Source organism: Dasypus novemcinctus, chromosome 13 (assembly GCF_030445035.2).
Source record: "Dasypus novemcinctus isolate mDasNov1 chromosome 13, mDasNov1.1.hap2, whole genome shotgun sequence".
In the NCBI taxonomy this organism is placed as follows: domain Eukaryota; kingdom Metazoa; phylum Chordata; class Mammalia; order Cingulata; family Dasypodidae; genus Dasypus; species Dasypus novemcinctus.
In genome coordinates, this window is record NC_080685.1 from 23,859,614 (window position 1) to 24,001,936 (window position 142,323).

Here is a 142,323-nt window from a genome sequence, read left to right on the forward strand (position 1 = left end):
TTCTGTGAAGGCCTTTTTCTTGTTGCAGAACTGGGATATGGACTGTGATGCTGTAGAGGTTCTAATCACCATTATTCTGGGCTTAACAAGGGAGGAGTGGTGTGAAAGTTTTGAATTCCAAGTAAGAGCATCCAGGGAGGAGAATATGGAAATAAGGATCACCCCAGGGAAGTGGCAAGTGGTATCCAAGGCATGCGGTAGAAGCGTGAAGGTAGGATGTAGTTCTCCCTCTGCTGAACTGAGTACCATGGAGGCCTTGGTTCTCCCACTTGCAAGTTAGGCCACAAGCCCAGGAGCACCTCCAGGCAGTATATGGAATCATAAGAACATCAAACAATCCTGAGAATGAGACTTAGCTCTGCTTGGGCAAGTCACTCTTGAGCCTTAGTTTTCACATTTATAAAATGGAGACATCAGTACCTGCCCTACTTTCCTCTCTGGGCTGATTGTAAGGAATAAGTGAAATAATGTACACCAAGTGCTTTAGAAGTGTGAAACTCTGCCCCAAGAACCTATACCCTTTCGAGATGCCCTGGATGTGTGCAGAAACAGATTTCAGCTTCCCTACTTTTCCCTGGTCAGCATTGCTGAACATGTGATCTAGGTTCTCCCACAGGCAATCACTGATGCAGACAGACTCCTCCAGACCCTGATGCAGGTTTTAGATCTCAACAGGATTCTTTTCCAACAGGTCAGACCCTGTTGTATAACATCAGGACATGGGAGAAGTAGGAAATGGGTAAACCCCTATCACTCATGGGTAGTTGTAGGACCTGCCCAAGGCTTCTCTGCAAAATCTCCGCCCATCTCTATTCTTTTGTCAACTTCCTCCTCCCACTTGGACACCCAGAGAGCACTAAGAGATTTTGTTTAAAGAGCTCCTGGACTGTCAATCACCAGATGGCCCTCTGTGAGCAAACTCCACAGGGCCATCCCCCAGACAGAGGTCTAGTACATCTGAGGGAGGTGGACACTGGGCTGGAGAACAGAAGTAGGAAACTCTAAAAAGCCTTTAGTTACAACTAGCCTAACAACAGGAAAGTTTGACTACCTCCTGGGTGAGACTTAGGTAGCAATCCAGAGGACCTTCCTCCCTGTACCTTTTCTACCAGCTGATTCATGATGAACCAGTCTTTAACATCTACCACTCAAAGACCAAGGTAAATGCATATGAAATTAAATCAGGCTGTTGAGTGAAAATTAATGTTTTTCTTTAACCCCTTTTTCTGTAGAGAGACAAGGAGGAGCCTGGGAGGTGTCAGAGGAGGACAGAACAGGAGAATAGGAGAGAAGGGAGCAGTTTAAAGATAAAGATACACAAATAGAAGAGAAGGAAACCAAGAACAGGCTTTGTCCACCCAGATGTATTACTTAATGCCAGGTTTTCCTGTGAGAATTTCTAATGTCTTAGTGTTGCATACCTGGGACCAGAAACTGAGCTGCTTAAAGCCACTCCCCTGCATGGCTGCAGGTCTGGCCACTGGGTGCCAAGATGCCTGTCTCTGATCCCAATAGCAATATTTGAGATGGCAGGGCTGGCTTGTGGTTGTAGGCCGTGTGCGTATGTGTGTGGGGTAGCTCTGTAGAAATATTCTCCCCTCCTACACCAGTTCTTAATCTAAGGAAGAATGTCCCCATGGAAGTGTGACTTGACATTCCATAATGGACTTGACATTCTGGAACAGTCTAAATGTAGGCCTAAGAAGGTGTGGCATAGAGAGAAGAGAGTATGTGAATGTGAGGCGGCCCATCCTCCCTAGAGAGTGCCTGAGACTGTTCATGACTTCCTTTATTCTCCTGCCTGGAGGGAGTCCCTAGGCAGGGAGGATGGACTAACACATTTAGAAAGGACCGGCACTGAGCTGATATCTCATTCTCTGGATAACCCACAAGGTATTGCCTCTTCATCTTCTCACTCGTTTCTGTGAACCAGGATCTAAAAGAGGAATAAAAAATCCCCTGGCCAGGAAAGGAAGTGTCTTTCCTGTCAGTGGGCCCTATTTCACCATTTTCTCCTTTGTGCTTTACCTGAAGGTTTAGAGTTGGGCTGGTACAAAGAGGAGAAGAAGGGGAGATTCCCAGATACATTCATTTCCTGAGGCATCATTTGTTCCATGGACCATTGTTGCCATAGTGCCCAAGTTATGGTGTCCTACTCAGCTGTATGGTGTAATGTGCTGTGGTGCCTCTCAGAGAATAGAAAGGGTAGGATGATCTCGCTTCTGAATCATTACTAAGCGATGTAACTCAATCAGCAGGAGTGGCAGGGCTGACATCTGTTGAGAAAGGAACATGAATGAGAAACAAGCAGGGAAGTCAGAAAATAAGTTGTTTAAAAGCTAATACAGGAAATAAAGACAAAGGCAGCTGCCAGAGATCCCAAACTTACCGCTGAATATCAGTTAGATGAAGACTCATGCCCCAGGCACTGTAAATTTCACTCCAAAGTTATGGGCATTTTCTGGCCTATGACATCAAAAAGTGCTGGTTAGTTGTAGTATCTGAGGGTCACTATGCCTACACAGGAGTTCGGAGGCCCCTCTCCTGGCTCCATCTATGATTTCCAATGCTGAGATGATCCCAGGGAGGTACTGCAGGAATGTCTGCCAATCTTAGGAGTCAGGAGAGTAAGGGGACAAATGAAGCATTTTGCTGGTCTCTGAACAGGTGATCTGCTCCCCCCAAAATCTATGCTCTCCCTTGCAATACACCAGCTAATCCTTCATGATTCTGTATTGGGGTTGTTGGAGGAGGAAGAGAAAATGGCCTACCCTTCTGCAGATTATGTGGATAGTGTCTCACAGTGAAGCTGCCTTGCCACTACAATATTAATTGGCTACTCTAGAAATTTTGACTGGACAAGTGAAAAAAAAAAAAAGAGTAGTGATAAGGAATCGATCCTCTGTGAGGACAATGACTTGAGATGGGGGACATAGAGCTGGCAGAAACTAAGCCCTGTGCTTTCTGGGAGCATCATTCTAGAGACCACACTTAACTGGAAGTGGTGGTGGGAATTGCAGGTGAAGGAAAGGTGTGCTTGTTCTTTTCTGGCTATCGCTCAAGGCAGCACTGAGTTGGACCAAATGCCTCTTGACAACTGAGTTCAAGGAAGCAAGTAAAACTCACATTGGCCCCTTGGGACAGATCATGTACATATCAAGGGCAGCCCATCCATTTATAAAATCTTAGATGGAAGTACAATATGCACAGGGTCGTGTCTCATTTGCAGAGACTAGATCTTTGTGCTGAGCACAGAGGCAGAAATAGTGGAATGAGGAAACCACTGGCTCCAGAAGCCTGAGAAACAGCAGGCACCTGCCCTGCTTAGTCCCAGATTGCTCACGTTGTAGAGTACAGTAGACAGTACCTGAATTTTAGAGTCAGGCAGCCTTGGCATGAAAGTTGCCCTAAGCCAGGCTGCCATCTGTAAATTCTCTGACTTTGCTGAACCTCAGAGTCCTCCTTAGCTGTAAAATCTAGAAACCATAACTTACTTGAGAAGATCACTGTTCCAGTTAAATGAAGAAACGTAGGCAAAGTGGTCAATAATGAGTATAATAGCTGCTAAAAAAATGTGAATTTCTTGTCTTTCCTTAGCTCTGTAAACCTGGGGAAAACATTTTGCTGCTTTGCTCCTCAGATGAAATAAGAAACAGGGAGGGAAGTGGATTTGGCTCAATGAATAGGGCATCCACCTACCACATGGGAGGTCCAAGGCTCAAACCAGGACCTCCTGACCTATGTGGAGCTGGCTCACATGCAGTGCTGATCTGCGCAAGGAGTGCCCTGCCACGCAGGGGTGTCTCCCATGTAGGGGAGCCCCACATGCAAGGAATGCACCCCGTAAGGAGAGCCGTGCCCAGCCCAACAAAAGTGCAGCCTGCTCAGGAGTGGCACCGCACACACAGAGAGCTGACGAAGCAAGATGACACGACAAAATGAGACACAGATTCTGGGTGCTGCTGACAAGAACACAAGTGGACACAGAAGAACACACAGCGAATGGACACAGAGAGCAGACAACTAGGGGGGAAGGGGAGAGAAATAAATAAAAAATAAATCTTTAAAAAAATAAAAAGAAACAGGAAAAGTATCTGGCCAAAACCCTTTAGGGCTCATTCATTGCCTAAAATAATCATTTCAGAAAAAAAAAAAATCAGATCTAGCCAGGGATTAAGGATGGCTTCTTGGTGTTGTCCTCAGCAGAATTTGGCTCGTACAGCTGCCTAAAAATTCAAATGCTTTTCTCAGGAGGAAATTAAAGAGACAGCTGAGCAAAAATAAATAAATAGATAGATAAAGGCTTGATTTGAAACATCTTCTCCTCCTCCCACCTCCTCAAGGCAGTTACCCCAAGGGACCTTGTATTAGTCAGCCAAAGGGGAGCTGATGCAAAGTACCAGAACTCTGTTGGCTTCTGTAAAGTGTATTTGGGGTAGAAGCTTACAGTTACAGCCCTAAAGAGCCCAAATCAAGGTACCATAAGAGGTACTCTCTCACCTAAAGTTTGATGCCATGTGTTGATGCAAAATGGCGGGTGATGTCTGTGAGGGTTCAGCTTTCCTTCTTCTGCTTAAGGCTCCATAGGCCCAGCTTCTTCCAAGTTCAGCTGTAGGCTGCTAGAAGGCTTGTCTTTCTCCCCAGAGCTTGTTTCTTGCTGGGCTCAGCAGCTCTGGTCTCTCCACATGGTCAGCTGTAGACTATGAGGCTCATCTCTCTTCCTGGGGCTGTGTCTATGGAGCCCTCTCTCTAACTGCTTATCTGCAGTGTTCTCCTTCTCTGTGTGTTTATTTCTGAGAGTCTGTTTTATCCCCACCAAGGGGATGGGAACTCAACCCTGCACTCCCTAATGACATGGCCAAATAAAAGCCCTAATCTTGATTTAATAAAGTAAAAGTGAAACCTCTGTATCTAATACAATATAATATGCCCAGAGGAACAGACCAGTTTGCAAACACAATCCAATATCTAATTTTGGAATTCATAAACAGTATCAAACCACTATAGCCTCGATACTCTCTATGAAATGAGACCCCCCCCCATCCCATGTGCTCTATTGTATGTCCTAAAGCTCATAATCTTTTGCCCCATGCCATTTTGTTTTTTCCACTGCTTTAGCTGTGAGTAACCTTCTTCTGCCTGCAGGGTAAGTTCTGGGAGGGCGAGCCAGAGAGAATTCTGGTTCATTTCCACAGACTGCCACTACTGGCACCAACATATAAGCACCTGTGTATGTGCTTAGGGGTTACTCTGCTCCCTCTAGAACAGGACCAGGGACCACAATGAGAGGACAGGCTAGGGTCATACCACAACAGGGAAGGATTAGCAAGGGTACCATGAGCTTCTCCTATTGTTGATTTTTTTATAATTATTTTTTTTATTTTTAAAAGTTTAGATTACAAAATCTTACATAAAAAATAAAAGAGATTCCCATATGTCCCCCCTCCCCCTCCCACACTTTCCCACATTAACAGCATCCTTCATTAGTGTGGTACATTTGTTACAATTGATGAACCCATATTGAAGCATCGCTAATAACCATGGACACAGTTTATATTATAGTTTCCACTTTATCCCACACAGTTTTCTAAATTATGTAAAATATACAATACCCTGTATTGGTCACTGCAATGTCATGCAGGACAAATCCAATGTCCTGAAAATGTCCCCATATTACACCTATTCTTCCCTCTCCCATTCCTCAGAACTTCTGGTGACCACTGCCTTTACATCAATGATAAGAATTCTTCCACTGCTAGAATAATAATAAGTCTATAGTAGAATAATAGTAAGTCTACTTTAGTCCATTGTTCATTCCCTAGTCTTGAGGATTTTGGGATAGTGATGCCAATGCTACTTCTAATTGAGAGGGTCCTTAGATCCCATGGGACAGATGGATGGAGCTATCTTGTTTGTAATTGCACACACTCTCTTTTCCTTGGGATAGACATTGTCCATCATCATCTCCTTCTTAGTTGTTGTATTAGTCAGGGTTCTCTAGGGAAACAGAATCAACAAGAGATATCTGTCAATAGTATGCAAGTCAATAAGAGTCTCTCACATGGCTATGGGGATGCACAAGTCCAGATTCTGCAGGCAGGCTGCAACCAGGAACTGCAATGAAAGTCCAATGAAGGTTCTTGACAAATTCTGGGAGATGCTGGCTTTCCAAAGATGAGCTGGGAAATTCTCTCTCAATGCTGGAATCACATCCTCTTTTAAGGCATTCAACTGATTGGGTTGAGCATCACTCATTGCTGATGGCAATCTCCTTGACTGAAGTAATTACAACCAGCTATCTATGATTTACCACTTCAGCAAAGTCAATGGTGACTAAAGTCCATAAATGCCCTTGTATTTATGTTACAGTTAGCCCAGGGCTTGCTTGACCAAACAACTGGGCACAGCTACCTGGATGAGCTGACACAATAGCCTAACCATCACAGTTGTCCTGGGTGAGTCCAATGAACTGGAGAGTATGTGTTGCAACTCTGCTGAAAATCAAGGCTCAACTGGCACATGGATGGAACAAAGATTTAAGTCTCTGGGACATATATTTATCAAGTATAGTGCTAATTATGGGTTCAAATAAAAGGAACAGAAAAGTCATGTGTAGTAAGGCCCACTGACAGGGTATTGAATTCCTAAGCTGTCTGCCCTGCTTATAGTTTCTATATATCTCTAGAGCCCTCAGGAGCCCTACTATTTGAAGCGTGGATTACTGTGGCAGTCAATGAGATCCTGCTGAAACTTGCATAAATAACCTCTGGAATGATCTCCTCACTCACTTTGAAATCTCTTAACCATGAAAACTCATTTGTATTTACCATTTCCCCCTTTCTGTCAAGGTCTTTTTCCAGATGCATTGCTAGTGGGTGCTTGGTAATAATCCCTTGGTGCCAGGGAGGCTCATCCCTGGGAGTCATGTCTCATGCTGGAGGGTGTGGGGTGGAGGGAATGCATGTATATGTTGTGTTTGACTTAGAGAGAGGCCACATTTGAGCAACAAGGAGGTTTTCAGGAAGTTCTATTGTCTTAAATTGTGTTTGTTTGTTTGTTTTGATTCAGCACTTGCCCAGTTACTGCAATCCTATCCTGACTTCTGAGGAAGTTGATTATTCCAGTGTTTGCTAGTTGTCCAAATATTCTTTGGGGGAACGGAATCCTGTTGTATCTTATACCACCATCTTAGCCAACCAGCTCTCCCTGTCTTTTGAGTTATTGTTGTCATTAATTCATTTCAGCATACATTTAAAATTACACAGACATTATTATTGTTGTTTTGGAAGATATATTTATTTGACTTATATACATATATATATATTTAACCTATCCATTGCTCATCATTCTTTTATTTCCAAATTTCCCTTGGGACCATTTAAATCCTGTCTAAAGAACTACATTTTACATGTCTTTAGTTACAGTATTCTGCTTATCTGGAAAGGTCTTTATTTTATCTTCACCTGTACAATATTTACATTGGAATTAATAGGAAGTAGTAAGATGGAAATTATAATACTTAATCCCTTTAATAATATCTTCTTTGTCTTTATTTTCCATTGTTCTTGTTGAGAATTCAATTCTCAATTTTGGCTACAATATGTATTTTCCCCCTGTGGGTACTGCTATGATTTTTTTATTTGTGTCTTTGGTTTTCAGCAGTTTTACAATGATGTGCCTAGGTGTGTGTTCTTTTTTGCCCAGCTTGGAGTTCATCTTCTTGCACATGTAGCTTGATATTTCATTGTTGTTTTCATACTTTGATTTCTTAAAAAGAGTGTCTCCAGGGAAGTGGATGTGGCTCAAGTGATTGAGCTTCCACCTACCACATGGGAGGCCCATGGTACAGTTCCTCTCCTAAAGAAGACATCGAGCTGGCACAATAGGCAGGTGTGGCAAGCTGGCATGACAAGCTGATTCAACAAGAGATGCAAGAAGAGAAACAAAATGAGAGCCACAACAAAGCAGGGAGCAGAGATTCCTGGAGCCTCTGAAAGAAGACAAGCAGGATGGTGAGCTGATGCAACGGGCATGCACAGCACGCTGAGGCAACAAGATGGCACAACACGAGACACAGGAGGAAAAGCGTAAGAGACACAGCAAAGCAGGGAACAGAGGTAGCTCAAGTGATTGGCACCTCCCTCCCACATCAGAGTTCCCAGGTTCAGTTCCCAGTGCCTCCTAAAGAAACAAAGACGATGAACAGACACAACAAGTACAAACAATGAGGGGGTGGGGAGAAATAAATAAAATACATCTAAAAAAAAAGAGTGTCTCTACTACACATGTGGATTTCCGTATTAATACTTTGTTAAATATGATTAAATCTTAAAAATCTTTGTGAAAGTGGTTGTCTATGTTGAGTTGACCAGCCATTATGCCTGCCCAAGATCCAGGAATTTGATGAAGTTTGATCCAATTCCCCACTGCACTGTCTGCACTTTTAATTATATCACCACAACCCCTTTGAGTAACCAGCTTCCCAAACTCCTGACCATTCATATGGAGGAGAATTAAGTCAATCAATCCACTTAACTCTCGTAATTTGCTCAAGGGAATATTGAAATTTCTTGTTGTTGTGTTAGAAATGGAAGTAAACCATTTTATAAACAGTAATAGCTTTTCAGAGCTTTTTTATGTAATCAGCATAGTTCCTAAGTGCTTTACCATGTACTAATGTATTTAGTCCACCTAACAACCCTGTAAGATATTGTCGGTTATGCTGGAGAAAATACGCTGCTTACTGGAACACGGAGACTGAAATGACTATAGATAAAGAAGGATTTATTAAGAAGCTCTCCCAACAGAGGGGCTCTGAAGAACAGACTTCAGCCCCCCCACCACCATGGTGGGGGTCCGAAGAGAGACTTAAGCCCACTCCTGGAAGGGGGGGACTTGAATTTATACAGAACTTTCCTAGTCGGGGGAATGATAATTGGTAGGAGGGGGTTGAGGGTCCAAGTGAAGTGCAGGGGCCAATAGGAAGCCCTAAAGATGAGAACTTTCCCTGACAGTGACTAGAAGATAGTGGGTTAGGGAGTTATGCTTTCTTGGAATGCTGCAGGAGCAAATGTTTCTTTGTTCTGTAGGAATTTTATCTCCCTCCGATATTTGGTAGGGACAGTTTCCATATCCCTTTACTCCCGTCTCTATGTGGTTTCTTTATTTAACCTGTGGGGAAGTGCCATGCCCTTGGACATGTAGGATTATGGGGGATGGGGTTAGCCTTTTCCCAGTGCATATCAGGGGAAACTGAGCTACAGCTTGTTAATTATTGCAAACCTCTAACAGGTTATTAGCACTCCTTGTTGCAGATAAGACTATTGAAGCACCGAAAGCCTGAACTCACCTTCCCCAAGGCCTCACCTCTACAATGATGAGAGCAAGTCTCAGGCCCAGGCATTTTGCCTCCTGAGCCCTTGCCCTTAGCCATCATGTTTAGTGGTAACTGAGAAGACTTCACAAGAATTTTTATTCCTCGTTCCTGTGCAAAATTTCTAAGTGAAAAAGGAAATTAAAAGTAAGGCCTACAACATACTGAGAAGTAATCAGTGAAATAAAAAATAAGGAGAGAGAGAAGAAACAAAACTTTCTAGTCTTCCTCAGAAACAGACTCCAGGGTTCCAGGGAAGGTGCAATCACATCTCCCAAAGAGAAATGATTCTTCTTCTTTTTTTTTTTTTTGGGGGGGGGGCGTTATTTTTTATTTTTTTACACTACACTTTTTAAAATTAAAGGTAATAGATCACAAAGAACATTACATTAAAAAACATAAGAGGTTCCCATATAACCCACTCCCCACCTCCTGATTCTTCTTAATGGTCTAAACAAGGGAGCTCCCTAGAGGGGCTCACAGGGCAGGTCGGCAGGACCTTAGTGGTCAAGGCATGGAGGGGACTGCTGCGCAGGAGGGAGTGCTCCTGGAGTAACGAGAGGAGGGTAGCCCATAAAAATAATCATATTATGTTTTCCAAGTTCAGAAATTAGGGTAGCACTTTCATATTTGGTCATCTCCATGTACCTTTACCATAAATAACTCAATATTTTCTTTACATTGATTTACTTTTTTTTCTTAGAAAATTTACTTTTAAACAATTTTCTATCATTGCCACAACTGGAATACCAGCATAAATTGTCACAAGCAGGATATAACTGTAAAAATAAATAAAATGAAACAAAACAATGTTATTAGAGTAAAAACATTAAAATATTTAAGATTAGCAAGCGATCATATATGAATTGGCATAAAGTATATTTGGCAATTTAATCCTCACAACAGCAGTTCAAAGTAAATATCTCTACTGTCACAGAGGAGGAAACTGAAATGTAATAAATTCAAATTTTGAGATGATAGAGCTACTAGGTGGAATAGCCATGGTCAAATGCAGGTCCTTCAGATGCCAAAGTCCCAAAATCAATGCCTTGTAAGATTTAAAATAGATGTTGAATTACAGTGAATGACATTGTAATGGGCTTTCACAGTTGGTGAAGGAGAAAAGAGAACCCTTTCTTCCAGTCTCTGGTCAGGACCCTTTGGGAAGTTTTGCTGGGGAATAGAGGGGGGCTAGTACTACAGCAGAGCTCATGAGTTTCCACAGCAGCCCCTTGAGGCTTCAGTAATGCCAGCCTGTGGAGTGGCCTAGAGCAAGGCTGGGGCTGAAGTGGTCAATGTAAGAAAAATCTGTTTATGCAGTTTACCACTTCTCCACAAGAGCCAAGGAAATTGCAGTCAGTTTAATGGGTCTTCTTAACTGGCCAGGTGGAAAATATTAAGGTCTTCTCTGCTCTGGTTCAGGGACACCTAGAGATCAATACAGAACCAGGAACTGCTAATACTAGGGATGAATTAAATGAACTAAATTTAATCTAATGCTGAGCAAAAAGTCAGGATCTTGAAAACAAAAATCTTAAGTGCAACTGGCTGAGCTAATGAGTGAGCTAGATCTGCATTTTCCACTATGGTGACCAGTAGACGTGTGTGGTAATGGAGCACTTGGAATGTGACTGGTATGACTGAGAAAACTAATTTTTGAAATTTTAATTAATTTAAATAGCCACATGTAGCTAGTGGATATGGAATAGAACAGCATAAGTTAGAGAACAATAATTACATAAAAATCATCTGCTTTATTTCCTTATAACAACAAAAAAAAAGATTCATTAAGATTCCATATTTAATAACAACTCTGAATGGCTTCTACCTGCTTAGATAAAGCTGAATGTCAATTCAGCCTCAAGGGAGACATCTCTCCTGTTGCCTCTCCTTTGTCACCATACCCCCACACATTCACCAAGGGATTGGGGACCTTAGCCAGTGATATCCTCTCAGATGGAATCTCAGTTGTGGTGGCTTTCCTCTTTTCCTCCCAAATTTAATTGATTTCACTGTACCACTGTGTGGATCTAAATGAGAAGTGATGTACATTGTAGGAGTTTCTATGTTTTTGAAGGAGCCTGAGTCAAAAGGGTGGAAATTTAGGGTCTGGTATATGGAAACCACATAGAGATATGCAATCTTCGGTGTGCACTACATGATTTAAGAGTAAGAAAATCAGGTGAGCAATTGTGGATCAGTAGCAGACACTGGCTATGTGTGCCAAGAAGTTTTATTGGATTTTCTATTGCACTGACAAGACTGCAGAATTAGAATGGAAGTGGCCTTAGACAACCAGGGAAGGAAAACAATTTTAAGGTAGGACTTAAGTGGTGGTGGAAAGGACTTGATCTTCAATAGGAACCAAACAGTAGAGCCCAGAGAAACTCTGGCACTCCAGGGGCGTCAACTCTGTGTGCCACTTCCCCTTTAGTTTCCAAAGTCCCACCTGAGCGTGAAAAAGCATCCTGGAGCAACGCTAAAGTACAACACATCTTCCAGAACCCTCAGAAGCAGAGGGGATGGTCCAAAGCACAGAATGTAAAAGCGAAGAGGTTTAGACACAGAAAGAATCATAATGAATTTGCAGGCCATATATACTCACTGGGAACTGACTTTATTCAAAGACTAAAATGAATCAATCTGCCAATGGTTCCAGAGCTGAATTTTCCATGGCAGTGTCTCCACTCAGAATATATTTTAAAACTATGATGTACACACAAAGGTTAATATGAAAATTATATTAAAATAGTACTAAATAAAAGACTTTTACTGAGTCATCTCATGGATGTTTACTCATAAAAAAGACATTAAAATGTCATTAAGGGCAAAAAGAGGATTTATAAAAGAGACAGAGAAAAGAGGAGGAAAACTCACAGATAGTTTAGGAAAGGGAAGGATTCTATTATTTTTCTTCTTATGATAAACTAATGAGCCAAGAACTATCAAACATTAGTCCAGAGAGTCTGATCTGGTGAAATTATGAGAGCTCTTCATGAGAATGATATTGGCTAGTTATGGATCCTCCAAAAATTCTTGAAAGTTTAGCTGTGGAACAAATGTCGCCAGCTTTCTATGTGTAATAACTGCCACTGCCCTTCCACTGGCACCTCCACATTAGTTAAGGAAAGATTGCATAATTTTCCTTTCCAGGATTTCTCAATTCTACTCTCCCCTCATTTTGGGGTTATAATTACCCTTTGAAGTACAGTTTTGACCATGAGCACTTCAGTCTCTCTTTAGCACAGTAATTAACCAGATGTCAGCACAAGATAGTGGTTTTGAGCAACATTTAATGGGATAGCAGAGGAAGGCCAAAAGTATGACAACAGCAAAAAAATCACAATAAACATTTTGAACCTACTTTGCATCCTAGCCTAGGTATAGTTGGGAGATTAAATTTCAATATTAGTTTGGTAAACCTTAGTTGATCATGTAACTTTTCCATTTTTTTATTGCATTTTAACAAATATAAAGTGTGCCAAGTATACAGTAAAAGAACTTTATTGATGTAAATCCACTTGAGTAACCATTACCCAAACTAAGATGTACAGCATTTCCAGATATCAGAAATCTTCCTCAGGCTTCTTCCTTGGCAATACCCTACTTACCTCTTTTTTCTTTTTGAACACCACCACTCTTCTATAACCAAAGGTTAGTTTTGTTTACATTTTACTTTCATATAAATAGAATCAGTTAAGTATATACTCTAGGGCTTTAGTTCTTGGGTGTGTGTTGAGAGGGGCTCTGACTTAGTTTACTCAAAACTCTGAGATTCATCCATGTTTTGTTTTGTACTACATTATTTTTATTTTGTTTATGGAAAGATTCTATGAAGTACAGGATACAGAAAATGTTTAGTGCTATTTACATTTATTTTTAAGTCTGCTCTATACAAATTTAATTCTGATCAGTATGAACAGTATTTTCATAGATCTATTGCATATAAAGACTTTTCATCAAAGCATTAACAATGAATAAAATAACCTGATTACAGTTGAACAAAGTTGACTATCTGAAACCATTTACACTGAATGTTCACAAGGGCCAAGGACACTCGAGTACAGAACATAATGTCAGCCTGTAACTTCATTTTTATAAATGCCAAAGTTATTTATATGGAATATTGTTCTATATACTACACACCAATCTATATTTAAGTTCTATAGTTAAGTATTTTATAATTTTTTAATGAAATATATTCTACATATAACTGTAATTTCACCTAAGAAGAATTTCTTTCCAGTGAAAAAATATAAAATCTTTTATGTCTTTACAAGTTTAGATGGCACTAACTCATGTTTTAGCACAGTACAAATTGTTTTTAGCATATCATTTTTAAATTATTGGTACAAAACAAAAGAAAGAAAGGCATCCTTAATCATATATGCCTTAACAATCAGCTTTTGATTTTAAACAATTGCAAGCACTATTACCAAATGCAAACTACATAAAGAAACAAAATTAGTAGTGTGGAGACTTTTCTTCTTTTAAGAATGCATTTGAATTCTCTATTGAGTAAGCCTGACACTGAACACAGTTACAGTTGAGCAATAATTTTGGAAAAATTCAATTTGCTGCTATTTAAATACATAAAATGGGACAATAAATGAAGTTTCCTAATATCTATGCACAATAATAAAAGCCCATACATCCATGGTTTTTAATATAGGTCTTTATTGCTGTGTATATTCTATTGTGTGAATGTATCACAATACATTTATTTTACTATTGCTGGACATTTGAGTTGCTTCCAGATTACAGCCATTTAAATAAAGCTACTGTGAACATTTTTTACATGCCTTTTGATGGACATACAAACACATTTCTCTAGGTCAGTCCTCTCCAGTAGAAAGATAATGCTAGCCACATATGTAATTTAAAAATTTCTAGAAACCATATTAAAAAAATAAAAAGAAATAAGTGAAATAATCTTAACATATTTTAGTAAACTTGATATATCAGAAATATTATTGCAACACGTGGCACTAGCCACATTTCATATCTTCAGTAGCCACTTGTGGCTAGTGGCTATCATCTTGGTCATTGAGTCTCTAGGGTATGTAGCCACAATTGGCATTGTTGGGTCACAACATGTATATAGGTATAGATATATACTTATATGTATATTTATATTTACATCTATATCTATATTTATATCCATAGTTACCTTTAGTAGATATTTCCAAATTATTTTCCAAAACAAATTTATACTCCCACCAGAAGTGAATGAGAGTTCCCAACGCTCCACATTCTGTCAACCTTTGGAAGTGTCCGTCAGTTTTTGGGGTTTTTGTTGTTGTTATTGTTGGTCAGGTAATTGGAGTATAATTTATATAGTATAAAATTCGCCATGGGGAGCAGATGCAGCTCTTGTAGTTGAGTACCCACCTCCCACATGTGAGGTCCCAGGTTCAGTTCCCGGTGCCTCACTGAAAAAATAAACCTAAAAACCAACTCAGGGAAGCTGATGTGGCTCAGTGGTTGAGCACCAGCTTCCCACATATGTGGTCCCAGGTTTAATCTCTGGTCCTGGTACCTCAAAAAAAAAATTCACCAGCATTAGATCATGCTACATTTCTTCCAATGACATCATATCTCTGTGAAGCTGAAGTTTTGCTAATTGCTAGGTCAAAAGCAAGTACCCCAGGAAGCTGTTGTGGCTCAAGCGATGAGTTCCCTCCTACCACATGGGAGGTCCCAGGTTTGGTTCCCTGTGCTTTCTAAAGAGAAGACAAGCAGACACAGAGAGCACACAGTAAATGGATGCAGAGTGCAGACAGCAAACCCAAACAAGGGGGGCAGGGAATAAATAAAATAAATCTTTAAAAAATGTAAAATAAAGAAGCTTTAAAAACAAACAAAAAAGCAAGTACCCCATAAAAATCAATGTGGAACAGAAACCAAAGGTGGCAGTTTGAGAAGGGGTGAAAAGTTGTTCAGTGTCCAGAGGTGCATTCATCCCATTAATAAGTAATTGAGATTATTTAAGAATGAAATAAAATATTTTTCTTTCAGTTATGCATATTATTCTTTTCCAAGGGCTACTAAGTAGTTAAGATATGAATAACTAGTAAGATATTTTTGGCATTAACTTCTTAATAAATAGAACTATTAGGTATTTCTTTTAGATTAGAGTCATTGTGAAAAAATTACTCCATTAAGAGTGTCATGAACCAAGAAGTTTGGGACTCTCTGCTTTATGTGTTTCTTTTGAGCAGCATACAGTTGAACTTACTTAAAAAGCTGTTCTGAAAATCTGTACCTTTTACATAGGATATTTAGACCATTTACACTGAACGTAATTGTTGATATGTTTGGTTTTAAGTCTCCCATATTTGCATTTGTTTTATATTTTTCCATCTGTTCCCTGTTCTTCTGTTTCTCATTTCTTATTATGGGGTGTGTGTGAGTCAAGTAGTTTTTAGTATTCCACTTTATCTCCTCTACTGATATTTTAATAATTTTTCTAGAGCTTAAAATATATGTCTTAACTTACCACAGTCTAGCTTCAAATAATGTCTTTGTACCTTAATATATAAGAATCTTAAAACAGTATAAATCTTTTTAACTTTACTTTGTGTTCTTATGATCAGATCTATTGTTTCTGCATGTGTTATACCATACATAAATATGACATAATATTGTTACATATAATACCCATTTTTGCTTTAAACAGCTCTTTTTCATACATGTATGCATAATTTAAAAGTTATTTGTATGTACCAACATATTTACAATTTCAAGTGCTCATTATTTCATTCTCTAGGCTTTCAATATGCTGTCATTATCCTTAAGCCTGAAGAACTTTTTTTAGTATTTCATACAGTATAGAACTTCCAGCCGTCATGAACAACTGGCCATTCTGCGTACCCCGGTATCCAGCACAGGTTCTGGACCCATTAAAAACAACAACAACAACAACTCGGTAAGGGTAGAGAAAGAAACAAATACTGTTTACTCCCAGGTATAGGGAAACACTCATTTTTCTATATGGCCTCTAGTGTGGAAGGCTGAGTCACTCTAATGTGTACTTGAACTGAGTCTTGATTTTGTTAAATTAAATATATTCATTTACCATTGGCTTTAAATGTTTGGAAGTGGGATCAAATTTTTCTTTTAGCAGGGCTTGGGATCTGAGCACAAGTGAGACTCTGGACATTTTTTTAAAGTGCAGTACCCCCAGAAACCAGCTTTCTGAATCATGGGAAATATACTTATCTTTTACATTTTGGCTCATAGAAAAATTCTCCATGTTCGTTAGGTCTGAGCTGCCAGCTTTCTGCACTCTGTTCTCTCCACTCTGCTGCTCTATCTGCTACCCTTTGAGGACTCAGAGTATGAGAATGTAAACTCAACTGATAATTTCCATTAAACAGGTTATTCATGGGCATTATAAATGTGAGTGTATGTTTGTGTGCTCTGTGTGTATATATGTGTTAAAAGAGAGTACCAAAGAATAACTCAGAAATGTTGGTCTTCAAACAAAGCCCCCCTCCCAAAATTATATTAAAATAGAATAGGTGAAAGGAATTTAAAAAATAATACCATCAGGAAACGGTGATTTTCTCTCTGTCACTTTCTTTTATAAGGTAATTTTTCTGGAATTCATAAGACACCAGTCTAAGTAGTCTGCTTTGGAGCAAGTTCACTGGGTCTTAGGGGAACCAATTTCAGTAATTTATGAGTTTTCTGGATAGCATGGAGAGTTTAGCTGAAAACCATACAGGGCAAGTGTTCCTCTATTGGAACCTCCACATTAGTTAAGCCAGATTTATATCATTTTCCTCTTCAGAATTTTTAACTTGCCAGCTTTTGGTAAAAATTCTGCTCCAAAAGCCAATTGGACCATGAGAGCTTTTTTTGAGTGGATGCTACTACAGGTTAATGGCTCTGTACCCACATTTAAACACCTGCATATCAACAATGGAAGAGGGCAAAAAAGTAGAAGTTCAATAAGAAGTATCATAAGAAATTTGGAATTCACTTCATACCCAATATTTTAGTCAGCATAGGCCTAACTAGGAGATTAGTATTTAAGATTCAGTTTTATCATCCTTAGTTAACCAGATGAACTTTTTTTAAACCAGTTTTTTTTAAAGATTTATCTATTTTTTGTGTGTGTGAATAGAATCTTTATTTATTTAAAAACATTTTTTAAAGACACCTAGATTACATGAATTTTATATAAAACATATAGGGGATCCCTATATGCCCTGCTTGTAATCCTCCCACATTTTCCCACATTAACAACATCCTTCATTAGTGTGGTACATTTGTTACAATTGGTGAACACAATTTGGAGAATTGCCATTAAGCATGGATTATAGTTTACATTGTAGTTTACATTCTCTCCCACGAAATTTTGTAACTTAGGACAAGATATATATTGGCTTGTATCTGTCATTGCAATATCATTCAGGACAATTTCTAAGTCCCCAAAATGTCCCCATATTATACCAGTTTCTCCCTCTCCCTCCCCTCAGAGCATCCAGTGGTCACTGCCTCCATATCAATAGACTTATCTATTTTTATTTCTCCCCTCCTCCTTGTTTGAGCATCTTATTTTCAGGAGGACCAGGACCTCCCATGTGGGAGGCAGAAGCCCAGCTGCTTGAGCCACATCTACTTCCCTAACCAGGTGAACTTTTAAATTGATTGATAAAATTTTAAGTCCTTACTTCAAAAAGATTAAATAGCTGTTGTGTAATTGACCAGTAAATAGTAAAGGGCAATTTCACTATTTAGGACTATTCATTTTTGCTAATCTGTAGAGTATCTAAGGTTTGAGCTGCTTCATTTGTTATTTGGACCAAGTCAGCAAAAAGTTATGGATCATATGTTCTAGAACAATGAGCCATGGCAGAAATCCTCATATAAACTAGTGAGATTTATCTTTAATCATGTTAGGCTGTTAATAATATATAAATAACTAGGGTTTTTTTGTTTGTTTATGTACATTTGTTTGTATGTATATAATTAGAATGGCCAGATGATGGTGCCCAGTGTCTAGGTTGCATATTGATTTGGTGGGCATGAGAAAGTCATTTGATTGCTCAAAAAGAGTAATTTGAGGGACACCAATAGAAAAGGCACAAAATAATTAGTTATGAAAAATGGAAGAAGCTAATTACTTTCTGAAGTTATTTGGTCAGATTGCAGAGGGTAAATAATATAGAATGTAATGATTCTTATATAGGTTAGTGAGGAAATAATTGAACTATATCTTGCATCAATGGTGTAATGGCCACTCTGATCCCGGTGTCACTTGTGTTTCTTTGTGGTTCTGAGAAATGTTAATAAAAGCAGCAAATTGGTGCTGCTTGTTGGTGGCCTAGATTCCAATTAAGTATGTAGCTGTGGAAGAGTTATTAATACTCTAGAAGACTCTGGAATAGAATGACAAATCAGTTGGAAATATTGGCAATTGTTGCAATTATTTGAAAAAGGCAAAGTAGGAAGTTAAAGGGTTTGTAAGAAATAAAAGAAAAATAACGATGGTAGTTAATTTGACAAGATACAAGACATTTTAAGTTTTATTATTCTGAATTTAGAGTTGTCATTTAGAATATTTGTTGGGGAAAACTGGCATTGCATCTTGATATAGGTATAAGTCATAAGTGCCCCCAAAGTAAGTCATGGCTACATTCTCAATTGAAATGACAATACATGAGAATAACAGCAGCAAAATTTTTCAAGCAAAGACCTTTTTGTAAAAAATGGTTCAATGATATGACAGAAGCACATTTTTTAAAAGATCAAGTCACTTCTGAACAATAGCTTTTCTTTATTACTCATAAATGTATATCTGCTATTCTTTATATACCTTATATGATTGTGATTACATATATATAAACACAAATATGAATAATAAATTAAGATTCTCCATGTTATCAACTTGATATTAATTTAGTCTACAGCCAAATCTTTTTTTCCTGTGTTACAGAAGAAAAAATAGTTAAAGACCCAGCAATTTAAAACATAAATAGTGAAATTCCACTTTCTTTTCTAGGAACACTTAATTTATTTTCAATTTATATAAGTGATTATTAATATCCATAAATCAATCTGGGTTGTGCTGCATTGAATTTTTAGAGACTGAATTTGTCTATATTCTCCAGAGAAAGACACTTTATATTTTATAATGCAAAAATCTCCTCAAATTACTGGGCATTCTAAAATAACATTATATAGAGTAACATTTAAATTGGAAAAGAGACAATGGTATGTATTAAAAATGCTTATCAGGGGAGTGGATGTGACTCAAGCAGTTGAATACCTGCTTACTACATGGGTGGTCCCGGGTTTGGTCCCAGTGCCTTCTAAGAAAACAAAAACAAAACAAAACAACTGGCTTCCCACATATGAGATCTGGGGTTTAATCCTTGGCCCTGGTACCTGAAATTTAAAAAAAAAAAAAAAAAAAAAAAAGCTTCTCAGCTTTTTTTGTTCAGCAGGACTTTCTTAGAACATATTCTTTATTGCTACAATTCTATCTATTCTAAAAGGATGTTTGTTCTTGTTTATAAATGGATAAACTAGCTTACAGTTTTGGGAATTATTAAATCGTGGTTTATATGGTTACAAGAAGTCCTCTTTTTATTGACTTATTGAAATGATACAAATATTTTTCTTTTCTCTCCTTTCTTTAGCATGATTTAAACAGTCCTGAAATTATTCTCTTATTTAGAAACTCCAGTATAATAAGAAAGTGGGCTATTGAATACCAGAATTCAGTTTTCTTTCTGTTTTAAGAGCCCCTTTAGGTATACAGCAAGTTATTAAAGTCAAGTCTTAGAGGGGAACTGTTGGTGTATTGAGATCTTCCTTGTTATAGATTCTTCACTTTTGCAGATATTGAGAGCTTTGGGGCCTGTAGGATTTTGTCTAGTAGATAGGTAAGATGTAAGCAACTTCTCAAAACTGCATTCTCAAAGACCAGGAAATACCAGAAACTTCAGGACAAACAAGCAGCCAGTTTAAAAAGATTAACAAATTGCCTTGGTCTCTGCCTTTTTCTTCCTATTGTGCTGCTCAGCTCTCATCAGCCTCTGGCCCACCAGCTCCTTGAGACTGAACACCAAGCCTTCAATTAAGTTCCGAGTTCTGATGGAGAGAGATTTGAAGTTGATGTGGAAATTGCCAAACACTCTGTGACTATGAAGACCATGTTAGAAGATTGGGGCATGAATGATGGAGGAGATGATGACCCAGTTCCTCTACCAAATGTTAATGCAGTATATTTTAAAAAGCCATTCAGCGGTACACCCTCTGTAGGATGACCCTCCTCCCACCAGGATGATGAGAACAAAGGAAAGTGAACAGATGGTATCCCTGTCTGGGATCAAGAATTCCCAAACCAGGGAATACTTCTTGAACTTATTCTTGCTGCAAACTATTTAGACATCAAGGGCTTGCTTGATTTTACATGCAAGACTCTTGCCATATGTTCAAGGGGAAAACTGCTGAGAATATGCAAGACCTTATGTAAAAAATGATTTCTTGAAGAGGAGGAAGCCCAGGTACACAAAGAGAACCAGTGGTGTGAAGAGAAGTGAAGCGTTGTGCCTGACTCTAACACTGGAAGGATTGTTCCAAATACTAGTTGCACTGCTCTGTTTATAATTGTTAATATTAGACAGTGGACAAATGCAGCAGCAAATCAATTCTATTAGCAGAATTTTGTCCTTATTGTATGTGTAGTTTTAGATTTCAAAGCTATGCATGAGTGCGATCAAAAGTTTTTTTTTCTTTGCTCTGAATAAAAACTGAACTGTGGGTTTTCTATAGGCTGTGGCATTTTGGCCTTCCCTCTTCTTGTAAAGCAGTTTCTGTCTAGTTTACTGTTCAGTTACCTTTAGTGACCTTTAAAAGTTGGCATTGTGAATAAAACGACTTGGAAAAAGTTTTCTGAAATAGAATTTACAAATTATTATCTTTATTCATGAGTTGGAAACTGGGAAAAGGCTATTTGAGGTAAATGTTCTGAGTGGGGCTATTAGGATGTTGTAGCAGTTTGATATTATTGATGAATTCCAAAAAGAAATATTGGATTATGTTTGTAAACTGATCTCTTCCTTTGGAAGAGATCTCTTCCTTTGGACATATGAGATTATATTGGATTCAGAGATTTACTTGATTAAGTAATCATGTAAACCTCTTGTGCCAGTAGGGCGTTGCGTCCCCACCCACCATGGAGATTCACAGATGAAAGGCATGGCAAAGGATAGAGTTAAAGGATTTTTAATTTTGGGATTTTGATGTTGGAATTGATGCTGAAGTCTTAAGCTGGAGCCCTGGGAAGAGAGAGAGAGCTGTTCGCCTGATAGTCTACAGCTGACCTTGTGGAGAAAACAGGAGCTGAGCGCAGAGGAACCCAGGAAGCCTGAACCCTTGCAGACGTCGGTGGCCATCTTGCTCCAACATGTCAAAGTAGACTTTGGTGAGGAAAGAACCTTATATTTTGTGGCCTGGTATCTGTAAACTCCTACCCCAAATAAATACCCTTTATAAAAACCAACCAATTTCGGGTATTGTGCATCAGCACCCCTTGGCTGAATAATGCAGATGTCTTCCCCCCTAGAGGCAAGGAGTACACTGGTATTGATTAGTCTGTATAGCAAGCTTTCTTAATTGGAGCTGAGGACTTGTGTTTATATTTTTAATTCTCTCTGCTTTGAATATATTAGCTAGAGATTTAGTTACTAACCAGTTCATGTTTTGGGGGAAGAATATAACTAGACAGTTTGTAGTTTTTAATTGAAAAAGGACACTTAATCCATATGGTGTGTCATTTTTTAAAAATAATCATAATTCCCATGTGGGGAAAACTCAATGCATGTAAAAGAAATAATTTAACCTTTAACATTAGAATGTGAGGCAAAACCCGGAAAGGATTCCTCATAAGTGCAAGATATTTTAAATAAAAAATTAAGTTACATAGTAAGTATAAATACATTTCCTGAACTCTACCCTATGGAAATACTTACACAAGTGGCAAAAACATATGTGCAGGCGAATAATGATTACAGCATTATTTGTATTAATAATAGAATCATAAGACCACCTTAATTAAAAAACAACATGTGAAGAGTTAATGGTACAAACTTTCCAAGAAATGGCTCTGTTAAAAATAATGCAGAGGATATTGATGATATCAGGACCCTACTGATAAAAATAGTCACCTGGCAGTTCCTAAATCTAGGCACTTCCTGATGGTAGAGCACTATTATCTGTTACTATAGATGAAAAAAAATGAGATTCATAAAATTCAGGTTACTAATTTAAGGCCATGCAAGAGGAGAAACTAGATTTCAGAGAACCGAACCCGTGAAGGCAGATTACACATAGTCTCCACATTCTCTGAATAAACTCTTCAATCTCACCCAATTCTAGAATTAAATTTCTCTAGAACGTATATGGGAGAAGGTGAAGTAACTGTTTTAATCTATTTTAACGAATCTACAGGAAACAATCCCCATAAAACTCACCCCTCGTCCCTGGGTGGGCTCGAACCACCAACCTTTCGGTTAACAGCCGAACGCGCTAACCGATTGCGCCACAGAGACATGCTGCTTGCTTCTCGTTCCTCCTCCTAAGGAGCAGCTCCTCATCCACGCCAGGCGGTGCTATTCGTACACTCCCTTGTCTGTGCAGACTCCAAAAAGAATCCGAAGGGACTGAACGACGTAAGTTCTGTTGCCCACGTTTGAAACCCGCGCGTGGGGAGACCGCGAAGCTACAGAACAACCGCGCCTTTCGCCCCGCCCCTGCCTCCTCCCTGGGGACCGCGACGCCCCCACCTCGCTCCCTTGGCTGGGGCCCGGCGAGGCTCGAGAAGCTGCTCGCGCCGTGGTTTCGCGCGGGCTCGTCCCGGGGCTGCGGCCCCTCAGGCAGCCGCGCCCCCGCCGCCGCCTCGCCCCGCGCGGGATGGGTGCGCGGACCCGAGGGAGCGCAACCGCGGCAGGGAGGGGCGTTGGCCCCGCCCACCCAGCCGCCCGCGGGCGTGGGGACACCTCCGCCTCCGTCTTCCGATTGTAAATCCATTTCTTTTCTTTTAGAAGCTTCAGTATTTTCGTTTTAAAATCTATGGTGCATATCAAGTTCAGAACCGGACCTCAGCACAACGCGAACCACCAGAGAATTCATGGCGTGGGGACCAACACGCCGGCCTCCCCGAAATCTTTATAACCTTTGATGTAAAAGCATTCACATGAGTGTCCAGCTCTGCTGCTTGGCAGCCACCAATCTACCCCTCACTCCCTCCCCTTTTTGTCCTCTCCTTCTCTCTCTCTCCCTTCCCACCCCAAGAGCTGAGAAAACTAGAATACCTAAAACCGAGAAGACCCAGTCTAATTGGTGGTACTCACCAGCGTTGGCTCTGGGTTGTAAATCTGGTTCTGCCCTTGCGTGGCCTTGGACTAGTAATTTAAACTCTATGTGCCTCAATTCTTTCTTCTATAAAATGAGGCTAGTAAGATAAGTCATCTTCATTCTGTTATTGTCAGATGTGCCTGGATTTAGTAGCTACTTGATCAATAATGTTATAAGCAATAGAATCATCATTATCATTATCATTGTCATTACCCTCTGAATTATTTTTGAAAAGCACTGTCCTGATAAAACCTGAAATTAATTATACTTCTAGAAATTCCTCTAAATGGAATCATGGAGTATGTATCTGTTTTGTATTCAGTTCTTCTACATAATGTCTTTGAATTTTATTCATATTGTTGGGTATATCATAGGTTCATTCCTGTTTATTGCTGAGTAGTATTCCATTGCGTGAATACAACACAGTTTGTTTACGTTGTTTCTAGTTTGGCTATTGGGAATAAAGTTGCTATGACCACTCTTGTTACAGTGTATTTTTTAGTGTGGGCATGTTTTCATTTCTCTTGGATAAATATCTAGGTGAAGATTTACTGAGGCCAAAGGAATGTTTATGTTAAATTTATAAGGAACTCTCAAAACATTTTCTAAAGGGGTTGTAAAATTTTGCATGAAATTTTACATGAAATTTTGTATGAAAGTTTTGTTCCACATTTTTATAAGATTTACTGTTTTCAGACATTATAATTTAATTTTAACTATACTACCAGGTGGAGTGGTGTCTCCAAGTTGTTTTAATCCATTTCTCAATGATATTAAACATTCCTTTATGTGTGTATTAGTCAGCCAAAGGGGTGCTGATGCAAAGTACCAGAAATCTGTTGGCTTTTATAAAGGATATTTATTTGGGGTAGAAGCTTACAATTACCAGGCTATGAAGCATAAGTTATTTCCCTCACCAGTCTTTTGCCATGTGTTGGAGTAAGCTGGCTACCAAAGTCTGCAAGGATTCAGGCTTTTTCCTCCCCTTAAGGGTCCATGGTCCCAGCTTCTTCCAATATCAGCTGTAGGCTGGGATAAGTCTTATTTCTTTCCCAGGGCTCATTTCTCCCTGGGCTCAGCTGCTCTACTCTCTCAACAAGGCCAGCTGTAGACTATCAGGTGAACAGCTGGTCTCTCCTCCCTGGGCCTCTGCCATATCTATCCTCAGGTACCTCCCTCTCTGTGTATTTACTTCCCATGGCTCCAGCTCAAAACTCCACTCTACTCTGCAGTGTTGTTTTTTCCTGTGAGTCCCCACCCATCAAGGGGGAGCCCCTGACTCAGCTTCTACTGATGTGGCCCAATCAAAGCCTTAATCATAATTTAATGAAATTAAAATGAAACCTCTGAATTCAACATAATCTAATATGCCCAGAGGAACAGACCAGTTTACAAACATAATCCAATATCTATTTTTGGAATTCATAAATAATACCAAACTGCTACAGTGTGCATATTGGCAATTTGCATATCTTCCTTTATTAAGTGTCTGTTCAAAGTTTTGCCTATTTTTTTTAAGTGGGTGTTTCAGTTTTTAATATTGAATGGTAATAAGTTATTACATATTTTAGACACAGTTCCTTGGCATATGTTTTAAAAATATTTTCTCCCAGTCTGACTTGCCTTTTCACTTTCTTAATGGTGTCTTTTGACGAGAAGATGTTTTTACTATTGATAAAGTCTAATTTATCATTTTTCTTTTTTAAAACAAAAATTTTCCATATCACTTTTTAAATTTTGTCTTCAAATTTAAAATATTTGCTATCATATTAAATATTTTGGCTTTTCTTGTTCATTTTTATTGTGGCAAGTATAGATATGATATGAGGACAAGACACAAGCTTAGAAAAGACAGGAACCTGCACTTTGACTTCACGGTAGTATTTTTATTTTATGTTATTTTATTCATTTTAAAAACAATTTATTGAAGTACATCGTCCATACATGAACATACATAAACAATAAGTGAATAGTAAAAGTGATGATTTTGCAAAGCAAACATGCATAACATCATACAGGCTCCCATACCTCACTCTGCCACAAGTACCTTGCATTGTCAGGAAACATTTGTAACAAATTATGAAAGAGCATCGTCAAAGTACTACTACTGACTATCTTCCATATCTTGCATTTGGTGTTTTCCCCCAACCCAACCTATTATTTTTTGTTCTTAAATTATATAATTTATCTAAAGTGTGCACTCAATGGCATGTGGTATAATCATCAAGTTGGGCATTCATCACTTCGATCAATATTAGAGATTTCATTACTCCAAAAGTAAAAAATAAGAAACAAACAAAAAAAGAACAAACCGCTATCATACCCATATGTTAGTGCTATTAATTACAAATCCTATGATGTGTTTTCTATTCATTTCCAAACATTCACAAACAACTTTTCACCAGTTATGCACAGATTAACCCTCTACATTCTTTTCTCTGGTGACTTATATTCTAGCTATTAACTCCATGACTGTGCTCATTATATTTAGTACATAATAGCAAAGTCATACAATATTTGTCCTTTTGGGCCTGGCTTGCTTCACTTAATGTCCTCCAGGTTCATCCACATTGTTATATACTTCACAACTTCATTTCTTCTTAGAGCTGAATAATATTCCATCATGTATATATTCCACAGTTTGTTTATACATTCATCAACTGATGGACAACTGAGTTGTCTCCATCTTTTGGCAATTGTGAATAGTGCCACTATGGACATTGGTGTGCAGATGTCTGTTCATGTAGCCACCCTCAGTTCTGGGTATACACCTAGTAGCAGTATTACCAGGTCACATGGTAGATCTGTATCTATCTTCCTTAGTAACCGCCAGACTTCCATAATGGCTGTACCATTGTACATTCCCACCAACAGTGAATAAGTGTTCCTATCTCTCCACATCCTCTCCAACACTTTCAGTTTTCTATTTTGTTAATAGTGACCATATAAGAAGGTGTGAAATGATATCTCATTGTAGCTTTGATTTGCAGTCCCTAATAGCCAGTGATGTTGAACATTTTTTTCATGTGTTTTTTTGCCATTTGGATTTCTTCTTTAGAAAAATGTCTATTCAGGTCTTTTGTCCATTTTTTAATCCAGTCATTTGTCTTTTTATTGTTAAGACATAGGATTTTAAAATATATTATGGGTATTGGACCCTTGTCTGATGTGTGATTTCCAAATGTTTTCTCCCATTGAATAGGCTGGCTTTTTATACTCTTCACTATTTTTGAAGTGCAGTAGTATTTACTTTTGAGGATGTCCCAAATGTTTTCTTTTGTTGTTAGTGCTTTGGGCGTAAGGTTTAAGAGACTCCCAGCTACCACAAGGTCTTGTAGATGTTTCCCTACCTTATCTTCTAGTAGTTTTATGTTCCTGGCTTTTATATTTAAGTCTTTGATCCATTTTTTTTTTAAGATTTTTTAAATTTCTCTCCCTTTCCCCCCGCCCCGGCCCGGTTGTCTGCTCTCTATGTCCATTTGCTGTGTGTTCTTCTGTGTCTGCCTGTATTCTCATCTTTGATCCATTTTGAGTTGGTTCTTGTATAGGGAGTGAGATAGAGTTCCTCTTTCATTTTTGGTAATGGATATCCAGTTCTCCCAGCAAAATTTGTTGAAGAGAGTGTTCTATTCCAGAAAAGTGGATTTGGTAGACTTATCAAAAATCAGGGAAGCAGATTTGGCTCAATGGATAGAGTGTCTGCCTCCCACATGGGAGGTCCAGGGTTCAAACCCAGAGTCTCCTGCTGATGTGCCCAAGGAGTGCACTCCCAGTAAGGAGAGCCGCCCAGTGCCAAAAAAGTGCAGCCTGCCCAGGAGTGGTGCAGCACACAAGGAGAGCACACACAGAGAGCTGACTCAGCAAGATGACACAACAAAAAGAGACACAAATTCCTGGTGCTGCTCATAAGAAGACACAGAAGAACAAACAGCAAATGGACACAGAAAGCAGACAACTGGGGGGGAGGGGGGAATAAAATAAAAAATAAATTGGAAAAAAAATCAATTGGCCATAGAGGTGAGGGTCTATTTCTGAACTCACAATTTGATTCCATTGATCAATTTGTCTCTCTTTATGACAATAGCATGCTATTTTGACCATTGTAGCTTTATAATACACTTAGAGGTCAGGAAGCTTGAGTCCTTTGACTTCAGTCTTCTGTTTTAGGGTGTTTGGGGCTATTTGGGACCACTTTCCCTTCCAAATATTTGTTAACTGACTTTTCTATTTCTGTAAAGTAGGCTGTTGGAATTTTGACCAGCACTGCATTGAATCTATAAATCCAATTGGGTAGAACTGACATCTTCACAATGCTTAGACTTCTAATCTATGAACACAGAATTTCCTTCCATTTGCTTAGATCTTCTTTGATTTCTTTTAGCATTATTTTGTAGTTCTCTGAATGCAGATCCTTTACATTCCTGGTTAAGTTAATTCCTAGATATATGAGTCTTTTTGTTGCTATTGTAAATGGATTTTTTTCTTGATTTCCTCCTCACCTTGCTCATTACTAGTGTATAGAAATGCTACTTATTTTTGCATGTTGATCCTGTATCCTGCCACTTTGCTCAACTCATTTATGAACGAATAGCTTAATAACTGTAGATATTTTGGGATTTTCTAAATATAGGATCATGTCATCTGCAAATAGTAAGGTTTTACTTTCTTTTTTCTAATTTGGATGACTTTTTCTTTTCATGCCTAATTAATCTAGCTAGAACTTCTAGCACAGTGGTGACAGTGGGCATCCTTGACTTGTTCCTGATCTTAGGGGGAATGTTTTCAACCTCTCCATTGAGTATGATGTTGGCTGTGGGATTTTCATATATGCTCTTTGTTATGCTGAGGGACTTTCCTTCTATACCGTATACTTATTGATATGAATGGCATGTCGAAGTCTCCAGCTATTATTGTAGAGAAATCTACGTCTTCTTTCAGCTTTGCCAGAGTTTGCCTTATATATTTTCGGGCACCCTACTTAGGTGCATAGATATTTATGACTGTTATTCCTTTCTAGTGGATTGTCCCTTTTATTAAAATATAATCACCTTCTGTATCTCTTATCACTTTTTTGCATTTAAATTCTGTTGTCTGATGCCAGTATAGCTACCCTTGCTCTCTTTTGGTTGCTATTTGCATGAAATGTATTTTTCCAAACTTTCATTTTCAGTCTATTTGTATCCTTGGGTCTAAGGTGAGTCTCCTGCAGAAAGCATATGGATGGCTCATGTTTTCTTATGCATTCTGTCAGTGTATGTGTTTTGATTAGGGAGTTTTATCCATTAACCATTCAGTGTTATGACTGTAAAGGTATTAGTTACTTCAGCCATTTTATCCTTTGGCTTTCATATGTCATTTACCTTTTTGGTTACCCTTTCTGATGTCTTCATTTTTACACTCTCCTCCAAGTCTCTCTCTCTTGTCTTTTTTTTTTTTTTTTTTTTTTTGGCTGCAGAATTCCCTTTAGTGTTTCCTGTAGAGCTGGATTCTTATTCACAAACTCTTAGCTTCTGTTTATCTGTGAATATTTTAAGCTCACTGACATATTTGAAGAACAGCTTTGCTGGTTAAAGAATTCTAGGCTGGCAGTTTTTCTCTTTCAGTACCTTAATTATATCATACCCCTGCCTTCTTGCCTCCATGGTTTCTGAAGAGAATCTGCACTAAGTCTTATTGGATGTCACGTGTATGTAATGTTTCGCTTTTCTTTTGCTGCTTTCAGAATTTTCTCTTTATCTTCGGCATTTGGCATTCCGCATATTATGTGTCTTAAGGTAGGTCTATTTGGATTTATTCTAATTGGAGTACACTGTGCTTCCTGGACATGTATATTCATATCTTTCTTGAGAGTTGGGAAACTATCAGCCATTATTTCCTCAAACACTCTTTCTGCCCCCTTTCCCTTCTTGTCTTCTTCTGGAACTCCCATAACACGTATGTTGGTATGCTTCAAGTTATCATTAAATTCCCCGAGCCCCTGCTCAATTTTTCTCTCTCTGTTCTTCTCTCTTTTCAATTTCAGTTGTTCTTTCCTCTTTGTTGCTGTTTCTTTCTTTCATGATTTCAAATATGCTGTTGTGTGCCTCTATTGTATTTTTAGTATCACTTATTGTGTCTTTCTTTCCCATAAGTTCTGTTATTTTTCTATCCAATATTTCAAATGTTTCTTGTGCTCACTCATTGTCTTCTTAATGTCTTTTATTTCTTTAGCCATATTGTTCTTCAATTCCATGATTTGATTTAGGAGATTTGTATGAACCTATTAATTAGTTGTTTCTCATGTAGAGTTTTGACTTGTTCCTTTGCCTGAGTCATATCTTCCTTTTTCTTTATGGCTTGTAATTTTTTGCTGATGTCTAGGCATCTGATTCTGCTGCTGTGTTTACTCTGATGTTTAGTTTCTCTCTCTTGCTTAGGATTTACTTTAAGTAGTTGTGGTTACCACTATTTTTTAACTCTAGGCTAACTTGTTCTAGATATTTAGGATTGCTCCTGTTTAATGCTCGCACCAGGGCTAAGGACACAGTAACTGGGTGCAGGCCAGTTTCCAAGGGTCTTGGAGATGGTGGCACCTGCTTACCTCTTTTATTAATTAATTAATTAATTAATCTTTTTCATGCACTTTTCTGGTCTGGCCAGTAGATGGCACTCTTTGACAGACTTCTCAGCTCTGATCCCAGGTGCTACGGAGGAATGCAGTGTAATGCCCTAAGGCAAACTTTCTCAGAAGCTGTTCTCCACCTTTGGCTGGCCACACCCTCCCCTGCCTCCTCAGGTACCAGCCCAGGGCAGAAGAAAGGGTGTTTGAAAAGGCAAATTATCTTTAGCTTCCTGAAGGCTCTCAGTGCAAACTATGTCATGGCACTACCAGGCTGACCAGTAAGTGTGTGTACCCTCTAATGCAGCAGACCAAGTTGGCTGGCCAAAATCTGAATTTGCTGTAGGCTGTGTTCTCTTCTCTCCCCTTTATTATTTCATTTTATTTTTAAAGAAACTTTAGAGTACATAAATTTTACACTGAAAATATAGGGGATTCCCATATACCCCACTCCCTTCCCCTCCCACACTTTCCCCCATTAATAACATCTTTCATTAGTGTGGCACATTTGTTACCACTGATGAACACATTGCAGCATTGCTACTATGATCTAGAGTTCACATGGTTTACACTTTGCACTGCACAATTTTATAGGTTTTGAAAAAATGTGTAATGGCCTATAACCGTCATTGCAATGTCATGCAGAACAATTCCAATGTCCCCCAAAATGCCCCATGTTACATCTATTCTTCCTTTTCCCTCCCCGCAGAACCTCTGGTGACCACTGCTTTTATATCAATGCTGCAAGTTCTTCTATTACTAGAATAATAATAGGTCTACTTTAGTATTTAGTTGCATTCCCCCAAATAGGACCCCTGCAAGCCCCTCAGTCGGCAGCCACAGCAGTCCACAGCTGCTGCAATCCACAGACTGTTACTTGTTCTGTAAATGGGGGTATGGGCATCTGCTGCTGCTTTTGCAGCTTTGCACACGCATTTGTCAGGCAGCTGAGACCACTTTCCTTTGCCCCTCACATTTGCCCTCACCTTCCCCTGGAGTCTTGAGTTCCAAAGAAGCCCTCCAGACAGTCTCTGCCTGTCCTCTAGCTATTTTTTTTTACTCTTTAAAAAAATTTATTGAAGTATATCACTCATACATAAACATACATAAACAGTAAGTATATAGTAATAGTTGTGAACTTACAAAACAAACATGTAACATCATTCAGGACTGTCATAACTCACCCTACCACCAATAACTTGCATTGTTGTTAAACATTTTTAAGTAATGATTAAAGAGCATTGTCAAAACACTACTACTAACCAAAGTATTTTTCACCCAACCCACCCTATTATTATCTTTATATTATTTATATATGAACATACATAAACAATAAGTGTATAGTAAAAGCTGTGACCTTACAAAGCAAACATGCATAACATCATACAGGGGTCCCATACATCAGCCCTCCACCAACACCTTGCATTGTCATGTGGCGTTTGTTACAAATTATGAAAGAATATTGTCAAAATCTTACTACAAATTATAGTCCTTATCTTACGTTTGGTGTATTTTCCCCCAACCCACCCTATTATTTTTTAAATATATTTTTTATGACAGAGTTGTGAAGTTATAAAGCAATCAAGCACATGTGCAGAATTCCCCAACAACACCCCTCTATCAACATACCACACTGTGGAGGAACATTTGTTACAGATAAGATTATAACATCTGATTGTTACCACGTCTGTAGTGTACACTTGACACACATTTTCTATACTGGCATATTTTCAACACAGTACATCTTTAGCATAGATGTAAGAATATTATATTATTACTGCTAACCACAGTCCATAGGTCACTCCAGTTGTGTTTTTCCCACGCATCTCCACATTCCCATGATATATGTTTGCATGTCTTTTGCTGTCATTTATTTCCGAGACCTTGTTCAGTTTTTTCTATTCTTTCTTCATCTGTTCTTTTGTATGTTCACTTTCAGAGGCCATTTCTTCAAGCTCACCAATCCTTTCTTCTACCTCCTCAAACCTGCTATTATATGATTCCAATGTTTTTAAAATTTCATTTATTTCACCTTTCATTCCCATAAGTACTGATATTTTTCTATGTATGCTTTCAAATTCTTCTTTGTGCTCATCCAGTGTCTTCTTAATATCCTTAATCTCTTAAGCCATCTCATTTAATTTATTAAGGAGATTTGTTTGAGCATCTATGATTAGTTGTCTCAACTCCTTTATGTCATCTGGAGGCTTATCTTGTTCCTTTAACTGGGCCATATCTTCCTGTTTCTTGCTGTGGATTGCAATTTTTTTTTGGTGTCTTTGCCTCTGGCTTACTAGAGTATTTATTCTGGGTGCAGTTTTTCTCTTTAGTTTCTGCCCTTTCTCCCTTTCTGCCCTTTCTCCCTTTCTGGTTGTACAGTAGGAGCCAAAGTTGTAGTTGGTGCTATAAACTGTGGAGGCTCGAGCTGCCCTCATTGCACCAGGGAGCAATGAAGCTTCTCCCAACTTTCTCCTTTGCCAGGGGTAGGGACAGAGTCACAGCTGTGTGGAAAATCCAAGTCGTGCAGGTCTAGACTGTGGTTGCCCAGATAGACTGATGAAGCTTCACTCCCTTTCTCCCTTGCCTGGGGGTGGGGGGAATGGAGCTTCAGGTGTGGGCAGCAGTCTATGCAATGCAGGTCCAAGATGACCACAGTTGCCCCAGTAGACTTCCAATTATTCAGTCTGTGCCAACCAAAAGTACCTGCAGTTACCTGGATAGGCTGGTACAGGGCCCACCAGCCTCCTCCCTGTTAGAGGTGGGGCTGAAGCCTAGCCTAGGGCTGCAGGCTAATCTGGGTGAAAGAAATGGGTTCCTACAGTCACTGCAATTTTCGGTCAGCCTGGCTTCCCCTCACGCTGGGGGTGGAGTAAAAATGGGGACTACCAGCCTCTTTCCAACTTGGAAAGATTCATATCTTAGCTGTTCCTAGGGTTATGCCTTAACTAGCCAAGTCTACTAATCAGTAGCCGAAATCAGTGGCCAACCGTCTCCTCCTCCCATTTCTGGAAAATGGAGCTTCAAATTCCAGCCACAGAATAGCTCCTAGGGTAACTTGCACTGCCTAAGTAGGATGATCACTGGCCTCTGTGGCTTGGCCAATAATTTCCCAGAGAGGCTGGCGCAGGTCCCCCCAGCTTCCTCCCTACTGGAGGTGGGCTTGGGGCTTAGGCCTGAGCTACAATCTGATCTGGATAGAAAGAAGCCAGTCCCCCACCAGCTCTGGGATTTCAGTCTGCCTCACTTCCCCTCATACCAGGCATAGAGTTAAGATGGCAGCTATCGGCCCCTTTCTGACCTGGACAGGTTCAAACTTTAACTGTTCTTAGGATTATACTTTAGCCCACTGAATTTACTCATCAGTAGCTGAAGCTGGTGCCCAACTGTCTCTTCTTCCCCTGTTTTTGGGAAGTGGAACTTTCAATTCCAGCCACAGAACAGCTCTGAAGGTGGCTTGTGCCTCCAGAGGAGGATGGCCACCGGCCTCCGTGGCATGGAACACTCTACTTACGACCCTTCTCAGCAGATGAGCAGTCTCCTCCTTCCATTTCTTCAAGGATGTTGCAGGATGCTCTTCCGGTCTACTGGAGCCCCCAAACAGGTGCTTCAGCTAGCTCCAGATTGCGCTGGATGATTACTAACTGCCCTGTAGCAGGAGCTGACTCTCAGAGCTCCTTACTCAGTTGCCATTGTTCTGGTTGTCTCTCTAGCAATTTTTCTTCTGGGAGAGAAGTGATCCCTCTGCCTCTCTAATTCTCCATCTTACCAGAAAGAATTTTTTTAATTTTTAAAATTTTCTGTCAAATTTAAGAAATGTTTGCTTACCACCAGGTCATAAGGGTATTCTCATGTATTTAATTCTAAAACTTTATGGGCTTAATTTGCATGATTTGGTCTATGATTCGCTTCAAATTAACTTTTGTGTATATTGTGATGTAGGATGGGCCTTTTATTCCTTTGTAGACATCCAATTGTTCCAGCACCACATATTGAAATGACACTCCTTTTCCCCATTGAGTTGTTTTAGTGCCTTTTCTGTAAATCAATTGATCATATAACATGGTCCTGTTTTAGGTATCTTCATTTAATTCCATTTATAGATATATGTCTCCTTTTGCTACTACCAAACTATCTTGTTTATAAAAACTTAATAGTAATTCTTAAAGTCCTCTACCTTTGATTTCTTTTTCACACCTCAATAAATTTTAAAATATGTACGAACGTAAGTAGCTACTATGCAAATCAAGATGTGCTGTCACTGTCACTCCCTCTTGTTTCAATGTGATATACATGCCCTTACATATACTGGTTGCCCGCCGGGTTGCCAAAGAGCCTCATTGTACCCTCAGGAGAGATTAAATCTCTATTTACCTTCAGAGCTGATGTAGAGACCAAATGTCCGCAGTACTCAGCACTAAGCCTGGGTTTTTCCTGAAAAGAAATATAGTCCATTTTTCAGAACTTTGGCCTTAGATAAACTTCTTTTGTTATTTATGATCATGAAATACAATGTTTGATTTGTGATTTTCTACTTCTTTTTAGGGATAGTCCCATGGAAGACACCTAATTTACTAGGCTGATTTTTGTGTGAAAGGTTGCAAACTGAAGGCTAAGGAAGAAAGGACATTTTCTGCATATAAAATAAGATGGGTGAGATGCTGAGAAAAAGGGTAGGAAAGAGTAGGCTGGAACCAGAAAATTGATGTTAGGGTCTGACAGATTTTGTGGAAAGAGAAGTTAGATGGCCATAGCCAGGGGGAAAATACTTTAGGTGAAACAACATATATCTAAGGGCCATTTACAATGCTTTGTCATTTGTCTGTATACCATCTTTTCCATTTTGTAAAAATAGCGTAGAGACTACTTCATGACTAGTTATATAATTTTTGGAATGTGTATTTAAATTTAAAACTATTAGAATTACAGTATTCACCTATGGACCTCCTAAACTCATTTTAAGTTTCACCAATAGCTCATTTAAAATAAAATGGGCTCAACCTGGAGGTGAAATCTAGCTGGCTAAATTGCTGTTGGCTGTGCATGACATTCTCAACAAAAGTTGCTTTCCTTAGTGTAGTAGTCATCGAGTTTTGTCCACACGTGAAAGTCCTCAGTTCAAAACGTGTCAGAAATCTTTTTTTTTTTTTTGCTGAAAGATTTTTATTTTGATGAGTCTAGAAGGCAGTATATTATTAATATTTTCATTTTTTAATATATTTTTTATTTTTAAAAGATGCATAGATCACAAAATGTTACTTTAAAAAAAATAGGGGATTCCCACGTGCCCTACTCCCCACATCCCCCACTTTTCTTACATCAACAACTTCTTTCATTAGTGTGGCACATTCACTGCAATTGATGAATACATTTTGGAGCACTGCTGCACAGCATGGATTCTAGTTTACATTGTAGGGTACACTCTACCCAGTCCATTCAGTAGGTTGTGGCAGAATATATAATGTCCTGCATCTGTCCCTGCAATATCATTCAGGACAACTCCAAGTCCCAAAACAATATATTATTTTTATTGCAAAAGATGAAACATCAGTATTTAGGGCCACTACAGTTGAGAATCATGTTAAGACAAGTTTTGTATAGGTTTGGTAATCATTCATCCTTGCCAAAATTTTTTTCACATGTGGTTCATCAAAAATAGTAACCATTAAAAAATATTATTTGGAGATCATTTTAAAAGGGACAATGAATTATAATTATTAAAGTTTCAGCAGCTTTGCTAAAAGATTTTAAAAATTCTTTCTTCAAGAAAGGTCAGTTTAAAAAAAAAAAGAAAATTATCAGTTGCATCCTTGAAATCCATAGAAAGTCTGGGGAGAGACGTTCAACGGCTCCAAGTTCAAGTGCTACCCAAGTGAGGAGGAGTAGAGATTGCATACTTAGCCGTAGACAGGCAAGGTTGTCTCCTTTATCTCAGCACCCCCTACCTGCTTGAGAATCTCGAGAGCTCACACGGACTCGGCACGTTACTACCAGCGGGTGAAAATGAGAAAAACCGGAGCGCAGGGCGCGGAGATTTAATCACAAACTCGCCGCGTGCGGCCCGGAGCACCGCGCGCCTGGGCCTCACCCGGGTCCGCAAGCCGAACAGAGCGCCTCGGGAAGCTCTCTGCGGGCGGAGAGGAAGGCAGGTGCAGTGGGTTCTAGAAGGAAGTCGTGGGGCTCTGCTTGGAAGAGTTTTCCACCCCGGCTCTCCGGTTCCGCATCCTTAGGCGTCCTTCACGAGGTTGGGAATCGGGTGGCCTGGCGCTCCGCCCCTCCTCGCGGCGGGGACCTCCCTTCCCGCCTCCTCGCGGCAGCCGAGCCCGGCTCCCCGCCGCCTCCCCGCGCAGGCGTGCGGCGTCGCGCGCAGTTCTGAGCTACGGCCCGGAAGAGTCACGTCGTCCGCGGCTCGCAGACCTGGAGGGCTTCGTGCCACCGTCCCGGCAGAGCTCTCAGTGCGTCCTGTGCTGGCTCGCCTTTTGGAGAAAGTAGCGAGGCAAAGACCTTAGTGGACGATTCCTGGAACCACAGGCAACAGCAGAATCAGAATTCTTGGAATGCGACGCAAAAGATGCTCTTGTCAGAGGGTATGAGAAAACCCAGGTTTTACGTGTTCCCTGGTGGTCTAGTGGCTAGGATTCGGCGCTTTCACCGCCGCGGCCCGGGTTCGATTCCCGGTCAGGGAAATCCTTTATACAGAAAAAAAAATTTTTTAAGCACACATTTTCCCAAGAATGATGGGGAAAAGGCATCTATGTTGATCCTAAAATTGAAGCAGTTTAGCTGGGGTAGATTCCACAAAGTGAAACTGTTAGGTGAAATGTAATGTGAATATAAAACTCCCATACATGCTTCTTTCCAACGTGTGAGCAGCAATTCATACATTTCTGTTGGTGCTTATAAACAAGTTTTCCCCCACAATCAAAACCAACACTGGATAATTTCAATCTTTTAAATATAATTTGAAACTCTATTTACCATCAACTGATATTTTCACATGCAAATTCCCCTTGAGATGAATACTTAAAAAGAACTGCCTGGTATTTCAGCAATCTTTTATTCAAGACTCTTTCTTTCTTCTCCTCTGTTTTGATGTTTACCCTTTTCTCCCAGTAAGAATGGTCACATTGAAAATGCAAGCCTGGTCCTTTTGCTTGTAGTGGTCTCACCGGTTCTAAATGGTGTGGATGTAGGACTGTTACTTTTCTCACATCAACAACTTCTTTCATTGTATACTTGACCTTTGGTAACTTCGGAAGCGTGGTACTCAGGAGGGTCCTTAAATCCACCTTTGGAAGTGTTGACAGAAGTAAATCACCAGTTTCATAAAAGCAGCAACTTCTGAAGATCTAAGACTGGCTGGAACCAGAGCAGGTTTTTTTTGTTTTACATTTTCTGAGGGTTAATTTTCCCCTATTAAGCCTGTTTTTTGTAGACTGCCAAGCACATGGAAGCCTTCCAGGAACACCTATAAGGCCCACGGTACTGTGGGTAGCTGGCAATTTTAACAAATTCAGTTCACAGGTGTCTGTTGTACAGATAACAAGGCACATACGCCATCTCGGAGCGTCTCTCCGCATCTCCCTAGTCCTCTAGGTGCCTGCGCGCTCCCTCCCACCTTGGCCTCAGGGCGCTTCTGAAGCCAGAGCCCCCGGCACCCTGCTGGTCCTTGGTTCTGCTCGCAGATGCTCTTCGGCTCCTGCCACCAGAGGGCGGAGCTCATAAAGGCGCAACTGCGAACATTGGACGATGACGGAAGTCAGTGTCAAGGATTTCTCCCGGCTGATCCTTTCACCCCCACAGGGAGGTCCGAGTCCCCACATCCCTTATCTCCACGCAGATTCCTCCCCTCCGACTATCCTTTTTCTTGGGCCACTAATGCCTCTCCCAATACTGGAGTATCTGTCCTGCCCGGCACGGACCTTCATTTCATGATCCTTGAGATGTGGCCCCAGCGGTTAGCCCTAGGTCCAGAAAGCGAATCAGTGACCTAATGACTGGATTTCAGGGATCCGTCGGGAGAAAACATAAAAGTAACAATGAGTTTAAGTCCAAATATCCGGAACTACAGAATGCCATTAGAAATACTTGACACTTGATTTCAAAGACACAGACTGGTGAGGTTGGTTGGTGAGTCCCGACCAGGCTTTATGTCGAATCCTCAAAGTCTTAAGCTCCAAATACAGTCCACCGTTTTAGCTTCCTTGTCCTCAGTTTACATGTGCATTTATAATCCTGTAGGTTAGAAAGCATAAAGTCTTCGTCAGCGGAGGAGGTGCTAATACCTTATGCATTGGCCGGGAATCGAACCCGGGTCTCCCGCGTGGGAGGCGAGAATTCTACCACTGAACCACCAATGCTCCTGTTTCTTGGGCTGTGACAAACCAGGTGAAGACAGACAATAGTTTCAAAAGTTTTCTTGCAGCGTTATCTAACAAAAAGACGTTCGAACAGAAGACTTGTATGGGAGACTTACATTAGGCAAAACTGTAAATATCAAAATAAGTGATTTGTCTCATCAAACTCTTAACTCTGAAAAAGGTTCTTCCCAACAGATCCCTATAGGAAAACATCAGCGATTCTTCCAGGTCCATTGTTTCTGATTCTAAATCTTCAGCTGTCAACTTCAAACTGTCTCTTTAGTGGCTTTGAGAAGACGACAAATCTTGTTGTATTATGTAAGCAAAATTCTAAACTAGGGAAGAAATCAGAATCAAAATTGAAGAAGAAAAAGACTAGAATCAAAACAGTTAATGAAACACATTCTGGTTCATGGAGTTATTCCTTGGTAGCTGTTTTTTGTTTTGTTTTTTTGTGAAAGAGTGACCATCGGTCTTGTAAACATTATAATATTATGTGCCTGTCTTTTTAAAAAATACATTTTAATTTATTTTTTTAAAAGATACTTTAGATTACATAAATGTTACATTAAAAATATAGGGGGTTCCCATATGCCCCACTCTCTATTTTCCCATACTTTCCCACATTAACAACATCCTTCATTAGTGTGGTACATTTGTTACGATTGATAAACACATATTGAAGCATTGCCACTAACTGTAGATTATAGTTTACATTATAGTTTACACCCTGTCCCACACAATTTTGTAAGTTATGACAAAATTTATAATGTCTTATATCCGTCATTGCAACATCATGTAGGACAATCACAATGTCCTGAAAATGTCCCCATATTACACTTATTTTTTCCTCTCCCTCCCCTCAAACCTCTGGTGGCGACTGCCTACACTTCAGTGATAAAGTTTTTCCATTGTTAGAATAACAATAAGTCTATAGTAGAATAATACTAAGTCTACTTTTGTTCATTGTTCATTCCCCAATCTTGAGGATTTGGGGATGATGATGCCCACTCTGCCTCTAAAGGAGAGGGGGCTTAGATCCCATGGGGCAGATGGATGGGACGATCTTGTTTACAGCTGCAGACTCACTCTGTTCCTTGGAATGGATGTTGTCCATCATCATCTCCTTGTTAGTTGTCCTGGGTGAGTCCAATGACCTGGAAAGTAGGAGATGCAACTCTACTGAGATTCAGTGCCCAACTGGCATATGAATGGACCAAAGATTTAAGTCTCATTGGACATACAGCTATCAAGTATAGTACTAACTATAGGGTCAAATAGAAGGGGCAGAAGAACTGTATGTAGGTAAACAACAAATGAGTCCAACTCTGTTACATTGGGGAGCATAAATTCCTAAGGTCCGCTGACATGGTGCCAATCTCCTGCCTTGCCCATAGTGTCTGGATGTCTCTAGAGCCCTCAAAAGCTCCGCTGTTTGAGGCAATATTTACTGTGGCAATCAACGAGATCCTACTGAGATGTGCATAAGCATTACCTCTGGAATGACCTCCTGGCTGACTTTAAAATCTCTTAACCATAAAAACTCATTGTATGTTCCCTTTCCTCCTTTTGGCCAATGCCTACTTCCAGGTGCATTTGTGCCTGCCTTTTAAGGTGCATAAAGCATTTGAACAGACATATGATATAATTATAAAAAACTTAAGTAAACAGTCAATGCTTGTTGGGGAGAATCCAATTTCCTAAATTAATAGGTTTTGATTTATTCTATAAGGAGCAGACTATTCTGAAGAAATATTAATGGTTGAAATATTAATGTATTTGTCCTTCAATAAAGTTTATATAGTGGAGAGATTTCTTTCCCCAATTTTCCTCAGGGAAATTAAACTGAAGAATAGAAAAGAAGTTGGAGCATTGTCTCTCATGTTGGAGTCAGGATTATGATGGATTGAACTGTGTCTCCCAAAAATATATGTACAACTCCTAACTCCTGGACTCATGACTGTGATACCTATTTGGAAATAAACCTATTTGAAGATGTTCTTAGTTAAGGTGAGGTCAAACTGGATTAAGGTGAGCCCTAATCTACTATGACTGGTGTCCTTATAAGGAAAGGAAAGTTGGACACCGACAGATTATGGCTGTATGATGGAGACAAAGATTGAGTTATGCAACAAGTCAAAGAACATCATGTATTGCCAGCAAGCCACCACAAGAGGAAGCATGGCCCTGCCAACACCTTGATTTTGAACTCGTAGCCTACAGAAATGTGAGACAATAAAGTTTTGTTATTTTAAGCCAGCCAGTTTACAGTACTTTGTTACAGCATCCCTAGCAAACCAAGACAAGGAATTGTTTTGACTCTTTGAAAAACAGGTGCTGCAACATACAGTCTTGCTTCTCATGCTGAGAAGCCAAGTTAGGTTAAGATTGAACCATAAACTGAGCTCAACAAGGAAATCAACCTTGCAGAGCTTTGGTTCTATCCACCACTATTCAATACCCAAGACACACACTATCTCTGGTCAACACACTTTCAATTACCATCTACATCAACCAGGTCTCCATTAATTCCCACAACTGTTTTTTCTAAATTAAAAATCTGTATTTCCCACTCACAACTCGTAATTTATGTCAATACTTCATATGAATCTCAGAGTCACAGATGTGAAAAGTCAACACATCAGTGAATTCCCTATCAGCATCATACATCATTCCCTACCTCAACACTCTATGATCAGATCCAAGTAGAGCATCTTCCAAAGACTGGGGCACTGTACAATGAGTTTCAATCAATCTCTAAAACAATACCCCCAAACATGTCCTTCCCTCACCTAGTCCATTTAGTCTTATCTCCCTCCAACCTGTTACCCAAACCAGATCTTAGTATCTTCTTTGGATAAACTCTGTCAACCTCCTAACCAAAAAATTTAATTTGAGTAAAAATAATAATACTTAAATTTATTGGATTGTCTACACAGTCACTGCCACTTCATTACTGCACTTTTCCATCCACCACCTCTTACGTCCTATCTTAGATTCCTAAGACTGCTGTAATGAAGTTCCAAAAACTACATGGCTTAAAACAACAGAAACTTATTGTCTCACAGTTCTGGAGGCTAGGAAGTCCAAAATTGAAGTGCAAGAACGGCCATACTCTCTCTGAAGTCTGTAGGGAAGAATCTCTTCCAAACCTGTCTCTTGGCTTCTTGCAGTGGCCAGCAATCTTTGGCCTTCCTTGGTTTGTGGTAGCATAACTCAACGTCTGCCTCTGTCACATGGCCATCTTCCCTGTATCTGTATGCTGTCTCTTCTCCCCTTTTTATAAGGACACCAATCATATTGGATTAAGGTCCCACTGACTCCAATATGGCCTCACTCTACCTTGCCTAATTCCATCTGGAATGACCTTATTTCCAAAGAAGTCCCCTGTTTTAGTTTGCAAAAAGCTGCCAATGTAATATAACAGAAATGGGTTGGCTTTTATAATGGGAATTTATTCGGATAAAAGCTTACAGTTCTGAGGCTGGGAAAAGTCCAAATCAGCAAAAGTCTTTCCCCAAAGGTTGGCTGCTGGTGATTCTGGACTCCCACCACTTGGCAAGGCACAATGGCAGCTCTGCTGGTCTCTGCCTTCTCTACAGGCTCACGTTCTCCCCTAACTCTGCTGGGGGTGATTAGGTCCATGGTAGGGCATAATGGCAGCGTTGCCTGGTTTCTCCCCTCCCCTCTGAGCCTCGTTGCTAGTTATACTTTGGACTACTCCATCTGTGGCTTTTCTTTCTCCCAGGGTCACTGATTTCAACTTCTGGAGGCTTTTCTCTGTCACTGCAGCTTTTTTCCCTGAGTCTGTGGCTCTTTATTCCTCCATTTATAAAGGCCTCCAGTAAGAAGATTAAGACCCACTCTGAATCATGCCCTACTGAAATGATCCAATCAAAAGGAAGGTCCCTGAACTGAATATAATCAAAAGGTCTCATCTACAAGAAGTTTTATACCCACAAAAATGGATTAGCTTTAAGAGCATGATCTTACAGGATCTGCCCAGCCTTCAAATTGTCACAGTCCCATTCTGAGGCACTGGGATTAAGACTACAAGATATCTTTTTGAGAGGACACAATTCAACCAAAAACATCTCCATTAATATAAACAAATAAAAATCTGACCTCCCTAGAGCAAATCTTGTCTGCTCCAATCCACTTGCCACACTGCATCCTGACTATTCCACAGCATAAATCTGGATATACCTACAACCTAACTCCACACCCACTAGTGCAGCAGTTAAGTAAAAACCATCTTTACTCACCTGGTCATTGGAGTCCTCAAGACCATGAAAGGTATTAGGAGAAGAATTGCAAGGGACCAACACCCAGAGCCAGTGGGTTCTGGACTTGTGTTAGTTTTGAAACACTTAAATGTTGGAGAAGAAAAAGCCTATAGCTGTGATTAGAAATTAGTTACTGTGCTAGTGCACCTGATCTTTTGATTTCAATTTCGCCAAGTCAATTTCCTAGTAGTTGGAATGAAGGCCACCAAAGCCTTCTCTAGAAATTTCCTGGAGGAAACATTCTGGGACTTGGTCTTATAGGAATTCTTAGTAGTCACATCTCAGAGGTGCCCTATGAGCACAGAGGCCTCTCTGCACAAGGTCAATTTTGGATTCTCCAGCTGGGAATCTGTAGACTTTAGAAGGTGCTGGGTTCCACCTTCAGTTCTTTTTCATCTGTGACCAAGCTCAAGTAACAGGAAGCTGCTTAGTATAACTGGGATCTGCACAGTCATTAAATCCAGGCATGGAAAAACAACTCCCTTTCCATGAAGAAGCCTGCCAGACAAAGTCTTTGGGTCTGCTATGGCTGGTGGGAAAAACAAGACCATGAAGTATTGGATGTATTATAAGCTATGAAGAATATCTCAAACTAAGAATACCTGGTGCTTTACCAAGAACGTCTTATCTCCTGCCTGACTGACTGGCCCAGGTTTGATTCCAGGCCAATAAGTATGATGCTTTCTTCTTTTTCCTCACCCAGATTAACCTTATTTACTATCTGTACTGGAGTCTTTATTGCACAGGCAAGAATAGTCCATACAAAAATCCAAAAGCCACAGGCAACTCTCTAATCGACTGAGTAAATGGAGGAAAAAATATAATGGGCCGTGTTTTGGGAACAAAAATTAATAAAGTTTGTCTGCGCAGTGGCTTGGCAGCCTTGGAACTGGACTGGGACTGTGATCATGGAAGGATTAGTGCTTGTCCTAAAGTGCAATAACCACTCCCCAAGTCATGTCTTCCAAAGCAGGAAGTAAGTTCTAGGGTGTTTCCATAGTACAGAACATTTGGAACTAATATCCTTGCCACATTCATGTGCATAAACTTTGTCACCATGACACCACCAGCTAGCAAATGAAGTGCCCTTGGAATATGAAGAATAACTTTAATGTGTGCTTCTCTTGTTGAAAATTAGTTTTGGGAAAAGGTCAAAGAATTTCCCTTTCCTTTTATGACTATATTCTGATTTTTTACTGACTAATGCATGTGAATATACCCCTAGGATGAGATTTGAGGAACATAGAGAAAGTGTCACCTTCTCCTTTAGGTTGCCATTCTATGAGCTTTTCTTGGTTCTCCTATATAATACATTGCACCAGATAGATGGGAAATTTAGCCAGCAAAGAAATTTCTCTTTAATATTGTCACTGTAACCTGAGGAATGGTCTAAACCATACATTAATTAAGCTAACTTTAGGCCCTAGTATCTGAGAAGTCACTTGTTCATTTTGAATGCTAATTATATACCTCTTCTAACAGCTTATCAGGTAAACTATAAGTAACTTTTAAAATGAGAGGAGTATTCAGAACTTTTGACTTAGAGTAGGGTGGGTACAACAAATACAGAATAAAAGCTGTTCAGAATGAGGGAGAAAGCACTAGGGAATGCTAAAGCCAATCGGCTTTAATTGTGGACCACTCAATTAACAGCTTAACTCCCCAACTGATTCATCACATGGCCACTCTTCACAAATATGGCTACGTCTTTGATACTATGGAGAGTAGAGGGTCCCCTTGCCAAAGCAGGCAGTATGTCAACTTTATCTCCACTCTCCAAATCTGTTGGTTCCAGAAAGCTGTGTGTAGGAGGATTTACGTTCTCAGCTTTTCTGCCTTTCTTATGAATGTATAGAAACACTAGTAATTTTGGTGAAAGCAAAACAAGGACATGCAAATTCATCACCAGTCTCGGTCTTCTGAAGAGAAAAATTTGTGGGAAGGGGAGCAATATCTGAAGTTGGATGAAGTAGTAGAAGACTATTCTGGCTTAATAACTCCTACTTTGGCCCAGTAACAAGGGAGACAGTTGCCAGAGGAGCCACATGTACGCACATTAGATACACTATGTGAGACAGAGACAAAGGAACAGCAGAAAGCTAGGCAGGAGAAGGCAATGTGCTTGATGCCATCATCCATCCATCTCCATGACAGAGGCAATGCCATCCTGCATTCTTTCCTACAATCTCCCCTGACACCAGGCAGTTACTAACCTGGTATTTGTCGAGAGAAGTTCTGACCACAGGGCCGGCTGTGGCATGGGAATCATCCTTAATTGTAACCTGGCAATAATCACATATACAAAAATATAAAAATAAACAATCTTTAAACTTTTATTAGTTTATAGACCTTTATGATAGGAGGGTAAAGAAGAAAATATCAAAGCTCTTTTTAACAAAATGGCCCACAGAGATTCATTTATAATAACAAATTAGTAAAAACAGCTTTTAGAAATGGATTGTGTATTAGTTTCCCAGTTGCTAAAACAAATACCATACAATGGGTTGGCTTAACAACAGGAATTTATTGGCTCAGAGTTTCAGAGACTAGAAGGCTTGTTTCTTCCCAGGGTTGGTACCTTCTGGCCAGCTGGCAGTCTTTAGGGTTTTTGTCACATGGCAATGCACATGGTGTCTTCTCCTTTCTTGTCTAGGTTCGGTTGACCTCTGATCCCATGGCTTCTCTTACTGTGTCCAATTTCCTTTGCTTTATAACAGGTTGTTAACCAGGGGTCCTCGGACCCTGAAGGGGTCCATGGAAAGATTTCAGGGGGTCATGAGCTTGAATTGAAAATTCAAAAAAGCATCATACTTGTGGGGATGTGTTGGTATGGGTATGATATATTTATTAAATAATACACGCAGTATGGTGTGGATTTAGTAAGGGGTCTGTGGTTTTCACCTGACTGGCAAAGGGGTCCGTGGAACAAAAAAGGTTAAGAACCCCTGGTTTATAAGGATTTCAACCATATGGATTCATTCAGTTTGGGAACCCTTAACTAATAAAATCTTCAAAAGTTCTATTTACAAATGGGTTCACACCCACAGAACCAGAGGTTCGAATCTGAATATGACTATTATGGGGGATGTGATTCAATCCCCAACACCTGGGCTTTATGTCTGTCCCATCTGTCATAGGCGGTTGTTAAAAAGAGTGCTTCCCTGACCTCCTCCCCTCTCCCACCAGAGGACCCACTAGTACCTCTCCACTGTCCTTGCCCTGATTATAGAACTCAACCAATCCTCTTCCATCCTCAAAGTTCAGTTCTCCAGTCTCTATCTGCTGTTGCTAGAGTAGCCTTTGAATAAAACCATTCTTGTCTATTTAACATTGTCCGATGCAAATTTTTCTTTGACACTATACAAAACCTGACTTGGAACTATTTTGTGTCTCACTGAGCAATTTATTAACTTTTTGACAATGAACAAGTTACTTGACCTCTTGTAGCTTTATTTTCCTCATTCACAAATTTGAGATAATAGTAAGCTGTCTTCTTTCAAGTAAAAGATTGGAGTGTTCCAGCTTTGTTTAGAGGGATGAATTTATTTTCACTTCTGTTACTCTGTCTTTCCAATATAAGTTTTGTTTTCACTTCCTGCTAAGAATCAGCTTAGAAGCTATTTGAGGAAGAGAAAACAAAATTGTGCTGGCAAGTAACAAGTTAGCTGAAGACTAAGTATCAACCTCACCCCTACAGACTAGATAAGACCCTAAGAAACAAAGTCATTGTGCACAATTTTTTTAGGAGGTTAACAGGGACTGAGCCCAGGACCTTGTTCATGGGAAACAGAAACTCAACCACTCTCTACTCCCTGTGTGTGATTTTCAGGCACTGTTATATATGCCTTCTGACCCTCAAAAGTACAAGATTCTTATGCAAATAACTATTTCTGAGAGCAAAATCTTGCTGAGTCCACCAATCCACACTTACCCCAACCCAAGTAGTTCTATGAGCCAAGAAGTTTTTGCACTTCAGAAAACTTGGGCTCATTCCCACAAACCTATATCACAGATTGAAGGTTACTTATTGCCTGGCCTGTGTGCTGGGAGGACTGTGGGTAGGAGCATCAGCTGAGGAATTAGGGAGGAAGGTGCTAGTTGAAGTAGTATTGCATTTTTAAATGCTCACTTTCAGTTATAGTGAAGTTTCCTCAGCACCACCTCAATCTGCTTCCTCCCACTGGTTATCACAGGGAAAGTATCACCACTATTATTCCTTCATTAATCCCTCAGCATATAGAAAGACAGACCTGTACCACTAGTAGTAATGTTCTTAGAAATTCTGGGTCATGTTATCAAAAAGGAAGTAATTTCTTTTGCATATATGACCAGTGTTGACAGGATTGATAGTTTAAGGCTCTTTTATATACATACCATGCAGAGAGCATCTTCATAGATAGGTTTTCCATTAATTGAAATACTTCGAGGGAAAAAGTGATCAAACAGAGCTTCTAAAATGTTAGGATTTCACAAGCATGAAATGGTAGTGAAATGCCACTTCCTAAACCATAAAAGTGATGAACGGATTCTCTGAAGATTTCATCTCAGTGATTATCTTTTTTTTTTTTTTAAGATTTATTTTTTAAATTTATGCCCCCCCCCAAGTTATCTGCTCTCTGTGTCCATTCGCTGTGTGTTCTTCTGTGTCCACTTCTATTCTTGTGAGTGGCACTGGGATTCTGTGTCTTTTTGGTGCACCATCTTGCTGCGTCATCTCTCTGTGCGTGTGGTGCCACTCCTGGGCAGGCTGCACTTTCTTTAGCGCTGGGCGGCACTCCTTACGGGGTGCACTCCTTATGTGTGGGGCTCCCCTACACGGGGGACACCGCTGCATGGCAGGGCACTCCTTGTGCACATCAGCACTGCACATGGGCCCACTCATCACACCGGTCAGGAGGCCCTGGCTTTGAACCCTGGACCTCCCATGTGGTAGGCAGACGCTCTGTCTGTTGAGCCAAATCCACTTCCCAATTTGTAAGTATTTTCTTGAGAATTTTTGCATCTATGTTCATTAGAGAGATTGGTCTATAATTTTCTTTTCTTGTAGTATCATTATCTGGCTTAGGTATTAGGGTGATGTTGGCTTCATAAAATGTGTTGGATAATTTTCCCTCTTCAATTGTTTGGAAGAGTTTAAACAGGATTGATGTTACTTCTTCTCAAAATGCTCAGTAGAATATACCTGTGAAGCCATCTGATCCTGGACATTTTGGGGGAGGGGAGGGTAGAATTTTGATGACTATTCAATCTCTTTAAATGTGATTGGTTTGTTGAGTTCTTTTATTTCTTATAGAGTCAATGTAGGTTGTTTGCCCATTTCATCTAGTTTGTTGGCAGATAGTTTCTTATAACATCCTTTGATCATTTTTATTTCTTTGGGGTCAGTTTAACTACCCCCCCCCCATTTCATTCCTGATTTTATTTATTTGTATCTTCTCTCTTTTTTCTCTTTCTTAGTCTGCATAAGGCTTTATCTATTTTATTGATCTTGTCAAAGAACCAGGTTTTAGTTTTGGTGATTTTCTCTATTGTTTTTCTTGTTGTTGTTCTCAATTTCATTTATTTCTGCTCTAATCTTTGCTATTTCCTTCCTTTTGTTTTGGTTTTAGGTTCCTTCTTTTTTAATATAGATGTTTAGGGCTATAAAATTTCCTCCCAGCACTGCCTTCCCTGTATCCCACAGGTTTTTTGTTTTGTTTTGTTTTGTTTTTTGAGGCACCAGGGGCCAGGGATTGAACCCAGGACCTCATATGTGGGAAGCCAGCACTCAACCACTGAGCCAAATTGGATTTCCAGAGTTGATTTTTCATTTGTTTTGCTTGTTGTTTGTTTTTGTTGTTGTTTTTACAACAAAAACTGAACCTGGGACCTCCTAAGTGGGAGGTGGGCATTTAACCACTTGAGCCACATTTGTTCCCCTCCCATTGTTTTTTTTTAAAAGATTTATTTTATTTATTTATCTTTTCTCCCCCCCCCATTGTCTTCTCTTTGTGTCCTTTCACTATGTGTTCTTCTGCATCCACTTGCATTATCTGGCAACACTGGGAAACTGCATTTCTTTTTTTGTTGCATCATCTTGCTGCGTCAAATCTCCATGTGTGCAGCACCACTCCTGGGCGGGCTGCACTTTTTTTTTTCCATGTGGGGTGGCTCTCCTTGTAGGGTGCACCCCTTGTGCGTGGGGCACCCCTACATGGGGGCACCCCTGCGTGGCATGGCACTCCTTGTGCACAGCAGCATTGTGCATGGGACAGCTCAGATCAAACCGTGGACCTCCCATGTGGTAGGCGGACACTCTATCAGTTGAACCACGGCCGCTTCCCCCCACTGGTTTTTATAAGTTGTGTTTTCCTTTTCATTCATCTCATATATTTACTAATTTCTCTTACAACTTCTTTTTGACCCATTGATTATTTAGAAGTGTGTTGTTTAGCATCCACACATTTGTGAAAATTCCTTTTCCCATCGATTATTGATTTCCAGCTTAATTCCATTTGATCTGAGAATGTACTTTGTCTAATTGCAATCTTTTTATATTTATTAAGACCTACCTATGACCCAGCATATGGTCTATCCTGGAGAAAGATCCATGAGCACTTGAAAAGAATGTATAACCCACTAATTTAAGATGCAGTGCTCTATATGTCGGTTAGGTCTAGCTGTTTGTGTTGAGTATCTTTTTCCAACCTTTCACTTTCAGAAGATTTGTGTTCTTGGGTCTAAAATGAGTATTTTGTAGGCAGCATATGGATGATTCATGTTTTTAAAATCCATTCTGTCAGCCTACATCTTTTTATTGGGGAGTTTGATCCATTCACATTAAATGATATTACTGTAAATGCATTATTTACTTCCACCATTTGATTTTTTGGCTTTCATATGTCAAATGTTATTTTTGTCTGTCTTTTTACTCTTTTGGCTATCCTACTTCTTGCCTCCTACACTCTCCTCCAATCCTCTCTCTTCTGTCTTTTCCTTTGGGGCTCTAAGGCTCCCTTTAATACTTCCTGCAAAGCTGGATTATTTCTTGTGAACTCTCTTAGTTTCTGGGGGTTTTTGCATGTGAATATTTTAAATTCACCCTCATACTGAAGGACAATTTCACTGGATAAAGAATTCTCAGTTGCAATTTTTTTTTCTTTCAGTATCCTAATTATATTATACCACTGTCTTCTCACCTCCATGACTTCTGATGAGAAATCTGCACTAAGTCTTACTTGGCATCTCTTGTATGTGATAGTTTGCTTCTCCCATGCTGTTCTCAGAATTTTCTCATCTTTGACATTTGACATTTTGTGTAGTATATGTTTTTCTATTTGGATTTATTCTGATTTCTTAGAATGGCTTGTAACTTTTTGCTGATGTCTAGGCATCTGATTATAATGGTAAGTTTACTCAGAAGCTCAATTTCTTTCTCTTTCATAGGGATTGAGGGGCAGGAGGCTGTGTGTTACTGCTGTTCTTTGATTCTTGGTTCAATACATTCTAGGTCTTTAGGACTGTTCCTGTTAATTGTTCAAATCTGGACCATGGAACTAGGATTGGGTTTCAGGCGGCTTCTATGGGCCTTGGGGAACAAGGCTGTAAAGACCTGAAAAACCGGGTTCCTGGCCAGTGGTGCTCTGTCGTGGTCCCTAGGGGAGCAGCAACAGTCTCCCAGGTACAGTGGCGGGGACCGGGAGGGAGTGAGGGTTCAACAGTGAGCCCCTGATGCTAATGACTATGCTTGTGAGCTGATAAACCTAAAATAAGAACAAGGCCTAGAGCAACATTGTGCCTGGGAATTTCCTCCTGTCAGCCTTCATGTTACTCAAATGTGGCCAGTCTCGAAGCCAAACTCAGCATGTAAATGCAATGCCTTCCCCCCAGCGTGGGACATGACACCCGGGGATGAGCCTCCCTGGCAACGAGGGACCACTATCAACTACCAACTGATGATGCAACTGGAAAATGACCTTATACGGAAGGTTCAATGTGGATCAGCAGAATAGCCACATCTACATAAAATACCATGACTTTAAAATGCTGTTTGACCTAAAGTAAGGGGGAAATGGAAAGGAGAAATGAGTTTATATGGCTACGAGTTTCTAAAAAAGAGTCTGGAGGCTGGCAGAAGGATTGCCCTCATGCACAACTGAGCAGAGTCAGAGAGACAGATAAAGCAGATACAACCCCCAGATATTGGTTCCTTTGAGGGCTAAAGAGACCCATGGGAGTTATGGTCATGGCCAATGGGGTTAACTACCAGGGCAGATGGCCCCTCTTTGGAAATGGTGTTTATGTGTGATGAATCTGGACTCAGATGGGATCTCCCTTCATAAGACTTTCATGCTAATGTGCTGGAGGTGAAGTTAATGTTGGGGTTTAAGATATATTTAGGGGATTTGAATCTCTGGACTGACAATGTGATAGCCAGGTCCTGAGCCTCAACAGACTCCAGCACCTACAATCTGATCTATTGGACTTACCACACTCAGCTAAGATGGAGTTGAAGAAGGACAACCACCACACCATGGAGCCTAGAGTGATTACAACTGAAAATGGGAGGATTGCATCCAGCATCCATGTGGAATCTGAGCCTCCTCTTGACATAGAGGTGCAATGGACACAACCAATCCAATGTCCACATAGAAGAGGTGGCATTGGATTGGGAAAAGTGGACATGGTGGACGATGGGTATGGGGAAAGGCAGGAAGAGATGAGAGGTGGAGGCGTCTTTGGGACATGGAGCTGCCCTGGATGGTGCTTCAGAGGTAATCACCGGACATTGTAAATCCTCACAGGGCCCACTGGATGGAATGCAGGAGAGTATGGGCCATGATGTGGACCATTGTCTATGAGGTGCAGAGGTGCCCAAAGATGTACTTACCAAATCCAATGGATGTGTCATGATGATGGGAACGAGTGTTGTTGGGGGGGGGAGGGGGGGTGGGGTTGAATGGGACCTCACATATATATTTTTAATGTAATATTATTACAAAGTCAATTAAAAAAAAAAAAAGACCTGAAAAACCCTCTCATTTAAATTTCCCCACATGCACTTCTTTGGTCTGCCAGCAGATGGCATTCTTTGACAGCCTTCTCCGTTCAAAGCTGGGTAGCAGTGTGTTCCTTGCAACCTTGAAGGCAACAGAGTGACAGAGGATCCTGCCTCCAGGTTATTCAGGGCCTCACAATTCAAACTTTCTTAAGGGAAATTCTCCAGCCTTGCTGGCAGCCCCTCCCTTTCCCCAGGTAGGCAGTAACTCCACTCCCCTCTGCATCCTCAGCCACCAGTCCGGTCAGCAGTGAGGGTGACTGAGCTGGTTCAGCTCTATTTAGTCCCTGCCGGCACCCAGAGCCAACCCTGGCCCAGCCCCACCGGGCCCTGAAGGGCTCGTGGACACAGCAGACCTCATTTGTGAGCCAAAAGCTGAATCGGCCTCAGGCTGCTTCCCTCCATCTCCCAGTTCCTGGAGAAGGGGTTCCTCGGTCCATAGCCGCCAAGCAGAGGTCAGAGAATTCAAAGCCATCTGCTCAGAGACTTTCACTCACAGACTTTCCATCAGGATTTTCTTGTCCTGTGCCCCTTCTTCTGGGTTTGTCCAGCCCTCCGCTGGTGTCCTAAACCCCAGAACATTTTTTCCCCAAGCCTTTTCTGCCTGTCCTCTAGTAATTTTTCTGGGAAAGAAGTGAGTCTTGTGTCTCTTTAATTCCCCATCTTCCTGGAATTTAGTGATTATCTTTATAAATTTTTTTATATAAAATATGCATGATCCACTTTCAGAGGAATCAGTAAAGAATAAAAATAATGTGCAAATTTCCAAACCATGAGAAGGAGGGAATGGAGGAAGAAAAATAGCAAATAAAATAAAACTCAATTGATCAAAATGTCAAGAAAGAGGAAAAATGAAACAGAAAAAGTGTGACAAATAGAAAAAAAATACAATATCTAAAGACATTACATTAATTATATTAATAATTCCAATAGTAGAAGTAGGTGGACTAAATTTGTCAGTTAAAAAAATAGATTGCTAAATTAAATATTTTAATGAAACCAGGTCTTTGCTGTTTACAAAAGAAACACTTTGAAAAAGAATGAAAATAAAAAGATAGAAAAATATATCCCAAGTGAATATTAACCAAAAAATGTTGATATAACTACATTAGTATCAGTATAAAAAGAAAAAGACAGAAAGCATTCTTAGGAAAAGTTAGTCATTAAGTAACGAAAAAGCTTTAATTTTCCCAGGGAGATATAACAATTCTAAACACAGGCATATAAAAATTAAGCCCAAAATATACAAAATTTATCTACAGAGAGAAATGTACAAATCTTATCAGCTTACATCTGTCAAATATTGGCAGTTTTAAGAAAACAAAAAAATCGGTAAAGATAGGGAAAATTTAAACAACAGAATTAATAAACTTGATTTAATGGGCACCTACTTGTAGAGAATACAGACTCTTCTCAAGCACAAAGGGAAACCTGTCTTAGTTTGCCAGGGCTCTATAACATATACCACATACTGGTTGGCCTACACAATAGGAATTCAAGATCTCACAGTTTTGGAGGCCAGAAGTCCAAAATCAAGGTGTTGGCAGGTCATGCCTTCTTTGAAGTCTGTAGCATTCCAGTGGTGGCTTGCTAGCAATTCATAATCCAATCTGTCTCTTACATCTCCTCCTCTTGTCTCCTACTGACTACACCTAAATTTCCTGTCTATAAGGACTCCAGTCATATTGGATTAAGGCCTACTCTGATTCAGTTTGATCTCACCTTAACTAATAGGATCTTTGAGGTCCTATTTAAAAATGAGTTCATATCCAAAGGGCCAGGGGCTAGGACTTGAACATGTCTTTGTGGGGGACATGATTCAATTCATAACAAAATCTTTATAAAATGTAGCCATGTACTAGATTATAAAGCAAATTCCAAAAGTTTCAACAATTTTGTATTATTCAGAGCACAACTTTGACCACAGTATAATTATGTTAACAGCCAACTAAGAAAAGATACATTAATATATCACCATACATTATATTTTTAAAAATATATTTCTAAGTAACTTATGAGTTGAGAAAGAAATTGAAATTGTAAATATTTATAAATAATATGGATATATGAATCCAAACTCATGGGATGCAGCTAAAATAGTGATTAGAATAAAAATAAACTCTTACGTGCTTGTAGTAGAAATGAAAAAAGGTTAAAATTAATAAGTTAAGCATGGAACTTAAGACTAGGTAAATATTGTATCTTAAAAGTTCACTTAATTCATGAATACAAATACAAAACATTAAGAAGTTAGAGCCATAAATATCTAAAAAAAATAATTAATTATGATGAAATTCTATTTTTCTCAGAAATTCAAGATTTTGTGACAACAGAATCTATATATAATTAGCCACATTAACAAATTTAAAGAGGAAAACTATATTATCATCTCAGTTTATTGAGAAAAAGCATTCAGTAAAATTTAACACCAATTTATGATTTAGCACATTAAGGAATAAGTATAATTTTCCTGAAGAAATACCTCTACCAAAATCTTACATAAAATATCATACTTAATGGGAAGTATTAGAAGCATTTTTCTTTTAAAAATCATAATAAGAAAAGAATGCTTACTTTCACCCCTTCTGTTTAATATTGTTCCAGAGATTCCAGGTAGTACAAAAAAGATAGATGAGGGCAGCGGACTTGGCCCAGTGGTTAGGGCGTCCGTCTACCACATGGGAGGTCCGTGGTTCAAACCCTGGGACTCCTTGACCCGTGTGGAGCTGGCCCATGCGCAGTGCTGATGCGCACAAGGAGTGCCCTGCCACGCAGGGGTGTCCCCTGCGCAGGGGAGCCCCACGCACAAGGAGCGCGCCCATAAGGAGAGCTGCCCAGTGCAAAAGAAAGTGCAGCCTGCCCAGGAATGGTGCCACACACACGGAGAGCTGACACAACAAGATGATGCAACAAAAAGAAACACAGATTCCCGTGCCACTGACAACAACAGAACCGGACAAAGAAGACCCAGCAAATGGACACAGATAACAGACAACCGGAGTGGGGGGGAAGGAGAGAGAAATAAATAAGTAAATCTTTAAAAAAAAAAAAAGATAGATGAAATAACTGGATAACGATTATGAGGAATGAATTTTTTTAAAAAGCTCTAAATATTTGCAGTTAATATGAATGCCTACAAAGAAGATGCAAAAGAATCTGCCAAGAAATAATCTGAAATTTAAAAAAGATTTTAGTAAGTTATCTGAATATAAAATCAATGCTCCTAATATCAAACTGCATTTCCATTATATGATAAACAATCATGTAGAAAATATACTTTTAAAAATTACTATTTGAATTAGCAAAAATGTATACACACCTAATAAGAAATCCAACAAAATCTGTGCAAGACATATAAACTCTGCAACTTATGGAGCATTATTAAAGAAAACCAAATAAGTATGCCAAGTTCATGGTTTGTAAGATGCAGTGTCATAAAGATACAAAAACTCCCTAAATTAATTTAAATATTCAATGAAATTCCAATCCAAGTCCCAACAAGTATTATTTAAGGAACTTGACAAGTTGATTCAATATCTACATGAATGAGCAAAAAGCGTAACCATATTTATGAGAGGGCTGAAGATAAGTGTATTAGTCAGCCAAACAGTGCTGATGCAAAATACCAGAAATCTGTTGGCTTTTATAAAGGGTATTTATTTGGGGTAAAAGCTTACAGTTACAAGCTCCTAAAGAGTCCGACTCAAGGTTGATTTCTCACCCGAAGTCAGCTGCCATGTGTGGAAGAAAGATGGTAGGCAATATCTATGAGGGTTCAGCCTTCCTCTTTCCTCTTAAGGCTCCATGGGCCCAGCTAGTTCCAATCTCAGCTGTAGGCTGGAGGACTTGTTTCTTTCTGGATCTTCTTAGCTGCTTAGGGCTCTGGTCTCTTCAGGGGCAAACTATCAGGTTAATGGCTCGGCTCTCCCTGGAGCTCAGTTCTCTTCTCTGCTGTGTCTTTTTCTGTATCTTCTCCTATGTGTCTCCTTGGGTGGGTTTCCATTTACAGAGCCCACCAAGGGGGCAGGGACTCAACCCTGAGTCACCTTAATGATGTGGTCAAATCAAAGGCCTAAAAACTTAATCAAGTAAACATAAAACCTTTTAATTTAAATCATTCAAAGGGTATTATACCCAAACACAATCTATATCTCTTTTTGGAATTCATAAATAATATCAAACTGCTACACTCCATCCTCTGAATTTCAAAAAGACCTTACAACATTAAAAAACAAACAAACAACAAAACCTTAAATCAGTAGCAATGCTAAGTACAAAATCACATCACAATCAGTTTATAGAAATACAGTTTGTCTTGGGACAAAGTCCCCTCTCACTGTAGACCTGTGAAACTTACAAAACAATTTATCTGCTTCCAATATACAAAGGGACAGGCATCGGATAAACATTTGCATTACCACAGGGAGAATTTGGGAGGAAAACATGAGTCACTGGTCCCCTACAGTTCTGAAAACCTTCAGGGCATATTCCATTACATTTTAAAGTCTAACAGTCATGCTTAAGATGATGATTTCTTCTACCTGGGACCTCACTGAGGTCCACCCTTTTCACAGGCTTGCCCAACAGCCATTTTATTGGTTCCACCCTCATCAAGCATCTGGTGGCAACTGAGTTCCAGACCTCATCCTCCAAGAACATGGGGATGATGGCCACACATTACCCAGTCTCTGGGGTAGAGTCTCAACCCTCTTAGTACAGTAAGGGAAAAGCAACATTCTCCCTAATCTCTGGCATACAGGCCCAACACTCTTAGAATAGTCAGTTGGCAACTTGGCCTTCCCTAATCTATGGGGGACAGGCCCACCCCTTTCAGAGATATGGGGTGTTGACCTCACTCTCCCTAATCAATGAGGAACAGATTTACACCTCTCAGAGCACTGGGGTGTTGATCTCACTCTCCCCAACACTTGAGGAATGTGCGCTACCCTCTCTGTAGGCTGGGGCAGCAAAACTCTCCCTGAACAGCAGGCTGAAACATCCACCCTCTTCAATTGCCAGGGAAAACTCACCCTCTCTGGACACATGGATGGGGTTACTCTCTGGTTCCAAGGAGATGCCTTAATTGCAGACCTCAGCTTCCATGGTTTTTCTCTTAAAGCTGTTTTTCCCTTTTATCTCTCCCTCCACGTCCCTTTTAGTCCAGTGGTTTTGTTTATACAGCTCTTTCAAAAAGCTTGTTGGTTTAGTATGTAGGAAGCAGAAATCCAAGCTATCAGACAGTAAGACTCTCCACAAGTCTTTCCTGGATAACTGCATTTTCAATTCTGACTTACAAGTTCCTCTCAAATGGGGCACTATCATCTGGGGGCTTGGTTTCCAGAGGCTTGAAATTTCCAGAATCAGCTTCTGTTTTCTTTTTTAAGATTTATTTTTTATTTATTTCTCTCCCCTTCCCCCGCCCCCAGTTGTCTGCTCTCTGTGTCCATTTGCTGTGTGTTCTTCTGTGTCCACTTGCATTCTTGTTGGTGGCACGAATCTGTGTCCTTTTTTGTTGCGTCATCTTGCTGCATCAGCACTCTGTGTGCTGTGTGTGTGGCACCACTCCTGGGTAGGCTGCATTTTTTTTGCTCTGGGCAGCTCTCCTTATGGGGCATACTCCTTGTGCTTGGGGGTCCCCTACATGGGGACACCCTTGCATGGCAGGGCACTCCTTGCACACATCAGCACTGCACGTGGGCCAGCTCACCACAGGAGTCAGGAGACCCTGGATTTGAACCCTGGACCTCCCATATGGTAGGTGGATGCTCTACCAGTTGAGCCAAATCCACTTCCCAGATTCTGTTTTCTTTATGCCCAACAATTCAATTATCAGCTTATCTCTTTCCTTTAACATTTTGCTATAAGCTACAAGGAAAAGCCAGGCTGAATTTTCCACCATTTAGTTTGGAAATCTCCTTGGCTAAATGTCCAAGCTTGTAGTTTTCAAATTCTGCCTTCCATACAACATCAGGAGTCAACCTTGCTAAGATCTCTGTGACTTTAAACACGGACTGCCTTTCCTCCAGTTTCCAAAAATGGTTTCATCATTTACTTCTAAGACCTTATCAAAAGTTGCTTTAGCATCTATATTCCTATCAACAGTCTCTTCAAAGCAATCTAGGCCTTTTCTGTCAAGCATCTAACAATTCCTCCAAAAAATACCCTTGACCCATATATGAAATCATCCTAGCATTTTTGGTAATTGCATCAGACTATACCCCACTTCCCATTATCAAGTTCTGTTTTAGTCAGCCAAAAGTGCTGATGCAAAGTACCAGAAATCTGTTGGCCTTTATTTATTTGGGATAAAAGCTTACAGTTACAGTAAGTAAACTGGGGTGACATGCACTACCTTATGTCAAGATTTATTAGAAAGCTGTATTATTACGACAATGTTTTACTGGCACGGAGATAAGCACATAGCCAATGAAATAGCATAGAATCTAGAAAAAAGAACCACAAATATATGAAAACTTAATTCATGACAGAGTTGGCAATTCATAACAGAGAGGGAGTGATTAAGTTTTATATATGGCCATGGTATCTGCTTCACACCACATTCAAATATTAATTATGGATAGATATAAGACTTAAATGTAACAGGCAAAACTTATTTTATTTTAGAATAAAATACTGTGGAATAAGTAAGGATTTCACAACACGACAAAAACACTAAACATAAAATAAAATGTTGATTAAGAGCTTTTGTATATGAAAAAACAACATAAAGAAAGTAAAAAGGCAAGTCATAAATGAGGACAAAATAACTGCAATGCATGTAACCCACAAGGTTTAAGAAAAAGGACAAAAATGCACAAAATGAGTAAGAGAAAAGCTACAAACATATTTCACCAAGGAAACCACACAAATGGTGACTAAATATAAGAAAAGTGCTTAACTTTGTTAGGAATCAATTCAATGCAAATTAAGACTATAAGTTAAGATAAAATATCATAAATACTACTGGCTGATAATCAGAGTTTTGTTCAAGTCAAATTTAACATACTCATTCAAGATTTGTTTTCTTTTTTGAGCCATTTTTAAGGGGATTTTCCTTTAGTTAAGAAATACTTCATTAAAAGAGTCTAATAGAGCCTTTAAATTGTTAAGAAATTACTAATAAATTCAAATTATATCAGAACTCAGCAATTTTGAAAACTGGAAACTAAATTAGTTTTTACTAACAGTTTATTATGTGAATGGTCCTTACCACTTATTTTGTTACTTTTGGCCTGAGGTACGTAACAGTAATATGGTTTCAAATAAATACTAGTCTTATCTTCATCTTTGTTGTTTAACCTATTATTAAATAGCTGGCAACATACTATTTATGCTAATTATAGTCAGGTTCTAATGTGGAAACATTTTTTAAATTCTATGGCAGCTTGTCTAAGTCCACTTTGACTTAAGTTAAGAAAGTCAGATACTAAAGTGTGTCTAAAGAAGGATAAAACTTATAAATCTTACTCATGAAGAAAGCTAAATGTATATAAGGGCAGCATATTTCAGTTGTTCAAGAGAGGTTACAACAGTATACAAATCATATTAAGGAAAATTGTGCTATAGACAATTACATACAATTATTTACCTAAATTTGAGTTGATACATTTTAATAATTCCTAAAATAAATGGCAATTAAGGAAGGAATTGAGTATAAAGTATTACTGACTGCTTTTTACTCATGAAGAATGCAAAAATAAAATAAAATTTTGAGCAGTTCTTTATGTTATGTTACCTTTTTAAAAAGGCATCAGGGAAGTGGATTTGGCTCAACTGATAGAGTGCCCACCTACCATATGGGATGTCCAGGGTTCAAACCCAGGGCCTCCTGACACCTGCTGTGAGCTGGCCCACACGCAGTACTGATGCATGCAAGGAGTGCCCTGCCATGCAGGGGTGTCCCCTGCGTAGGGGAGCCCCACGTGCAAGGAGTGTGCCCCGTAAGGAGAGCCGCCCAGTGCAAAAAAAGTGCAGCCTGCCCAGGAGTGGCACTGCATACACGGGGAGCTGAGGCAGCAAGATGATGCAACAAAAAGAGACACAGATTCCAGGTGCCACTGACAAGAATGCAAGTGGACACAGAAGAACACACAATGAATGGACATAGAGAGCAGACAATGGGGGGAGGGGAAGAATTCAAATAATTGTTCACAAATCATTTTCTGTGGTAGAGAACAGTTTTCATTAAAATAGGTATGATTTTGCACCCAACTTTTAAAAAAATGTATTTGTGTAGTGGTTTTAAAAGCATGAATCCCATGAGTATGCTAGTTTTATAAAAGATCATAAATATCTGGCAAAATATAAACATTATATATGAATGTAAATTATCCTAATGGTTCTTGTAATGGTTCATGATTTTCATTGGCCGGTAATGCTGGAGTATTTTCTATCTGCATTAGTCTTAATGTTTGTCCCATTATCTTAGTACTTTTTTTTAAAGGCATGTAGATACATTTATTTTACCAGAAATAACAAGTTTATTTTTTGTCAGCAAATGACATCATTAATCATTTCTTAACAAAATAAGTATATATATTTATTATTTTAGTCACACCTGGAAATGTGCTTTCTTTTAAAAAAATAAAATAAAATAGACAAAATTTAGTCAAGGCAAAGGAGAGAAAGTTAAAAATGGTGAAATGTTAAACCATATGATGTCATTAGAGTTTTTCTCCTTTTCATTTGTATTCCTCTACTGGGGAAGGAAGAGCCTTTGTTTTTTTCAATTGCTAAATGTTTTCTCAATTTAGAACAAATTAGTTCAATGGAAGTAAACATTCTCCCGACCCTGTGAAAGAGCTACTCTTGCTAAAAATTAAATTATTACTTTAAAGGTCTGGAGTGAATTCAGGTGTTTAAATGGCTTTCCTTAGTCTAATTATGAGTTTTTTTCAAATCTGATCAACAAGATCTGAATGGTTCCTCCTCAGTTCTGAAGTGTTTTCTAGCTGGCCTTTGAGGAGTATGTGCTCCATGTTCCTCTCACAGTCTGCTCTGCTCAAGAGACCAGACCCACCGTGGCAGGTGTTAGCAAGAAAAAAGCTGGAGAGAGTGTGAGGTGCCTTTAGACTTATTAGAATGATTTTCTTAAATTATACTTTGTAATCCCACTTCTATGATAATCTGAGTTTTGACATGTCATCATTAGAAACCAGTTTTGCATAGATGCAATTTAATTTTTTAAAGCAATTATATTGAGATTTATTATCTTAGTACTTTTTACATGGAGTCAAACCCATGTCAGTGGCTATTTCCTCAAAATGTGGAACCTTCCAATACTTGTTAGAAAAAAGTATTTCACCATTCCAGGTCATGGCACTCTTTCTTTTCTCTTCCACAATATCCTTTTTCCCATGTTATCCTGATCAATGAAGCATATGCACCCATTTTTCAAAGCAGCAGCTATTTTACTACAAAGAATTATTGTGAGAGATGGGGTGAGTACTGTTACACTTCATTGGTGAAGATGTAAAGTAAATCAGGCTACCTGGTTCTGAATCTGGCTACTTTTTATGACCTTGGACTAGGTTCCTTATCTGCAAAACATAGATAACTATACTATCTATTCATAGATTATTGTGAGGATTAAATGAGTCAGTGTATATCAAGCATATTTCCTGGCACATAATAAGCAATCTTCAAATGCAATGGTGATGATGATGATACACAATCTGACAACATCTGTCCAAATCCTTTGACTGAGTGTAGCTGAGCGAGAGGGTTTCGTCCTCGCTCAGGCCCAAGAGTCGGGGGGGCTTGCTCCTGCCGAACCACTGGCGGGGGGTGCCCCAAGAGGGAGCACCGGTTCTCCAGGCGTGGGGGACACGCGGTTGGGGAAAAACCACGGAGACCGCTTGAGCGTAAGAACAGGTCTGCTTTATTACAGAAGTACACTTAGCTATATAGGGTTGGGTAGAGGGAGGGGCGTGATGAAGGGAGGGTTGGCTAAGGGGCGGCTGTGGACAGGCTGAAGCTGATGGATAGACCTGAGGTAAGCAGTTACTGGGGAAGAGGGCAGATTGTAGGTTGGCAATATGGGCGGGACTGGCGGGAAGGGCGGCGGGGGCTGACAGGGGAGGCGGGGTGAAGAAAGGCGGCAACAATTGCTCCTTTTGTTTTAAAAAGAAATAGAAGCAACAAGTTTTGGTGCGCACGGTGGGTGTGAATGGCTCGGCGTGCGCAGCAACAAAAGACAAGGATTAGGAGGAAGAGTAGGAGGAAAAGGAGGTTATAGGGACGGGCACGGGGATAGGACGAGGGGTGGGGGGAGACCACGAGGACCAGCTGGCCGTGAGCGGACGACATAGCATCTGGCCAGGATGCATGTGCCCGCCATTAGGGTCGGCGCACGCCGGCGCCTGGCGCGCGTCGAGCCTTGCCAGCGAAACGGGCTCGTGATGTCCCTGAATCCCTCGCCCGAGGGGGAGGAAGACAAGAAGCTACAGGCGTGCGGTCTGGAGCAGGTGGCGCGGGCGGAAGGGACGTGGAGGACGGCTGGGGGGGGACTCAGCGGTGGCGAGGCGTTGGCAGTGGACTTGTACAAAGGAGCTGAACACTGCATTGGCTTGGTCTTTGGCAAGGTGGACTATCCTTCTGATGGCCCAGGGGCCCACAGTGAGGGCTAAAAGGATGATGATATTTGGGCAGAGGCCGCGGGGGTTAACACCCTGAGGCTGCAAAGGCCCAAGTGGCAGCAGTGGTGCGCAAGTCCGACACGCGCGCACAAGGTGTTTGCAGGTTTCAATGGGTAGGTCTGGGAAGAGCTTCCGGATGGACCGCGCAGAGAAGTGAAATTGGGAATGCAGAAGCTTAGCTTGGTTGACAAAGTCTCCAAGCTGCGGTCCATCGATAGAGTCTTCATGAAGGGTGACTGGGTTTATTTGGCGGGCGGACACTGAAGCGTCGGCAAGGTCATTTTCTTGAGCTAGAGGCCCCGGAAGGCCCGAATGGCTTCTGATGTGAGCAATGAACTAGGGCTGCTGCCGTTCTTCAAGCAGCCACTGCACGAAGGCGAGCACCCGATCGATGTTTGAGTCACCTGGTAGGAAAGTAGCAAGCGGGAGGCTGCAACATACCTGAAGAGTGTACAGGCTGTCAGTAAAGATGTTGAGAGGCTGGTCTGGGTGGAGATTGAGGACTGCAGCGACAGCTAGAAGCTCGCCCACTTGAACAGAAAAGTCATTTGTGAACAGCAGTTGCCGTGGCTCAGGATTCCCAGGAGTGTATATGATGGCAGCAAACGCCGTTTTTGAGGCATCTGTGAAGGCAGTGATGGCTGAAGGGATCGGGTTCCGTGCGGGCAATGGACGGAACGGGTTGGAAAACGCCAATTGAGACATTCCCTGCAGCAATCGGTGATGAGGATAGTGGTTGTCAAAGGAGCCGCAAAAGAGCTCTACCAGGCTCTGCATTTGGGCATTGTTCATGATGAGGGAGGTAACTTCCTTGGCATCCAAAGGCCAAACAATAGTGTGTGGCGGGATGCCATACGTTTGTATGGAGAGAAGTACTAAGTCAGTGGCCAACGTGATCCAGCCCCTTATAAAAGGGCAGATTTTCAGGAGTTTGCTCTTTGACGTATGCAGAAAAAGGAGAGGGCCATCTTGCCACAAGAGACCTGTGGGAGCGATTGGCGTTGGCAGAACTAAAGCCAAGATTGGAAGGGTGGGGGAGAACCGCTCCAGGCGACACTGTTGCAGGGCGGCGCTGACTTGTTGGACGGCCTCTCGGGCCGCAGGAGTGATAGTGATGCTGTGAGTGGTGCCATTGGAGGGCTGTCCCTTGTCTGCAAAAGCTCGAAGAGAGGCTGCATTTGCGCTGTTGTGATGGGAAGCGCCGAGCGAAGCCAATTGATTTGCCCGCAGAGCTGTTGGAGCTCAGTTAATGTCATCCTCGGAGAGAGGTGGATTTTTGGGCTTGTGGGCTGGATAAACCGATGAAAATGAAAGCCTAGGAATTGAAAAGGAGGCTGGAGGTTTATTTTGTCAGACTGCACAGTAAGCCCGAGGCTGGAGAGGTTTGTTATTATTGCCGAGAGCAGATCATTGAGGAGCGCACTGGAGCTCGCTGCTAAAAGGAGGTCGTCCATGTAGTGGAGGATGTATGTGTGCTCCGGATTGAACTTGGAGCGCAGCGGCTCAACAGCATGGTTGACATACAGTTGGCACATAGTTGGGCTGTTGCGCATGCCTTGGGGCAATACGCGCCACTGAAATCACTGAGCTGCGCCTTGGTTGTTGATGCGTGGGACCGTGAATGCGAATCTCGGACAGTCCCGGGGGTGAAGAGGAATAGAGAAAAAGCAGTCCTTGATGTCGATGGTTGCCGCATGAAAATGCTGGGGGACTGCGGTGGGATGCGGGCATCCTGGTTGAGGTGACCCCATAGGCTTAATATGTTTGTTGATCTCACGGAGGTCGTGGAGAAGGCAGTATTTGCCGGTGTTCTTCTTGCTAATGACAAAGACCGGTGAATTGTAGGGACTAGTGGATGACTCTATATGCCCTGCTTGTAGCTGTTCTTCGACGAGGGCAGAGAGAGCTTGCAGCTTGTGAGCTGGCAAGGGCCACTGCTCAACCCAGATGGGCTCCTCTGTGTCCCATTCCAGAGGGATAGGGTCAGGTTTTGCGATGGGAGCAGTGGCCCCTATGAGGGGGGCGCAGCGCAGCTGAGAAGGCTTCTGTGGTGATTCAGGCTTTTAGCTGGCTGAGGACATCTCTCCCCCATAAGATTGTCTGGACTGACGAGAGGACGAGTGGACGAATTTGGCCTTCGTGGCCTTCTCGGTCGCTCCAATGCAGAGGCTGGGATGTTTTCCAGGAAGCAGCGGCTCCTGTGGCGCCGATGACTTGAGGGCCGGTTTCGAGGGGCCAGTGATTGAATGCGGCGATTTCGAAGGGAACACAGGAGACTTCAGCGCCAGAATCCAGAAGCCCATCAAGCCATTGCCCATCGATTTTAAGCTCTAATGAGGGTCTCTGGCGGTGCGTGATGGGCATTGTCCACATTATGGCTTGGGAACTCTTCTGGAGGCCTCTTGGGGGAGGGGCTGAGGCCTGCCCCGCTGGGAGTTTAAAGGCTGCTGAGGACTTTGGACAGAACGGCAGTCACGGGCCTAGTGATATCCTTTCCCACAATGCGGACATGGCGTAGAAGGGCCCCTTGGTCGCCGCGACGGCAGGTCGGAGCGAGGCGCTGGGCCTGGCTGAGAGCACTCGCAGACAAAATGGCCGGGCTGGCCGCATCGAAAGCAGACGGAAGTGGAGGTGGATGAAACAGCCATGGCAGACGCAAAGGCAGCGGTGAGCGTTTTGACTTGCGGGTCGATGTCGCGGCAAGCAAGGACCCACTCGTGCAGAGCTTTATCACGTATAGGAAGGACTACGGCTCGGAATGGCGCAAGGCATCCGTCTATGATAAGTTCTTTGGCCAGCGCAAACTGGGCATCCTCGCTGGAAATCTTCCGCTGACAGGCTTCCAGGACGCGGGCGACAAATGCTGGGAAAGTCTCATTAGAGTCTTGAAGCAGTTGCGCGATCTTGGTGGGCTGCTTGGTGGAGACTAGAGAGAAAGACTGCTGGACGAGGACTTTTACCCGGTGCCAAAACCCTGGGTCAATTTGGAGGTAAGAACGAGGGTCTGCATAATTGTTGGTCCCCGTGTATGCATCGGAGGGATCGAGGACGCCAGCTTGGGCATTCTCCACGATTTGCCGGTCAACAGCCGCTTGATAATGGGCGCGCCATTCAATAAATTGACCCGGCGTCAGGATGGCACGGGCTAGTGCAATCCAGTCATATGGGAGAACGAGTTGGGTCTCCAACTCCTCAAGTAGTTGCTGCGCATAAGGGCTGCCAATCCCGTCTTCCTTTACAGCTTTGCGGAGGGTTCTGACCTCTTCCGCTGTAAAGGGTAGCCAAGTTTGGGGTTGCTGCGGCGTGGGCTGCGGATTTAGCAGATACAGCTGAGGGGTTTGAGGAGGCGTGGCACCAGGGGCCGATGGAGCAGCCAAGGCAGGTGAAGGACTATTGCCGTACGGCGGCGGCAAGGGATAAGCGGAACACGGGTGAGAAAATGGCGGCTTAGCGGCTTCCAGGCGACAACAAGATGGCGGCGGGACCCTTCCGGGCGTCGGCCAAGATGGCGGAGCAGCCACATCCGGCAGCAGACAAAATGGCGTGAGGGGCGTTTCTGGTTTAGCGGAAGATGGCTACCATGCAGTTTCTGGGCCCGAACCGGATGCTAACTGGGCAGGAAGAGGCGGGTAGAGGCAGGAAGAGGAGGACACCCGCGGAGAAGAAGCCGGATGTGCACCATCTTGGGCAGAAGTGGGGGAAGAAGGCGGAAGTCTGCCATCTTGGGGAGCGGCAGGGGTGGTTTCTGTCTGCTGCGGGGAGCTCGGGCAGGGAGGTTCACGCTCGAGAGCAGCAGCAAGTTGGTTAAACAGAGAGTCAGTGTCGGCGGACTCATCGGGATCACTGTCTAGAGGCCGTTTGGGAGAAGCTTCATAAACGGCTTCGGTCGGAGCGCCAAGGAGACAAGCGCGAATGGCCACGAGAACGGGTAAGAGGCCTGCTGGGAAGGTGCGTTTCTCGTGCTCCATGGCGGAGGTGACTTGATCTATGAGTCGCGAGTATGTGTCCGGGCTCCAGAGTTGGCAGGTGGCGAGCCATGGATTAAAAGGGAGCAAGAGATCCCAGTACTTTTGGAGCTGCCGCAAGGAGACGCGGACTCCATTGGCATCGAGCAGGGCAGCAAGGGCCCTGACTTGCGGCGCCTGACGCAATGACAAAGAGGCGCCCATGACGGGATAGGGACGGGACGACGGCGAGGGGTCCCTTGGGGCTCGTCCAGGCGAGGGGTCCCTACCTGGAGAGGAGGACGATCACAGCAGCAGCAGCAGCAGAGAGGGGCCGGGGGAGGAGCCGCCACGTTGGGCGCCAGTTGTAGCTGAGCGTGAGGGTCTCGTCCTCGCTCAGGCCCAAGAGTCGGGGGGGCTTGCTCCTGCCGATCAGCCGGCGGGGGGTGCCCCGAGAAGGGGCACCGGTTCTCCAGGCGTGGGGGACGCGCGGTTGGGGGAAAAACCACGGAGACCGCTTGAGCGCAAGAACAGGTCTGCTTTATTACGGAAGTACACTTAGCTATATAGGGTTGGGTAGAGGGAGGGGCGTGATGAAGGGAGGGTTGGCTAAGGGGCGGCTGATGGATAGACCTGAGGTAAGCAGTTACTGGGGAAGAGGGCAGATTGTAGGTTGGCAATATGGGCGGGACTGGCGGGAAGGGCGGCAGGGGCTGAAAGGGGAGGAGGGGTGAAGAAAGGCGGTAACAACTGAGCAATGCTGATTCTAGGAATGTGTTCTAATTAAATAATAAGTCAAATATTTAAATACAGGTACAAGACTATTCATTGCAGTGTTGGTCATAACAGTAAAAAAAAATTAGAAATAACCTACATGCCCAACAAGAGAGTTTGGTGAAATAAATTATGGTTCATCCATAGAGTGTAAAATTTTGAAGATAAAATAGTGTAATAGTTTGAATACATGCTTTGAGTGTAAATTTTAATAAACAGAAGCTTCTCCCATCTCTCCCAGAACATCTTGAATTCTTCTAAGAACTTTCTTCCTTGTTTCTCATTTGTATCAGTCAGCTAATACTCCATAACAAAAAAAAATCTCAAAAGCTCAGTGCATATACCAATAAGCATTTATTTCTTTTTTACACTTTTTAAAATTAAAGTTAATAGATCACAAAGAATGTTACATCAAAAAACATTTTAAAAAACATAAAAAACATAAGAGGTTCCCATATACCCCACTCCCCATCCCCCCACCCCATCATTTTTGTAAATTAATAAGCATTTATTTCTGACTTGCAAGCTTATGGGTCAGCTGGGGTAAGTCTGATTCAGGCTACAACAGCTGGGATGGCTCTGCTTCAGACCATGAACAAGTCAGAGCATGATCTTGTCATGACCATCACAGAAACAAAAGAGGGTGAGAGATAATAAATGAAACTTCCTAAGGTCTAAGTTCAGAATTACCACAATGTTGTTTCCACCTATATTTCATTGGCCAAAGAAAAGTCACATGATTGAGCCAAATTCAAGAATCAGGAAGGTATCTTAAGCCCCTCATGAAGCTGTGGAGATAGTAAAGATTCAGGGAAAGGTGAAAAATTGGGGCCAATTATTTAATCTACAACAGTTAAAATTCTCTCCCAGTGAGATTACTAACAAGTTCCTTCACATTCATTCAGTCCTTGTTTTTGATTAGCTTTCTTTCTCCCTTAACACTTAAAAATCTCCATATATCCTTATAACTCTGCTTCAGAAACCAACTCACTTTGGTGAAAGAGAGCTTCCCACTTGTACTCGGAAACTCCCTTCTTAGGGATGTTTCCACCCATGTGTGTGAGTTGTTTTTCTTCTCTACAGTATTTACGTTAAACAGAAGTTTATTTGCATTTCATTTCCTTGGATTTAGCCAAGATAAACACTCAAAATTCATGTCTTTCAGGGAGATGGCATTTTTTATAAAAATGGGAGGCTGATCTTACCTGTATTCTCCAAAGGAACAGAGACTTGTTTCTATAGGCCAGCTCCTAAAGATGAGCAACTCCTGACATGCCTCATAGAGGTTTATCTAGAATCATCTGGATTCAAATGACCAAGTTTGGAAAGCCAAGCTTTGAGCCAATTATAAAAGTGGGGATTTGCCATATTTTAGTCCCAAGAAACAGAAGTAGCAGACGGAGAATATAATAAGAATAGAACATCATTAAAACTTCAGTCCCTGCCCTGGATTCTGAGAGATTCATAACCCTCAAAACCAGAGCTGAAAACTGCAGGAAGTGAGCTAAGAGGTATGAGAATGGGGAAAGCATGTGTCAAAAATTAACGGCTTAATGGCTTAATTGGCTTAATGGATGACACAACAAAAAAAAAAAGAGACAGATTCCAGGTGCCGCTGACAAGAAAACAAGCGAACACAGAAGAACACACAGCTAATGGACACAGAGAGCAGACGACTGGGGGGTGGGGGGTGGGGGGTGGGGAAGAGGAGAGAAATAAATAAAAATAAATACATCTTAAAAAATTTAAGGATATATTTCCCAAGAAGGAACATGATGAAAGTGGTCAGAAGAAACAATTTCCTTCCTCTTTTCTAATCTTGGCTCCAAAACCCCTAGAAGATTCTGGTCAATGTCTTGCAGTCTTGTAAGACTGTAGCAAATCTACAGATTTGTAGCAAAACTACAGATTTGCTGCTCCCATCGGTTGTGGAGATAACATGTGGCTCTTGGCAGCTCTGCTCTTTTGTGGTAAGTTAAGCTCAGAGGGGGTGTCCAGAATGGTACCAGCCCTGACTAAGGGGCAGTCAAGATTTTTTGTCTTCCTTTGATATCCTGGGTATGAGTATCGTGACAACTGTATTTACATATCAGGAGCATGGGAAGAGGGACCCCAAAGTAGCATAAAGCCTGGAAAGCTCATGTCAAAATAAAGCCATGTCAATAGTTACTGATAGGTTGTTCAATTCCACTGGCTCTCTGATTTTGGGAAAAGGGGCTAGAGAGAATCTCAAGAGATCGAAGCCTGGACCCTGAGAGTTTACAAAACTTATTTTGTCTCCTGATTTCTCCCTTGTTATATCCCACTGACCAACTGATGTCTCTATTCTATTGTCTCTTGCAGTTCCAGTTGGAGGGCAAGCAGGTGAGTGATCTCCACCTTGTCTCTTCCTCTATTACTTACCTGCTTCCAGAGCATGGGTCCCATTATACTGAAGAAGAGAGTATAGGAAGAACATAGAAAGGAGAAAGATTTGTAATTTACTTAAAATCTCCTATATTCAGAGTGTGCTTTTGATGAAACCCTGGTTTTTATAGTTTCTTTCCAAGGTTTTCTGAGCCCTGACCTTTGGACTAAGTGCCTAACTGTATATGAAATAACAGGAAAAAGCCAGAATTGCAAAAACACACAGAGAACTCTGCCAGTGCCTGGCAGATACTGAAGGCTCCAAAGTGAGGAGTTTGAATCTTCAATTTCCAATGCAGCTTATGATCAAGGCAGGCCTGTGATTAACCCCTGGAGATACTGTAGGACAGAGGATAAGAAAACAGGCCTTCATCCGTTTGCTCTAATTTACAATCCTGCTTTATTGTTTACCAACAGTGAAAACTAAGTCAGTTCCTCAGGAACCCAAAATCTCTAACATCAACATCAAGATTTTTTGTTTGTTGTATTTGAAGTTTTAATAACAGAAACAGAGCTCTCTACAGCAGTGTCTGAATACTCCTTTTATTTTTTTTTAATTTTTTTAAGGATAGGAAGGAAAAGTGGCTTTATTTGTCAGCAAGAAACCCCATTAAGGGTTTTTCTTATAGCTTTTATACCAGTTGAAATAAAGAAAGTTAATCATTAGGGTGACACTTCCAAGAAGGGTCTGGAAAAATTAGCTTTTGCTTTCTCAGTTAATCTTAAAATATGCATGGTACCTGGATCAGGTAATCCTGGGGTGGTAAGGACAGGGGGTGGTACGGATGTAGAGGTACAAATAACGGATTTGAGTAAAGATAACAAATGAAGAAGTTCATAGTTACACATTTTTGGCGGAGCTAAATCTGGTTAATGCTAAATCTGTAGCTGTGCGTGCCTCTTGACATTTGCGCAAGATTTACATTGAATTTTTCCAATATTATAAGATACAGTACAATGCCTTAATATCTAAGCTATACTGGGTTTTTCTAGTACTGCAAACTCCCCCTGACTAAATACACATTTCCAGTCTTGTGAATTTGGGTGTTGTGCCATCTGGCTACTTTCTGCTGAGATGGGGCCTAATAGTTAGATGGAAATGTTGACTCACGACCTACAGATCATGCTGATTCGACTCAGAGGGATGCGTACTTCCTTTAGGGAAGGAAGATGTTCTGAATGAGAAAGGCTTGGTAATTATTTGCATCAATATTCTATTGCACAAGGGGATGATACATTTAAGGAGCACAAAGATTAGAATTATTATTAGAAAAACTACAAAGAAGTGGATGTGGCTCAAGGGACTGAGCTCCTGCCTACCACATGGGAGATAGGGGTTCACTTCCCGGTGCTTCCTGAAGAAGAGGTGCAAGACGGTGGCGGGCCGGCCCGGGGTTGCCGCGGGGAGCTGTCGCAGGGAGATGACGCAACCACGAGACGCAGCGAGGAAACATCGTGAGAGAAGCAGCAGGGCCGAGAGCGGAGGTACCTGAGGCGATAAGGTGTCTTCCCTCCACAAGGGAGGTGTGCCTCCCCAAAAGAGAACACCAGCATGCAACAAACAGACACCATGAATGGGGGGAAATAGATAAATAAAATAGATCTTAAAAAAAAAACAAAAAGAAAAAGAAAAACTACAAGCCTGTTTGGAGGAAAGTTCTTAACATGGAACCGATTCCAACAGGAACCCAACTGAACAGATCCTAGAAACTAAAGCTAGTGGTGGGAGCAGATAAGGCATGAATCTGATTATTCATATGGGCTAAAAGAGAGGAGACATTTCTTGATTCATCAGGAATGTAGGTACAACTTTCTATTTTAACTATAGCACAAGTCTTCCCTGAGAGGCAATTAATGTATCTAGGTCCGCACAGTTTTGGAGAACAGCCTTGCCCATTAAAGTCATTTCTGTGTTCATTAGGGCTGTGCTACGGTAGCTGTCATTTAGTGCCTCTTGTCTTAGTTTGCATTTCTTTTTATTCATGACTTCAAGGCTTTTAGTCTGTTCCTTGCAGTGCCAGGACAGATAACATTGATTTATAGAGGTGGCGTAAGAGTGTGTCCATTGAAGGAACAGATTCTTATCTTGTTTTTCACAGGCAGGATTTGGGAGATAGAAATTAAAAACAAGAGAACACTAGTCATACTCACTTTAGACAAGAACATAAAAAAAATAGCTTATTTATGCAAGTGTTCTTTTAAACAAGTATTTGAGTCCTTTTAATGGTTTACAAATATATTTATGCTCTGGGCCTTTGTGGGGGGGCAGTCAATGGCAACAGCTGCTTTTTGGCTGATTGGTGGGGTGTCACCATGCAGGAACTTTTGCAGCTTGACTCTGGCACGATGTATCCAAAGTTTGATGCCCTGCAACTTAAGAGAAGAGAGAATGACAAGTAACACCAGATAGAGTCCAACCCACTTTGGGTATATTTGTGTCTGGGAATGTTGGTCTTTCCAGGTACGCAGGCACACTAGTCTCCAGGTTGATAATTTGATAGTTAGAGGTATGATTATTTATCTCAGTCAAGGTAACTCCCAGGGATTTTACATATTAGATGGTAGCTAATTCAGAGCTAGGATGCATATTGCCAGTGTATTTAAACTTTAGAGATGTGCTTCCATATGTCATTTCATATCGACTTAACCCTAGCCCACTTCAGGGCACTACTCCTCTCATCCTCAGAAGTGCAGTGGGTAGGCTTTATCCCATTTTAGTTGTCTCTAGGCAGATTTTTTGCTAGATGTTCCTTTTTGTTGTTGTTATTGTATTTGAGCTTTTATATTTGAGTTTATTCTTCATTTAACTTTTAAAACACTACAATAGTTGAATATTAAAACACAAACAATAGCAAGTAGTGAGCATATTATCATTACAGTCCCTCATTTATTCATGACTGCATATAAAATGCCAATAGTGAGTGTTAGTCACTGGCCCCCCGCTAAGAGATTTGGCACTGCACACCACCTCTGGGGCGACGTACATCATCCTCATATTCCTCTGCCTTGCAATGGCGCCTTCTTTCCTGATTGGGATCAAAGTCCACCCATTCTACCTGATCTGTTTCATCAGTTTCTTCTACTTCTTTCCTCTCAAGTAGAAGTTTTTCCAGAAGAGACAGTTTATCAGGAGAGAGAAAGCCATTCTCAGGAAAGTTTACCTTAAATTCGATGACTAGGCAACCCTTATCATAAGGCCTACAATAAGTTGTCATGCCTTCATTTAGCACACACCAGATATCTCCATGCTTGACAATCTGACCTGAATGAGAGGTGATGACTATGGTTTGGTTGTCAAGAGTGGATATTGGCTTTGGAAACCACATAATGCTTCAGCCAGCTGTATGTTCATGCACATGAAAAGGTCTTCTCATCTAGTTAAAATAGCATGATCCTTCTTATCTAAAACAATGATAATATCTCCTGGTTCCAGTCCTGACTCTTGGTCTCCTTCACCATGAAATGTTATCTTCTGGCCATCTTTCAATATGAACTTATCAATATGAACTTCTAGAATCTTCTCTTGAACTCTCTTCCTTCCATTGCAACTTTCACATCTATCTTTAAGACTGATCCGTTCCCCATGGCCCTGACACTCAATGCATTTGCTGAACCATTCCAGGTCCTATCTAATGAATTCTTGTTTGTATTCCAGAACCTCAGCAATTGGGACAGCACCCTACTGCTCCTTTCTTAATACCTTGATCTTCATGTTTGTTGCAAACCACATTCTTTTGCAGAGCTAATTTTCTGGTTGCACTGTTACATAAATCTTCTAAAGTTATGGAGAGCTAATGTACAACATTTTTACCTCTCCTTTCTCTCTGCATTCTTCCACCACCTCCAAAAAGCATCTCAAAGATGTCCATGGGGGAGACAAAACCCCCACCTGCTCCACCCTCTTTAATGGCCTGTTTTCCTTTGTCATATAATTCTTTTTTCTTTGCATCAGAGAGCACTTCATAAGCTTGAGAAATCTGTTTAAACTTCTCGCCCTCATTTGGATTCTTACCAGTGTGGTACTTCGAAGCTAGTTTCCTGTAAGCCTTTTTCAGTTCTTCCTGGTTGGCATTGGGTTTGACCCCCAAAACATCATGGTATCTTTCACAATTTTCCACAGCCAGTGAGAGGGCCAAGGCTGGTGAGGGAAGCGGAAAGGAGTGCATCATCGTGTGCAACTCGGGTAGCTGCTGCTCCTCTGCCTCTCACAAGTGTTCTGGAAAGTTCCAGAGCTGTTCCTTTAACATTCAGTTCATATGTTTTGTCTTCCCCGTGAACTGAGGTCTATAGAAACAGTGTAGTCACTAACCAATACCCAGCAAACCAGAAACACCTTTACTTTAGAGATGAAGGCAGCTCCATTGTCACTTTGAATGGAGAGTGGAAGTCCAAACCTAGGAATAATTTCATTTAGTAGGCATATAACAACCTCATAGGCTTTTTCAGCCCAGCCAGGGATACCCATTCAATAAAAGTGCCAACAAACACCAATAGATATTTAAAATTTCCAGGGCCTTTTGGCATCATGGTGAAAACAATTTACCAGTCTCTGCCTCCACCCAAACCTGAGTACTGTACTCCCTTTGTTAATGTGGGAGCTTTTGGGTGGGGCCAAAGATTGGCCTGAGTACATGTTACACATTGATTAGTTACGTTTTTTTTAAAGTAAAGATGTATTTATTTCCCGCCCCCAAGATGGCTCCCTTGTCTATCTGCTTGCTGTTTCCACTTGCTGTTTGTGCTCCTCTACTTTCTGTGTCTGCTCCTCTTCGTTAGGAGGCACTGGAACCCAACCCAGGACCTCCCATGTGGGAGGTGAGTGCCCAACTGCTTGAGCCACATCCCCTCCTGACCAGTTACACTTTAAATGGTCTAAATTGCTGCACCATTCTGAGTATGGAGTGGAGAGTCCATTTCTGGGCAATCTAATGGCAATTTAGATCTGTTGTCCTCCCCCTAATATGGAAGTGGGGACGTTTAGGAGCAGTAGCATTCTCAATTCTCAAGGTACTTGAGAGAATTATAGTATTAAGATACCAGTTGAGTTGGAGTCTAGGAGAGGTTTTTTCTGGTTTCTATTTCATTTGTCTCTGCAATTATTTAACTCTGGCTTTTGTGCTGACAGTTGATTAATTCCTTAGCTGGCTGTGGTAGCAAGTCATTGCTTTCTCTAATTTTAGTGTGCTGGGGACCGGGGATCTGACTAATTGTGTCCAAAACATTTTCTCTGAAGTGTCTCATTTTGGGCTAATGCTTTAAAGTATTTGGATGCAAGAAGTTTCATACCATTTCCTTAAATTTCTATAGAATTGGTCTAACTGTAGAATAGTAGTATACTCTAAAGATCTAGGGTAGCAGACCTGGCTCAACTCATAGAGCCTCCGCCTACCATATGGAGGGCCCAGGGTTAGATCCCCAGGGCCTCCTGGCCTGTGCTGCAGCAGTGTTCCCACTAGGAGAGCCACCCCTCCTGAAAAAAGCACAGCCCGCCCAGGAGTGGGGCTGCACAGGCAGCTGGAGACCCAGTTTCCCAGTGTCGGTGGATAATGCAAGCGGATGTAGAAGTCACAGAGAATGGACACAGAAAGCAGATAATGGGGGGAAGGGGAGAGAAATAAATAAACATAAATCTTAAAAAAAGAAATCTAGTGCTGGCCATTACTGCTCACCTTTTAATGCATATTGGGGTCAGACTTCCTTATAAAGGCAAGCCATTACCATTTTAACCGTAGGTTCATACCCAAATTGTTAACAATGTTTAATGATGCAACCTAGTGGGTTGCTTTTTCCCTTCACCTCTGAACTCTGGTTATTTCCCATTCTGGTTAAACGAGTACAGAAACCAGTGTCTGGGCAGCCAAGCTCAGCAGCCATTCCTTCCGCCAGCGTCTGCTACCATCCCTTTTCCTTTCAAGTCTAAAAACCAAGCTCGGCAAAGCCGCTCACAGCTTTGCAGAAACTGTGCTGCTGAGGATAACGAGAATAGTGCGCGCGCGCACATCACACATAGACCAGGGCCTGCTTCCCGTCGTAGCAGGCTACTTGTAGGGAACCTAGACGCCGGGGCAAGAGATTCTGTCCAGCTCTCTGAGGAAAGCACTCCAGTGGCCACGGAGCCAGGGTTCGCGAATGTCTTACCTGGGGTGGGGGGTGGGGAGGGAGAGCGGGGAGCAGCGTTGCTCCCACAAGGACGCCCACCCTACCTTGGGTGTCATCTGAAGAGGCGCCAGGGCTGTCCTCAGCTGGGTTCATTCTCTCGGCAGGAACAACAGACAGACACACTGAACTGAAGGAAAAGTGACTTTATTTGCCGGCACTAGACCAGAGATGTACGATCTCAAATCAGCCTCTTCCGCGCTCTTAGACGTAGGCTTTTGTAGAATCCCACTTGCCTGTTTTTCAGTCTATTCTAGGTATAAATTTTTCCCTTGTGCTATCCACAAAAATAATCACTCACAGGCCTTCCTTTAATCCCACTTGGTCTTTTTTTTTTTAATCCCGAAACAGACCCCATGAAGGCATCGATCACCTTGCAACCTCCATGGGTCAATGCGTTCCTAGAGGAGGATGTAACCTTACTGTGTGCGGGGCCCCAACGGCCTAGCGACAGCTCCACCCAGTGGCTGCACAACAGCACACGCCTGCCGACCGTGACCCCGCAATACAGCATAATCAATGCCACGGTCAATGACAGTGGAGAATACAGGTGCCAGACAGGACTCTCAGCGCCAAGTGACCCTGTACAGCTGGAATTCCACACAGGTAATTAGGACATGGGGAGGGAGGGCTGGAAACCACACGATTTTCCCTTACGTTTTCTCCTTTTGTAGTGCCTGATGTGTATGTGGATTTATGAGTTACATGAAGATCCTTAAACTGTGTCCCAAGTTTGAGATTATTTAATGAATCCCAAATAGAGAAAGATTATGTTCTTAAATTAATCTATCCCTGTGGGCATGATACCCATAGCATTAAATTGGGTTGAAAGTCCTTTGATTAGATTATTTCATAAGAGCAATGCAGGGCTTTTGATTGAACTACATCAATGAGGCATGACTCAGGTCGAGTCTTCACCCTCTTGCTGGGTCTGAGAAAAACGGAGGCACAGATTGATACAAGGAAAACAGGAGCTGCCATGTTTGATTCTGCCATGTGTGAGAGAGAAAAGACTCCAGTTTTGCCTACAGCTATTCTGCAAGGAGAGAAGCCCCCAACAGGCTCAAAGAGCTGAAGCGCAGAGACAGAGAGGAGGCCTGGTAAGAGACAAGCCCTGCACCACGTTTGCCTTCACCTGCAGAGACCCCAGAGGTCAGCAGCCATCTTGCTTGGCCATGTGGAAGCTGACTTTGGTGAGAAAGCACCTCTTACCGTGTCCTGATTTGAACTTCTCAAGGCTTAGCAACTGTAAGCTTTTACTGCATATAAATCCCTTTGATAAAAGCCAACCCATTTCTGGCTTTGCATCAGAAGCCCTTTGGCAAGCTAAAACAATGAGGGTCCTTAAACTGTGTCCCAAGAGCACCGCAACTGGGGCAGCTGTAAACAGGGCACTAGGGTTTTATCCTTACTCAAAATTACCTAATTTTGTTGAAAAAAGTTATGACTGCACATAGTAAATAATGATGACGCTAGTTCAGAGGAATGTACAATGATGTACAATGAAAAGTCTTCCTCACACTTGAAACTCCTAGTCCCACAGTTACTTTCCTTAAAAACAAATACTAAAATATACGAACTTTAAAATAATTCACTGCTGGTAGAAGGCTTGCTCTATCCTACTGTCCTATGCTTTTCCTTTATTACCTGAAGTATTTTGGTGGTCTATTTATATCATTAGAGATCTATCTACCTTAGGCATTGTCTGTTGTATGGCTGTACCAGAATTGAGTTTACCTTTCTCCCTATTAATAAATGGAAACTTTGAGGTTTCCATTCTTTTACAAGCATGCTTTTACAAGCAATGCTTCAATAAATTTCTTTATACATATAGTCTGGATCACATCTCATAGTATATCTGTAAGATAAAAGTTCTGGACATGGAATTACTGTGAAACTTTCAGTGTTTTAAACTTTGATCAGTAGAAGAAGAAAAATAATCACTCCTGTAAAATATTTAAGTGGTTTCTAATTGACAAGAAATGGAGACTATAATTCTCTTTAGGGCAAAATATTTCACTATTCAGGACAAATTGCCAAAGTGGATTATTTAATTATTAGAGAAGCAATAAACTAAAACTTCTTTGTAATTGATAATGCCACAAGTTAATACAGCTGAAGGCAAATGGCAATTCTGCAGACTAGGTCGCTTTGTGGTTTATGCCACAATTTGTGAATTTTATTGTACTTTTTCATGTATTTTATAAAAATGCGTGGAATGGAGAAATGAAAGCATAAAAGTGCTGATAAGTGATCAGTAATTTGGTCTGAAGAACTTAATGCAAGTTAGAAAAAATGGAAGTCGCCAGGATGCCAAAAACTGGTTTTGGAGAAATGCTGAGAATGTGGGACAGAAGATGAGGTATTCTTTATATGTCCCTTGGGCCCCTGGAAATCATTCTCTAGCATGAAAAGACCAGGGGAACTGACAGAACTGTTTCAACAGGAGACTTTGTATAGTCTGAGCAGAAAGAAAGTTGTTTCATGGCCCAAGTGACAAAATATGGACTAATGCTGGGAAGAAGTAATTTTCTTTGCTGTAGTACAGGGTCTAGAACCAGCCCCCCAGCATCCATGACTTACTGAGAATAGTATCTTTTACTTTATACTTTGGTGTGAATTTTTATTGAAGTATAACATACATACGATAAATCATAAGTGAATATGTTAGTGAATTTTTACAAAGTAAAGAGCACCTAGATCAAGAAACAACCTTACCAAAACCCCAGAAAATACTTCATGCCCATTTCTAGTCACCACTTCCCCAAACTGACTTCTAACACCATAGATTTTTTTGAATACCATATGAATGGATAGATTATGGTACAGTATATACCGTTTCTTTTTCTGTACTCTTTCTTTTCCTTAATAGTGTGATTGTCAGAGTCACATATGTTATGAAGTTGTAGTTCATTTGTTCTCATTACTCTAAAATAGTCCATATTTGTCCAGTTTGGCCTTTTACAAAGAATACTGCTATCGACATTTTTGTACATGCTTTTGATATAAATGTGTACATGTATATGTACTAGAAGTAGAATTTCCAGGTCACAGGTTTTAGTAGATACTACTAAATACTTTTTTTCAAAATGAGTGTACCAATTTACACTTCTACCAGCAAAGTATGAGAGTTCTGGTTGCACCCATCATCAACATTAGAATGTTTTCTCTATTTTTCTATGTATCTGGAAGATGTGTAGTAGTATCACATTGTGGCTTTAATTTGTATTCCCCTGATGACTAATGATATTGAGCATTTTCATATGTTTATGGGCTATTTGGATATCCTCTTTTGTAAAGCACCTGTTCATATCTTTTTGCCTGTTTTTTATTGGCTGTTTGCCTTTTCTTATTGACTTGTAGTTCTTTATATATTCCAGATAGAAGTCCTTTTCCAAGTGTTACAAATATCTTCTCCCACACCATGGCTTGCTTTTTGCTGTCTTAATGTTGAGGTTTTTTTTCAATGAACAAAAAATCTTGGTTTTACTATAGCATGTCAGTTTATTTTTTGTTGAAGCTCCCTGTACCCTATTTTAAAAAATATTTTACCACAGCTAGTAAGCAGAGGAGGATTCAATTGCAGTTACACTGACTCCCAGTTGTCCTAATTAAATTTGTGGGTCTAAGACCATGAAAATAGAGCTGGTTGGTGGACCCAAGTCCTAATCATATCACTTCGAATGAGTGCCCCCGTCCTATTCCAAGGCCATAAAGATAAGGAGCTTGAATTTTGAGTCAGTAATTAGTAATACATACTACAAGCTGCATCCCACAAATTTGATATGTAATATCCCATTATTATTCAAGGCTAAATATGTTTTATTTCCATAATAATTTATTGCTTTTTACTCCTTAATTATATAAAAGTGTTTTCAAAGGGTGAATTTTTTTGTTATTGATTTCTGATTTTACAGCATTTTGGTCAAAATTTGTGGTAAATATGTTATCAGTTCTTTGGTATTTGTTGAAAATTGTTTTGTAGCCCAGTGGTCAATTTTTATAATCTTTGCATGTGTGTTTGGAAAGTATCCGAAAAGCATTCTATATATATCCACAAAATCAAATCTACTATGTCATTAAAATATATTATATCCTTTCTAGTATTTTGAATATTTTTGATGGAAGTATGTTAAAATCTCCCACTATGTTGTTTATATATAATGTTTTACTTTGTAATTTTTGCTTTATTATTTTTTTTAGTCTAAGTCATTAGGTATTTTTTCTTTGTGCTTTACATATTTGGGGGTGGTGGGGTAATAACCACCCCCAGAATATGTAAAGCAACAAATAGTGCCTTTCATTATTAAAATCTTTTTTCTATATTTTGATTCTTTTGGATAGCATTTACTTGATAAATAATTTTCCTTCCATTTTCCATCTTGGTCTGTTTTTGTTTAACATGTAACTTACAAGCAATATATAACTGGATTTTATTTTTTAAAGTTCCAATCTACGATCGTCTTTTAGTATACACTTTTAATCTGTTTACATTTATTATAAATATGGATTTATGATTTATTTTATATTATTTTGCATTTTCCTTTATTAGCATTTGCTTCCATCCTCTTTCCTGTCATCTATTTTGTGGATCACAAATAATTTTTGTCCCTTTATTGTCCCTCTCTGTGATTCTGTAATCTGAACATTCATGTTTCTCTTCAATTTTGGAAAATTTTCAATGATTATCCTGAAAATTGAAATATTTTCTCTCATCCTTCTTTTTATTCTCTCCTTCTGATTGCCTGTGTTTGAAGATTTTATTCTATCCTCTAGGTGTTATATAGCCACTCCATATATATGCTGGTAATTTCTTCTAATGAAATAATTCTCTCTTCATCTGTATCTAATCTTATTTTTAAACCACTTTTTTAGTTTGCCAAAGGGGCTAATGCAAAGTACCAGAAATAGTTTGGTTTTTATAAAGTGGATTTATTTGGGTAAAGTTTACAGTTCCAAGGCCATGAAAAGTCCAACTCAAGGTACCAAAGTCAGCTGCCACATGGTGAAGCAAATCTTAGCTCTCCTCTTGCATTTTGCTACATGTTGCAAGGGGAAACCAGGCTGCATTTTCCACATTTAATATGGAAATCTCCTCAGTTAAATGTCCAAGCTTGTCATTTTCAAATTCTGCCTTATATCTAACACCAGAAGTCAATTTTGCCAAGTTTTTTGCCACTTTAATTAAGGATCACCTTTCCTCCAGTTTCCAATAATAGTTTCATCACTTCTTTCTAAGGCCTCACCAGAAATAACTTTACGTCATATTCCTACCAACAGTGTCTCCAAAGCAATCTAGGCCTTTTCTATGAAGTATCTCACAGCTTCTCCAAAAAATACCCCTTACCATTAATAAAACCATTCCCACATTTTTGGTAATTGCAGGATGATCCCACTCTCCTGGTACCAATTTCTGTTTAGTTTGCTAAATGACTGCCAAAGTAAAGTACCAGAAATGCATTAGCTTTTATAAATGTGATTTATTTTGGCGTAAAAGTTTATAGTTCCAAGGCCGTGAAAAATCCACTCAAGGCACCATGAGAGGTGCTTTCTTACCAAAGTCAGCTGCCCCGGAGGGGCGCAAGATAACTACCCATCTCTGCTGAAGTCTCAGCCTTCTCCTCTGGGCTCACAATCTCTCCAAGCCCAGTTCCTGGAGATTAGCCATGAGCAACCAGGCATAAGGCTTGTCTCTTTCCTGGTCTCCTCTATCAATATTGGCTACTCCACTTTCTTCCCAAGTTTAACTGCAAGCTTGATATCAGGCATATGGCTCATCTCTCCCTGGGCCTTAGCTCTGTGAGCCTCTTGGGGGCTTCTCTCCTTGCAGTTCTGCTGTGAGTGAAAATGGAGGGCCTTTCACATGGCAGGATCAAATATGGTGACTTTCTTAATCTGTCTCTCTGTTTTTATCTGACCCAGCAAGAGGGCGGAGACCCAACCTGAGTCATACCTCACTGACAGTCCAATTGAAAGGGTCTCCCACCCACAAGAATGGATTATTTCACAAATATCATCTCTCTTTTGGGGATTCATAAAGTAATTTCAAACTGCCATACCCACTTAATGAGCTTTGTAATTTCAATGGCTATTTTTTAATTATTTTTTCAATTCTGCCTTTTATTGTGCTGTCATGTTCTTTCTACTCTTTCTATACCTATAATCATATTATTTTACAGTGTTTTACTGTATTTCTTAGTATTTGTTATTACTAGTTCTTAATGTAAAAATTCTTTGTTATCTGCTGACTCTGCCCCATAGTAGTTTGCATCTTTGTATGTTTTGTGAGTTTTAATTTTAGATACTATTTTCTCCAGGTATTTCCCTCATAAGAGTCCTATGAGCCACATGCAGTAAAATATCTTAACAGAGGACTTTGTGTTTAGTTTTGGGGGGGGCATGAATAATTTATGTCTTCCTTTTTTTTTTTCTTTTTTTAAGGTACCAGGGGCCAGGGATTGAGCCTTGGACCTCATATGTGAAAAGCCGTGGGAAGCTGGGGTTCAGCAACTGAACCACATTGGCTCCCCTGAGTTGGTTTCTTCATTTGTTTTGCTTCTCTGTCTGTCTGTCTGTTTGTTTGTTTGCTTGTTTGTTTTTAGGAGGCATTTGAAACTGAATCCAGGACCTCCCATGTGGGAACTTAAGCCACGTCTGCTCCTCTATGTTTTAGCTTGAGTAGTATATATAAATTCTATAGTGTAAATTCAGATCTCATTTCTTGCTTTTTCCCCACTAACAATCCTAATGAGACAGGAAGTTTCCTTGAAACTTTTCTAGGATGATGGATAGTTTTCTAGACCCTTTACAATGAAGACTTGAGTCCCTGGAATAATGCCAAGAGATCAATTCCAACATGTAATAAATACCGTGCACCACATCTGCTATTGCCAAGTAGGTATTAAGTCCCTAGCTTCCACCCCTTCACCTCTAAATCTAAAGCCCTGATGGGTGAAGTACATGCTCAAGCCTTACCAATCTGGCTTCAATTTCTATTTGTGTTTATGACATATAGGAATTTCTCATTCTTTCTTTAAGGTAAGCTAAATAATTTTTGGTTATATTTTAGTCAACATATCTTTGTGGAATTCAGGTTCACAAGTCAACTCTTCCCTTGCATAAGTCAGAAGTAGTTCTAATAGGGTGAATTCAAAAGAAATTTTCTATTCTCTGCCACAATAAAGCTACACCCAAAATATCCTATTAGATTAGCATCTGAAAAATGCCTTTTCACCCTACAGTGCAACACTGCTTACATAAAGTTGTGTTGTTCTTACAACAATCTATGAAGTAGGAAACAATAGAAATATCTAATATTTTTCAAGTTTTTTATATTTTCAAAGTATTTTCACTTAGTCTCAGTTGATGCTTTGTTCCTATAATATATTCCCTTGCAATAAAATATTTATATTTATTTTAACACAGCATGCTAATTCACATTGCCATAAAAAGACATAGAAAGGAACAAATGGTTATTGCTACTGAGAATGTTCTTCTCTGATTTGTCCACCTAGTGACTTTCTATTCATCTTTCAATACACTGTTCTGGTAAAGAACAGTCTTTGTCTATTTCCACAGTAGGCGGGGGTGACATGGAGCAGAGGTGTCTATGTGTTTAGGCTGTGTAATCTTTACACATTCCTTGGTGGGTGTGGAAATAAGGGAAAGAAGAGTATTGGTTATATTTGGAAGTACTAGGCAGCAGCAAAGACAGTAAAAATCATGCTACGGATGGCCTTCCATTCTTAGGTAAGGTCTGGAGGGGAAAAAGGAGTATGGCCTTTTCTCCTCCTTTGTCTTCCAAGATTGTCACCCTTGTTTAGCCAAAACAACTGCTTCTGGGGAAGGAAAAAGGAGAGGAGGCATTTTTTGGTTTTGTGCAGAAGTGTATGTATATCAAACGGGAGGCCTATTTGTGGGTTTTGTGCAGAAGTGTATGTATATCAAAAAGGAAGGCCCATTTGACTTGAAGGTTGTTTTTACTAACTATATCAGTGATCTGTACATATGTGAGTATTCATTTCAATTTAGTGATTATATGCATTTGAATATATTTGTCCTGTATGTTTGCTTTAGTATGTGTGGCCTCAACAAATTCGTCAGGAGGTAGTGTGCATTAATTTTATGCTATGAAACAAGTTACCACAAATTTAGCAGCTTAAAATAGCATACATTTATTATCTTGGTTTCTACACATCAGGAGTCCCAGCACAACTTAGCTGTGATCTGCTTAGAGTCTCACAAGGCTGAAGTCAAGGTGTTGGCTGGCAGGTGTTCCTTTGTGGAGTTCTTCCAAGCTCAGTGGTCATTGGCAGAATTCCTCGTGGTGGTAGGAATAAGGTCCTCACTTTCTTGCTGGCCATCAGATTCTAGAGACCCTCGCAGCTCCTTGCCATGTGATCCTTCCACAGCCCCTCTCACAACATAGCAGCTTACTCTCTTATATAATGTTTAGACAGATTCTTATATAATGTAGCATAATCATCCCATCACTTTTTTATATATTCTGTTAGCTAGAAGCCAGTCAGGGGTTCCACTTAAAAGTTGTTGGGGTCATCTTAGAATTTTGCCTATCACTTTGAGTAAACTGTTTTGTCCCAACCCCCTTTTGAGATTTGGAAAGGGAAAATAAGAAAGGGCTGTGTACATGGCTGCTGATGAAAGATCACTTTGCTCCCACCAAATCTAAAGATACATGAGGAATGGGACACAGACCTCAGATTCAGCAGAGCTGTGAGGTTTAGCATGCTGCAAGGAGAAAAAGATAAGAAAAGCCCCCAGGGCCAAGCTGTAGCCTCTTTGTACCTTTTCCACTATATACATACATTTTGGGTCCACATTTTTCAGGTTGGCTACTACTCCAGGTCCCTGGCCGAGTTTTCACCGAAGGAGAACCTCTGACCTTGAAGTGTCATGGATGGAAGAATAAGTTGGTATTCAAGAGGAGTTTCTATCTAAATGGCAAAGGCTTTAATTTTTCTTATTCGGATTCTGAATACACCATTCCAAAAATCGACCTGAGTCACAATGGCAACTATCACTGCTCAGGAATAGGAAAGGTTAACTTCACATCAGCAAGAGTATCTATCACTGTGAAAGGTATGGTATCTGAATAGTCATACAGCTATACTTGTAAGGACTGGAGAGATAATCATAAATCATCTAAAATCCTCACTTCAATTTACAAGTAAAAAGACTTCATTCAGAGAAGTAAACTGTCTTACTGAAGGCCACACAATGACCAATGACTGGACTGGAACCAGAACTGAGATCTTTTGGGTCCCCCTCCATTGCTCTTTCCCGTTTACCACAATGCTCCATCAGTAATCCAGGACCTAATGGCTGCTAGAGCATAGTGAGACTCCATTTCATCAATTTTATTTTAGTTGCAAGGAATAGAACTCACTCAAGATACCTGGGAGGATTATTAGAAAGTAATCCAATAATATCTCATGATAATTCCCTATAATTAGAAAGTAGGAAGACACTAGTACTTGGTTACGTGTGGTCTCTCTGGTCCCACTTCTGACTATTTGCTAACTGAGCAGGTTCCTCTGTTCCAGTTTGCACATGGCCCCTGCTCTGACTCTTCCATGGTCTTTCATCTTAGTATTCATGAATAACTAGCCACTCTTTTTTATCCCTTAGTTCATTCGCATGGGAAAGAAATGATTGTTCCAGATTCTTTTTTGAGCTAGGCTAACTTATGAGTCAGTGTCCACTCCTGGGCCACCATTGTCAGAAGAGCAGGGTAATATTATAAATCACATGGCCATTTAGGCAAGCATGGGCTGTGTACTCTCTTCAGTAAGGTCTGAGCAATCTGGTGACTATCTCTATTAGGAAACCCCATGAAATGCCTCTCTGCTGGAAGTGAGGAAAATTATGTTTTATGGATACATTCTTTAGGGGCAGTTTTCCTAAGTGCAGAGGGAGTGTGTGTTCTGTGGGAAGAACCTCGATGCTGAAGCAGACAACCTTGTCACCTGTCAACTTTTTCCTTAGAGCTATTTCCACCTCCAGAGCTGAGAGCATCATTGCCACTCCCCCTGCTAGAGGGGAGCTCAGTAAAGCTGAGCTGTGAAACAAAGTTGCTCCTGCAGAGGCCTGGATTGAAGCTTCTCTTCTCCTTCTTCATGGGCAACAAGACCCTGAAGGGCATGAGCACATCCTCTGAATACCACCTATTAAATGCTAAAAGAGAAGATTCTGGGGTATACCGGTGCGAGGCAGCCACAGAAAATGGAACTGTCCTCAAACACAGCCCTGAGTTGGAGCTTCAGGTGCTTGGTGAGTGAGAAGGATGGGCGCTAACTGGCACAGCAGTAGATGCTCCCTTTTCCCCCATGGAACTGATGTTGTTCAGGGGATTTTGTGGTCCAGCCAGGAGGAAGAAATCTCTTCAGGAAAAGTCTGCGAGCAGTCCTTTCCACCCTTGATTCAGAACTTCACTATTCTCCTCACAAACATCATTACATTTCCTTTCCTCTTTTTCCTTTATTTTCTTTTCCTTTCCATCCTCCATTTCCTTCCTTCCTCCCTCCTTCTTTTTCGTCTCCTTCATTTTTTATCTTTTCTCTTGCTTCCTCCTTTCCTCCCTCCCTAACTAACAATATACTGAATTCCTCCTATCTATTATTATAGATCTGGGGATATAAAGACCGTGGGGTACAATTCTTGCTTTGAGGAGCTTACATGGTGGGTTGATGTTATAGTAATTTTGTGGACTGCACATACCTACATGTCCAAGTATCTATATCTAACTGAGGTAGAGGGATTGTGAGCTTCAGAACAAAGACTCTTTGGGCAAAATGTTTATCTTCAGCCCAAACTTAGTTGAAGCATTAAAAGGCATTGAGATAGCATCTGTCTCTGAAATAGGGGAGTAAGCGCACTAGCAGGGTCCTGGCAGTTAAACTCTTGCAAGGAGCCTGCCCTCCTGTCTGAACACCATAGAGCCCAAGCGGGGCTACCTCCAGCTCCTTCTTGCCCCCTGAAACTACCAGAGCTTCCACTGGGGCAGGCATATCAGACGATCTCAGCCAACCTTCTCTTCCAAACCTAACTCAGCCAGACCCCTCTGGTTTCTAAGTAATATGTCTTCTCTTTGTCATATTCTGTTTCAGGCCTCCAGGCACCAAATCCCATCTGGTTTCATGTTATTTTCTATCTGGCAGTGGGAATAACATTTTTGGTGGACACTGCTTTCTATGTGATGATACAGAAGGAACTCCAAAGAAAGAAAAACTGCAATTTAGACGTCTCTTTGACTTCAGCTGTGGGGAAAAATGTAACTTCCTCCTTTCAAAAAGATAAATATTTAGAGGAAAAGCCAAAGTATCAGGAACCAGAAGAAAAGTAGCTGCAAGAGTGGACCCACCAGAAGAAACCCCAGGAGGGAGAGCAGCAGCAGCAGCAACAGTTAAATGGGTAAACATAGAGCTGGACAGTCCCCTACCCCTTCCCCTCTGGATGAGCACTGGGACACAAACATCCAAATATTGAGAGAAACTAGAACTGTGATCCCACGGCTTCTGACTAACTCTTAAATAAATAAAACAAGTGAAAAGACTTCAACTGAGATAAATTTGGAAATTTGTTTATCAGAGATGATTCAAAATTAGATCTACTCTAAATAAATCTAAATAACTTGGAAGTCAAGACTAGCCTGGTTTTCTTATTAGGTAATTTGAGAAATAATATATATCTGGGGACAGAGTAAAAAGTTATGTGTGTGTATATGTACAAAAGATTAAGACATTAATCGAGACAGAATGGGGGAGAGAGAGAGAGAGACAAGAGACAGAGAGACAGAGAGAGAGAGGGAAAGAGAGAGAATGAATGACTATGAGGGAGACAAGAGGGAACAGTACAGCCCAAAAGAAGGAAATAAAACTTAACAATGACTTATGAGAGATTGTGAGAATGAGAGAGCTCACACTCTGTGGGGCTCAGGATAGTGACTTCACTGCTTTTCTCTTTTACATACTAGCATGGAATGCTGCCATGTCTTATAGAGATACAAGCTCCCGATGAGAAATGTGTGCATTATTCTTTTTCTTTCATTTAATGCTTTCTCACAACCTCTCGGTATCCAGCCCTATAGGAAGACAGAATGATGTAACTGCTACTTTCCTTACTAAGTGAAGCCAAAATATCCAAGTTTGGCACGTCAAGGAGAAACTTCAGGTGGGGAAGGGCAGAAAGTTACTTTACTCTTCTGATTTTCTGGATGATTACTAATGTCACAGCTCTCCCACTCTGGACCTGGTTTTGGAAACAAAATATTTCCTTGCTACTCTATAACACAGCTAGGCTAAAATGATATATGTGGATAAGACTTCACTAAAACCTTTATAAAAAAAAAAAAAGGGGGTATAAACAAACCTAGCTACATGATTCTAAATTATTTGGCTTAGGAAATATAGCATATCTGCCAAATAAAGCCAAATCCCCGACTAGCCTCTGAGCTGGCCGCACATGGCAGAGCTCGCCTTTAACACCACCTTGCAACACTCTCAAGCCACTAGGACCTGGAAGTCACCTTGGCCCCTGCTTTCCCAGTCTGTGGACAATGAGGATTTTCTCCTCCCATTCAGAAAAAAAAACTACAATAATTACCATCTCAATAGAAGTACAACTCCAAAATTTATATTAAAAAGAATTAGTCATATATAATATCAGGTGTTTCTTTGATTGCACATAATGTTTGGTTTTGTGCACTTGGGAGGCAGGGAAATGAGAATTGGAGGGAACGCATTCCATAGGAAAGAGGCTCAAAGACACTGCATTGAAGGTACTAGCCTGAGGAACAGAAAACCAAAACAGGAAGTGCCATCCACATCCAAAAGAGAGTGCTCTGCCTACCCTCGCAGGGTAGAAAGAATTTCAGGAAAGGGTCCCTGGGGGGCAGGAGGTGGGAGGAAGGCATGTCAAAATACAGCTCTCCCACTCTGATTCTAGTTTGGAATCAAAATCTTCCCTGGCTGCTCTGTAATAAAGCTAAGAGACATGACTAAGACTTTACTAAAACATTGAGCACTGTGACCTGGGGGGGGACTGGAATGAGGCTAGTCAGTGCTAACTATCAAGAAGTACTTCCTCTTTCCCTTCCCTCCTTTTCTGGGCTTCTTCTCCAGATTTTTCCATGCTTGTATCTTTGTCACAATTGTTTTATTTATGTGTTTTAATGATTAGACAATTGATTTGATTAACTCTATATGTTAATTGTCCAATTCGCATTTCAGCCTGTTCTTATTTTTGGTGTATAGCTGTACCAGGAAGAGGTTCTTGTGGTCCCCCATTTCAAGGCCTTGCCAAGCCTCAGTGCTGAGTCTGATCAAGGGCTGGTACCATCTCATACTTTCCCCAGGGGGTGCCAAGCCCTCTAATTTCCCTTCATTGTGCTGGGTACTCTCCCCTTGGCACTTCTCCTGTTTATCCAAAGGCTGACACCTCTTTATTTTTACTCTATCCAGTACTAGAAGCACACATAGACATCAGTCTTTGAGAGAGAGACTTAAAGAACCCTTGGGGTAGGAATGTGGGAAGATGGTAGAATAGGAAGCTCCAGGAATCAGCTAGAACTATTAAACAGGCAGCAACTGTGTGAATCAACTATTTCAAAACTATAGAGTTAAGTAGAAAAATGTGCAGCATCCAGGGAAGAGGAAGGAAGTGGCTGGTAAATCAAGGTAAAGACCACTGAATTTCACTTTCCACGCTGAGCAACTATTACCAGATTTTCTCTAGGTTCTTGGCTAAGCTACAAGAAAGGAATTTCAAGAGCAAGCCAGGTTAGTTAGACCATTAATTTATTAAGGAAAGGAAGGAAGAGAAATAGGAGAAAATAACAGAGTATGGGTTCCACATAGCGAGGAAGGGGCTGAAAAGAGATAAAGAGGGCTGGCTGACAGACTACAATTCTCCATTACAGATTACAAATGCCCAGGTTTTACTTGCTATTAATCTAGGTGGGAGTAGGGTCCAGGGGGGGTGGAAGGAAAAAGCAGGGGGCTGGTTTGGCCTTTATGCTTGCATTTTGAACCATTAAGTACTCTGCCCCTTTGCTAATGACAGGGGAGGAGTCCTAGCTATTTGCTGTTTTGATTGATTACCCCAACCATCAGTCCCGCAGAAGGGCCCAATGATAAGGCCCCTAGAGAATATCTGGGGATTCTTCTGTCTTCCAGAGAAAAATCTCATTCTGAACGGAAGTTCTCACAAAGGTCTTCCAGCAGCCATCTTAAGGGTACCGAAGGCCACGTGTTTAATAGTGATGGTTTCTTGGCCAGGTTCCAGATCCATCTATTGATTGCTTAACTAGCCTGATTAAACTCCCCCTCAGAGAGTTTACACCTTTATTCTTAAAGGAGTGCTGAAGAATGATGGTTTTTCTTCTGTAGCTACTTCCTGCTGGTTAGGGACAGTAGGCCCTACCTGACTAAGTGTAAAACCCACTTGCTATTCTATCATGGTTGGAAGAAGATGAACTGGCATCCAGGGTGAAGCTGGATGAAGTCTCCATATGGCTAACAAGATGTTGATTCTGGAAGAAATAAATTTAATTAGAACTTTGAAGATATATGGTTCCACTAAGAGGATATAGACCACAAAAGTAGAAAAGGACAAATGCTTATAAAGGCTGCATCTTCCTGAAGTTGGTGGTTTTATTTTGCAGGTTTTGAATGCTGTTAGTTAGCTTAATGGAATGATTGTGGTAGACAACAGCATTTGGTGTAAATTGCCAATCCCAGTTCCCATGGTGGAGGAAAGGAATGAGAAGAGGCATTGCCCTTGTAGTTAAATTACAGGAGATGAAAACAGACAAGATTCCTTTTTTTTTTTTTAAGATTTATTTATTTATTTCTCTCCCCTTCCCCGCCCCCCACCCCGGTTGTCTGTTCTCTGTGTCTATTTGCTGCGTCTTCTTTGTCTGCTTCTGTTGTCAGCGGCACGGGAATCTGTGTTTTCTTTTTGTTGCGTCATCTTGTTGTGTCAGCTCTCCGTGTGTGCGGCGCCATTCCTGGGCAGGCTGCACTTTCTTTCGCGCTAGGCGACTCTCCTTACCGGGGGGGCGCACTCCTTGCACGTGGGGCTCCCCTACGCGGGGGACACCCCTGCGTGGCAGGGCACTCCTTGCACGCATCAGCACTGCGCATGGGCCAGCTCCACATGGGTCAAGGAGGCCCGGGGTTTGAGCCGCGGACCTCCCATGTGGTAGATGGATGCCCTAACCACTGGGCCAAGTCTGCCGCCCCAGACAAGATTTCTTAAGGGGTGTCTGGTTTGCCTTCCCCTAGCAATAGGCATCTGGGCTAGAGTTAGAGGAAACAGCTGGCTTTAATACAAACACTACTTAGATTTATTTCTTGAAGAGGTATTTCAGGCAGTCCAATGACTGGCATTCATATGTCTTGTCAAATGCTTCTGGTGAACTGGTACTTCCTTGAGCAGTTAGCTTCACTCTGATAAGTGAACCTAGTTGGCAATCCCTCTAACTATAATAGCTATGGGAGTGATCAGAACTACAGAGTAAGGTTCCTTCCATTTTGGCTTTAACTGAAAGTGAGACATGTTTCCTTGCCAAGTTTTTATCAGAACCTGGTTTCCAGGTCCTGGGTGAGGAAAGGTTGTTCATGGACCACCTCAAAGGGGCTAAGCTGCAGTGGGTCCTAGCCACCTTGTTTGTTGTTTCCCTTCTGGTGGGCAATGTTTAGCTCTGGCAGGATGGCATGTGGGTTTGCCAGCCCTCCCCAGGATATGAGTGGGACAGGTTCTGGAATAAGGGCTAGGAGGGAGACCTGGTTTAAGCATGTCTTTCACCTGGTGTGGGGCCAAGACTGAGAGGTTGCCCCAGTTAATTTGGTGGCTTTTTTTTTAAAACTAAAAGGGCGGGTGCCCCCACTGCTCTCAGGCAATGTGGCTATTTTTTATCTTATAGATACGTTCATTAACTACTGAGAAAATGAAGTTTACCAGGACTTTTAACATGTTCAATATCCCTCTGCATATGATCTAAATAGAAAAGATGTCACCATAATCAAGCATATATCTAGAATAGGAGAGAGATAGGTACAGACTTAATACTAACTAATGAATACTCAATGCATAATTTTTTCTTTGAGCTGCAATTAATAGATTTAAGCTCCAGGTTTGCAGTACCCTACATGTCATATCTCCATGGGAGCATGCCATAATGCCAGTTGTGTTTAAGTTCTAGTTATATTACTCTGGTAATCATTGCTCCACTTGGTATGTCTTTTACATAGTCAGCATGCTGCAGCACCATTAGCCCTAGAGAGACGCTAGGAAGGTAGGTGCCAGTATTCCACCGGCCTGGGGCATAGCACCCTTCAGCACTATGAAATGGTGTCAGTCTGGAGGCGATATCCATTGCACATCTGGCATACTGAGTCATCTTTGGCTGCTGCAGGAGTCCAAAACTGCAGTGTCTGGGGGTGGGGTGGGGTGGGGAATAGGTTATATGGGAACCTTTATGTTTTTTTTTAATGTAATATTCTGTGTGCTCTATTAACTTTAATTTTAAAAAATGTGTTTAAAAAAACTGCAGTGTAGTCTGCATCCACTTCAGGAGTACAACCAGAGATGTAGTAAATACATTTATTGTTTTAGGGGTCAGTGACCAACCTAGCCAATAACTCAAATAGAGAAGCAAAAGGCAGTGTATTGAAGACCTGGTTTGAGTGTACAAGAGAGTTTGACAATGCAGAAGTTTATCTCTTTTAATCTTTACACTTTCTAAACACTTCCAATGCAATGTGTAACACATTAAATGAACTTAACTTTTTAGTACTTTGTGTCTTATTTCTACACCTTTACCATGAAGATGTTAACTAACAGGTATTTTACTTTAGCAGTACAGAAAAAAGTATTTTTCCCATTATTTTATGAAAACTGAAGGTTCCTAATGGCATCAAGATGATCTTTTCTTACCACCACTTGAATATACAGATTGAGATGGCCTCCAACAGGTTTCCTAGTTGTGAAGTTACTTTTTGCCATTAATATCAATTTAGGTTCCTAATTAGTAATGGCTTTCTAGAATTAGCAATTAAATGTTTTAATTTAGAAGATGCTTTTACAAACTCCTGATAATCAACTACAACCACATAGACTAGTTACTTTATCTTAAATTATACTTAGCAACCAATGGAATTTACTTTGTCCACTTAAAAGAGGGAAGATCTACATTTCTCTAACTTAATTTTGTTAGATATGAACTTAACAACTTTCACCACTGTATTAGTCAGCCAAAGGGGTGCTGATGCAAAATACCAGAAATTGGCTAGAGGAAAAGATCACTTTACAAACATAATCCAAAATTTCTGTTTGGAATTCATCAATAATATCAAACTGCTACAATCACCTTAAAGATTTAATACATATAATGTTAATTTATGTACTTTTTTATAAACCTAGGGAGATAACACTCAAGCTAAATAAATTTGAAGCAGTTATAGTTTATGCAAGGGTTATTTTTTTTCCTTCTTTTACAGGAGGCTAAAACATTTTTTTAAAGAAAATTTGAAAACTGTGAATCTTAAAAGCATACTGATTGGTAGGTTCTGGAAAACTATTTTAAAAGATCTTTGCATAGCTTTCAAGGACTAGTTTTTTTTTTTACTTATTTAAATTTGGTAATAGGATTATGAATCACCCTTATGGTAAGGCTGTTAAAAGGTTTAAATTGAGGAATTACAGGATAAACTATGATTTTTAATTCTTCAGTTTAGAAAATAGAGTTTCCATCTGCCACACCTTGTCTTTCCCCCACAGCACTTGCAAAGAGAAGGCCTTGGAGGTAGGGCAGGTTAAAGAGCTTAGGAAAAACTTTTTTCTTTCACAGTAGAATATATGTAGATTTCTATATTATGTTTCCATCCTGTTCAGCCTAATTTGGGGTCCAACTATACTTATTTACATGTATAACTGCAGATTTGATTTTTCAATATGAATAGGGCTCATCTAAGAATTTTCATTTGTTAATGTGATATTACTATCCCGATGTATGAAGTTATATACTGAATAAATAAGTAGACATGAATAGAGTTTGACACAGAAACACAGAACTCACTGTTAAAATTTTCATTCTTTTACAGAATAAGTTCAACTGTACAATAACATTTAAAAGATTTCTTTGAAGGCTCTTTTTAATTACTCTAATTTGCACTGTGTCCATGCAGGTTTACACAAGAATTTCATTCCTTAATTACTGGCCTATAACCAAAATGTCCCCAATGCTTTAATACAGTTTTCCTTTGCTTCAGAACTTTGCTTATTTTCCACTTTGACTTTAGCAGACCTTGGATGAGCAAGACTAATTCTATGTATATTCACTGAGGCTATCAAAGCCTCAGGAAAACTGGTTTCTCTCATGAATTGCCACTTTTAGAAACCCCCAATAGTCAAGGCAGGAGGCCTCCCTCATTTCTCACTCCTTGGAGATAACAGGACTCCAGCAGCTACTGGACTGGAAGTGTGGACATTAAACCCCAAGGATCAAGAATTCCCCCAGGCAGCAAGTTAGTCCACACTTGGAACCATGAGAGAATGCAGGGTCACTAATACCAGTAGGACAGGAGAGAGGGATGTCTTAGGTTTACTTTCTCTTGAGCCATAGGGGGCTGAAGCTGTCGTGAAATAATCATAAGGAAAAGCAAAGGGTAAGGCTAGGCCTGAAGTGACCGTAAAGGTAAATTTAGTTTAACATTACATTTACAGGAAGTGGATGTGGCTCAAGTGATAGGACCTCTGCCAACCATATGGGAGGACCCGGGTTTGACCCTGGGTTTGATCCTTGGGGTCTCCTGGTGAAAAAGAAGAGAAAGCATGCTTGTGTGGTGAGCTGAGTGCCTGCGCAGTGAGCCAAGTGCCTGCATGGGGAGCCCTGTGTCTGTGTGGTGAGCTGAGTGCCGCATGTTGAGCCAGTGTCCCATGGCAAGACGAGTGCCCATGCAGCAAGCTGAGTGCCCATGCAGTGAGCCAGTACCTGCACAAGTGAGTCACACAGCAAGATGATGATGCAACAAAAGAGAGACAAAGGGGCCAATCAAGGTGAAGGGCTGCAGAGACTGGAGGTGGTGCAATTGACAAGGAACCTTTCTGCACATCAGAGGTCTCCAGGATTGAATCCTCATGAATCCTAGAGGGGAGAAAATGAGAAGAAAAAACAGTAGGGCAGGAGGAGGGGAAAGGGGGGAAATAAATAAATCTTTAAAAAAAGAAAAGAAATGAATAACACAGAGAGACATGGAAAAGTCACAACTATGTGGAAATTAAACAATGTACTCTTAGGCAACCAATGGATTAAATGGAAAAATCACAAGGGAAATGAGGAAATATCTTGAGGCAAAATGAAAGGATATCACAATATACCAAAACTTATGGAATGCAGCAAAGGCAGTGCTGTGAGGGAAATTTAAAAGCCTAAGTGTTAACATTTTAAAAAAAGAAATATTTCAAATCAGAGACCTAACCTCAAAACTGGAGGAACTAAAACACACACACACACATACACACAAACTGAAAAACTAGAAAAAGAAGAACAAACTAAACACAAAGCAAGGAGAATGAAGGAAATTGCAAAGACTAAAGCAGAGATAAATAAAATAGAGAATTAAAAAAACAACAGAGAATCAATGAAACCAAAGTTGGTTCTTTGTAAAGATCAATAAAATTGACAACCCTTTAGCTAGGCTAGACTGATGAAGAAAGTAAAGGAGGACACAAATACAAAAATAAAAAATGAAAAGGGGACATTAATACAGACCTTACACCAAAAATCAGTTAAAGATGTCACAAGTAAAGAAAATGACAAAGCTATATCTCTTATGAATATACATATATATATATACACTAAAATCTTCAATGAATACAAACAAACTGAATCTAACAGCACATTAAGAGAATTATACCTATATGGTGCAGAGAGGCACAGTCCCCCACACAGTGAAGCAATGCACCAAAAGACAATGACAGAACCAGATAGGAAAAGAAAAAAAAAAAAAAGAATTTTACGCCATGATAAGTAGATTTAGCCCTGGTATGCAAGATTGGTTCAACATAAGAAGAACAATGTGATATAGCACATTAACAGAAAAAAGGGGGGAAAACACATGGCAATATCAATTGATACAGAAAAAGTGTTTGAAAAAAATGCAGCACATTTCTTGAAAAAACACATAGAATACTAGGAGTAGAAGGAAACTTCCTCAACATGATAAAGGTCATATATGAAAAGCCCATAGCTAACATCTACTTAATGGTGAAAGACTGAGTGCTTTCCCTCTAAGATCAGGAGCAAGACAACATTGTATTGAAAGTTCTTGCCAGAGCAATTAAGCAAGAAAAAGAAAAGGCATCAAGGAGAATCCAAGATGGCATCAGAGTAGCTCAGGCAGGGTGCAGCTATCTTACAAAATAGGGGTGAAGGTATAGAAGCCACCCAAAGGGCATGCTTTGGGGACCCCTGCAGTCCAGGAGCACACCACACACGTCATCCAGAGGGACTGGGGATGGAGAGAAGTAGAGGTCAAAAGGAAAACTGTGAGTTGATACCACTGCAGCTGGGAATGCTACCCATCCCCCATCCCTGAGGTGAAGAACCTTGGTAAGCTTTGTGGCTGAGTGGCCAAGGAAAAGGAGAAAGGACAGATTCCTCCCTGTTAAGAGGAAGCGTGCAGCAGAGAGCTGAGTGTGATTTTTCTTCAGCAAATGTAACTACCATAACTCACTGGTTCAGAAGAGCTAATAGAAATTGACAGATTCATTTCCATGGATGAGTTTGCTGAGGAGTGCCCTTTACTGGCCAGCTTGAAAACTGAAGAAAGATAGGCTGGTCTCTCCTGATTCTTTCCCAGGCACAGTAGACCTGGCTAGGTTCTATTAGTGGCTCCGTGTCCCAATGTTGACTACTTAAACAGGAACAGAGCAATATTAAAAAGTTAGAATAAATTAAACTAAAAATCAAAAAAGAGCTGTGAGATAAAACCACTAGGTAAGAGAGGGAAATTGATCAACAGAGGAAAAGCATCAACATAAACAGATGTGTAGTTATCAGCAAAAGATAACAACCCACACTAAGAAACAGGAAGACATGGTCCAGCCAAAGGAACAGACTAATAATCCAGATAAGACAAAAGATTTAAGACAACTAATTAATGACATTCACACAAACCTTCTTAATCAATTTAAAGAGATGAAGGAAAATATGACTCAAGAAATAAAGGATATTAAGATGACACTTTTGTCTTTTTTTGTATTTTAGTATTACCATTGAAATAATGAAAATGCTCTAATAATGATTGAAGTGATGAATGCACAACTATGTAATTATACCAAATACCATTGATTGTACACTTTGGATGGATTGTATGCTTTATTAATATGGATCAATAAAATAGATTTGTTTAAAAAAAGAGATGACACTGTGTGAGCATAAAGTACAATTTGAAAGCCTGCAAAAAAGTAACAGAGTTTACGTGAATGAAAGACACAATGGATAAGATTAAAAATACATTAAAGGCATATATTAGCAGATTTGAAATGTTAGAAGAATAAGTAAATTAGAAGACATAATATTTGAACGTAAAAATATAGGAGGACAGAGAAAAGAATGAATCATATTGAACAGGGTCTCAAGGAATTGACTGACAACACAAATGCACAAACATACGTGTTATAGGTGTCCCACAAGGAGAAGAGAATGGAAAAGGAATAAAAAGAATATTTAAGGCTCTTCCTGTCTCTACCAGGGCAGCGCGTGGTGTTCGCTGAGCGGCTGAAGCACCCCGGCTATGCCCACAGGATGACCAAGTGGGAGACAGCTGTGCCTGCCGTGGTGGGGCCCTCTGACATTAAGGTCCTCAGGAAGTGGAGCACAGATAATGTGCAGATCAATGACACTTCCCTGCAGGACTACATTGTGGTGAAGGAGAAGTACGCCAAGTACCTGCCTCACGGCTCAGGGCGCTAAGGGCCAAGCACTTCCGCCTGGTGCCCCCTCGTGGAGCACCTCACCAACTCCACGATGACGCAAGGCCACGACAACGGCAAGAAGCTCATGACCGTGGGCATCGTCAAGCATGCCTTCGAGATCATCCGCCTGCTCAAGGGCGAGAACCCCCTGCAAGTCATTGTGAATGCCACCACCAACAGTGGCCCCCCGGAGGACTCAACATGCATTGGGCGAGCTGGGACAGTTCGGCAGCAGGCCGTGGACGTATCCCCACTGTGTTGTGTGAATCGGTCCATCTGGCTGCTGTGCACGGGCGCCCACGAGGCTGCCTTCCGGGACGTCAAGACCACTGCTGAGTGCCTGGCCCACGAGCTCATCAATGCTGCCAAGGGCTCCTCTGACTCCTACACCATCAAAAGGAAGGACGAGCTGGAACATGTGGCCAAATCCAACCGCTGAAGGCCTTCCCATGGCCTAATAAATCTGTTGGCCTTTGGGGTCCTCTACCCAAAAAAAAAAAAATTTAAGGAAATACTAATTGAAAATTTTCCAACCCTTATGAAAGGTATAAATACCAATATTCAAGAAGGACAATTAATAACTAAAAATATATTTTAAAAATAAAATATTTTGTGTGATCTATTTATATTTTTTAAAAATACAATAAAAATGGTATTAAAAAATAAAATAATACAAAAGAAGGACAATGTACCCCAAGCAGAATAAATTCTAATAGACCTACTCTGAGACATCTACTATTCAGATTGTCAAGGGCCAAAGATAAAGAGCAGCAAGAGAAAAGCAATGTATTAATTACAAGGGAGGCTTAATAAGCCTAAGTGCTGATCTCTCATCAGAAACCATGGAGGCAAAAAGGGAGTGGTACAATGTACTTAAAGTACTGAAAGAGAAAAATAGCCAAGAACGCTTCATCTGACAAAATTATACTTCGGAAATGAAGGCAAGTTTAAAGTCTTTATAGGGAAAAAAAAGAGTATCTTACCAAGAAACCGAATTTAGAAGAGATATTACAGGGTGTGTTATAGCCTGAAAGGAAAACACAAGGGCAAGAGCCCATGGAGAAGAGTGAAGAAATGAAGAACATAAGAAAAATTGAAAGGGTTAAAAGACAGAATATTAGGATATGACAACAGGAAGATAAAATGGGTGAAGTAAGTAACATCTTTAAATATTAACACTGAATGTTAATGGATTGAACTCCCCAATTAAAAGACATAGACTGATAGAATGAATAAAATCATAAACTATCTGCCTTACCTTGCTTTTACCTTACGTTACCTTACCTTAGTTATCAGCAGCCGTCTTGGGGACTTACCCCACAGAACCAGGGCAGCAGAATCCTGGTCTCACTGTGAGCTCATTCTGGGCGAGGACATGGGGAATTCTCCAGTGCCTTTAGGGCTCCCTAAACAACCACAGGGAGTTTAGCAACAGTTTTTTTTTTTTTTAAGATTTATTTTACATTTTAATTTATTTCTCCTCCTTCCCCACTCTCCCCCCCAATTGTCTTCTCTCTGTGTCCATTCACTGTGCGATCGTCATCTTGTGTCAGCTCTCCATGTGTGCGGCGCCATTCTTAGGCAGGCTGCCCTTTCTTTCGCACTGGGTAGCTGTCCTTACAGGGCGCACTTCTTGCGCGTGGGGCTCCCCTATGCAGGGGACACCCCTGTGTGGCCTGGTACTCCTTGCAGAGCATCAGCACTGCGTGTGGGCCAGCTCCACATGGGTCAAGGAGGCCCGGGGTTTGAGCTGCGGACCTCCTATGTGGTAGGTGGACGCCCTATCCATTGGACCAAGTCCGCGTCCCCAAAAGGACTTTTTTATTATACACTTTGGATAGATAATATGGTCTGTGAATATACCTCAATAAAACTGCTTAATAAACAAATAAATAGTTGTGCAAGTTATTTGCTTAACTTTTACATCCCATTTTATATTAGGATAAAATACATCTTATAAAACATTGCAGTTAGCATTCCTACAAACTTTTTAGTTTTTCCAATATTCACTTAACTTTTACATCTTTCATTTTATCCTATGAAGAAAAATATTCATTTCAATTTAAGCAAGAACTATTTTTTATGAAGAAACATAATAATTCTATTAATCAAGACTTACACTTTTTATTATTAAAGAGATTTCATTAACATTTTAAACTTAGGTAATAATATAAGCGCTTATTTATTATTTAATTTTTGGCCATTTCTATAGATTCTTTCAGGGTTGTTTTTAAATCAAATTATATCATCATCTGGAGGTATCAGAATATACATTGACAATGAGCAGTCACAAAAACAGTTCAACATATACTGAAACAATTACAACATACACACTGACATTCAACAAACACAAAAGCAGTTCCAAATCTACTTAGAATTTCTTCATTGATTTTAATTTGACTTTTTAAATGCCCTTGAGCTGCCCTGTATTCTGCCTTTTCTCTGTTTCTTTCTTTTTTTTTTTTTTTAAAGATTTATTTATTTATTTAATTCCCCCCTCCCCTGGTTGTCTGTTCTTGGTGTCTATTTGCTGCATCTTGTTTCTTTGTCTGCTTCTGTTGTCGTCAGCGGCACGGGAAGTGTGGGCAGCGCCATTCCTGGGCAGGCTGCTCTTTCTTTTCACGCTGGGCAGCTCTCCTCACGGGCGCACTCCTTGCGCGTGGGGCTCCCCCACGCGGGGGACACCCTTGCGTGGCACGGCACTCCTTGCGCGCATCAGCACTGCATATGGCCAGCTCCACACGGGTCAAGGAGGCCCGGGGTTTGAACCGCAGACCTCCCATATGGTAGACGGACGCCCTAACCACTGGGCCAAAGTCCGTTTCCCTTTTCTCTGTTTCTTTCCTCTAATATTCTTTTTGTTAATTCTTCTTGCTTCCTTTTATAATCCAACATTTCTTTTCCAGTTTTCCTCCTCTCAATTTTCTTCTTAATCTCTTTCTGGCCCCAAGCCATTCTTGCTTTATGATGCCATGCTTGAACAAGTTCTGTAGTTTAGATACTTTGATGTAAAGCCATTCGAGTCTTCGGAATGAGACCCAGCCATGCAGTTCCAGGGTCTGTCTCTCCATCTGCATGACCAGAGGTTCTGGGTTCCACAGGAAATTTTGTCATCTCTTGGCATTCATGGTATGGCTTTATCTGATGAGCTGGTACCCACACAAGGAGTTCTCTGTCTCCTGGGGAAATACAAGCAAATCCTCAAGAACTTCGAAGGCTTTCCAAACCACTCAGGGCTCTGCTCCATCACAACCACTTTAATTTTGCTCGAGGCAACCCTTCTTCCCTTCAGCCACACGTTGGGCACCAGTTGCTGCAATCAGCTCACAAATAGATTGGCTCAAAGGGAAGGCAATGCAGAACTTTACAAAATAAAGGACAGAGAGAGAGACACAAGAGAGGAAATAAAGGTGGGACCAGGGGACTCACAGTTTCTGGAACTGAGAGCCTCGACCCTAGTTTCTACCTTGTTTTTATTGGAAACTACCAAGCAGTTGTTTGCTATTAGAACTGCAACAGCATCTACAATAATAGGGAACAACTGCAACATCTAACAATTGCAACATCTACAATAGAACAGGTGTAACATTTACAATAAGGAACAGGTAAGCCAGTTTCCCACAACATGATATTACCACTGACCCAGTAGAAATAAAATAGATCATAAGAGGATACCATAAACAACTGTATGCCAGCCAGACGACATTGATGAAATGGACAAATTTTTTGAAACACATGAACAAACCACAATGACTCTAGAAGAAATAGAAACAAACCAATCATAAGTAAAGAAATTGAAAATGTCTTCAAAAACCTCCCCAAAATGAAAAGTCCAAGACCAGGTGACTTCATAGGTGAATTCTACCAATTTTTTAAAGAAGATCAATTCCAATCTTGGTCTAACTCTTAAAAAAAAAAATTGAATAGGATAGAATGCTACTTTCAGCCATAAAAATGAATGACAAAAATGAGTAAAGTTCTGATTCATGTGACAACATGAATGAACCTTAAAGACATCATGTTGAGTGAAATAAGCCAAATACACAAAGGACAAATTTTTTTTTATCTCACTGATACAAAATAATTAGAAAAAGCAAACTCACAAAGTCGGAATCTAGAATATAGGGATGTGGAGGGAGCAGGTAGGAAATAGAGAGTTAATACTTAAATTATATAGAGTTTCTACCTGGAATGATGGAAAAGTTTTGGTAATGGATAGTGGTGATGGTGGTACAAGATTATGAATTTAATTAAAAGCACTCAATTATATATTTGTTTTAATTTGCTAAAGGTTGCCAATGCAATGTACTGGAAATGAGTTGGCTTCTACAGCGGGATTTATTATATTATAAGCTTATAGTTTCAAGGATGGGAAAAATGTCCAAATCAAGGCATCAGGTGAAGCTTCTCCCAAAGCTTGGCTGCTGGCAATCCTGTACTCCTGCCATGTGGCAAGGCACAATGGCAGCTCTGCTGGTATCTGCCTTTTCCTCCAGGCTCACCTTTTCCCCGAGCTCAGCTGTCAGTGATCAGGCACTTGGTGGGACCCACTTTTCTCTCCCCTCTCCTCTGGGCCTCATTGCTTTTGGCTTCAGGTTGCTCCATCTGTGGCTTTTCTCTCTCCTGGGCTTGCTGATTTCAACTTCTGGAGGCTTCTCTCTGTCTTAGTGGCTTTTTCCCTGTGTCTGCAGCTTTTTATTCCTCTATTTATAAAGGGCTCTAGTAAGAGGATTATGACTCACCCTGGGTCCTACCTTACTGAAGTAATCCAATCAAAACCATCAACAATAGGTTTATGTAGGAGCTAGGGTTCTCTAGGGAAACAGAATCAACAGAAAAAAATCTTCAAGTAGTATGAGATTTTATAAGATTGTCTCACACAACTGTGGGGGTGCACAAGTCCAAATTCCATTGGGGAGGCTACAAACCAAGAACTCCAATGAAGGACCTTGATGAATTTCTGAGGAGGAGCTGGTTGGCTAAATTAGAGATGAAAATTCTCTCTTCTGACAGCTGAAATCATCACTTTTCCTTTGAAGGCCTTCCACTGATTGGATGAGACCTCTCCCATTGCTGAAGGCAGTCTCCTCGGTTGATTGTAGATGTGATCAGCCATAGATGCAATCAACTTACTCATGATTTAAGTCCACAAAACAATTAGGCCAGTGCTTGCCTGACTAAATTACTAAGCACATAAGCCTAACCATCACAGTTTACATGCACAGGAATGGATTAAATTTAAGAACAGGATTTTCTGGGACCCACCTAGCTTTAAACTATCATAATATTTAAACTAAAAGAGGAAATTTTATGTTGTATATATGTTACTAGAATAAATTTTTTTTTAATCCATGGGGCTGGACACTCAAACAATGAACTTTATGGTAAACCATGTACTATAGTTAATAGTACAATTATAACAATGGGCTTTCATCAGTTGTAACAAGTGTCTCACTCTAATCCAAAGGGATGGCATGAAGTGGAGCAGCTATGGGAAACCTGCTGGAGCACAACCTTGTAGGATGCAGGGGGTTGGAGCTAGGTGCTGGCTGCCAGGGCATACCTAGGTATGCCAGCTTTAAAAAAAAAAAAAAAAGACAAACCATAAAGGGGCTAGGTAGGGCAGGGAAGCCACAATTTTCACTGCTGTGGATCTTGGTTGCAGAAAAAGACATAAAATGTGGTATGAAGGATGGAATGCTTGAGTGTGTTACGTTCCAGCTCTCTAACCCTGACATTGGCTGCTCGTCCAAGAATCCCTCTTCATCTTTTCTTTCTCCTCAGTCCAAACTCAAGATGAATGTAAAGAGTAATGTGGGGAAATGATAGAATGCCTGCAGCTCTGAGAGAATGGGAATGGGGAGAACTTCTAAATGAAGGAAGAAGATCCTTCGTCTCATGAGATTTGACAGTAGTTGCTGGATTCACAATCTAGGACCCTGATCATCAAATAGATAACCCTAATCTAAAGGAGATGCCCCAGACAGAGTCTTAGGGTTAGGGGATACATCTGATTTCTGTTTCACTTTTAAAATATTATTGAACAAACCTAAATATGGAAAAATATCTACTTGGTCTACCTTCTCCATCCAGTCTCTTGCCCTCCTCCATCTGTTCTGCACCACAGTACTAAAAAGCAGCTTTTCCAACGTATTTGCGATTCCATTACTCTCTTACCACAAACCTCCAAAGAATGGTTTTCAAATGCTTAGCTTTGCATTCAAAGTCCTGCAAGGTCCATCCCCATCTACTTTTCCAACCTCGGTGGCCACCATACTCCTGCACTCACCCTCTTCTGGCCAGCTGAAACACTCATGGTTCCCAAATAGGCCCATTCTTTTCCTTCCTACAATTCTTTGCTCATGCAATTTCCCCAAATAGAACGTCCTTCAAAACCCAGTAATTGTCAACTTCCCATTGAAAGGCACAGAAAAGTGTGATATATCAAAAAAAGATTGCTGTCCTAAATAAAGAAAACAAATTTTGATACATTAAAGGGGTAAATACTTAACTCTGGGACAACATAACTTCAGAATGATGCTTTGAGAACAAAATCATGAACTTCATCCCTTTTATCTCCTTTCTCCTGCTTCCTGCTACTATTTATTCCAGTCTACCTCTACTCATCACTTCCCCTAATATATAGGTAGGTAACCTTGAAGGGACAATGGAGGGAGCATGTGGAAGAAGCCGCGTCCCTGGTCTGGCCTGAGCCCAGACCACACTATTGCCCAAAGCCTAACCTTATTCTGAAGCCTAAAATCCCAGAATTTCAGAACATGGGCATCTGTTTCTGATATTACAATGGCTAGCAGCAGAAATAATGAAGAGATTCCACCCCAAGAGTTTATCCCACATTCATTCTTATGCTTAACACTAGGTCCGTTCCCAGCAAATGCTTCTCGCAGACTAATACCTTAGGAGATGGCTTTAATTTTATACACCTGACTTGCCTGATTAGGGTTTTGAGAATTGCTTAAACAACAGACTTTCCTTAGAGAAAATATAAATGCAAACACTTTATGCAAACTAACTACTACTAATATTCCTTTAAGTATATAACTTGTATAAACAACTCTAGGTAAACTCATATTTTCTTAGTTCCTAGCCATTCATAAACAATTTGTTTTCAAACATTTCTAACTCCCCAACTCTTTTTTGCCAACTTCTCTTGGACAGAAGGATGAGGAATAAGGTTGTGGAACAATCTAGAGCATCTTCTCAGACATGGTTTACCTAACTAGAAACATGGTTGGTTTTTTCTTTCTCTTGCTTTTCTGTGTTTTCTAATTTATCTACAGTGTGTTTCTTTTGAGAAGAGAAAAAAGTTAAATCTTCAAATCCATCTTCTTCCCTGAATATTGAACCATCACTTCGATGGAGGCTCTATTTATATCTCCCACCAAGGTGTTCGCTGACACTAAGGATTTATTCAGTTCCTCACTTAATGAACATCTATTATGTGCCAGGCACCACACTCGGTACTGGTGGAGATACAGCAGTGAGCAAGATCAAAAAGGCCCTGCCATGTGTCGTACTATTTCCATTATCAAGTTTTTTATTGATGAACAGAAAAAATAAAATAAAATGAAAAGGGGAAGTTTTTTAAAAATTGGTACTTCTATTAAAGATACCCTTGGGAAGTGGATTTTGCTCAATAGATAAAGCATCTGCCTACCACATGGGAGGTCCAGGGTTCAAACCCAGGGCCTCATGACCCACGTGGTGAGCTGGCCCACGCACAGTGCTGATGCGCACAAGGAGTGCCATGCCACATAGGGGAGCCCCATGCGCCAGGAGTGCGCCCCGTAAGGAAAGCTGCCCAGCGTGAAAAAAGTGCAGCCTGCCCAGGAGTGGCGCCAAACACACAAAGAGCTGACGCAGCAAGATGACACAACAAAAAGAGACACAGATTCACGGTGCCACTGACAAGCATACAAGCAGACACAGAAGAACACACAGCGAATGGACGCAGAGAGCAGACAACTGGTGGGGAAGGGGAAAGAAATAAATAAAAAATAAATCTTAAAAAAAAATAAAATGAAGATACCCTGTGCTTTAATTCATTCAGCCTATTAAATTCAAGCATCTGTATGACCTCTTTACTTTCTCCAACCATCACAAAGTTCTTCCAAGTGTTGCTTCAATATATCCTTTGAATTTCACTTCATATCTCTGTTCCTTTCTTAAATTTTTCCTCATTTTAAATGTGCAGCCACATCTTGTACCTCCTACCAGAAAGAAGAAATCACAACATCTGATTTAGATTCTGGAAACAGAATATTCCACATCTAGGGATTTTGCTTTGGTCCTTATACCAGATGATGTTTGTGGTATGTTTAATTACGTACCCCAGGAAAAAAGCATGCTCTTAATCAATTCCTGTGGGTGTGAACTCATCTTAAATGGGACCTTCTGAAGATGTTATTTTTAGTTAAGGTGTGGCCCGACTGAATGAGATTGGGCCTTAGTCCTATTACTGTGTGGCTTTATGAAGACACAGCCATGTGGAAGAATAGAAGCTGGAAGTCAGTGGAATCCAGAAGAGAAAAGGGAAGACATCATGTGCCATGTGACAGAAAAGCCAAGGACCCAAAGATCCCTAGGAGCTAGCCCTAGAAATGCCACAGTCTTTGGGGAAAAAATGAGGCACCATCCTGCAGGATGACACATATGCGCTGAGCCAGAGACTGCTATATGGCATGGTGTCCCCAATAGAAAGAATTCGTGGATCCAGGAACCAAGGAGTGGAAACAGGAAAGGCATCTCTCTCACCTATCCCATAATCATGGTGCTCTGGGGATAAAAATTCTCTGTCATACCAAAGAGACAGAGGCACTGTAAACCAGAAGCAAGTTTTTGGGTCTTTCCCTGTCTTACAACTATTGGTGTAAGGGGCAAAGCAACTTATTAGAAATGGATATTTTAACTCATGTTGCCATGTTTTGAATTTATTGTAGTATATTGTAGAGTGGTAAGACAGAATTGATCATTTTCATTCAGAGCCTTGCCTCTTCTTTATTATTAGAGAATGCGTGGCTTCTGAGGAAGAGTCCCATGAAAGTAAGGCACAGAGGGCGAGTAAGAAATATTTATAGCTGCACTTTATTTTATCCAGACAACAGATTTATGCACATCTCCTGACCTGATCCATTCATTTGTGAATTAGGCTTAGGTTTTTGATAATAGGTAACAAACAACTGCAACAACAAAGGTTTATTATTAATTCACATTATTTTAGAGTCAGCAGAGAGAGCTAATGAAGGCACCACTATCTGGAACGCTGCCAGTTGTTGTGTCAGAGTGAAGAGGTTTCTGGAGGTTTTCAAACCAGGAATTAAATTTTCCAGTCCAGAAATAGCACACAAACACTTCCACTTCCAACTCATTGGTCAGAACTAGTTACGTGGCTCCCCCAACCACAAAGAGAATGTAAATATACGGTAAGAAACTGGAAATATTGTGTGAACAGCATAATTACTATCACAAAGAATATTCAAAACATGTAAAAAGCATACTGGGAAATATTAGTTGGCTTCGAAGAGCAGTCTCCCCGAATTTTTCTGAGTAATGGTGAAAAGCCTATGAGTATCTCATTTCATCCATAGCAGTCTGTTTCTCAGGATTTCAAAAAGATGAAAATTTCTTTTACTTCTGACAGATCAACATTACATCTTCAAGTAAAAAAGAATGTATTGAAGATAAGGCAGTGTTTTGTACGTTCTTGAACAATTTAAAAGGATTTTAAAAATCATTTCTTCCAAAAATGTATTCGATACTGTAAATCCATATTCATATTTTTTACTTGGTTGCAAATCTCCTGCTTGCTGTCACTCATCAACCATTTCTCTGTTCCTAACTGGGATGAGTTAATATATTCTACTGTAAATAAAGTATTTTAAAACGGTCATTAATACACTTTTTTCAGTTCCACACTTAGTGGAGAGAACCGCGCTCCGAGGACAAGACCACGCGGGAGCTCGCACGGACCGGGCAGGGCGTCGCCCTCCGAGCCCTTTCCTCCGCGCACCGCCGGCGCCACCCGGTGACATCGGCGCACATTGCGGCCTTCGCCGATCGCTGGCGCGTCGGGACTGAGCAGCCGCGAAGCGGACGGGCATTTGTTTTTGGTTTTGTTTTTTGCAAACTCCCACAAAACCCAGGGAGAAATTATTTGTTTTCCCAGAGCCGATAGGTGTGAGAATCGGGCTCTCGAGTGGGCCCAGCCGGCAGTGGCAGGAAGGAAGCATCGCGGGAAGCCCGAGTGTCGTCTGGCCCGCGGCCTCCCCAACCCGCGTAGCTGGACGTCGCGCACCTAGCAACGCCGGGGGGAGGCCACCCGCCAACTCGCAGGACGGCGCGGCAGCGCCACCCGCTGGCCACGTGTGCCCGCGGCAGCCCTCGCGGGCGCCTGGCGCAGGGGCTGCTGGGAGGCGCCTGTTTGTACGCAAGTGAGCGCGCGGCCCGGGCCTCTGCAGAGACCAGGACTGAGAAACCGCGGGCCCCAGGGGGAGGTAGTGAAACACCGGGCCCCGGGCGGGCGCCCCCAGCTGCTCGGCCCACCGGCCAGAAACCCAAGAAAACGGGGGCCGGCGAAGGCGGCGGTGGGGAGGGAGCGGGTGCAGAATGCGTGGCGGCTGCTTGGCCTCCCAGTCAAGCGCTGATGACACCCCCCCTTTCCCTGCTGGTTCCCTCGCGATCAGAGTCTTGAAGGACCCCCGGAGGCAGACTCAGCAGGTCGGTGTGTAGGGAGCCCACAGCCTCTTCAAAGGCTGTCCCAAATGCTTTCGGGAACCACGCGTCTTCGCCCACAAGGCCTAGCCTAGCCTAGATAGGCCAAGAATTTCCAGAACCGAGAATGACGTTCCTGCAGGGATCAGATGGGGAGGAGGTTTCTCTTCAGCCCCAAACTGCAGGGGCAATCCCCCGGGCTGTGGATCTACAGGGAGTATACTTGCGAGGAAGGTTCGGGTCTATTCTATGACCCCCCAAGGGTCCAGGCCTGAGAACAGTGCCCCCGAGTGGACCGAAATGGAGCAGGACAGGCAACTGGCTGGGAGGAGAGTGGATCAGTTTGGGGTCATTTCTCACCTTCCAGACTTTGTAGGGAGAGCCTTACATTCACACAAGAACCACAGGAGCTTCTCACAAGAGCCCAGGCCCATTTTGGATCACCCGAGTTTCCTAGCCTAAGAAGAAATCCCCAAAGTGGACTGGCCAGTTGGGGGTAGAACAGTAAGAGTTAGATCGAGTCCAGGTCTTCCCTGGCTCCCAGACTAGGTAGCGACAAACCCCAATGCCTTCTGGATTTATGAAATTTCCCTAAGGTGATGTCAAGGTAAAGATATGGCAAATCCAGGTGTGAGAATAAGACAGAAGGGAGGTACAGCTGACAGAAGTGGCCACATTCGGAATATATTTTGTAGGAATGAATCTGATTCATTAGAGGTAGGAAAGGGAGGAATCAGGAACAACTTTTAAATTGGGGGACCTGAGCAATGAGTTGGTTCCTGGGAAAGAGCAAAGTTGCTGGGAGCTGGGAAAGAGTAAGTTGGTGGAACAGGGAGAAAGAGGAAGCAAAGAGCAAAAGTTTTGTACTGGACATAACTTTTAAGATTCCTGAGACAACTTCAACAGTATAACTGCTAAAGAAGCAATATGACTCAAACCCAGGGAAGAAGCCTAGACTAGAGATAAAAATTTGAGAATCAACATATATATGTGGCGCTAAGAGAAAGGACCAGAAGAGATATAAGGGGAAAGTACAGATAGAAAACAGAAGCACCAAGGCCAAGCCCTGAAACATGGCAAATTTTAGAGGTTGTGTAAAAGAGGCCATAGCAAAGTTCATTGAAAAGTAGGCAGTGAAGCAGGAGGAAAAGAGAATAAAGTGTCTCAAGAAAGAAAGTGATCAACTAGTCACATGCTACTGATAGGCCTATTGAATTTGGAGTGAGATTGTATTGAATCCGTATATATTTTTTTTAGATGTTATTTATTCCCTCTTGTGTAGAAGAAGCCAATCTCTAGTGGGAGGTAGTAAAGCTTACATGCAGAAAGTGATTGAGATGAAGGCTCTAGAGAATCCGGGAATATCGAGTCCTTTGTTTCAGTTTTTCCTCAAGTCTACCATATATATATATATTTTTTTTTTTTTTAAGATTTATTTTTTTATTTCTCTCCTCCCCCCCCCCCCCCCCCCCCAGTTGTCTGCTCTCTGTGTCTATTTGCTGTGTGTTCTTCTGTGTTCGCTTGTATTCTTGTCAGTGGCACCCGGAATCTGTGTCTATTTTTGTTGTGTCATCTTGCTGTATCAGTTCTCAGTGTGTATGGCCCACTCCTGGACAGGCTGCACTTTTTTCACTCTGGGCAGCTCTCCTTATGGGGCGCATTCCTTGCGTGTGGGGTTCCCCTATGTGGGGGACACTGCTGTGTGCATCAGCACTGCGCGTGGGCCAGCTCATCACACGTGTCAGGAGGCCCTGGGTTTGAACCTTGGACCTCCCATGTGGTAGATGGACGCCCTATCTATTGGGCCAATTCCACTTCCCAGATTTATATTTTTTAATCTGTAGGTCTTTGAGAGGGAAACTGACATCATTACAATGTTGATTTTTCCAAATCATGCCTATGGTTGGCATAAAGTTCTGTTCATTGGTTTATGTCATTTTTAATGTCTCTCTACAGTGTTAGAAATTTCTCTCTAAAGGTCATGTTCATCGTTTGTTAGATTTATTCCCGGGTCCTCCATTTTTGTGAGTTATTGTAAATAATCTTAGGATCTCAGGATGTGATTATTACTAGTCTCATAGCTATAGTAATATAAAAACAGAAAGACCCTAAGAGAACTGTGTATTAAGCTTTGCAATGGAAAACACCAAAACAAAATAAAACACAAAGGAAATAAAAACCAGAAAATGCCAGTAAGTTGAAAATCTGGGTCTTCAGGAAAGTCTTTTAGGGATAGATTTCTTTGTTAATGTACACTAACAGTAAAATGTTTGCTGCCATTCTCCCTTTAGTCCCCATTTCTTTATTTATTTCTAAGTACAGATAACAAAACCCCAAAAGAATAAAAAGCTCATCTTCCTGCCTTCCCCTTTTACCTCCATATTACACTAAGCACATGTTACTCCTTAACCCTTAGACTTTCAAAGGATAGGGAAAAAATAAATTGTGGAGAGAGAGTATATGCTAAAGGGGAAAATTCTTGAACATGATAATGTTAGTTAATAGAGAAATAAAATCTATGAAAGACTAGAAATAATTTGTTTAGGCATTCTGGAGAAATAAAATTCACTGAATGTGGTGTTCTCTGAGATGATAGTTTAATTTTGATGAAACAGTGGTGTGATCTCTATTTAAACAGAACTCATCTGGAGTCTATGACTTAAAGAGGCCCACTTCTGGAAGGGCAGATAAAGGCTTTGAAGAGAAGAAATAGACCTTTACAGTAAGCTTGCAAATACCATATTTATTTTAGAAAATAATCATTTCTAACTTAAGTTCAGTCATACTCTGAAATTTCACAGGCTTTGGGCAAAATAGAATTCAAATTTTAATCCTACACTAATCATTTCTTGAATTGAAATTTCTTATCCCAAATAACTCTGATTCTACTATGAAATCTGTGTTATGGTACATCATACTAACTAATCTGTATTGATTGTTTCATGTACTGATGACTTTTATTTGCTGTACACAGATTATTTCACTTAGTCTTCATAATATCTGTTACTGTTCTTGTCTTATAATATTAGTTGGGTGGCTTTTCATCTTTTTCCATCATCTGGATCAATTTATATAATAAATATTTCTTCCCTCAGTGTTTGGTAAAACTGTCTAGACTAGTACTGTTTTTAAGTGTAGATCTTTGGCTACCTTTTCAGTTTCTTCTATATTTTTTATTCAGGTATTCTACTTTTCATAGAAGCAAGTTTGGTAATTTGTATGGAAAATTAAAGTTTTGTCTACATTTGCAAATATATTTGTATCAAAATATACATCTTTTTAATACCTTCTGTAGTGTTGCTTATATTACTTGTGTACTTTTCTTTTAATTTAAATTTAACAATTAACTATTTTTCTTTTTGAAAAACAGCCTTTGGTTTTATTAAGTCTATATTTGTGGAATGGGTAGGTGTAATCTAGTCCAGTGATTTCTGTTTTCATCCTGATTTATTCCTTCTACTTTCCTTAGCTTATTGTCGCTTCGTTATCTGCTTTTTAGTTAATATCTTAATTCATTATTTTCAATAGTTATTTTCTCATAAGTGCATTTTAAAGCTAAGAAATTGCCTCTGACCACTATAGATTTTATTTTATTATGTTTTCAAATCTTTTTTTGGTTTTATTTTCTTTTTATATATAGATTTCTTTTTTAAAAGTTAATTTATTTCTCTCCCTGCCACGCCCCACCCTGCACCACCCCAGTTGTCTGCTCTCTGTGTCCATTCACTGTGTGTTCTTCTGTTTCTGCTTCTATTCTTGTCAGCAGCACCGGGAATCTGTGTCTCTTTTTGTTGCATCATCTTGCTGCATCAGCTCTCCGTGTGTGCAGCGCCACTCCTGGACAGGCTGAACTTTCACGCTGGGCGGCTCTCCTTACGGGGTGCACTCCTTGTGCATGGGGCTTCCCTATGCGGGGGACACCCCTGCATGGCACAGCACTCCTTGTGCACATCAGCACTGCACATGGGCCAGCTCCACACAGGTCAAGGAGGCCCTGGGTTTGAACCTTGGACCTCCCATGTGGTAGGTGGACACTCTAACCATTGAGCCAAGTCCACTTCCCTGTACATAGATTTAAATATATACTGCTCTTATTTATTTCTAAAGAGTATATATTTTTATTTTGATATCCCCTTTAACCCATATGCTTTTTCCTAAGAGTATAAATTGGGAGTATTTTAGTTATCTCATTGCATTATGATCAGTGAACACATTTTGTATAGTTTCAGCTTTTCCAACACTTGAGATTTCATTTGCCATCTCATATATGATCAGTTTTTGTCAATGTTCTATGTGAATTTGAAAATAATATACACATTTCCTATTTTGGATACATGATGGTATAGAAATAAGTATAGTTGTGATCCTAACCATATTCTTGAAATCCTCATTATACTAAGTTTTAGCCTATCTGATCTGTCAAATCCTAAGAGTTATAATTGTTGATTTATTAAAAATTATCCTATGCACAACTGTGTGAGTACATGTATGTGTGTGTCTATGGTAAGTACAAAAATCCATCACTCTTTAATGGATTGCTGATTTTATGAATATAAAATACTCTTCTTCTAATGCTTTATACTATATAGAAAGATACATTTATTTATTTAAACCTCCATTTATTTAAACCTTCATTAAAAACTTCTAGAGTAACCTGTGTCCTCCTCTTGAATATAACATAAATCTTACTTAGCTTGTTTTCACTTCTCTCCATTCTTGCCCTCCACCCCAATCATCCATCAATATCATTTGGACTTGAATTCCAGGTTTTCTTTTTTATTTTCTAGAATCTAAACTTATTTAGACAGCAATACATTTTACCAGGTACGTGGCCACCTTTGTTTCTGGTGTGCCACATTCCCCCTTAGAGTCTTTTTTTATTCTTACTGGAATACAATTCTAATAATTCTTTCAGAGAGGGTCTGAAAAATCACCCACACTTAAGTGATAGTTTTATTGGATATAAAAGTTTAATTTCAGAAATTCTTTTCCCTAGATTTTGGAAAATATTGACTTCAATTTATTCTTAGATTGAGTGTTATCCCAAATGAAAAGTCCAGAATAAATTTGGTTCCCATTTCTTTGTAAGCATTTTCTGAATGTTCACAGAATTTTTATCCTTGGCTCTTGTGTTCTGAAATTTTATCACCATGTCTCTAGGTAAAGTCCTTTAATTTATCCTGTTCAGCATTTAATGGGACTTTGCAATCTAAGGATGTAAGTCTGTATTATTTATGTATTTAGAGCCTGTGAAAATTTTTCGTTTTACTCCTTTACTTCCTCAGGACTACCAGGTATGTCCAGTTAGGTTGTGCACTGCACAACTACAGGGGAGACAATTCACAAAAATTACCATTTAAGTGTTGCTCCTTGAAGCTGGGCAGTGCACAATCAATTAGCAAACCTTATTCAGGCCTGTGTTTTATTTCTTTCATCTTTTCTGTCCTCTCCTCACTCTCCTACTGGGTGAATTTCGGAACATCCAAATATATATTCCATGCCATTTTCCATCTTTGTATCTTTTTATATGGCACTGTGGGGGGATTTCTGGGCTCCACCTTTCAGCTCACTTATTTTCCCTCAAGTATGTCTATTCTATTCTGGATTTAGTCCTACTGTTAAATTTTTATGTCAATGGCCAAAATTTAAATTTCTAAGATCTTTCGTTAATTTTTTTTTGCAATATCATCTCCTCTATCAATGAAGATATTTATTACATTTATTCTGAGGCCTCCTCTGCTTGCTATTAACTTTGTTTCTTTGGGTTCTATGGTTTGCTGAGTTTAATATCTCACTTTGTTGGCTCTTCTTAAATGTTTGATGACTCTTAATTATGGACTCACCTTGTATTAGGAGTCTCTTTATTGTGAATGATGGATCCCTTAGGTACCTGTGGGTGAGGAATGAAATGTAATATTGGGAAAGTTCATAGTAATTAGCCCCCCCCCCCATGCTGCCTCTCAGAACCAAGGGAAAAAATTGCTGCTGGGGTCAAATGTTGCTGTGGCTTGTTAGGTTCCTCAAGGTAGGATAGGGGTAGAAATGAATAAACCGTCCTGGCTATTCCTACTGTGGTGCCCCAGTCATGCCATCAACTGCTCCAAGGCCTCCTTTTATTCCTGGTGCACTGGTTCCAAAATGCATGGATCATTTTTTGATCCACTCCTAACTTATGCACAAATCCTCTGCTCCCCTCTTCGCTGTTATCCCATCTGCCATCTCTTTTTTTTTTGTCAATTTTTTAAAATCATTTCCACAAATTTGGAGTAGATGAAACAAAAGCAATATATGTTGACTATACTATCTTGACTCAATAGATATAGAAAGGAGAAATTTGCATAGCATTCAATAGGGCGTTGCTACTATCAACATCAGCTAACATTCAATGTTTTTTAAGTGCCAAGCATTAGTCTAAGCATTTTTATATGTATATATTCATTTATCCTTTACAAAAAAATATTATAAAGCAAGCATTACTATTATCCCATATTTAGAGATAAAGAAACTAAAGCACAGAAGGTTAAAAAACTTGTTCCAGCCACACTGCTGATAAAGAGCAGAGCCAGGTTACAAATCTGGCACCCTATCTTAAGAGGCTGAACTCTTTACCAATATATTATAAAACTGCCCACGCATAAGATTTTAGGGACACCTCTTCCCTTTACACTGCCAGGAAGAAGCAAATTGATTTGTTTTGACATCTCTGTGCTGCTAAGGGTCACCCCGTTCAGGGCCCTATTTCCATCTGTCAACTCAGTCTGAATGACTCAGACATGTTTGTAATTCATATTTTATTTCCTCTTCCCCAGAAGAATAGTCACAGTTTTTTGTTTTGCTTTGCTTTGATAATTGTTGGGACTCTACTTTTTCCAACTATAAATTATTTGTCTGTACTAATCTAGAAATATTTCTGTATTATGTCGTCTTCCCTCCTAAATACATTTCCACAAACATAAATACCATGAAATAGCCTTCCATTAGACAAAAAAGCTTCTTACCTTTTTTCTCTAGGGTAAGGATTGGAATTCAAGTTTTATCTTGGTTAACTCTTCTGCTAATCTTAAGAATGCTTTCTTTCCATACATACTTGCTGTTTGGGGATGTGGGAGGGTCTCATTTATGAATAATTTCCATTACCCAATTCCTTGATATTAATGTGTGTGTGTGGGGGGGGAAGTTTATGAAAATCAGAATTCAAACATTTGAAAAGACACCTACAAGAAAAATCCCCTACAAAGATGCCTGGATAAGCAAAATCATATTAAATTTTCATATTGTAGCACAGAGAAGAATGAAGACTAGGAAGGAGAAAAATGTTCCTTGGCTGAACTAATCCTATAGGAACTAATCCTATAAAACCACATGTATGAGTTAGTATTTCTTTCTCCTGTTTCATTATCCTACATGTCATAATATGGGTCCTGAGTAAGGAGACATGCCAAACTAAATGAAATATACATCTCCAGAGAGAAATCCAAGTGGTTTAATTCCTAATCATAGATTTGGGGATTTTCTCAAGAACACTGGTGTACCTCTGTCCAGGATTATATATGTGGTGTGTCTGAACTGTTTCACATGCCCTGCCTAGCATAAAAAGTTTTCCTTCTATGCATTTCCAAATGATCATTCCACCAACCAAAAACAGACCTACCCAAGTTTTACCAAGGGGGAAAAAAAAAGCAGATGTTTTTAGGTATACTCCAGTCCCCTGAGTATTGAAAACCCTGAGGTTAAAAGAATGATATGGCTTTTCCCTTACCTTCTGGTAATTTTAAATTCTTGCCCTTGATCATATGAAGCAACAGAGATAACTGGCTCCTTATTTCATTTTACAATTCTACATCCCTCATTTTTTCCCACAAGAATTCCTTCTTCTGGGTGCCTGGTGCTGTTCCAGTCCCTAGATCTCTCTCTCCCTTCCTCCTTCTCTAAATATTCAATCAATCTGGTGTCACTGTCTTTACGACATCCTTAGGACAATGAGCCAGCATCCATGTTTTGTTCCTCCAACGTAAAATACTAAGGAACTGCTCAAGCTCTAGGAGTTTTATTTCTTTACTGTCATTTTCTGATTCTGGCCATCTAAAGCAAAGTTCCTTGAATTGATTGATAGTGAAATCCTGATTCTTAAGCATTTTTTTAAGTAGTACCACCTTAAATAGGTCATCTAGTATGTAATGAGTACTTGGGTTCAGGAAAGATATCTTGAAGTCTTGGGAGCTTTGTCTTGTTTGCCACTCTTTGGACTGTAATTTGAATAAGTTTTCCTTGTATTTTGGGGGGAACTTTGGTTCCTGAATAGGTGGTGGGAACAGGATCTTCATATTGAAAATGCTTAGAGGAGACACATGAAACAATTTAACAAACAAATGATCCAACCTAGAAATCATCAACCTGACCCCACCCCATTTTGAATTCTAATTCTTCCTCTTGGATCGCAGAGCAGATAACTTAAAGATCCTACAGAATCAGAGACCACGATCAAATTGTAGAATTGCCTTCTTGACTGGTATTTTTAGAATAAATAAGGTTCTGTGACCCTAATGTGAGATGCTTAAGGAGATGATACTCAAGACACAAGAAATTCATTAAAGCGTCACTTTTAGGGAAAGGAAATGTACTCCAGAGGTACAGTGGTGCTCATAAGAGTGTCTTCCAAACCATAATGACAGGAGCAACACTGATTATTTACCATGTTCCAGCCACTGGACTAAGCGCTTTAAGCATTTTACTTCATTTAATCCTCATTGCAAGCCTGAAAGGTAGACTCCATTATTTTTCTCACCTCACAGAGGAAGAAATTGCGGTCTGAATGAGTAAAGAAACTTCCAAAGTCATATAACTCTTAGGTGGAGAAGCTGATGTTCATCGCCACTATACTGCTTTCTCGGCAAGTGTCTACTCTACTGCAGTGCTAAGAAGAGAAATGGGGAAGGTGGAAAGAGCCAGAATCGTTAGTATGGATACTGCTCTGAATTTATGATCTTGAGGACAATCTTCAACCGCTGTTGCTCTAGCAGGCTGGGCTGCCTTGTGCATGGTATTTGATTGTATAGGAGCCATGGTTACATGACTTCCTCCTTTAACAGCCTCTTCTATTATCTATATAGGGAGATCTTGGCAGACAGTAAATTAGACTGTATTCATCTTGATAATCAGTTACACTGAGCTGGAGATAATTTAAATAATTATCAGGAACCCAAACGTTGTGCTAAGTTCACTGACCATTGGTGTTTCTCTTAATTTATTTGGGCCTCATTGTTGTTTTCTATAAAATTAAGGGATTATAATAATTGATCTCCAAGGTTCCTTCCAATTCTGATCCATTATAATCCTTCTAAGAGATTCCTGATAGTTAATACTTACCATGCCCCCTCATACTGCTTCTGAGTTAGTTAGGCAAGGGTCTTTGAATACCCAAGGACTTATACCATGATGCTTCTATTAATAAAACTGATTTGTGGGCCATGATAGTTGCAACTTTATCTAGACTCTCATCTGTATTATGCTGTTTCCCATTCAGAGAGCCAAATATTTCAAACTCAATCATTTCTTGTTAAATCCAAGTCTTGGAGATTTGCCTTAAAAAATACAACCCTGTTTCCCTCTCTGTCTCTCAACTTTTTCTCCCTTCTTCACCTATCCACTCATCTTGTAAATATTTACTAAGTGCCTACTATATATTTTTTTTATTCTCCCCCATTCTTCCCGCCCCTCCCCCCAGTTGTCTGTTCTCTGTGTTGCATCACTGCATGTTCTTTTGTTTGCTTCTGTTGTCAGCCGCACGGGAATCTGTGTCTCTTTTTGTTGCGTCATCTTGTTGTGTCAGCTCTCTGTGTGTGTGGCACCATTCCTGGACAGGCTGCACTTTCTTTCACGCTGGGCGGGTCTCCTTACGGGGCGCACTCCTTGCGCGTGGGACTCCCTACGCGGGGGACACCCCTGCGTGGCACAACACTCCCTACGCACATCAGCACTGCATGTGGGGCAGCTCCACACGGGTCACCGTGGACCTCCTATGTGGTAGATGGATGCCCTATCCATTGGGCCAAGTCCATTTCCCCCTACTATATTCTAAGTATAGTTCTAGATGATTGGAAGAGAGCAATGAACAAAATTAAGTACCTGCCTTTATAGGACTTATTCTGAGGAGATTGGAGGGGAGACAGACAATGTATTTGTCAGAGTGTAGTCTAAATTATTGTTGGCCTATACAAGATATTTATCTCTTATTTATCTCTTATTTATCTCTTAAATTAACAGTCCAGGGCTACTAGGGCAGTTCTGCCATCATCATTACATGGCTTCAGTCTCAGGTGCAAGACAGAAGTTCATTGTTTCTGTCATCGTATCTGCAACCCAGGGTGCAACAGGGAATAGCATAACATACCTATTCCTTTTAAGAGCACAAACTAGAATTAATACATGGTACTTCCATTCACATCTCATTGACCCTGAACTTTGTCTCATGGACACACCCACATGCAAGAGAAGCTGGTAAATAACCTTTAATTGAGAAGTAATGATCCCAGGAAGCAGAATAGTTTTTAAGGGTTATCTATAATAGCAATCTGATTCAGCAATAAAAAAATACATTAGTATTCCTATAGGATTTGGAGGACAATTAAGCAAAGTATAGAGATAAGGAGCACCAAGAAGTGGGGGATGGGGATGGAGATGAGCTTGCTCTTATATGATAAGGTGGCAAGGTAATTTTTGAGGAGAAAATTAAAAGGTATGTGGAAGCCAATTGTGCAATTATCTGGAGATGAATAATCTTTCCAGAGGAGGAAATAGCAAATGCAGCAGCAATTAGCTAGAAGGGCCTTGGTGTATTCAAGGAAGAGCAAGGAGCCAAGTATGCTGAAATGGAGCAAGCAAGAAGGAGAGTGGTAAGAGATGAGGTCAGAGAGGCAGGTGGGGGCCCTTGTAAGGATATGGGCCTTGAATCTGAAGACTTGGAGGGTTTCACTTGGGGATAAGCGTACAGGAGTGACTGATCTTACCTATGTTTCAAAAAGATTACTCTAGCTGCCTTGTGGAAAACGGAGTGAGAGGGGAGAGGGAAAAAGCAGGAGACAAAAGTTAAAAGGCCATTGCAAATATCCAGGAGATATGGTGGTGGCTTAGACCAGGGAGACATGGCAGTGGTGAAGCATAGTTCAATAATAGGCATGTTTTAAACCTATTCACATTCTGATGAAATGTATTTGGGAGACGGAGAAAAGGCTTGTTCATTTACCCCTATGATAGTCACACCCAAAGAAAATAGAATCTTGCAGAGAAAAAAAAAAAAACCAAATTTCTCTTAAACTAGGACCATGTTGAACAAAGCTCCAGCAGTTTGGAGATGCTGTGAGCCAAGTATATGATTTAAATTGTTTTTTATATCTGTAGGTAGGAAGGTGGAACAGCCAGGGATGTTCACTATAATGGCATAAAATAATAGCCTAGGTGAAAATAAAAAAGTGTTTTAAAAGAGATATATTAAAGTAAAAGAAACATGTTACAACTTGGATGATTTTCTAATCACAGAATTAAAGATGAAATGATGGAGAATTCTGTCCACCCAATCAGATGATTAAAAAATTATGAGGCAACCAGCAAGATGGCAGCAGAGTAAGGAGCTTCTAGAGTCAGCTCCTGCTATAGGGCAGTTAGTAAACATGCAGAGCTCTCTTATGAAGCACCTGTTTGGAGGCTCCAGGAGGCCAGAATAGCATCCTTCGACATCCTTGAAGGAATGGAAGAAGGAGACTGCCCATGTGCAGAGAATACTCATAAGTAGAGTGCTCCATGCTGCAGAGGCTGGTGCCCATCCTCCACGAGAGGCACAAGCCAACCCTGGAGCTGTTTCATGGCTGGAATTGAAAGCTCCACTTCCCAAAAATAGGAGGAAGAGATGGTTGGGCACCAATTTCAGGTACTGATGAGTAACTTCAGTGAGCTAAAGTATAATCCTGAGAACAGCTAAAGTGTGAGTCTGTCCAGTCAGAAAGAGACTGGGAGCTGCCATCTTAATTCTGCACCTGGCATCGGGGGAAGCAGGGCGGACTGAGAATCACAGTGCTAGTGGGGACTGGCTTCTTTTTTTTTTTTTAAAGATTTATTTATTTATTTAATTCCCCCCCTCCCCCGGTTGTCTGTTCTCTGTGTCTATTTGCTGCGTCTTGTTTCTTTTGTCCGCTTCAGTTGTCGTCAGCGGCACGGGAAGTGTGGGCAGTGCCATTCCTGATCAGGCTGCATTTTCTTTTGCGCTGGGCAGCTCTCCTTATGGGGCGCAATCCTTGCGCGTGGGGCTCCCCTACGCGGGGGACACCCCTACGTGGGGCGGCACTCCTTGCGTGCATCAGCGCTGCATGTGGGCCAGCTCCACACGGGTCAAGGAGGCCCGGGGTTTGAACCGCGGACCTCCCATGTGGTAGACGGACGCCCTAACCACTGGGCCAAGTCCGTTTCCCAGGGGACTGGCTTCTTTCCATCCAGAGCAGATTGCAGCTCTAGCCTAGGCCTCAGCCCCACCTCCAGAAGGGAGGAAGCTGCGGAGACTTGCACCAGCCTCTCTGGGAAATTACCGGCCAAGCTGCGGAGGCTGGTGATTATCATACTCTGGTGGCTTGAACTGCCCCAGTAGCTATTCTGTGGCTGGAATTGGAAGCTCCATTTCCCAAAAACAGGGGAAATCAGTTGGCCACCAATTTTGGCTACTGACTAGTAGATACAGCTGGCTAGGAACAACTGGGGTGTGAATCTATCCAAGTCAGAAAGACTCCAGTGGCTGCCATTTTGACTCCGCCCCCAGCCTGAGGGGAAGCTGGGCTGACCTAAAATCACAGTGATGGTAGAAACCAGTTTCTTTCACCCAGATCAGCCTACAACCCTAAGCTAGGCTTCAGCCCCAACTCTAGGAGGGAGGAGGCTGGTAGGCCCTGCACCAACCTATCCAGATAACTGCAGGTACCTTTACCTGGCACAGACTGAAAACTGGAAGTCTACTGGGGCAACTGCAGTCATCTTGGACCCGCACTGCATAGATTGCTCCCTATACATGCAGATCCAACCGCACCCCAGGCAGGGGAGAAAGGGGAGTGAAGCTTCATCAGTCTCTCTGGGCAACTACAGTCTAGGCCGGCATGATTGGACTATTCCACACAGCTGTGACTCTCTCCCTACCCCTGACAAAGGAGAAAGGTGGGAGAAGCTTCATCAGTCCCTGGGGCAATGAGGGCAGCTTGAGCCTCCACAGCTTTTAGTACCAACTACATCATTGGCTCCTACTGCACAGCAAGCAAGGGAGGAAGGGCAGGAAGCCCTAAACTAAAGAGAAAAACTGCACCCAGAATAAATACTCTAGTAATCCAGATGCCAAGACACCAACAAAAAATTATAATCCACACCAAGAAACAGGAAGATATGACCCAGTTAAAGGAACAAGATAAGGCTCCGGATGACATAAAAGAGTCGAGACAACTAATCATAGATGTTCAAACAAATCTCCTTAATACATTCAATGCGATGGCTAAAGAATTAATATATTAAGAAGACACTGGATGAGCACAAAGAAGAATTTGAAAGCATACATAGAAAAATATCAGTACTTATGGGAATGAAAGGTGCAATAAATGAAATTTTAAAAACATTGGAATCATACAATAACATATTTGAAGAGGCAGAAGAAAGGATTGATGAGCTTAATGAAATGGCCTCTGAACATGAACATAGAAAAGAACAGACAAAAGAATGGAAAAAAATTGAACAAGGTCTCAGGGAACTAAATGACAGCAAAAGGAATGCAAACATGTCATGGGTGTCCCAGAAGAAGGGAAAAGGAGCAGAAGGAGTATTTGAAGAAATAATGGTAGAAAATTTCCCACCCCTATTGAAGGACAGATATCCATGTCCAAGGAGCACAATGTACTCCCATCCAAAAAAATCTGAATAAACCAACTTCAAGACACGTACTTACCAGAATGTCAAATGCCAAAGACCAAGAGAGAATTCTGAGAACAGCAAGAGGAAAGTATTGCATAAAAAATAAGGGATATCCAATAAGATTAAGTGCTGATTTCTCACCAGAAACCATGGAGGCAAGAAGACAGTGGTCTGATATATTTAAGATACTACAAGAGAAAAACTTCTAGCCAAGAATCTTATATCCAGCAAGACTGTCTTTCAAAAATGAGGTCGAGGTTAGAGTATTCACAGATAAACAGAAACTGAGAGAATTTCTAAGCAAGAGACCAGATTTTCAGGAAATACTAAAGGGTGTGCTAGAGCCTGAAAAGAAAAGACAGGAGAGAGAGGCCTGGAAGAGAGTCTAGAAATGAAGATTATATCAATAAAACTAAAAGTGTTAAAAGAGTGGTAAAAATATGACAGATAAAACTCAAATAGTCAGGAATAAACAATCAAGGATGTAAAGCACTTGTATTCAGAAAACTGCAACTCAATGTTAAAAGAAATAAAAAAATTCTAAATAACTAGAACATTCCATGGTAATGGAACGGAAGACTAAATATTGTTAAGATGTCAATTCTACTCAAATTAATATACAGATTCAATGCAATCCCAATAAAAATTCCACCAGCATTTTTTTAAAAATTGAAAACAAGATCATCAAATTTATTTGGAGGGGTAAGGAGTCCTGAATAGCCAGATGCATCATAAAAAGAAAAAGCAAAGCCTCATCTCCAGACTTTAAATCATATTATCTAGTTTTAGAGATAAAAACAGCATGGTGGGAAACGGACTTTGGCCCAGTGGTTAGGGCGTCCGTCTACCATATGGGAGGCCCGCGGTTCAAACCCCAGGCCTCCTTGACCCGTGTGGAGCTGGCCATGCGCAGTGCTGATGCGGGCAAGGAGTGCCGTGCCACGCAAGGGTGTCCCCCGCGTGGGGGAGCCCCACGCGCAAGGAGTGCACCCGTGAGGAAAGCCGCCCAGTGTGAAAAGAAAGAGCAGCCTGCCCAGGAATGGCGCCGCCCACACTTCCCGTGCCGCTGACAACAGAAGCGGACAAAGAAACAAGACGCAGCACAAGACGCAGCAAATAGACACCAAGAACAGACAACCAGGGGAGGGGGGGGGAATTAAAATAAATAAATAAATAAATAAATAAATAAATAAATAAATAAATAAATAAATAAAACAAAACAAAACAAAAACCAGCATGGTACTGGCCTAAAGACAGACACATAGACCAATGGAGCCAAATTTATGGTTCAGAAACAGACCCTCACATGTATGGTCAAGTGATTTTTGACTAGCCTGTCAAACCCACACAGCTTGGGCAGAACAATTCATTCAACAAATGGTGCTGAAAGAATTGGATATCCATAGCTGAAAGAAGGAAAGAGGACCCCTATCTCACAGCTTATCCAAAAATTAGCTCGAAATGGATCAAAAACCTAAAAATAAAAGAACAATATAACTTCTGGAAGAAATTGTAGGAAAATATCTTCAGGACCTGGTGGTAGGTGGTGATAAAGGAGATAAGACGAGGACTGAGTGGACTACTGATGTGTAATGTATGTAGAAATTTTAATTAGCTTTACTGTAAAAGTGTAGAAATGTATAGAGTGGTAATACATAGTAACAGCTAGTTTATAAATGGGATATGGCTGAAAATGGTAGTCTAGGTATGTAAATGCCAATTAACAGAATGCTAGAGAATAATCTAGGAACCAAAAAGCACAGTAAACCAAGAGGTGGATGAGAATTGTGGTTGATCGTACAGATGCAAGAGTATCCTTTGTGAGCTAGAGCAAATGTACGTCACTACTGCAGGGTTTTGGGAATGTGGAGAAGCATGGGAAAAATAAGCTGGAGTGACCTATGGACTGTTGTTAGTAGTAATAACATAATATTCTTGCATCTATGCAAAAGATGTACTGTGTTGATAATGAGGCAGTATGGAAAATGTGAGCCAAATGTACAGCATGGACATGGTAACAATCAGATGATATTATCTGTAGCAAATGTTCCATCACAGTGTGGTGTGTTGATGGAGGGGTGTTATTTGGGAATTCTGTACATGTGCTTGATTGTTTTATAAGTTTACAACTTCTGTCATAAAAAATTATATTTAAAGAATAATAGTAGGGTGTATTGGGGGGAAAAACACCACATGTAAGATAAGGACTATGATTAGTAGTAAGATTTTGACAATATTCTTTCATAATTTGTAACAAATGTCTCACAACAATGCAAGGTGTTGTTGGAGGGTTGAGGTATGGGACCCCTGTCTGATGTTATACTGTTTGCTTTGTAAGGTCACAACCTTTACTATACACTTGTTTATATATGTTCATATATAAATGATATAAAGATAATAAAACGGTTGGTTGGGGGGAAATACTTTGGTTACCTGTTTTATTTTTAAACTTAAAACTATTTATTAACTGGTTACTTAAGATAGATTCTTTATACCTAAAATATAGTTGAGTAGATTTAAATAATTCATGATGCCATAGGTGAATCTTCACATGTATACAGTGCTATATGAAGTATGGTTTTATATCTTTCATATTTTGAGTGATACTTTCCAGTATAGGGCCTTCTGAGTAGCAAAGTATAAGGCAAAGTAGTCAAGAATATGAAATTTCAACAGTTTTTCTGACGTGAGGGTACAGATGTTTCTAGTTCTAAACACAGATGTTTGGATGACATTATTCTAAAGACTTCTTTCTTTACTTTTTACCAGGCCTGTATTTCCCCTTTTGTTTTTTGAAATATTCTTCTTTTCTGTAGGCAGCAGCCAGTGTCCTCCACAGTTGACCTGTGTTACTGTACGATCTGGTTTTCTTCATAGCTATCTCCTCAGGAGGAAATCTATTCTCAACAAATGTCAGTCTTGCTTTAGATCTTTAGGTGCTCAAGGAAGTATCAGGTCATGATATGGACTGTTCAGAGAAATTGACTCTTCCTATTTTTTTTTTTAAAGTTGTAATATTTTGACAATATTCTTTAATCATTAAAAAGGTTTAACAGCAATGTGAGTTATTGGTGGTAGGGTGAGTTATGAGAGTCCTGATGATGTTATATATGTTGTTTTGTAAGTTCACAACTATTATACACTTATTGTTTATGTATGAGTGATATACTTCAATAAATTAATTTTTTTAAAAAAGTTATGAGGGGAATGGATGTGGCTCAAGCACTTGAGCACGTGTTTCCCACATGAGAGGTCCCAGGTTTGGTTCCCAATGCCTCCTAGAAAAAAACAAACAACAAAAAAGCCAAACAAACAAAAACCTACTGAGGGGACCCAAAATGGCTCAATGGTTGAGCGCTGGCTTCCCATATATGAGGTCCTGGGCTCAATCCCTGGCCCACAGTACCTAAAAAATAAATAAATAAAAATAAAAAAATTTTAAAAATTGAAAGAGGTTACAGTAAAAATTGGATAAAACTAAAACTTAAAAAATTGCCCAGAGGATGCTTGATATGTTGGTGACGAAATTCCAGTTGAACCTCATGGACTTATCAGGGGTGGCAGTGGGTGGGCTGGGAAGTGAGGGGATGAGGAGGAGGAAATCTTTGTAACCCTATCACCTAACACAGTGCCTGGCACATAGGAAGCAATCTTCATAGAACTTTCCTAAACCTTTCAGCCAGATGCAGCCTTTCACTCTCCTATACTCACATATTTCCTTATTACCCCTCTTTTGGAATTAACATACTTCCCCTTGAATTGTAAATAACTTTATACTGGTGTAATCTTCAATGATATCTAGTAATTCCCCAAAACAATCTTGTCCCTTTCTTGTTAAAGACTGACATTCTTTTTCCCACAAAGGGATCATGTACTTATTTGCCATCAGTTGTTCTGTGCTTGAATTATAACTGTCCAAATTCAACTGTATTGTTTTACTCTTAGGTCAGCATTAAGAGTTGCACACAGCCTAAAAGTAAGATATTTATCTAAAAATCATGACAAGATTAAATTGCCATCTTTGTAGGTTTCCAAACATACCACAATCCATTCACCAATCCTTGAAAAGATGACTTGTCCTTCCATCTGGAGCATATTTGACCTGATCCAGGCCAAAGTCATTTCTGTATTTGCACCACTCTCTGGATCTGATATTTAAAGTCCTTTATCTTAATACCACAAACTTTTTTCATCTTCGGAAATTCACCTCCTCCTTCATCCTTGTTTACAACACTGAAAAAGCAGAACATCTCTCCAGCACATCAAAAGGGGGTGAAAGAGCTCCACTTTAATATCATTGTCTTGGCCATAAAGTTACATTAGCTCAAGGGAAACTGTCAAGTGCAGTAATTTATCTGCCCTCTCAGGATTTTCAAATCTCTAACACTTGTTTTAACTGGGTCAATGATTATTAAAGGGCAGTTAAGAATGTCACAGGATAAAGAAACAACAAAGAATTAGCTTAGTGGAGTCCTTGAATTTACCACCTTCAGATAATTTTCTTGTGTTCTATGGACTGGGCAAACTTTATTGAGAAGCTATTTTATAGTAGACATTAGGCTGGGCTCTGTGGAAGATAAGAAGAATGAAAAATGGATCCTGGCCTACAGTAAAAGACAAACACAAAAAAAAGTGTAAAAATAAGGAAAGGGATAAGAGATGAGGAACAAAGCTAAACGCTTCACAGAAAAAAGTGTTCTGGAACAAGATTTTAAGGGTCAAAAACAGACTTTCCTGTGAACTAGAATGGGATGGAAAGGCTTCACAGGATGAGATTTGAGCAAGAGTTTAAAGTCCCAGGTTGATAGGTTTTGAGTAATCCAGAGAATAAAAGGGAGAGTAAAATTCGGGCACTCAATAAAACACAAGTACAGAAGATGGAACATTAAGATGCATTGTAGGACGGTGAATATAACATTTTGGAAAAGCTGGAAGACTGGAGAAAATTAGTAATTGAAGAAATTAAGTTTTGGCCAGATGGTGGAAGGTCTTTAGTTTCAGGTTAAGGGGTTGGAACATAATCTTTTTTATTAGTGGGTAATGAATGATAGTTTTTGAGTAGGTCGCCCAGTTGACAATGCTTAACTTCAAAATACAGTGAGGAAAAAAAAACAGTGAGAGGCATTGTCCCTACAATCTCTAGACTAGGATCCTAGGGTAGAAGGCAGGACAGACTCTCCGATGACTTGACTGAGTAGAAATTAGACCATCCTGCCTTTCTCACTTACCAAGTACATTTTTTTCCCCACCATAAAATATGCGGTAAAATTTACTTTCATTGGGAAATTTAGAATATTTAGTCATCTTTCCCTGGCCTCATCTGGTAGTCATCAGGAGAAAGCTAGTGAGAGAAATCAACTGAGAATCTAAATTCCCCATTGAAAGAAGTCATATACAGCACATTTTATGAAACCTTGAATCAGATGTAAATTTGAACTCCCATGGTATAAGGCTATCAAAGTTCACTTTAAGCACAAAATAGTCATGCAAATTCCCCCAAATTTAACAAAAATGGCTTCCTTTCAAAGCTGTGTTGACAAGTGAATTGTAAACCAGTATTTTCTTATTGCTTCCAGCATATATTTTAGCTGGTAAAAGAAACATCCACCAGCCTGTCAGGATTAGTCTTGAGTGATGTGAATCTTAGACTGAGAAGACTTCAGAAATTCATCCTATGTATTACCTGTGGCCCTCTGTACACCATAAATTCTCTCCACTCTGCAAATTGTTTCCTTTCTCGGAATATTTGTGACACAGGAATCCTGATATACCCAAGCAAGGTGACTAATATCTGGGGCTTTAACATGCAGCCTACCAGATACCCCAAAACCTATTTTTTTAAAGAAAAAAAAACACATAAGGGCACTAAAAACCACAGATCCCCAGGCCCCACCTCCAACCTAACTGAATTAGGAAACTTCAGGAGGCACGTGGGAACGTGCTTACCAAGCGCCGTGGTGATTTTTATAACCAGGAAAGTTCAGTTGCATGCTGAACCAAGGCAAGGCCCTCGCCCTGGAGGAGACATTAAACATCTCTCACAGCAGCTAACACGGGCAGGGTGGGGTTGAGAAAGGTTTGACAGAACGAAGAATTAAATCCTGAGAGATGGAGGTGGTCAAACGGAGTTTTGCCACCCTCGGCACGAGAACTGACATTTTGGACCAAACTCCTGTGGTGGTGAATTATCCTGTGCATTGTAGGAGGTTTAGCTGCTTTTCTGGCAGACACCAGTAGCGACTGACTCCCTGCCCCACCTACTAAGATGCCCCCAGACATTGAATGCCAAATATCCCGGGACAGAGGGGTGGGCGGGGTATGTGAGGGAAACCCCCCTCCCCACGGCTGAGAACCACTGGCTACAAGAGAATAGCTGTATTAGGACTTAGGAGCAGGCCGAGGGATGAAAACATTAAAAATTCGCGAGAGATGCCTGAAAGTGCATAGCCAAAACAAATGATTAAGAACAGCTTTTAAAAAGCTCCACCTGGTATGTGGCTCAAAAACAAAACCCCACAACTCGAGACCTATAGGCAGATAAGTAAATTGCTCCCTGGGAAAACGAAACAAAATACGTGGATCCTGGTCAGACCTCTTGAGTGTGGCAACATCAAACAAGGAAGATCCAGATATTAACAACCAAGGAATTTATTCCCACCGTATTATTTCCTAACCCGGAAGCACTCGCTTATCACGAGCCACCCAGACCAACACAAGCGCGTCAGCCCCCAAGTGTTTACAGCTGCCCTTTTTGATAACTGAAGTGGCTCTGAAAAGAGCCTTTGGGATAAAGTAGCTGACCTCTGGCGGGCCCTCACTTGGAGCTGGTGTACTTGGTGACCGCCTTGGTGCCCTCGGACACGGCGTGCTTGGCCAGCTCGCCGGGCAGCAGCAGGCGCACGGCCGTCTGGATCTCCCGCGACGTGATGGTCGAGCGCTTGTTGTAATGCGCCAGGCGCGACGCCTCGCCCGCGATGCGCTCGAAGATGTCGTTGACGAACGAGTTCATGATGCCCATGGCCTTGGACGAGATGCCGGTGTCGGGGTGCACCTGCTTCAGCACCTTGTACACATAAACCGAGTAGCTCTCCTTGCGGCTGCGCTTGCGCTTCTTGCCGTCCTTCTTCTGGACCTTCGTAACAGCCTTCTTCGAGCCCTTTTTAGGCGCAGGAGCAGATTTCGCTGGATCCGGCATTTCTGCGCAAAGATCGAGTGCACAGCCAGAAAGCTAACCCAACTCGAGCAAAGCCCGCAGCGTCTACGCTACTTATAGAGACCGTATGCAAATAAGGACTTATGCAGTGCTGCATTTTCATTGGCTAATTTGCAACAGTGTCGTCATGGAGAGGTGGAGCCCACGTAAATAATAGCATTCTGGTAGCGCTCCCTTGAGTGGGCATTAACAGTCTTGTTAGCCAATCAAAGTGCTCTATTTCATACTAATCAGTAAATTACGTAAAGCTGTATAGTTTCACCTATTTGCGGTCTGATTCGAGTTAGTTTCCACTTTCATTTGTGGCCTTTCGTATGGATAGAATTGAGGCACCAGCTATGACCTTAACGTTCTTATTTTTACATTGCCTTACTTTTCTGTGCTTTGTGGAAGTTTTTAGCTTTTTTTAAAATTTAACTTTCTTATTTTTTGGTGAGGCAGTGGGCACCAATACCTCATTTCACACGTTTTCGTTTTCTTTTTAAGCACTAGGATATTTCTCATTCCGATTTGTGTCGCCTGTATCATGCCGGAAGATATTAAATTAGAAACAAGACATAACCATTTTCAGGCGCAAATAGAAAAAGGCTTTTTTTTTAAAGAAAAAGGCACACCCCCCCCCCCATCCCCACCCGCTGCCCTCGGAATCTTAAAATTCCCGGAATTCAAAGCACAATTTCTCTCTCTGTTCATTTTTTCAGTTAAAATCAGGTTTAACTACTTGGAGCTTTCAGATTTTATCTAAGGCCCGGCTTTAGTACTAGAACCGAGTTAAAAAGCCAGAATCTCATCCCAATAGTTGTTAGCACACAAGGATGGCTACCAGAGTGGTATTAGAGTGATGTTAAAACATTTTGCAAAAGCAGTTTGCAGCACGTTATAGACAACCGCCACGGCAGACTTATGTAAATTTTCAACTGGGTGGACTAGCGGTTTGGACTTTTAAAAGAACCGATTTGGCCGGAACCATCTAGACCATGCCTCCAGCACATTCTAGCGTTCGCGCTACATCTCATCACCCACCCTGGGAGCACGCGTTTCCCCTTATCTCTCCACACCCTAAACGAAGTAAAGCTGGTACTTTTAAACAAGTAGGTTTACGAAATATGCTTAGCTAGCCTCCACATGGCCCCACCACCGTGGCACAGCTGCTCTTGGTGAAAACATGGGTGGCTCTGAAAAGAGCCTTTAGGGTCGTCCACTGAAATGCACGGATTAAGCCCGCTCCCCGCGGATGCGGCGGGCCAGCTGGATGTCCTTGGGCATGATGGTGACGCGCTTGGCGTGGATGGCGCACAGGTTCGTGTCCTCGAACAGCCCCACCAGGTAGGCCTCGCTCGCCTCCTGCAGCGCCATCACGGCCGAGCTCTGGAAGCGCAGGTCCGTCTTGAAGTCCTGCGCGATCTCGCGCACCAGCCGCTGGAACGGCAGCTTGCGGATCAGCAGCTCGGTCGACTTCTGGTAGCGCCGGATCTCGCGCAGCGCCACGGTGCCGGGCCGGTAGCGGTGCGGCTTCTTGACGCCGCCCGTGGCGGGCGCGCTCTTGCGGGCCGCCTTGGTGGCCAGCTGCTTGCGCGGGGCCTTGCCCCCGGTCGACTTGCGGGCCGTCTGCTTCGTGCGCGCCATGGTGCCTCGGGGTTTTCCGCTCCTAGGCCTCGGCAGTCTTATTTATAGACACAATCTCGTCTTGATTGGGCCAAAAACCAGCAATTTCTAGACTCGTGATCTCATTGGCTGGAATTCGATCCTCTGTAGTGGGGCAGTAGATGGCTGTGCTAGTCTTTTCTTCCCTAATACCTTTCCTTTCCCCGTCTTTCCTATAATTTTTTAAGGACTTTTTCTTTAAAATGATGAAACTTTTGTGGAAGCAATTTATAAAGCGTTTTTGCACGCGTGTATTTGTATTTTAAATTTGTATTTATCCTTCCAAATACAACATATCCTTCACAGGTTTCCGTTTGTTGCAAATTCCCGGTTACTGCAACCATAGATATTTATTTAGCGCCTGGAGCGTTATATCCTGGCCTTAACGATACTATATGTAGTTGAAGAAAGCAAAATTGAAACATACTTTTACCTGACTTTGGAATCCCGCCAAAGCCGTTCTAGCTGAACTGCGTCGACCAGTTCCAACCTGAGCATTAGATTTTCGCTCCTTTTGCTCCCCTCCCCTCTCCCGCGAGGCGCCCTTCCTCGCCACCACACCAAGGGTCATTTAGACCCCGTACATGAAACGCTTCTTAGCCACGGAAGAATAAAACTAGCAAGATTTATTTTTCCTTTACAAGGTGACTAGTTTCTAAACGGTCAAGTGCTTATGAGCCAGATTAAAAATTAAAATAAAGTTTCAAAGCAAATAAAGTATTCATTGACTGGAGTTGCTAACATTCTCTCTTCAATAAAGATAGTGTTTTCTAATAAAAAGTTTAACTTTTTTTAATTCTAGAACTCTGAGGATATTGAAGATCCTTTGCCTTTTAGTTGTTTCCTGTGCTTTGAAGTATCGTTCAGAAAATTGCATGTCATAAAACAGTGATTATATTAATATTACTAGTGATTTAAAATTATACTTTTCAAAGTTAATTATAAAATTTAATCACATGCTTATTTTATTGAAAAAGCGGTGCATCCAAACCTTATAAAAACTCAAATCTGAGATCAAAAATAGGCCCAAGAAGCATAAAATTTACCTGATGGTGGTTATATGAATTATCTTCTTCGTCCTAAATTCAAAATAAAACTCGATTTTAAGGAAGTTTTGTAAACACTGAATACAATGAGAAACTTTTAGCTTAATTAATATCTTTGAGTCACCATGGCAAAAGTAATCTCTGCTCTAGGGAGATATAAAAAATCATGCAAAAGTGCAACTGCTATGAGCAAATGCTATTCCTTGCTGTGGTAGATATTTAATAATGTCTTACAAATATAGAACACTAATCAAGATTTAAAAGTCCTTCTACATATATTGTTTCATTTAATCCCCACAACTCTATTCAACGGATGTTATTTTCCTCATTTTACAGATAAGGAAACTGAGTCTCAGAGAAATTATAGCCTGTTCTGGATAAGCAACAAGCCTGCATAATATTCTAAGTATGGATGTGTTGTGTATGGATATGGATATGTCTAAGTATGGATATGGATGTGTTCATTTAAATAAGAAAAAGATTCTCAAACTGTGTTCAAAAATAGACACCAACAGTCATGGAATTTACACTGCCTTTACAACACAGAGAATAAGAAAATCTCAAGTCTTCCTCTGGGTTAATAAAGAAATCTTATAATTTCTACTTCACAGAAAATTGAGATGTCAATTTAAATATTAATTCCAGGGTCACAAAATTTTTACTAAATATTTAGTAACGCAGTCAGAATAGTAAACTTTTAAGGGCTATCAGTAGCATTTCTCAGAATATAGCAATCTCTGAAAGATGGTTGCCTTTAGAGGTCACCTTTAATAATAGAATATAGAACCATATCGGTTCAGTTTCCTTAGTCACCACATTGGACACCCAGAGTGATATTCCTTTCAACCCACCACTACATCAGAAACAGATTTATGATGCAGAAGAACCTCTGCTTTTCTGCAGCTATCAGGGGAAAGATAATATTTTATCTTTCTAGTATTCCTGGTTTCTTTCACCAGAAGTTGTAAGGGCCTATAATTTCAAGATTGAGCACTGGGATTTCATGAGTTAGCTCTGACAGTGTAGGGAAAGAAGTCACGAGAACTTTAAGGTTTACCACACAGGAAATAAGCAAGTGAAAGAACATTTTTATCAATTACTAGGCATCATTTTTTTTAAATATGCATATATTTGTTTTTATTACAATAGGAGTAGACTAAGTTAAAATAGATGCTCCAGGAAGAATGTTTAGTCTTTGGCTTCAAGTACCCCTGAGGTTTGTAAGTATTCCAATCTGAGGCCAGCGAATCTTTGGTTTGTAGGTTGTTCAGGTCATATGCTGACCCCTTTCATCTTAAGTGGCCTGCAGCCCTGGACCAAACTGAGAAACCATAGAATTTTGAGCTTCTTTCCTTATCTCATTCTGAGATAAATTCATTCCCTCAGCATCCTATTCACTGGGTAAAAACTTAGCACCTTTTCCTTTTCTACTGATCCTTAACACTTACAGCCTGTACTACACAACTTTAATTTATGCAATTGCTGATTTTATTATATAAGACATTCCCCTGGAGTATATCAGGATTAAGTAATATGTTATACACAGTATTTTAAAAGCCACACAAATGTAAAGTATTTTACTTCATTAATCATTGTCATAAGATTTAATCTAGGAATTTTAAAAGCTATATATTTTAAGGGTTCTATATTTTATATGTATCTTCTTCCCCAACATTCCTTTCATTTAATTTTTTTGTGATCAACAGTACATATTTTATTTCATTTCATACTCACAGCCTTGAGAGAAAAGTATTATAAATCCCATTTTATAGATAAGGAGAATGATGGAGAAAGATTCCAGCCCACATCTCTGACTCCTTCCCTTGAAGAATTCACAAACCAATGGTTTTCCCATTGACAAAATGAGAGTCCAAACATTAGCTGCCCCATAGGGTTACTGTGAGAATGAAATAAGATCATGTAATATGTTTCATAGAGCCTAGAACATAGTAAACACTCATTAAAAGATAGCTATCAATAATATTGTTAATAAAGATATATGCAAAGTAATATGAGAATGGAAAGGAGGAAACAACAATCTGGGAAAATGAAATTTAAGCCATGCTTTAAAAAGGAATTTCATCCAACAGAATAAAAGAACAATCTAGACTAAGGAAACAACATACAGAAAGTCAGAAAGTAAAGGCATGAATCAGCAGGCTCTGCTGTAAGGAACTCAGAAGGACCATGGCACAGGCCTAAAATGGATAAATGACTTCAAGTTGGACTTTTTATATAATCTACAAGTGAAGTTATGCATTGTCATGTAATTGTGTGTCTAGTGAAAAAATCAACTAATTAAATGTAAACACTGAAAACATACCATTTATAACCAGCAATTGGTGTGAATGCAAAAACACTTGTTGGCACCATTTAATTAAAAAACAAAACAAAACAAACTTTATACAGCAGAAAGCCTTATATGAGCTGTTTTTCTTTTCTTTTTCCCCCTTTTTTCCTTTTTTGGTGCCTTTGGTTCTGTTACTTTTATATGAAATTCTCTGCAAAGGAAGGCCTCCCTTTGGACTACAATTTGGAGGCAGCCACTTGTGCCTGCTTCCATTAAATAATTTGGCTATCAAGCCCCCCCAAATTATGTGTTAATACTGAAACTAGAGCTTCCCCCTTCCCTGCCCACTCCACACAAATGCCTTTAATATTTCAGTTATTGTATATTTTGTTTAAGGTGACACTCCAGCATGCTGCTCATATCTTTGTTAGTGACAATGCATTTTGCAGTACTGTGCTACAGCCATTTCTAAAGTTTTTTGCCTTGATTAGGGTGCCCAAATTTGAGGGTTAAAAAAACTATATTTTTGTTCATTATCAAACTGTAAAGAGCTATAAAAAGCTATTCCCATTTGGTTAGTCAAAAGCAGTTTTATTGCTAAATGTTTGGTGTAAAGTTGAGAACCTTTTCCATTTTGGTGACAGATTTCTTTGAGAGGGAAAAGGTAGCTTTCTGTTTTATAAATGCAGACTTTTGTTTATTGAATGAAGTATAGCTCTTTGTTTTTCTGTCTGATTTTGGAACATTTCATGTATGTCCAAATACTTGGCAGGATTTTTAAAAATAATGAATTTGGTGTAAAGTTGCTATTTTATGGAAATGCCTCTAACTTCACATTTTCATTCCATCTGTAGATTTTTCTACCTTTATAAAATATTGAAGTTATTTTTTAAGGGAAAATAGAGCAGTAGCTTGTGCATAGCTCAAACTAAGCTTACAAATTGCATGTAAAAAAGCAAAAAAGCTATTTGTGTCTGTTTCTATTGCTTCCTTCTTTGTAGCCTTTGTACCTGTACAAGGTGACTGTAAGGGCCAAGCAGAAGGGGCATAAACCTTGTATAAAATAGGAGCCAGCGACACTCTTGTATTTATCTGTCCTTTTTAGCCAGTCGCTTCAAAACGAAAGAAAGAAATTGTACATTTTAACATGAAATAAATTACGATGAGTCCATTTTGAGCCTCTTGTGTTCTGTCATGTAATTGATACAATGAATGACCAACTGAACTGTATATATGTCACATCTCAGAATACACACGCATTTGGGGAAAATAAATTTAGTGTAAATTGGGTGAAAAAAAACATAAGAACATTTTATAACCCTCTTTGGACTCCCTCACCCTCCATATACCAGGAGCCACGTTAAAGAAGCGGGGGAGCAGGGGGGAGCACCTTTGAAGAACTTAACATTTGAAACACCCTGTAAACTGCAATATGTGTTCAGGATCTATAGAGTAACTTGTGGCCAAAGCAGATAGGATGGATGTGGTAAGAAGACAGGGCTGAAAAGGCAGGCTGGAACAGGGTTGAAGGAGTCTAAGTACGCTGTTAAAAAGCCTTATTAGGTGGAGAAGCAACGGTTTTAAAGCAAAATAACTCTGTGACGTGGTAGAGAACCAAAGAGAAGAAGGTCTGATCGTTTCTTAGTGTGATTCAGATGAGAGTTAAGATTGAACAGGAAGTGCAAGAGCAGATGGCAATTCTCCATAAACCCGCTGAAATCCTCAGACTCCTGCCAACGGCTAAAAGTGGCTGCCTATCCTTCCCCAGCACAACTTCCAGCTAGAACAATGCAGTTGCTGGACTGTGAAAAGAAAGCCAAAAGCTGTGCTGAGCTAGCACCTCCGTTAAACACTGCGCTAGCTAGAGACTTCTCACATTCTTGTATAACACTATTCCCCAAACTTCTCTTGGAGAGAATTACCAATTCTTGTTCTTTTAGGAGGTAAATTTATTTAGAGCCTCGCTCAAAAATAGCCCCTATTGATTCTACCAATTAGATTCAATCTACTGAATCTATGAGTCACACCTTGCTGCCAATAACAGCAATTCATTCACACCTGGGTGTGAATTGCTTTTGTCAGACTGAATTTCACTTACAGCAGGGAAAGGGAGAGATCCTTTTGGAGACTATTTTGTTTAGGGCCCCGGTGGGGGGGGGGGGGGGGGGCGGAGCGGGATGAAGAGTGTTGAAAGGGAAGTGTTTAGGCAGACTGTCTCTAACGCTCTATAGTTCCCTCAAGAACTTCCGTCAGCCTTGGCTAGTGGTTTTTTTCATGTTGCAATTCGGCTATGTCTTCCTTTTCTACTAGTATTTAAAAAGCAGTCAAATGCGGGAACGGTCCAATAAACAATTGTTGAGCTTATCCTAGACATTGAAAAACATGTCAGTTTACAGAAAAGAATTTAAAGGGAAAAAAGCCCTGCCAGGAAGACGGTGTGTGTGCAATGCAGATTGTGAGACAACGTGATGGATTCTGTAAGAGGGACAGAAAAGAGCAAGTGTGTATCTCTGCTCTGAAGCAACCAAGGAAGAAGACGACATCTAGTGTGACGCGTGTAAATGCCAGGATGCATAGTGGCACCAATCAATGAGCAGACAAGGGGATCAGGTTTATATGGAGGGACAGAGTGAGGTCCCTCAACCCTCATGAGTCACACCTTGGAGATTTTTTATTTAGATTTCGTGTTTTTGGAGATTTAGAGTTTAAAATGACCAAGGAAAACATGCCCTCCCATCTGGAGAACTGCCTTTGCTCCTCTGGTCCTCTCCTTCCAGGAAGACCTTTCCTCTTAATTTAACGCCTTCGGGGAGTTCACAAGCAAAGAAGAGACAGAGGCAAAAACAGCAGCTGCGGATTCGGAAACTCCATGTTCGGATTTCAATTCTCCCAGGGAATCTCGATTAAAATGTAAGAGCCAGAAAAAGGGACAAGCAGAGGGCAGCGGAAGAGGAAGCGGGAGAAGGAAATTTCGAGCAGAAAAAACCAGCGGCCGAGGGGGCGGGGACAGCCTAGAACTCTTCCCGCCCGCGCGCCTGCGGTTTCCAATCTGGTCCGACGCTCCGGTCGCTGCCGGGGGAGGCGCCGTGGCGGCCATGTTCGGGCGGGGCCGGGGCGGAAAGGGCCTCGGGAAGGGCGCCGAGCGCCACCGCAAGGTCCTGAGGGACAACATCCAGGGCATCGCGAAGCCGGCGACCCGGCGCGGCGGCGTCGGGCGCATCTCGGGCCTCATCACGAGGAGACGCGGGGCGTGCCGAAGGTCCTCCTGGAGAACGTCATCCGCGACGCGGCCTCCGACGCACAGACGCCGAGCGGAAGGCCGTCACCGCCGTGCGTGGGGTACGCGCTCGGGCGCCGGCGGCGCGCTCCCTACGGCGTCGGGGGCCAGGCGGCCTCCCCGCCCTGCGTGCTGCGTCCAAGGCCCATTTCAGAGCCAACCACAGAGCCACCCAGAGAGCTGGGCGCCGTTAGGTGTGGCCTAGCGACGGGAAAATGGAGAGAATTGGGCGTGGGGGGCTCGGGTTACAGTCGGAGGTAGCCATGTCCTGGGTGCGGAGAACCCAGGAGAGTTGGACACATTTTGGTGATCTGGATACCTATTTCCAGGGTTACAACAAAATAATCCACCACATTCTTAGTAAATTTTGCAGTCTAAGGTGCCAGCTCTGCCATGCGACCAATGTGAGCCTCATCTAAGCAGTTCGGACTTGGCTTTCCCGACCCTATACAGTGAGGGGGTGGACCACACGACTAAGGGACCCTTCACCTTGGGTGGTATTAGTGACCCTAGTGTACTCTGCTCACGTCTAATAAAGGTGTAAAGGAGCTTGCTAAACCAAATCCAGCTAGCAGCCACTCAAAAGCCAAAGGGAAGGAATACAAATTACAGATCCGAGATGAGCTCATTAGTGCATTTTTTTTTTTAGTTCACCTGCAAGTTACTTAAAAAGCATTCTTTGTTTCCAGTGTTTCCAATATTCAACCAAAACACCCCTCACTATCTGCAGAAGGTGTTGTTTGTTTTGTTTTGTCTTCTGGCACTACACTCAAGTGAGAATTTCATTAAGGGCTTATTAAGTGTCTTCTGATTAGGGCATTACAAGGATGCAGATTCAGCAACATTTTAATATTATCCTTCTATAAAAGCTAAGCAAACTTTAATTGTAACCAACTGAAAGCAAGTCTTAAAAGAGACTGAGACGAACCAAGTGTGTGACTTACCTGTTAGGGCCTGTGGTGGCTTAGAACGAGGGCCTTCAATAAAGGCAAAAATGAGAAGCAGCTGTGGCTCAAGCACTTGCGCTCCAGTTTACCACACAGAGGACCTGGTTCTATCCCCAGGACCTCCTGGGGAAAAAAGGAAAAAGAAAAAAGAAAAAGAAAAACCAGAAAGATGTCCCAGACATGGGCAGAGAGGGGGACTCATCGTCTTACTGACCTGGCACAATCAAAGCCTCAATCATTATTTAATCAAATAAAAGTTAAACCTCTGAATCCAATATAATCTACTATGCCCAGAGGAACAAACCAGTTTACAAACATAATCCAATATCTATTTTTGGAATTCGTAAATAATGCCAAACTGCTACACTTACACATTTACCTTCCTTTTCCAGGTTCCCTACTTCTCTGAATAGCAGCATTATCTTCCCAGACACCAGACTGAATGCTCATGAGTCATCTTTCCCCACAATTTTTTAAAAGATTTATTTTTATTTATTTCTCTCCCCTTCCCCCCACCCCCAGTTGTCTGCTCTCTGTGTCCATTCACTGTGTGTTCTTCTTCGTCCGCTATTATTTTTGTCAGCAGCACCGGGAATCTGTATCTCATTTTGTTGCATCATCTTGCTGCATCAGCTCTCCGTGTGTGCAGCACCACTCCTGGACAGGCTGCACTTTTTTCACGCTGGGCAACTCTCCTTGTGGGTCGTACTCCTTGTGCGTGGGTCTCCCCTATGCGGGGGACACCCCTGTGTGGCAGGGCACTCCTTGCGTGCATCAGCACCGTAAGTGGGCCAGCTCGCCACATGGGTCAGGAGGCCCTGGGTTTGAACCCTGGACCTCCCATGTGGTAGGTGGATGGTCTATCCTTTGAGCCAAATCTGCTTTCCTTTCTCTACAATTTTATTTTCTTTCCCTGAAAACTTTCATCCTAACTTAATATTTTAACAATCAACTGAACTATCATTTATGCAAAATATTACTATTATTTATAAACATGTATAGATGCATAGAAAATTTTAAGGAATATTCACAAAAATCTAAGAATATAGGTTTAGGTTATTGTTATCTTCATTGAACATTTCTGGATTGTATGAATTCCTTAAAATAAGCATCTATACCCCCATCACCACCAAGCAATCAGAAGATAGCTAGATAATAGATGGTGGATGGCTGGATAGATAAATGGAAGTGAGAGAGAGGGACCAAAGTTCAATTTTCTCTTCTTTAGTGTTACTGAGAATTCCTGCCTCTCTCACAGGGATGTTTTAGGGATCAAATGAGAAGATCTATGTGAAAAAAAAATTGAAGCCTTGAAGCAAAATAAAGACCAAAGGTGATGTATGCCTGTTTTACTCACTCTAGTTCTTACATACACTCTAATCATTAGGGATGGGGAGTCAACACAGCCAGAATTTAGAAAGGAAGGGGACAGTAAGTCAAGATGAGTGTGAACAGATTGACAGAGCCAGATTTTTTTTATTAGAAATATTAACATCTTTTTTTTAAAGATTTATTTATTTCTCTCCCCCCCCCCACCCCCACACCCCGTTGTCTGTTCTCTGTGTCTATTTGCTGCATCTTCTTCTTTGTCTGCTTCTGTTGTTGTCAGTGGCACAGGAATCTGTGTTTCTTTTGTTGCATCATCTTGCTGTGTCAGCTCTCCGTGTGTGTGGCACCATTCCTGGGCAGGCTGCACTTTCTTTCACGCTGGGCGGCTCTCCTTACGGGGCACACTCCTTGCGCGTGGGGCTCCCCTACGTGGGGGACACCCCTGCATGGCAGGGCACTCCTTGCGCGCATCAGCACTGCACATGGGCCAGCTCCACATGGTTCAAGGAGGCCCAGGGTTTAAACCGCGGACCTCCCATGTGGTAGACGGACGCCCTAACCACTGGGCCAAGTCCGCTTCCCTATTAACATCATCTTAAAGAATCAGATTCCCCAGCTTAGGTGACTGTTAAAATACATTTAGAGCAATATTTCAGATATTCACTTCTGCTATAGAAAATGAGAGATGAAAAATTTTTAAATATGCAACTAACTATAGATAGTAAATAAGTGTGGTATGTGATACAGAAATAACCTAAGCAGAGCATATGTGTGCTGAACATAGGAAGGGATGGAGGGGCCAAGCACAATGTCATTTGTTCCTGAAGCATATATGACACCCAATACTAAAGAGGCACCAACTATTCATGCCTTAAATCAGTCATCCATTGCTGACACACACTCTGGCCCCACACATCTTCTGCATGCTAAACATAGATGAATCCATAGCTATTCAGCTGGTTATTGGTGAGTTATAGCTCTGGCCAGTCATGCTTGCCCCTCATCTCATGGATGAGCAACCATAGATTGGCGGCAGGCACCTTCCATCTGCTGAACCCTCTTTGCCATTTTCAAACCTTGTCCTTTGACCTGCATCATCAGTGGGGAAGGCTGATGTGGTAGAGTGAGATAGGACAGAGTACTGTGTAACCCAGGGTTCAGGCACTGTGGTGCTTCCACCATGATCGCACCATCTTCAGCTGCAACCCGTGCTGTTCAGTCGCAGCCAAACAGGTTCCGCGTGGTTCCAAGGAGGTGAGGTGAGAGATTGAAGAAATGAAAGACACAAAATAGCAGGGGCCAGGTGAACCATGAGGAGTTGCAGGAGCTTGCAGCTACCTCAGGCACCCAGCTTAATCATGCGTTTTAGTTTATACCTTAGGTGACATCAGCACATTCAGCAGTTCTCACAGAAGGCTCTTGTTTCTAGGTCACTACAAATATGATAGTTATTCTTCATTAGCCCTCTGATAACAGTTCTCCTGGAATTCTTATCCACACTTACCGTATTTCGTTCCTGCTTTGCAGGCTTCCAGGGACCCTGCTTTGCAGGGCTCCCTATAAGCTTCTAAGTGTGATAACTTACCCCATCACTTTCCACTCATTCCTTGTTGTATGTTTTACACTGATTCAATTAACTGTGTGGTTTAAACATCTTTATATGGTCTGTGAGCCTTTCTGTTCAGGGAACTCTGGGATCATGTGTCTAGTGTTAGAGTAGGAAGCTATGAGTACAACCACATAATTTCTTACTGTATACACACACACATATTCCAAAAGAGGGCTGGAAGTAAGGAGGAAAAAAAAAACCAGAACACAAGAAGCCACATGAGTTGTGACCTTCTAGGCACCATCTAAGGCAGACTCTAGTGGGGCTATCTAGATCTTACCATGAGACAGACTTTAGAGCAAAAATGGGTGTCCTGGCTAAATAATGGCAGCAAATGAGGTCATCTGCCTCCATGCTCTTCAAAA

General features: G+C 40.9%; 4 protein-coding genes, 1 long non-coding RNA gene, 3 other non-coding genes and 1 pseudogene across 8 annotated transcripts; 4 read left to right on the plus strand and 5 right to left on the minus strand.

Moving 5' to 3' along the window:
* Positions 1-22,867: 22,867 nt before the first annotated feature.
* On the minus strand, positions 22,868-22,941 carry TRNAN-GUU (transfer RNA asparagine (anticodon GUU)). Its single transcript has one exon. It is a non-coding gene; the product is annotated as a tRNA-Asn (tRNA).
* A 14,014-nt stretch (positions 22,942-36,955) lies between these two features.
* TRNAE-UUC (transfer RNA glutamic acid (anticodon UUC)) lies at positions 36,956-37,027 on the plus strand. The gene has a single exon. It is a non-coding gene; the product is annotated as a tRNA-Glu (tRNA).
* A 1,603-nt stretch (positions 37,028-38,630) lies between these two features.
* On the minus strand, positions 38,631-38,701 carry TRNAG-CCC (transfer RNA glycine (anticodon CCC)). The gene has a single exon. It is a non-coding gene; the product is annotated as a tRNA-Gly (tRNA).
* Positions 38,702-69,217: 30,516 nt separating this feature from the next.
* On the plus strand, positions 69,218-87,597 carry FCGR1A (Fc gamma receptor Ia). Its single transcript, XM_004461645.4, has 6 exons — positions 69,218-69,349; positions 69,723-69,743; positions 76,293-76,547; positions 84,789-85,040; positions 85,947-86,231; positions 87,068-87,597. Exons 1-6 carry the CDS (start codon positions 69,319-69,321, stop codon positions 87,301-87,303), a joined length of 1,080 nt encoding a protein of 359 aa, XP_004461702.3. The 5' UTR covers positions 69,218-69,318; the 3' UTR covers positions 87,304-87,597.
* LOC139436333 (dnaJ homolog subfamily A member 1-like) lies at positions 72,728-73,954 on the minus strand. The gene is made up of 2 exons (XM_071207768.1): positions 73,597-73,954; positions 72,728-73,047 (listed from the first exon to the last, which is right to left on the minus strand). The coding sequence occupies exons 1-2, from the start codon at positions 73,952-73,954 to the stop codon at positions 72,728-72,730; spliced, it is 678 nt and encodes a 225-aa protein (XP_071063869.1).
* Positions 87,598-97,770: 10,173 nt separating the features above from the next.
* Positions 97,771-98,379, plus strand: LOC101427145 (small ribosomal subunit protein uS7-like; annotated as a pseudogene).
* A 9,942-nt stretch (positions 98,380-108,321) lies between these two features.
* Positions 108,322-135,967, plus strand: LOC111764896 (uncharacterized). The gene is made up of 3 exons (XR_011645370.1): positions 108,322-108,677; positions 111,310-111,393; positions 132,843-135,967. It is a non-coding gene; the product is annotated as an uncharacterized lncRNA (long non-coding RNA).
* On the minus strand, positions 129,363-129,867 carry LOC101426712 (histone H2B type 2-F). Its single transcript, XM_004461644.4, has one exon. The coding sequence runs from the start codon at positions 129,796-129,798 to the stop codon at positions 129,418-129,420; it is 381 nt and encodes a 126-aa protein (XP_004461701.1). The 5' UTR covers positions 129,799-129,867; the 3' UTR covers positions 129,363-129,417.
* LOC139436264 (histone H3) lies at positions 129,679-131,449 on the minus strand. Its single transcript, XM_071207397.1, has one exon. The coding sequence runs from the start codon at positions 131,440-131,442 to the stop codon at positions 131,032-131,034; it is 411 nt and encodes a 136-aa protein (XP_071063498.1). The 5' UTR covers positions 131,443-131,449; the 3' UTR covers positions 129,679-131,031.
* Positions 135,968-142,323: the final 6,356 nt, after the last annotated feature.

Bases quoted from the DNA above. Each gene is read 5' to 3' on its own strand.
- FCGR1A (XM_004461645.4), top strand. From the start codon at position 69,319: ATGTGGCTCTTGGCAGCTCTGCTCTTTTGTG. The intron at 69,350-69,722 runs GTAAGTTAAGCT...TGTCTCTTGCAG, and splicing joins GGCAGCTCTGCTCTTTTGTG to TTCCAGTTGGAGGGCAAGCA. The intron at 85,041-85,946 runs GTATGGTATCTG...CTTTTTCCTTAG, and splicing joins AGTATCTATCACTGTGAAAG to AGCTATTTCCACCTCCAGAG.
- LOC139436264 (XM_071207397.1), bottom strand. From the start codon at position 131,442: ATGGCGCGCACGAAGCAGACGGCCCGCAAGTCGACCGGGGGCAAGGCC.
- LOC139436333 (XM_071207768.1), bottom strand. From the start codon at position 73,954: ATGATGCACTCCTTTCCGCTTCCCTCACCAGCCTTGGCCCTCTCACTG. The intron at 73,048-73,596 runs GTAAAAATGTTG...CCTCTCATTCAG, and splicing joins AATGCAGAGAGAAAGGAGAG to GTCAGATTGTCAAGCATGGA.
- LOC101426712 (XM_004461644.4), bottom strand. From the start codon at position 129,798: ATGCCGGATCCAGCGAAATCTGCTCCTGCGCCTAAAAAGGGCTCGAAG.